Below are 144,179 nucleotides of genomic sequence, written 5' to 3'. Positions count from 1 at the left end.
GTAAAGTAATGCTCAAAATTCTCCAAGCCAGGATTCAACAACCGTGAACTTCCAGATGTTTTAGAAAAGGCAGAGGAACCAGAGATAAAATTGCCAACATCCGTTGGATCACCAAAAAAGCAAGAGAGTTCAGGAAAAATATCTACAAAGATCATATAAAATACTCTTTCCTATAAATTCATATAGTCAGTTCTTTCACACAGAACAATTTTGTTGATTTTTGCTGAAGTGTTTTGTCCATGGCTAACCTATGGTTGCAATTGAACAAATGTAGCTTCAATGTTAATGTTGGCTGATTTTCATTTCTTTTAACAAGGAAGATGAAAGTGAAACACTGAAGATCTATATATGACTATTACTTGGTCAATGACATGAGGGGATTCTTTGTTGAATCATATAATAATTTTTTTAAATTGGAATCATATTTACTTAATTTTTTTATATTTGCAATGTAACAGCAACATACAAGACACTATTTAAATTTCATCTGTTTTCTTAACATTTTTCTGTTGTTTGCTTAAGTTTAAATAGTCAGTAAAACAGTATATCATGTTCTGCAGGCATGCATGTGATCAGTCTCTAAGTCATGTCTGACCCTTTGCGATCTCATGGACTGTAGCCTGCTAAGCTCTTTTGTCCATGGAAGTTCCCAGGCAAGAATACTGGAGTGGGTTGCCATTTCCTTCTCCAGGGGAATCTTCCCCACCAAGGGATTGAACACATGTCTCCTGCATCACAGGCAGATTCTTTACCACTGAGCCACCTGGGAAGCAAGGTTCTGGCTTCAACATTACATCACTAAATACTGAGTTGACAAGTGGATATTAGCATTCCATGATATGATTTTCTCCATGATTTAGACACAATAGGTGTAAATAAATTCAAAATAATAGTAAAATGTAGTCAATGAGGAAGTGATGGGTTTTGAATATTTACTACCAGTAGTCTTGCCTGGGTAATCCCATGGACAGAGGAGCCTGGTGGGCTAGAGTCCATTGGCTGGCAAAGAGTCGAATATGACTGAGCGACTAAAACCGTTGTTTCAAATCTAATGCATTTAATTATAAGTTTATATAATAATGTCTGTAGGCTTTACAATAACATCTAGATTTAACAACCAGCTCACAAAATTCCTGAAAATTTAGCTTTTACATGCTTGTTCAAACCAGGTCTTTTACGTGTAGGGGCCAAATGACACGGTGCTTCACAGGCTATTCTAACAGTGTTTGATGCCAAGCTAAGTGCAAAGGCAAGCTATTATGTGTTTTAAACATTTAAACGTGGAATAGTAGGAAAAATTAGGCTCAGAGGAATATGGCTAGTTTATTCAATAAAATCTTGTTGGTTGGTTAAAACTTCATTAAAATAGGAGAATTTAGAACCATGGTTTGATGGCATTAGGGAAGAGTTACCTTGGAATGTGCCACAAAGATTAGAATTAAATGATTTTTAAACATTCCTTCCAGCTTAGTTACTCTGTAATTCTCCATGACTACACCAACTGTTGGGAATATGAAAATATAGGGCTCACAGCTGATCTTGGATCTGGGATAACTGATGCTTCAAGCCCAGCAGGTTTCAGAAGAAAGCATGCTGATCTCAACTATAACAAGTTGTTTTGCTAGTTCCAAAATCTTCTGATAAATCTGGTGCAATTAAAAAATAGGTATGTGGAGAATAAGATGTTACCTGTGGTTTCTAGAACTGAGCTAAACATGTGTGAATGGTTCATATAATAAAAGGTGAAGATGAAATTTGTTTTTATTGTTATAAAGCTAATAAAAAAAATCGTTAGAGAAAAGAAATGAAGCCACCATAACATTTGCTGGTAAGATGCCATTCCTAGTAGGAAAATTTTAAATAGGAAGGAGAGATGAAATCACTCTACAATGGAAAGATAACCTGACCAACATTAAATTTTGCTAAATCCTGAAGAAAACCAAAATTAAAATGCAGAATTAAAAGTTGTGATTTCTACACCTGTGACATTACCACACTGGTTGTTTCTCCGTGTCGCTCTCAAAAGTGGTTTGATGAGAGCCAAAATGTCTTTTGGCTTGTGAGCCTAAGTGATAAACTGCTCTGCCAGCATGATCTCCCTCTCCAAGACCATAGAAGCCTTTCATTACACTCTCAGTGAGAGTCCATTAACAAGTCTAGTTAATCAAACCCCAAACTACTCTTATTAAAAGTTTAAGCTTTCAAACCTCAAAACAACAAAATTCTGTAAAGCAATTATCCTTCAATTAAAATAAATAAATAATTTTTTTTAAGTTTAAGCTTTACAGAACTTGTTGAAAATAACTTAAAAGAAATGTTCTATGTAGTGAAATAATACTGTAAATCAGTTCAGTCGCTCAGTCATGTCCAACTCTTTGCAACCCCATGAATCGCACCACACCAGGCCTCCCTGTCCATCACCAACTCCCGGAGTCTACCCAAACCCATGTCCATCGAGTTGGTGACGCCATCCAGCCATCTCACCCTCTGTCTTCCCCTTCTCCTCCTGCCCCCAATTCTTCCCAGAATTAGGGTCTTTTCCAATGAGTCAACTCTTCGCATGAGGTGGCCAAAGCATTGGAGTTTCAGCTTCAACATCAGTCCTTCCAATGAACACCCAGGACTGCTCTCCTTTAGGATGGACTGATTGGATATCCTTGAAGTCCACGGGACTCTCAAGAGTCTTCTCCAACACCACAGTTAAAAAGCATCAATTCTTCGGCGCTTGGCTTTCTTCATCGTCCAAATCTCACATCCATACATGACCACTGGAAAAACCATAGCCCTGACTAGATAGACCTTTGTTGGCAAAGAAATGTCTCTGCTTTTAAATATGCTATCTAGGTTGGTCATAACCTTCCTTCCAAGGAGTAAGCGTCTTTTAATTTCATGGCTGCAATCAGCATCTGCAGTGATTTTGGAGCCCCCAAAAATAAAGTCTGACACTGTTTCCCCATCTATTTCCCGTGGAGTGATGGGACCAGATGCCATGATCTTAGTTTTCTGAACATTGAGCTTTAAGCTAACTTTTTCACTCTCCTCTTTCACTTTCATCAAGAGGCTCTTTAGTTCTTCGCTTTCTGTCGTAACGGTGGTGTTGTCTGCATATCTGAGTTTTTGATATTTCTCCCGGCAATCTTGATTCCAGCTTGTGTTTCTTCCAGCCTAGCGTTTCTCCTGATGTACTCTGCATAGAAGTTAAATAAGCAGGGTGACAATATACAGCCTTGACGTACTCCTTTTCCTATTTGGAACCAGTCCGTTGTTCCATGTCCAGTTCTAACTGTTGCTTCCTGACCTGCATACAGGTTTCTCAAGAGACAGGTCAGATGGTCTGGTATTCCCATCTCTTTCAGAATTTTCCACAGTTATGCTTTCTAAGGCCCACTTGACTTCACATTCCAGGATGTCTGGCTTTAGGTGAGTGATCACACCATCGTGATTATCTGGGTCATGAAGATCTTTTTTGTACAGTTCTCCTGTGTATTCTTGCCACCTCTTCTTAATATCTTCTGCTTCTGTTAGGTCCTCACCATTTCTGTCCTTTATCGAGCCCATCTTTGCATGAAATGTTCCCTTGGTATCTCTAATTTTCTTGAAGAGATCTCTAGTTTTTCCCATTCTGTTGTTTTCCTCTATTTCTTTGCATTGATCGCTGAGGAAGGCTTTCTTATCTCTCCTTACTATTCTTAGGAACTCTGTATTCAGATGGGAATATCTTTCCTTTTCTCCTTTGCTTTCTGCTTCTTTTCTTTTCCCAGCTATTTGTAAGGCATCCTCAGACAGCTATTTTGCTTTTTTGCATTTTTTAATACTGTAAATGGTTAACCATAAATATAACCATGGGCCTAAGAGGGAGAAATCCTTTTTAAATTAGAGTAGCATGATGGTTAATGGTGAAATATCAAGAGAATTGATTGAAAGTGTATTTATCTTTCAAATTATTATTTTAAAAAGTGATGATTTTCTTTCAATTAAGAGTAAACAATACTCTGGAGAATGTGTACCCCAATGTTCATCGCAGCACTGTGTACAATAGCCAGGACATGGAAGCAACCTAGATGTCCATCAGCAGACGAATGGATAAGAAAGCTGTGGTATATATACACAACAGAATATTACTCAGCTATTAAAAAGAATGTATTTGAATCAGTTCTAATGAGGTGGATGAAACTGGAACCTATTATACAGAGTGAAGTAAGTCAGAAAGAACAACACCAATACAGTATATTAACGCACATATATGGAATTTAGAAAGATGGTAATGGTGACCCTATATGCAAGACAGCGAAAGAGACACAGATGCAAAGAACAGACTTTTGGACTCTGTGGGAGAAGGTGAGGGTGGGATGATTTAAGAGAATAGCATTGAAACATGTATATTATCATATTTGAAATAGACCACCAGCCCAGGTTCGATACATGAGCCAGGGTGCTCAGCACGGATCCACTGGGATGACCCTGAGGGATGGGATGGGGAGGGAGGTGGAAGAGGGGTTCAGGATGGAGAACATATGTACACCCATGGTTGATTCATGTCAATGTATGGCAAAAACCACTACAATATTGCAAAGTAATTAGCTTCCAATTAAAATAAATAAATTAAAAACATAAAAATAAAAAAATAATAATTCATTCAACAACAAAATGAATATAGAGTGAAATTAACTTACTTATTTTTCATAACTTAGCTCTATACTTAAGAACCTCATTTATTTGCATGTTTCACATTCTTTATTGATCCATGTATAGAAAGGGCAGAATAAGTTATTCTTGTTGAAATTTTATATTGGTTAAAAAATTTTAATAAATATTTATTACTATCCATTGACAAGCCTTGATATCCAATATAACATACTAATTCAGAGGAATAAAAGATCTACCTAGAAGCATAAAAACTAAAAATAGAATGACCTAAATTACATAAAATGATTTAATCTTTAAAAGCAATTTTCTCCAAGATCCTTTTAAGCCCGATCCTATATCATTAGTTAGAAAAGAGTTACCAGCTATTGTGATATAATTCTTTTAAAAAATGTTGTTGTTACATTGTCTTGAATATGCGATGCATCATGTTATGTCACCCCCATGTAATGTAATATGCAGAATGACTAGTTTTCACTTAACCATCCCTTAAATTCTCCTTCATTCTGCCTCTTTATTTGATAGTAGGATTAATTCTCATCAATTTTCTTTAGAAGTCAGTTCTGTTCTTCAAGTGTCTGATTGAGAGACAGAATGACTCCATGCACAGGTTCTTAATAAGCACGTGGGTATGAATTATCCATATGACTTAGAGATAATAGCTAGAGAGAAAGGGAATGATGGGGAGAATGCATCTACAATTTGGTTTGAAAGAAGGCCCTTGTCATGAGTGGGTGAGTGAGTTGGCAGAGTCATTGTCTAGTGATCCTCTGTTAGAATATTAAAGATCTTTGAGGCATAAGGAAATATTAACAGTATTAAGTTAATGCTTTCTATACCAGCTTCCATGAAAGATAAGAATACATACTACCGACATGATCAATATATTTTTAAAAATGAAAAATTATTAAAATCTCAGTTACATTCTTCCAGATGAGTAAGTTGTACATAATAATAGTAAACACCAAAGAGGTTTTGTTCCAAATAAATAAGAAAATCCATGCCATGTGGGCACATAATAAATGATCAAGAATGAGGACTCTAATGAGAGAAAGAATAATGAAGTCACCTCAAATGTCTTTCCATACATGAAGTATCTTTTATGAGTAACTTTCATGCTCTGACCCAGTATTTTCCACTTTGAGAAGCTTCTCCTAAAGAAATAATTAGATATGTATGCTAAGATTTAAATGTAATGATTTTCATAGAAGTTAATTAAAACAAATATATTGTTCAGTTCAGTCGCTCAGTCATGTCAGACTCTTGCGACCCCATAGACTGCAGCACTCAAGGTTTCCCCATCCATCACCAATTCTCGGAGCTTGCTCAAACTCATGTCCGTCGAGTCGGTGATGTCATCCAACCATCTCACCCTCTGTCATCCCCTTCTCCTCCTGCCTTCAATCTTTCCCAGCATCAGGGTCTTTTCAAATGAGTCAGCTCTTCTTATTAGGTGGCCAAAGTATCGGAGTTTCAGCTTCAACATCAGTCTTTCCAATGAATATTCAGGACTGATTTCCTTTAGGTAGGATGAACTGGTTGGATCCCCTTGCAGTCCAAGGGACTCTCAAGAATCTTCTCCAACACCACAGTTCAAAAGCATCAACTCTTTGGTGCCCAGCTTTCTTTATAGTCCAACTCTCCCATCCATACATGACTGCTGGAAAAACCATAGCCTTGACTAGACGGACCTTTGTTGGCAAAGCAAGGTCTCTGCTTTTTAATATGCTGTCTAGGATGGTCATAACTTTGTTAGCAACCTAAATATTTTACAAATGGGAAATGGTTAAATCTATCATGATTTATTTATAAAATGAAATACCATGCAGTTGTTTTAAATGATGTTGAAGAATAATATTGGAAAACAAAATACATTTTAATATATTATTAAATGGCACAATTTGCACATCTGGGATTATTTAGCTATGTCTTATATATATATATATAAATATAGCTCACCTCATTTATATTTTAAAATTTAAATACAAATTATACACACACATACAATGAAAAATATATACCTAAAATTAACAACTGTATATGAGTGGTGATTATTTATGACTTTTATACTTTCATTTTTTTCTTATCTGTATATTTCAAATTTTCCATGTGGCTATTTTATTTTTATAATGTTACTAGCCAATGAATGTGGAGAAGGCAATGGCAACCCACTCCAGTACTCTTGCCTAGAAAATTCCATGGATGGAGGAGCCTGGTGGGCTGCCGTCTATGGGGTCGCACAGAGTCGGACATGACTGAAGCGACTTAGCAACAGCAGCAGCAGCAGCAGCAGCCATTGAATGGTCTCCTAAAGGATTTTTTATAGATACTGATAGGACTAAAATAACATTTAGTGAGTACATTGATTTGATTTTATTTGAAAATTAAGGTTCTAAAGTATCCAGGAGTCATAAATCAGAGTTTATAACCATACTAACACACATACTAGAATGAAGGACTCTGGGAATCCAAAGTATCAATTTTAAGTATTTGTGCAAGCTGCAATTTAAGAATAACCTGGAGTCTTCAAGACCTTAGGATAGTAGAACACTAAATCAAGTAGACATTTCTTTGACAAGTTCATTATGAGGTGGTCACAATGATTGCTAATGCCTGAAAATCCATAATTAGAAAATGTGGCTCTTCCTTCACATCCTGAACAAATGAGGGAAAGGCTAAGAGGTCAGTGAGTAGGTATGAGAATCTGAGCAGCAGATGGCTCTGGTGGTCTTCAGCAGGTGCTCATTTACATATTTTGGCCATAACCTTCCTCGTCTTTCCCCTAGCATGGCAAGATGCTCTGGCTTGAATGCACATTTAGATGAAAATCTGTGTGACCTATTGAAAAATGTACTAAATATAGAGTCTTAGATTTGACTTGTGATCCCAGCTCTTATATTAAGTATATTCACAGTCTTAAACATGTCCCTTAAACTTTGGGACTGACTTTTATCACAACCAATTTTTCTGGTTTCTCTAATATTCATATAGAGATTGAAGGGAACTAATGGAAAACTGTGTTTGCAAGGGATGAATTTTCACCATAAGCCAGCTATTTTAAGAGCCCAGATTTGGGGAAGAAACAGAATGATGCAGTGGGCAAGCCACAAAAACTGGAGATCAGGAAATTCCGGTCCTCTCCCTGTCAATAGTCCATATATGACCTTCAATACATATACATTCATATATCCTCAATTTATCAATGAGAAAAATGTGGTTAGGAGAATTGGGAGAGAGAAGATAGGAGTTAAGTGACACTGTCTTTAAGATCTTATTAAAATGTAAAATGCATTGATTATCTATGAAGTGAGTAATCCATTAGCTTTTTTGAGAAAAGTAAATTTATTCTAGACTTTTAAATGACTACCATATGGTAATTGGATATATAACATCACCAAAATAAAAGATATGGATAAAAGAACATCCCTGCAACAAAATGATAAATAATGGGACCTGAACGTGTGTCACAGTCGCTCAATCGTGCCTGACTCTTTAGGACCCCATGGACTGTAGCCCACCAGGCTCCTCTATTCATGGAATTGTCCAGGCAAGAACACTAGCCTGGGTAGCCATTCTATTCTCCAGGGAATCTTCCCAACCCAGGCATCGAAACTGGATCTCCTACATTGTAGGCCAATTCTTTACTCTCTGAGCCACAAGTGAAGACTCTTATTTCATTTCCATCTCTTTAAAACTTTGTTTGCATTGATTGGGCCCCCACCTACTGGTGTGTAGGTCAGCTTGCTAATGTGTTACAAAAAGAGTGTTCAGTTCAGTTCAGTTCAATTAGGTCGCTCAGTCATGTCCAGCTCTTTGCGACCCCATGGACTGCAGCACACCAGGCCTCTCTGTCCATCACCAACTCCCAGAGTTTACTCAAACTTATGTCCATTGAGTCTGTGATGTCATAACTATCTCATGCTCTGTGGTCCCCTTCTGCTCCCACCTTAAATCTTTCCCAGCATAAGAGTCTTTTCAAATGAGTCAGTTCTTCCCATCAGGTGGCCAAAGTATTGGAGTTTCAGCTTCAACATCAGTCCTTCCAATGAATACTCAGGACTGATTTCTTTAGGAAGGACTGGTTGAATCTCTTTGCTGTGCAAGGGACTCTCAAAAGTCTTCACAACGCCACAATTCAAAAGCATCAATTCTTCGGCGCTCAGTGTTCTTGATAGTCCAAAACTCAAATCCATACATGAATACTGGAAAAATCATGGCTTTGACTAGACTGACCTTTAATGGCAAACTAATGTGTCTGCTTTTTAAATTACTGTCTAGGTTGGTCATAACTTTTCTTCCAAGGAGCAAGCGACTTTTAATTTCATGGCTTCAGTCACCATCTGCAGTGATTTTGGAGCCCCCCAAAATAATGTCTCTCACTGTTTCTATTGTTTGCCAATTTATTTGCCATGAAGTGATGGGACTGGATGCCATGATCTTAGTTCTTCGAATGTTGAATTTTAAGCCAACATTCTCACCTCTTTCACTTTCATCAAGAGTCTCTTTAATTCTTCTTCCCTTTCTGCCTTTCTGGTGGTGTCAGCTGCACATCTGAGGTTATTGATATTTCTCCTGGAAATCTTGATTCCAGCATGTGCTTCCTCCAGCCCAGTGTTTCTCATGATGTATTCTGCATATAAGTTAAATAAGCAGGGTGAAAATATACAACCTTGACGTACTCCTTTTCCTATTTGGAACCAGTCTGTTGATCCATGTCAAGTTGTAACTGTTGCTTCTTGACCTGCATACAGATTTCTCAAGAGGTAGGTCAGGTGGTCTGGTATTCCCATCTCTTGAAGAATTTTCCAGTTTGTCGTGATCCACACAATCAAAGGCTTTGGCATAAGCCATAAATCAGAAATCAATATTTTTCTGGAACTCTCTTGCTTTTTCGATGATCCAGGGATGTTGGCAATTTGATCTCGGGTTCGTCTGCCTTTTCTAAGTCCAGCTTGAAAATCTGGAATTTCATAGTTCATGTACTGTTGAATCCTGGCTTGGAGAATTTTGAGAATTACTTTGCCAGCGTGTGAGAAGAGTGCAATTGTGCAGAAGTTTGATCATTCTTTGGCATTGCCTTTTGGGGACTGGAATGAAAACTGACCATTTCCAGTCCTGCAGCCATGGCTGAGTTTTCTGGATTTGCTAGCACATTGAGTGCAGCACTTTCACAGCATCATCTTTTAGGATTTGAGATAGTTCAACTGGAATTCCATCACCTCCCTAGCTTTGTTGTCAGTGATGCTTCCTAAGGCCCACTTGACAAGAAAATTAGAGATACCAAGGGAATATTTCATGCAAAGTTGGTCTCAATAAAGGACAGAAATTGTATGGACCTAATGGAATCAGAAGATATTAAGAAAAAGTGGCAAGAATACACAGAAGAGCTATACAAAAAAGATCTCCAGGACCCAGATAATCACAATGGTGTGATCACTCACCTAGAGCCAGACATACTGGAAAGTGAAGTGAAGTGGGCCTTAGGAAGCATCACTACGAACAAAGCTAATGGAGGTGATGGAATTCCAGTTGAGTTATTTCAATCCTATAAGATGATGCTGTGAAAGTGCTGCACTCAATATGCCAACAAATTTGGGAACTCAGCAGTGGTAACTGAATTGAAAAAGGTCAGTTTTCATTCCAATCCCAAAGAAAGACAATGCCAAAGAATGCTCAAACTACCACACAATTGCACTCATCTCACACACTAGTAAAGTAATGCTCAAAATACTCCAAGCCAGGCTTCAATAGCATGTGAACTGTGAACTTCCAGATGTTCAAGCTGGTTTTAGAAAAGGGAGAGGAACCAGAGATCAAATTGCCAACATCAAAAAAGCAAGAGAGTTTCAGAAAAATATCTATTTCTGCTTTATTGACTATGCCAAGGCCTTTGAATGTGTGGATCAAAACAAATTCTGGAAAATTCTGAAAGAGATGGGAATACCAGACCACCTGACCTGCCTCTTGAGAAATCTGTATGCAGGTCAAGAAGCAACAGTTAGAACTGGACATGGATCAAAAGACTGGTTCCAAATAGGAAAACAAGTATGTCAAGGCTGTTTATTGTCACCCTGCTTAAGTAGCGTCTATGCAGAATACATTATGAGAAATACTGGGCTGGATGAAACACAAGCTGTAATCACGATTGCCAGGAGAAATATCAATACCCTCAGATATGCATATGACACCACCCTTATGGCAGAAAAGGAAGAAGAACTAAAGAGCCTCTTGATTAAAGTGAAAGAGAAGAGTGAAAAAGTTGTCTTAAAACTCAACATTCAGGAAACTAAGATCACAGCATCTGGTCCCATCATTTCATGGCAAATAGATGGAGAAACAGTGGAAACAGTGGCAGACTATTTTGGGGGGCTCCAAAATCACTGCATATGGTGACTGCAGCCATGAAATTAAAAGCCACTTACTCTTTGGAAGAAAAGTTATGATCAACCTAGACAACTTATTAAAAAGTAGAAACATTACTTTGCCAACAAAGGTCCATCTAGTCAAGGCTATGGTTTTTCCAGTGGTCATGTATGCATGTGAGATTTGGACTATAAAGAAAACAGCCCCGAAGAATTGATGCTTTTGAACTGTGGTGTTGGAGAAAACTCTGGACAGTCCCTTGGACAGCAAGGAGATCCAACCAGTCCATCCTAAAGGAAATCAGACTTGAATATTCATTGGAAGGACTGATTCTGAAGCTGAAACTGCAGTACTTTGGCCACCTGATGCGATGAGCTGACTCATTTGAAAAGACCCTGATGCTGGGAGAGATTGAGGGCAGGAGGAGAAGGGGACGACAGAAGATGAGATGGTTGGATGGCATCACCAACTCAATGGACATGAGTTTGGGTGAACTCCGGGTATTGGTGATGGACAGGGAGGCCTAGCGTGCTGCAGCTTATGGGGTTGCAAAGAGTCGGACACAACTGAGCGACTGAACTGAACTGAACTGAACTAATTTAATGTTAAAGACTTCCTAGTTCATGTGAACCTGAGACTCACTTAACTTTATTTCTCTTCTATTTAGAATTGTTTGGCTTGTAAGCATTTATTTTTATTTAAGCCGATTAAATAGCCCTCTTACACAAATCAACCGTGGCTATGCTATCCAAAAACAAAGATGAATAGTGGGACATAGTATTAAAAAAATAATTTACCAACACATTTTTATATGTGAATAGAAAACAACTGATGTATCCCTTAGGTGTATGTTATTTTCTTTTCTAATACTAGTTAAATATAAGAGTTCTTTCTTATGCATAATATTTTCCTGAATTATTAGTATCATTATGTATTAATATATTAATATCATAATATTGTATTAGTGTCTTACATAGTCTATTATTTGGACCATAAACTTTTGTCATCATCCTTTCAGATTGTAGAACTCTTGCCTAATTCAATTCAGTCTTTAATAAAACCAATAGAACTTTTGAAATAGTATATTAAATAAATATTAAAATGTTAAAGAAACTATTCAGACTAGCTTAAAACTTGTCTTGTGGAAAGTGACTAGTTTTTTCTATTGACTGCTACTTATTTAATACCTTCCGAGTATACTCATTATAATCTCAGGTTCTTTGTATTGTTCTTAAGTCCTTGTGATATACTGCTGATCTTTGTACTGGAATAGCATTTTCTCATCCCTTGAGAATTTTCAGTTACTTGGAACTTTAGAAAAATGTAGAGAAATTTCGTATCTAAAGACCAGCTTAAATGAATAGTACTAGAGTTCACAAGGAATCCCTTCAACCTAATTATTTTTATTCTAGGATGGAGGAAAGTATACAAGTTTCAAATACAATACAGGGTAATCATTCTGAGTATGTATTATGACATCTCCTAAAAAGATAGCACCTTCCAATTTTAAAAGTCATAGATTTTAGAGAGAAGATGACAATGAATCATATTCAAAGGTGACAAATTAGTTGCTACAGATTTTGTATTTGTTGATAGAAATGCATTTCAATCCCAGAAAGAAAGTAACGATGAGATTCTGAAATCTAAGCAAATTATCAAGTTTTCAAGTGAGTATAATATGACACAATAAAAATAATTACAGGAAAGGAAATGCTCAAAAAAACTGTGAACTTCATTTCTTCTGCAACAGTTGCTTCAAATCCAAAGAAAATCAAGAGCTTCCTTGTTACTGGGACTTAAATATGTTTGGGAGAACTTAGATATGTCTAAACTTTTCTGAAACCCACTCTCCAGATAGAAATTGAAGTTTTGTAAAATTAACATTAAGAAAGACAGGTCAAATCTATCAGAAGTGAAAGCATTTTTAAATAGTGATATAAAAGTCAATCATATTACTTCAGGTAAATAGATTCAACGTATGTATGCATAAATGTATGGAAGAAATCATTAGATTAGTACAGAAATGTAAAACGTTTGCCATTCTCTCTCTCAAAAGGCTAGGGCAGAAATAATGCCTAAATAATTACCTCAAAGTTTACAAACCACGTTCCAGTGGTCACCTACCCATTCAGTTAAGAGGACTAAAAGGCCATATCTGATCACCTTTTACTCTAGTTGGCATTTCACGTTTTCTCTTTTATTTACTTTCTTCTTGTTTTTTTAAAGAAATCCTAACAGGTAGCAGTTCTAAAACTTACTTCTTTCTCTAATGCAGAAAACTTACAACAGAATTATTTAAAATGATAATGGTAATAAAAATTTGCAGAGCACCGCGTAACTGAAAAACAATTTTACACTGCTCAGTTAATTTTCAGATATCCCTTTAAAGTCCTTATTGATATATTGCAAACCATTTTGTTTCTTAAAGATAGATTGCTATGCATATAGAACTTGAAGCTATTTCTGTGATAGTAAGGATTGAGTTGTTCAAATCTGTCCCTGGATCTTCTGCCTTTCATGCATAGTCAGAGTAATATTGAACTACTAAATAAGCTTATCAGCAAGAAAATGAAGCTTTAAAAAACAATAAATATATACATCTCAAAATTAGGTAGGGGTACTGCATGAAAGAAAACACTTGTAATCACTCTCAAGGATAAAAGAGAGAGAGAAAGAGAGCAGAGGAGTCCATTTTTACTTCTTTAAAATTAACTGAGATTTCATTTTTATCCCCCAAACAGATGGTTATATGGATCATTTCCCCTTGACAGATCTAACATCTTGAGAAGAAAGGCAAAAGGTAACAAGTATTTTAATATGGAGATATGCAGTGAAGCACCATGCGAGAACTTCCAATTGGAGGAGCACACAAAGGGAGTAAGTATTTTCTCAATAAATATCTTCTCAAGAGCTTTTAGAAGCAATACTCTCCTCTATAGGGCATACCTTATACATCAGCCTCATCTTCTGAATGACAGATGGCAAATATCAATTCCATAAGGGAAGCTTAGGAACTAGGCAAGAGAAAATAGAATGAAAAAATTTCTTCTAAAGTCATATGACAAATCTGTGGGGGGGTGGGGGGGGGGAAGAAATAGATGCCCAAACTTTAAACTTTATTTTTGTTGCCTGACTGATTAGACCATGTTGCCTCCCAGGGTATACAGGGTTGAGTAACTCTTACAGCACTAGAAACCAATGGGAAAACACTGATTCTGTTTCAAGCTTGAATGGGTGTGAACCGACAGGTAGTCTGATGAAGGTAGTCATATGATTTCTTTATAAGAAGATGTTTGACAAGCTGTCAAAACTCTTTTGGAGAGAGAAATAGTGGATAGGGTTGCTCTAAGGAATACTTGTCAATTCAGTTATCTTATTCCTATATCATATTTTGATGCAAGATGAGTAATCTCCATGGATCTCATGCTAAGAATCAGGTTAAAGTAACACGGGTCAGATTGATTTTGAAACATAAATTTAGTTAATGTCCTCAGAGCAAGCTGACATTTATGCCAAAATTTTACCACAAAGTAAGCTTATTTTTAACCAAGGTTTAAGACAAAAATTTATAATAAACAGGTATAAGTCTATGGCTTAGTCAAATAATTCAATACTATAGTTCAGAGACTTGTAATGGATCTTCAGAAGTTAGAACCTGAAGGGAAAAACTATCTGGGAATAGGGAAAAAGCAGTAATTATCTGACAGTAGACTAAAGCCTGCAATCTGCCGTATGGGTAATGAGATCAAGAAACAAATGTACAATTGACATGTTGAGGAGAACATGATTTTTTTCAAAACTCAATTCTGTCATGCACTAAAATATTTTTATGACCTAGCATTTCTTTTTTTTTTTTCCCTCTGTCTCCAGATTTGGATTTTATTCTTTCACAGCAGGATACCCAACATAGAATATCCGTTCAGTTCAGTTCAGTTCAGTTGCTCAGTCATGTTCAACTCTTTGCTACCCCATGGACTGCAGCACGCTAGGCCTCCCTGTCCATCACTAACTCCCAGAGTTTACTCAAACTCATGTCCACTGAGTCTGTGATGCCATCAAACCACCTCATCCTCTGTTGTTCCCTTCTCCTCCCACCTTCAATCTTTCCCAGCATCAGGGTCTTTTTAAATGAGTCAGTTCTTCACATCAGGTAGCCAAAGTATTGAAGTTTCAGCTTCAACATCAGTCCTTCCAATGAATATTCAGGACTGATTTCCTTTACGATGGACTGGTTGGATCTCCTTGCAGTCCAAGGGACTCTCAAGAGTCTTCTCCAACACCACAATTCAAAAGCATCAATTCTTTGACGCTCAACTTTCTTTATAGTCCAATTCTCACATCCGTACATGACTACTGGAAAAACCATTTGTTGGTTTTTCCATTTGTTATGGAAATGGAAAAATGGAAATGGTTATGGAAATAACCAATAAAAATGGTTATTCCATTTGTTACTGGAATAACCATCAATATTTTGACCTTTGTTGGCAAAGTAATGTGTCTGCTTTTTAATATGCTGTCTAGGTTGGTCATAGCTTTTCTTTCAAGGAGCAAGTGTCTTTTAATTTCATGGCTGCAGTCACCATCTACAGTGATTTTGGAGCCCAAAAAATAAAGTCTGTCACTGTTTCCACTGTTTTCCCATCTATTTGCCATGAAGTGATGGGACCAGATGCCATAATCTTAGTTTATATGTAGAATATAATTGTAAATATTCAACTGTGCGATGACTTCGTGTTTCTTAAGGAATACCATCCAGCTGCTTGGCCCTCTGTGATCTCAACCCCATTTGCCTTTCCAGTCTTATTCCTTGTTCCCTACATTCCAGTTGCACTAGTCCACTTTTTTGATGTCTACACATTGCCTACCAGCTTTCACTGCTAGTCTCTTTCCATGAACTCCTTTCTCTCTTTCCAGTTTTGACTGCTGAAATCTTACCTAATTTTTAACACTTAGTACAAATACTCAAATCCCATATCTTCCGAGGAAATACCTCTGATTTACTAGCAAGCATTATACTCTTTTTGCACATACAGATCTTGAGTTAACTCTATAGCTGACTCAACACTTTTTGCCATAAATCATATTTAATTTTATGTATCTGTCTCTTCCCTATATATAGTCCTAAAAGTAAGGAGTTATATTTTTGTCACTTTGTATCTGATTTCTATATGAAAGGTTTGTGGAATTTAACTAAATGAATGAATAACCAGACTAGGAAATCAATGTCACATTTAAATATCCTTTATTTTAAAAAATGAACAAAACCTCAGACTGTCTTTGCAGGCTTGACTTTCCATTTCATGTAAATGGGGGAAAATATCCTCTGGGATCTTCTGCCACATGTCTACTTTGCCATTTGGGTGCCTAAGTATGATCCTAGGTTCATAAAGCTCTGAAAAATTTTTCTTAGACTTACTTGTATATTTATCTCCTGGTGCTTCACCACAGCATCATGAGTTCATGCCCAAAAGCACCGCACAATTTCTTCTCATTTGGGATTTTAAGAACAGTCTCTGGGCAGAACATCACACCAACTGCACTCTGAATGCTGAACATTAAAGTTGGAGACATGAGATGTTGACAATAACTATTATATACTTTTAGGTATATGTGGAGTTTCAGATGCCAGACTAAAATGAGAAACATTTCTTTGATGTGCAATAACTGCAGGGTATTCCACAATAACATTCTGAATTTTCCTATGCAGCAAAAAGGAAAAGGATCTTTGTGTTCACTGATTTAAAAGAAAAGCCTTATGTTGGAGTTATTCTCTGACATGAGCTCAGATCTCACCAGGCACTCTCAGCAGTTAACATATACTAACTAAGCCTTGTCATATTAATATTTTATGAAGACACAGGCTTAAATTATCAATATAAGAACTATCTCTCCCAGAAAATTGTGACTTCCTGCTCTGGCAATCCTGCAGAAGTCAGGTCTTTGGTTTTGGATGCTAATACCTATAGGCATCCAGACAAGAGTTACTCAGTACTGAAACTCACTGGCGTGAGATAAGAAGAAAGAAAGTTGGGCAGTGCAGGAGCAAATAGCCCCAGTTTCAGAATCATTTCTTTCTCTATTACTCTGACTCTATCTCTGTTCTCCAGTTACATTGCCCTAGCTCCTTCAACTGATGAATATTTCTGACTCATCAATATTTTGACCAACCCATCTCCTAGTGCTGCTTCAACTTCTCCAGATCTCTTTGTTCCTGATGACTTACATGAACCTTAGAAGTCCTGCTCTTCTTGGTTTCTTTTATCTGCTTTTACATGGCACTGGGCACTTCTCTTACCTGGACTTTCTATTTGTATGTCTTTGGCTTCTTTCCATATAGTTCTTTAGGGGCTTCTCTACCCACTGCCTGAAGAAGCAATCATAAATATCAGTTTTTACCTTCTCAACTTTTCTCAAATACCAGTTGTCACTCAACTTATTAAAAGCATTGAATTTGAAATTTTTATTATGAGAAATGGTTTATCTTTAAATGTTGTATTTTAGAACAGAATATGATCCTTTTATTGGCATTAAGATCCAGTTTTCCCTATGAGTACACTTTTATCTAATAAATACTAAGATATAGGAAATCTCGTCAACATTTATGAAAGTTAAACATTAATTCTAAAAATAAAAATCTACAGCAAATATGAAATTCTCCATTCATGGTCTATCTGCCTCCCCATCTTAGGCGCCCTGGGTGCTCCTCACCTCCCACTGACGCCATCTTGGCAAACCCATTATCATGTGTTTTGCCTTTATTCCCAAGAAGACTCGAAGGATTTTAAGTGTAGACCAGAAATAATATCTCGAAACCATGTGCCGGAGTCCTGCTCCAGCTGGTCCAGGGGTTCCCTCAGGATGGACGGCATCGGCGATGTGAATGAGAAGACACAGCGAGTCTCGGTGTTTCCAAGTGTCTCCTGCCTTTATTGTTTTTTAAGACAGCTTTTATATTTTTAGTGGTACATAGAAACAAATGTATAGAGTCATATCAAATCAGCTTAATGGGTCAACAGTGTTGACCTTTACCGACATCATTTGCATATCTTAGTTCATTTTGTTTACATCATCTTCTGGCCTGGGGGCCTGCTTATATCTTGTGACTCTCCTATTGATAAGGGTTGATCAGTCAGAACACTTTTGTATCAGGCACAGCAGGAAAGAATTCGTCAATAGAAAGTTTCAAGGTAAAACCTGTTATCGGTAATTTACTCTACGCCTTGAGCTTAACAGAAAAGAATGTGGTCCCATAAAGTCATAGAAGAGCAAGCTGAAGGTCAGCTCTAAGTAAGAATCATCAGTTAAATCTACAATTGTCTTATTATTTGTATTAAAGCTAAACTTTTATTTATACAAATTTTTAACTATTATGCTTTCATTATATAGGCTAAATACGTTAAGAGTAAAAACATAGTGAGTGAATATAGACTAAGTAACAGTTTCATAAAGCAATATTTCTTATATTTCCTAACAAGCCTTTTTTCCTGTGAAGGGTTTTGTGCCCATAAGGGCTTTCTGTGTGGAGGCTCTCAATGTTATTTTATTATTAAGGAACAGTTATGCACATTAGCTCCAAAGGCACAGGTACACTTATTAAACAAACCAATATGTTAGCAAAAGGAATTTAGATCAGCATATTCTATATCCCAGATAATTTTATTTAGGGTGCTACCTTTCAGGGGCCTTGTTGATTTGAGGTTTCAGAATGATCTATTTTAGAAGGAAATCGGGAAAGGCCTTTTGCTTAAGTCATAGAAAATAAGAAGAGATTTTTTATAGTAAACATCAGAAAGACAGATATCTTCAAGGTGAGCGCTGAGGCAGCCTTCCAAGAATCCCTGAGGCCTGAGAAGCCGTGCTCAAATCAGTCCTCTTTCCCATGACTCTGTCATGGGTGGGATCTCGTGGGCTGGCTCCCGGCAACCATGCAGACTAGAAAGACTCCTATAGTTCCCTTACATTAAACTAGTCCTAGGTGAACATTTATATCAAATCAAGGAAGCAAAGAATTTTCTAAGCAGAGTAAACCTCTCAGTCTTAATGTCTTGTGAATATTAGTGGAATTTAGTAGTTCTGTTTATTTTGTTGGCTATAGCTACAGATAGTTTCACATTTGTACCATAAACAGGCTTACATCTTATTCAACAAATGTTTACATTTCTATTTATTAACAAACCTCATTCCTCTCTGGACCAAAAAATTGGCCATTTTAGGAGTCATGCCTGCTTTTCGTCTTGGCAAATATCTTTATCCAGATGCACTGAGAGAATTAGAACACATTTGGGAGCAAATTCATACCAAATAGAGAAAAATTTGATATATTTTAAAATATGAATCTCTTGATACATATACAGACATTAATAATTCTGCCAGAATTTGGAAGTAAAATTGCATTTGCAAAAATAACTTTACACATTATTAAAAACATCTTAATCATAATTGCTCAGTACAGAATGTTTCTCCCATGCCTGCTTTTTTTCACTCTTAAAAGAACACTGACTTTTAGAATTTAATTTGCTACTAAGCTGCCATGTCACAGATAATAAAGTCACGTGTAATTTTTAAATATCATACAAAGAAACATTGAGGGCAAATACTTATAATGTTAAGTGCTCAGTGAAAGTATAATAAAAATACTTTTAGGCTTGTATTGAAAAAATCGTATGCCCTACACTGTCCACCTTTATTTAGAAAGTCAAAATGAAATGTTCCTAAAGACACATAAAAAGTTATATAATAAAAATTCATTGTTTATGAAATAGTTCATTAGTAAAGCGAGTGCGTTTTTCATGCTAGAATTTATCAGCAAACTGGTATTTACTTGTCTCTGTACGTGTACAGAACTTTTATCTGCCAGAGTAACAAATGCTATCCCTGAATGTAGAGCATTCACTATGACAAATTTTTGATGAAAACAAACAATAAGTCATTGTTCACTTTTATGGAAAGGTGTTGGGTGGAAATGAAATTAATTGAATTAAATACTATCTGACAGTTGGATGATCATGCTGAACCAATTAGTACAACACTAACTGAAAGGAATGGAGAATTGGGCACCAAGCCAAGATATCTCCTTTTAAACAGGCTCATCTGCTCCCTTTTAAAGAATGTGAAGGCAATGACAGTCTCTAAATGAATGCTACACTTATCCCATAAATAAAATACTAACAGTGAAGAGGGTATAAAAGTATCACAAGCATCTTTGGGATTGTGCATCATTTCACAGTTCTATTTAAGTAACCATTTCTCCCCTCACTGTATGGTCAATTTTTAAAAAACAGTTAAAACAGTAATACCTTGAAATATAATTTTTAGTTATTGTTATAACCTGCTAAAGTCTTTCAAGCACGTGATATCAATGGAATTTGCTCAAGGAAGGGTCAAGGCCTTCCCAGGTGGCACAAGTGATAAAGAACCAAACTGACAACGCAGGAGATATGAGAGATGCAAGTTTGATCCCTGGATAGGGGAGATCCCTTGGAGGAGGAAATGGCAAACCACTCTAGTATTCTTGCCCGGAGAAACACATGGACAAAGGAGCCTGGTGAGTTACAGTTCATCTGGTCGCAGTTCAGTTCAGATCAGTTCATTCGCTCAGTCGTGTCTTTGCAACCCCATTGACTGCAGCATGCCAAACTCCCTGTCCATGGCCAACTCCCGAAATGTACTCAAACTCATGTCCTTTGAGTCGGTGATGTCATCAGCCATCTCATCCTCTGTTGTCACCTTCTCCTCCCGCTTTCAATCTTTCCCAGCATCAGGGTCTTTTCAAATGAGTCAGTTCTTGACATCAGGTGGCCAAAGTATTTCAGTTTCAGCTTCAACATCAGTCCTTACAATGAATATTCAGGTCTGATTTCCTTTAGGATGGACTGGTTGGATCTCCTTGCAGTCCAAGGGACTCTCAAGAGGCTTCTCCAACAACACAGTTCAAAAGTATCAATTCTTCTGCGCTCAGCTTTCTTTATAGTCCAACTCTCACATCCATACAAGACTACTGGAAAAGCCATAGCTTTGACTAGATGGAACTTGTTGGCAATGTCTCTGCTTTTTAATATGCTGTCTAGATTGGTCATAACTTTTCTTCCAAGGAGTAAGTGTCTTTTAATTTCATGGCTGCAGTTACCATCTGCAGTGATTTTGTAGCCCAAGAAAATAAAGTCTGTCACTGTTTCTACTGTTTCCCCATCTACTTGCCATGAAGTGATGGGACCAGATGCCATGATCTTAGTTTCCTGAATGTTGAGTTTTAAGCCAACTTTTTCACTCTCCTCTTTCACTTTCATCAAGAGGCTCTTTAGTTCTTCTCCACTTTCTACCATAAGGGTGATGCCATCTCATCTGCATATCTGAGGTTATTGATCTTTCTCCCAATAATCATGATTCTAGCTTGTGCTTCATCCAGTCCAGCATTTCTCATAATGTACTCTGCATATAAGTTAAATAAGCAGGGTGACAATATACAGCCTTGACATACTCCTTTCCCTATTTGGAACCAGTTTGTTGCACCATGTCCAGTTCTAACTGTTGCTTCCTGACCTACATACAGATCTCTCAAGAGGGAGGTCAGGTGGTCTGGTAATCCCATCTCCTAAAAAATTTTCCAGAATTTGTTGTGGTCCACACAGTTAAAGTCTTTAGCATAGTCAATAAAGCAGAAATAGAAATTTTCTGGAATTCTCTTGGTTTTTCTATGACTCAACGGATGTTGGCAATTTGACCTCTGGTTCCTCTGCCTTTTCTAAATCCAGCTTGAACATCTGGAAGTTCACAGTTCACGTGCTGTTGAAGCCTGGCTTGGAGAATTTTGAGCATTACTTTGCTAGCGTGTGAGATGAGTGCAATTGTGTGGTAGTTTGAGCATTCTTTGGCATTGCAATGAAAACTGACCTTTTCCAGTCCTGTAGACACTGCTGAGTTTTCCAAATTTGCTGGCATATTGAGAGCAGCACTTTCACAGCATGATTTTTAGGATTTGAAATAGCTCAACTGGAATTCCTCACCTCCACTAGCTTTGTTCATAGTGATGCTTTCTAAGGCCCACTTAAGCATGGTCCACTGGAGAAGGGAATGGCAAACCACTTCAGTATTCTTTCCTTGAAAACCACATGAACAGCATGAAAAGGCAAAAAGATAGGACACTGAAAGATGAACTCCCCAGGTCAGTAGGTGCCCAATATGTTACTGGAGATCAGTGGAGAAATAACTCCAGAAAGGATGAAGAGATGGAGCGAAAGCAAAAACAACACCGAGTTGTGGATGTGACTGGTGATGGAAGTGAAGTCCCATGCTGTAAAGAGCGATATTGCATAGGAACCTGGAATTTTAAGTCCATGAATCAAGGCAAATTGGAAGTGGTTAAGCAGAAGATGGCAAGAGTGAGCATCGACATTTTAGGAATCAGTGAACTAAAATGGACTGGACTGGGTGAATTTAACTCAGATGACCATTATATCTACTACTGTGGGCAAGAATGCCTTAGAAGACATGGAGTAGCCATAACAGTCAACCAAACAGTCCTAAATGCAGTACTTGGGTGCAATCTTAAGATGACAGAATGGTCTCTTTTCTTTTCCAAGGCAAACCAGTCAATATCAGAGTAATTCAAGTCTATGCCCTGACCAGTAAGGCTGAAGAAGCAAGTTGAATGGTTCTATGAAGACCTACAAGACCTTCTAGAACTAGCACCCCAAAAAAGATGTCATTTTCATTATACGGGAATGGAATGCAAAAGTAGAAAGTCAAGAAATACCTGGAGTAAAAGGCAAATTTGGCCTTGAAATACATAATGAAGCAGGGCCAAGGCTAACAGAGTTTTGCCAAGAGAATGCACTGGTCATAGCAAACACCCTCTTCCAACAACACAAGAGAAGACTACACATGGACATCGCCAGATGGTCAATATAGAAATCAGATTGATTATTATATTCTTTGCAGCCAAACATGGAGAAGCTCTATATAGTCAGCAAAAACAAGACTGGGAGTTGTCTGTGGCATGGACCATGAACCCCTTATTGCCAAATTCAGACTTAAATTGAACAAAGTAGGGAAAAACACTAGATCATTCAGGTATGACCTAAATCAGATCCCTTATGATTATACAGTGAAACTGATAGATTCAAAGGATTAGATCTGATAGACAGAGTGCCTGAAGAACTATGGACAGAGGTTCATGACATTGTACAGGAGGCAAGGATGAAGGCCATCCCCAAGAAAAAGAAATGCAAAAAAGCAAAATGGCTGTCTGAGGAGGACTTACAAATAGCTGTGAATAGAAGAGAAGTGAAAGGTAAAGGAGAAAAGGTAAGATATACCCATTTGAATGCAGAGTTCCAAAGAATAGCAAAGAGAGATAAGAAAGCCCTCCTCAGCGATCAATGCAAAGAAATAGAGGAAAACGATAGAATGGGAAAGACTAGAGATCTCTTCAAGAAAATTAGAGATACCAAGGGAACATTTCATGCAAAGATGAGCACAATAAAGGACAGAAATGGTATGGGCTTAACAGAAGCAGAAGATATTAAGAAGAGGTGGCAAGAATACACAGAACTATCCAAAAAAGATCTTCATGACCCAGATAATCACGATGGTGTAATCACCAACCTAGAGCCAGACATCCTGGAATGCAAAGTCAAGTGGGCCTTAGGAAGCATCACTATGAACAAAGCTAGTGGAGGTGATGGAATTCCAGTTGAGCTGTTTCACACCCTAAACGATGTTGGTCACAGAGTCAGACACAAACTGAAGCAACTCAGCTTACACACACAGGAGCAGGGTAGACCCCAAGCAGCATGTATGAGGAAGATGACCATTCTCTTCAGGTCTTGGTTCTAAAGCAGACAATTAGGGGAGCAGGAATATAAGCCTTCATGTACTGTGCCCTCTAATTTTTCACTTTTAGTTGTTGGGACGACAGGTAGTGAATGTGTTGGGCAGATCTCACAGAGGGCTAGACTTTGCAGGAGAAAGCATAGATCTACACTGATAGAACATTCCAGATGTAAATGTCACTTAGGATAATCATTTCTGCAATTCATATAAAGCCAGGAGCTGGTACCCAAGTTCAAAGTGTTGGTGAGTTTCTAACAACCCTAACCTTTATCTGAAGCTGACCCTCTCCCTTATTTTGTAGAACTTTGTTTCATCCCTGTTAATGGGAAAATTTGGGACCTACTTTTCTTGCTCTGATCTTTTTCTTTTTCTCTCTTCTACATCATTGTCATCTCTATGCAGGTCTATTCTTGATTTTATTTAGCTCTTCCTGCCCCTATGTGTATTTCCCTGGAAGTTATATAGAAGATTTGGCTTTCTGGTTTAATAATCATCCCATTACTCTCAAACTCCCTTTATCTTTGGTCACACCAGAGAAAGAATTGGAATCAGCATTAAGGAAAGTTTGTAGGTAGGAAAATGTTATTAAATAAAAAGTATGGCAAGGCAATAAATGAGGGAAAACGATGTAAAATTAAAAGGCTGAACAATCAGAGACAAATTAGAATGTGATGGTTATAATATTGAGATTTACTTTTTAAGAGAGTTACCAAGAAAAAAGGAAGGATGCTGGTGACCACTTATGTAGAGTGCCAACTGTGTGGTAGAAGTGAGTCAGAAAACTTAATAGGACCTGTCTGTCTCTTTGAATACCCTTGTCCACCCCACTCCAATCTGCCTGAATAATTCCTGTTTGTTCCTCAACTCCTTCCACCTGTCTCTCTCATAGCACCTTATTTTTTTTATAACATTTGATAGCACCTGTAACTAATGTGTTGTATTTATTTGTAAATTTGTTTATCAGCTCTTTTTCCTAATAGAGTATATGCTGTGTGATGTCAGAAGCCTCTCTTATTTACTACATATAGCCAGCACTAAGCATGGTGCCTGGCACAAAATTGATGCCTTGTAATTTTGAGACATACATGCATGCTTGCATAAATGAAGGAATTAGTGAATGAATTCAAGGTCTAATTCAAGCATCATATCCATTGTAAAGCTTTTACTGTACACCTTAGTAACTTCTTACAGTGAGGGTACCTTCTATATACAGTTGTATTGTGTCCTACTTTAATAAATTCATTTTTTCACTTTTGACTTCTAACAGAATATTAGTCTCTTAAAGGCTGGGTCATGTATTATTTCTATTTGGAACTCCCACTTAGGGTATGGTTTTGTGATAAGATGAACATTTTTGAGAATATATTATTGGGGGCCAGAACCATCCTGACTGCAAGAGAAAACTCGAATTTTTGAAGTTATAGAATATGAAAAATATACTTTATAATTCAGATAGCAGAGAGGTTTATATTATTTACTTATGAAAATGTGTCATATTTTAATTACATATATTTCTTTACTTGTAAATGCCATACTCTATTTTAATCACTTCCTTAGCTAAAAAAAATAGCTGTCAATATAGGCAAATGCAGTGCTATCAAACTCTGAAGTATTCTTTCTAAAAATTGATAAATAGCTTAATAGCTTTTTCACTTTCTTGAACTTATCAGATGGTATAATGCCTGAAAATAACTGTGAGTTTCTCTACAATGCTTCATAAAAACTCAAGGAGTACTAGAGACTTGACAATACATATTAATCTAAAGGAAGTCATATTCCACCATTTTGCAAATTTCCATTTAATAAAAACACTCTATATTTAACCAAATTAAAAGGAGATATGTAGGCTACAAAAGCATAGACATATTCCTTTTGTAACAACAGAAATAGAGGACTTTGATTTTTTAAAATTGTTATATTTTTCTCTGTTATGGATATTAACTTGGTTGTTGCCCAAACATGTACTTAGTAAAAATTTAAGTAAAAAGTATGAATTGTATGTGCTATAGATTTCTTAAAAGAAGAGTGAGATTATTGGCAATGAAATATCCCAGTTTCCTTGAGATTGAATTACAACCTGAGAAACGTGACTTTCAGTGCTAAAATGAGGCAGACCAACTGATTGTTCACCTTAGACTGACATAGCATTATTTTTTCTTTTCTAACTTAAATAATATGCTTGAAAGACTTTCTGAAATTTTACAAGAATGCATCTCTAAGGCACAGTTAAAGAAAGGAAGGTAACTCATTTTTGTTTGAAAGGTTGACACTTTTATGTTTTATTGTTATCCCAAGATGGTCATTATTATTTATTTATAATAGTTGTAAGGGTACATGACACTTATAAACACATAAAATACAAAGCTCCTGTGAGATTTTTTATCTAACTCAATATAGGGTACACTATATAAGAGCATAGGGGAAGGTAGAAATGGGCTAGAAAAAAATCAATACTAGTAGGCTGAATGGGAGAAATGTGTTCTAAACTTTCAAGGAGAGATGTCAAGGAATAAAAGGAAGTTTGTTCAAGTGGGACTAATCTAGTTTCAAGCCGTTTGAGAATTATACATTCATAAGTAACAGGAAAATGGATTTCTATACCTTTTTTCTTGTTATATCTTCCCAGTGAGTTTTTTAAAAAATCATTTTACAATGACCCTTTTAACCTGTTTAAAGTTTCCTTCCTTAAACTTTTTTCCCTGAGAGTTACATAGTCACAGAATCTTCTTGTGGTTAATATGTGTCAGATACAACATTTTTCTTCCTCTTATTTTCAAATATACCGAAGGGCAGTCAAGGTAAATACTTATTTCTAATATTTTTATTTCAAAGTTCTGATTTCATTCACATTGATGACAATGTTATTTTATATGGTTACCTATAAATATGCTTTTAAACTAAAATATTAAATATTTAAATTTTCTCTTGTCAAAATAGTTTTCTTTCTGGAATGCTCTTCTTAGTTTTTCTGCTGCCAAATACATTTTAAGAAGCAATAAATTGCATTTTAACACCAAAACTTATTCTTCCAGATGAATATCACACCAAAACATTTATTACAAAGCCAGGTCTTCTTACAAAACATGAATAATTTCATATAGTTCCAAAATATCTTCTAGCCATACAGCCTTGACTACCTTCATCTTACCTGATGAGAAAGTTAAGAAGCTGGATATCTATATAAATATATATAGGTTTTATTAAGAAAAGAAGACAAGCAGAAGTCAAGGTGTACAACATGCTTCAGTTCAGTTCAGTTCAGTTGCTCAGTTGTGTTCAACTCTTTGCGACCTATTGGACTGCAGCACACCAGGCTTCCCTGTCAATCACCAACTCCTGGAGTTTACTCAAACTCATGTCCATTGAGTCGGTGATGCCATCCAACCATCTCATCCTCTGTCGGCCCCTTCTCCTCCTGCCTTCGATTTCCCCAGCATCAGTGTCTTTTAAAATGAGTCAGTTCTTCGCATCAGGTGGCCAAAGTATTGGAGTTTCAGCTTCAAAATCAGTCCTTTCAATGAACATTCAGGTCTGATTTCCTTTAGGATGGACTAAATGGATCTTCTTGCAGTCCAAGGGACTCTGAAGAGTCTCCTCCAACACCACAGTTCAAAAGCATCAATAATTTGGCGCTCAGCTTTCTTTATAGTCCAATTCTTACATCATACATAACTACTGGAAAAATCATAGCCTCAACTAGATGGAACTTGGTTAGCAAATAATGTCTCTGCTTTTTAATATGCTGTCTAGGTGGGTCAAAGCTATTCTTTCAAGGAGCAAGTATCTTTTAATTTCATGGTTGCAGTCACCACCTGCAGTGATTTTGGAGCCCACAAAATAAAGTTTCTCACTGTTTCCTCTGTTTCCCCAACTATTTGCCATGAAGTGATGGGACCAGATGCCATGATCTTCACTTTTTGAATGTTGAGTTTTAAACCAGCTTTTTCACTCTGCTCTTTCACTTTCATCAAGAGGCTCTTTAATTCTTTACTTTCTGCCATAAGGGTAGTGTCATCTGCATATCTGAGGTTATTGATATTTCTCCTGGTAATCTTGATTCAAGCTTGTGCTTCATCCAGCCATGCATTTCTCATGATGTACTCTGCATAAAAGTTAAATAGGCAGGGTGACAATATAGAGCCTTGACATACTCCTTTCCTGATTTGGAACCAGTCTGTTGTTCCAAGTCCAGTTCTAACTGTTACTTCCTGACCTGCATACAAACTTCTCAGGAGGCAGGTCAGGTGGTCTGGTATTCCCATCTCTTTCAGAATTGTCCACAGTTTGTTGTGATCTACAAAGTTAAAGGCTTTGGCATAATCAATAAAGCAGGAGTTTTTCCAGTATTCCCTTGCTTTTTCGATGATCCAGAGGATGTTGGCAATTTGATTTCTGGTTCCTCTGCCATTTCTAAATCCAATTTGAACATCTGGAAGTTCACAGTTCACATACAGTTGAAGTCTGGCTTGGAGAATTTTGACCATTACTTTGGTAGCATGTGAGATGAGTGCAACTGTATGGTAGTTTGAACATTCTTTGGCATTGCCTTTCTTTGGGATTGGAATGAAAACTGACCTTTTCCAATCCTGTAGACACTGCTGAGTTTTCCAAACTTGCTGGCATGTTGAGTGCAGCACTTTCACAGCATGATCTTTTAGGATTTGAAATCACTCAACTGGAATTCCATCACCTCCACTAGCTTTGTTCATAGTGATGCTTTCTAAGGCCCACTTGACTTCCCATTCCAGGATGTCTGGCTCTAGGTGAGTGATCACACCATTGTGATTATCTGGGTCGTAAAGATCTTTTTTGTACAGTTCTTCTGTGTATTCTTGCCACCTCTTCTTAATATCTTCTGCTTCTGTTAGGTGCATACCATTTCTGTCCTTATTGTGCCCATCATTGCATGAAATGTTCCCTTGGTATCTCTAATTTTCTTGAAGAGATCTCTGGTCTTTCGCATTCTATTGTTTTCCTCTGTTTCTTTGCATTGATCTTGAAGAAGGCTTTCTTATCTCTCCTTGCTTTTTGGTGGAACACTGCATTCAGATGGGAATGTCTTTCCTTTTCTTCTTTGCCTTTAGCTTCTCTTCTTTTCTCAGCTGTTTGCAAGGCCTCCTCAGACAACCATTTTGCCTTTCTGCATTTCTTTTTCTTGGGGATATTCTTGATCACTGCCTCCTGTACAAGGTCACAAACCTTCGTCCACAATTATTCAGGCACTTTACGAGATCTAATCCCTTGACTCTATTTGTCACTTCCACTGTATAATCGTAAGGGATTTGATTTAGGTCATATCTGAATGGTCTAGTCGTTTCACCTACTTTCTTCATTTTAAGTCTGAATTTTGCAATATCTGAGCCACAGTCAGCTCCCGGTCTTGTTTTTGCTGACTGTATAGAGCTTCTCCATCTTTAGCTGCAAAGAATATAATCAATCTGATTTCAGTGTTGACCATCTGGTGATGTTCATGTGTAGAGCCTTCTCTTGTGTTGTTGGAAGAGGGTGTTTGCTATGACCAGTGCGTTTTCTTGGCATAACTCTGTTAGTCTTTGCTCTGCTTCATTTTGTACTCCAAAGCCAAATTTGCCTGTTACTTCAGGTATTTCTTGACTTCCTACTTTTGCATTCCAGTCCCTTATGATGAAAAGGACATCTTTTTTGTGTGCTAGTTCTAGAAGGTCTTGTAGGTCTTCATAGAATCATTCAACTTGCTTCTTCAGCATTACTGGTCAGGGAATAGACTTGGCTTACTGTGATATTGAATGGTTTCCCTTGGAAACAAACAGAGATCATTCTGTTGTTTTTGAAATTGCATCCAAGTACTGCATTTCGGACTCTTTTGTTGACTATGAGGGCTACTCCATATCTTCTAAGGCATTCTTGCCCACAGTAGTAGATATGATGGTCATCTGAGTTAAGTTCACCCATTCCAATCCATTTTAGTTTGCTGATTCCTAAAATGTCGATGTTCAGTCTTGCCATATACTGTTTGACCACTTCTGATTTTCCTTGATTCATGAACCTAATGTTGCAGGTTCCTATGCAATATCGCTCTTTACAGCATGGGACTTTGCTTCCATCACCAGTCACATCCACAACTGGGCCTTCTTTTTGCTTTGGCTCCGTCTCATCATTCTTTCTGGAGTTATTTCTCCTCTGATCTCCATTAGTATATTGGGCACCTACTGACCTGGGGAGTTCATCTTTCAGTGTCCTATCTTTTTGCCTTTTCATACTGTTCATGGGGTTCTCAAGGTAGGAATACTGAAGCAGTTTGCCATTCCTTTCTCCAGTGGAACACGTTTTGTCAGAACTTTCCACCATGACCCGTCTGTCTTGGGTGGTCCTACATGGCATGGCTCATAGTTTCACTGAGTTAGACAAGGCTGTGGTCCTTGTGATCCCTTTGATTTGACACCCTCAGGGTTCGCCTTAGGGAGTGGCTGTATTTTGATGGCTGCTAAACGGCAGGTATTCCTCTCCTTCCTGCGTTCCCTCAGGGCTCCTCAGCTCACATTGAAGGGCTGCAACTGTCGATGACTGTGCAGTCCTTTTTACTAATATGGCAGGAAATACTCCATTTCTCAAAGGTCTTACAGAACATAAAACTTTGTTTTATATTACATGATGACATTATTTTATATATTCTTGAACTTGTGTTTTGGTTGAAAGTTGATCTAATTTAAACATGGGCATATGTGTGTGTACTCACTCTTATCTGAGTCTTTGCGACCCCTTGAGTTGCAGGAAGGGGGACCCCTTCCAGGGCCGAAAGTGCAGTCTTGTCTAACACTTAGAGATGAATCTGAGGAGACACATGTGCTGACAAAGCAAGAGATTTTATTGGGAAGGGGCTCCCAGGAGGAGAGCAGTAGGGTAAGAGAACCCAGGAGAACTGTTCTGCCAGCTCTGGCTAGCAGTCTCGGGTTTTATGGTGATGGGATCAGTTTCCGGTTGTCTTTGGCCAATCATTCTGACGCAGAGTCCTTCCTGGTGGTGCACGCATTGCTCAGCCAAAATCGATGCCAGTGAGAAGCATTCTGGACGCATGGTATCACCTTTTGACCTTTCCTGGACTCTTGTGGTTGATGGTGGCTTATTAGTTCTATGTTCCTTACCAGGACTTTCCGTCATAAAACAACTCATGCAAATGATTACTATGGTGCCTGGCCAGGGTGGGTGGTTTCAGTCAGTGTACTTCCCCTAACACATGGACTGTAACTCTCCAGGCTCCTCTGTCCATGGGATTTTCCAGGTGGGAATACTGGAGTGGGTCAGCCATTTCCTTCTTCAAGGGATCTTCGTGACCCAAGGATCGAACTGGAGTCTCTAGAGTCCCCTGCATTGGCAGGCTGGTTCTTTACCACTGAGTTACCTGGGAAGCACACTTTCAATTTATTAAAATATGTATTTGATTTTGTGTAATTCTACAGGTTCAGTGTCGTAGGATGAAGATTTAAACATGCCATTGCAACAAAATTAACAGCTGATATTGCCTTCCTTAGCTGTGTGAGCTTATTTCATAAAGAATTGTTTTGCTCTGTTGCATTTCCCAGTAGATTTTAATCTCATTTTCTCATAATTTAATCTTTTAAAATCTTTACAAGTGATGTTTTTATTATTATGTTAATTACCTTCTAAAGAACTTTTTTTTTTTTACCTTGTAGAAATAATCAGCTCATTTTCACATTTAGGTGAAAGTGTAATATTTTTGTTTTAAGCATATCGGGTTTTGCAGTTCATTCACTTTTCTATAACCATTATTTAAAAGTTTCCATTGAGTTGTCTGGATGTCAAATAACAGTAGCGCCACAAAGTAATATAAGGGCTTTTCATTAAAGATGCAAAGGCTTCAATAGTCTTTCAATTAGTTATTGATAAATGGAAAATGACATTCTCCCCAAAAGAACAAGGAAAAAAAAAAGCCTTGTATTTATCTCAGAAGTTTTCTGTTAAGTCAAAAAGAAAAAGTATTACTGCCTGCATTCTTTCCATTACAGTGAAAATTTAATATCTGACCCATCCCAATAGAGACTGTGAAAATGATAACAGTTTCCTAGACAACACTAATTAAAAATTAGTCCTAAAACTCTTAAGTATTTTTGTATAAATTATCAGAACTGCAAGAATAATGTCAAGTACAAAATACAATGTATATGTTTTTGTCACTTGATAAATTTAAATTTTCTATAAAGATTTCCATTGGTGTTATAGTTTACCTACCACTTTTTCTGTTATATAAGTGTTCACAGAAAGATTTTGAAATCAGTGTGAGGTAATGGTTGAACATAAGAATTCAAAGTAATATGACTGTTTTCATTTCAAAATATCTTCATTTTTTAGGTGATTTACTTTAAATTTTACACAAACTATGTATATGAACTACAGATTGGGAGGGCATACTCTTCTCTATGTAGACTTTGCTGAATTTTCACAACCTAAGATTCTAGTTACCAAGTAATAAAATAACTAGCCTCTCTGGTTGCAGAGATAGCCTTTATGCTATAAATCAATGCACTAGCTACTTGTAAACAGCTATGAAGCCAAATAGCCTGGAACAATTTAATACAAAGAGATGTGGGAACTTCCTCTGTTTATCCTAATAAAATGTTAACTTCAAAATATTTAAGTGCTTGCAGTTTTATTTCAAAATAAAAAATGCTCAGATCCAGTTATGGCAACTTAATTAAGTCACTTTTCATTCTTTAGTCTTTCTTAGGTTCTGCTGTGTAACTAGTACTATAAAAAAGAATTCTCTGGAACTGATGACAATAATTGGTAAAATACATTTCTGAGAATAAGCACAAAAAACATTTTACTATACAGCCAAAGATTTTTATCAACAATAACCTTGAATTTGTCTATCCTGTAATAAAATTGCAATGTTACTGCATAGTTAGACATTGGCTTAGAACAGAGTTAACTTGGTTATAAAACGTTGGGTCTCCAGTGAGATTTTACTGGACTGTAAGTTAATAAACAGAAAGCTGAATTTTAAAAAGTCAGGAGACCAGAAGGGGAGCTCTCACACCCTGTGACCAGTATCTAATGAAGCTTAACAGGAAGAAGATAGACTCCTTGTCTCTTGGCAGTGAGAAGTCAGCCAGTGAGAATGGTCACAAGTCAACCAATGAAAATGCTTGGATGCTTTCTTTCCCACAACCCTCTCCACTTCCTTTTCCCCTCTCTGAAAGAGTTCTGTTCTCATTCTAGGAGGTGATTTTGCAACTATCCCTCAAAAATGAGAAGATTGGGATGCTCTCTTCCTTGTTGATTTCATTTCAAGGAGATGCCTTCCAGTTTCCTAGAGAGAGAGGTAGCTGGGTTATAAAACTCTTTAAGAATTTTATTTCGTTTCTAAAAGATTTACATAAGTTTCAGAGAAAAAGGAAAAACTTATCAATTGCAGCTTTCTAAAGCAAATATTCTAAGAAAAGGGGTGAGGGAAGTCTCTCCTTTATTTTCAACATGGAGAATTGTCTCTTATTTTAATTTATATATGCCTTTATAGTAGAATTGGAAATAGAAAGGGGAAAAGCAAAGAGAAAATCTCTGCCATTTATCATCAGACTTAAGATGCAGAAAATATAAGTAGCTAAAGAGAGAAATCATGGAGAAAGAAATGGCAACCCTCTCCAGGATTTTTGCTTGGGAAATCCCATGGACAGAGGAGACTGGTGGGCTACAATCCATGAGGTTGCAAAGAGTGGGACATAACTTAGTGACTAAACAAAATCACCAAAAAAGAGAAACAAGTATTTTTTAATTAATTTTTTGATACATAGTTGTTTTACAATTGTGTATTAGTTTCTACTGTACAGCAAAAAGTGAATCAGCCAAATATATATATATATATATACACTCTTTTTTGGATTTCTTTCCCATTTAGGTCACCACAGAGCACTGAGCTGGGTTTCCTGAGCTACACAGTAAAGATGTTTGGTTTTTATCTACTTACTAATGAGTAATATCAAGGCAGACAGTTTTCATTAAGAAGGAAAATATTTATCAAAATGTCAATATTTATCAATATTGTGTCATAATAATAATATAATGTCATATTTATAATATAATGTCATATTTATCAATATTTATCATAATCAAAATTATAAGAAATATTTGCCATTTATACCTAAGCTTAATCTAATAAAATTATGCATACAAATGTGAAAAAAAAAAAGAACTTTCTTTACTTTTGTCCAAGTTCCAGTATTCATTGTTCCAGGAAGGTAACTGAAAGTAAGATAAAAAAGAGTTTCATTGGGAAGACTTGCATAACATTTACACAAACCCATTTCCTGGAATGAGCTCTGAGAAAAGAAGAATATATGGGAGAATAGCATGGGAAACTTTTCATTTACCTCCCTTTGTAGGATGTTCAAAAACCACATTTTCATCTTGAAGTCTTTATGAAGTCCAGCTTTTGGTAAATCCTTTTAATTTTATTTTTGAAATAACATAGACTATCCAAATTAAAGCAATCTTTTTTCCAAAGCTTGCAACAGCAAGAGTCATCTATGGTCACTTGTCTACTGCTTTTATAGATAAGCAAAAATTTAGAATTGTACAAAATATTTGAGTCATACTTTTTCTACTTGAGGGTTTCCTAGAATTGCTTTATTACTTTCTAACAATGAAAAATGTTGTAGTGAAGGTTAAAACCAATCTGACAAGTGGTTTAAAATAAGTTACTCTTCCATTTTGATTTGGTGGCTGAAAATCCATAGGTATCTTTCTTCAGTTTTAAGTCCAGGAAATGTAAATAAAAGTGTCATAGTATTTATAAGTCTGAGCCAATTTTAATTAGAATTCAATGTCCACCTTCTGTTTATTGAATCAAAAATTTTATCTCAGAAATTTTTCTTTATTTCTATTTTTAACTCTTTTAGGTTCAAATTGTTGCATTCTCCTCTACATGGATTCTAGGTATGTGTATAATGACTATGCTGGCAAACTTCCACAACTATCTCCTTCTAATGATTAAATGCTTTTTTATCTTTACATTTAATTCAATATACTGAAATTTGTCCTTCATTAGAGAGCTGTTGCTGTTTAGTCACTATGTCATGTCCAACTCTTTTGCAAACCCATGGGCTTTGCCTGCCATTCTCTTCTGTCCATGGGATTTTGCAGGCAAGAATACTGGAGTGGGTTGCCATTTTCTTCTCCAGGGTATTTTCAAGACACAGGGATTGAAGCTGCGTCTCCTGCATTGGTAGGCAGATTCATCACCACTGAGGTTATGAATGAGGGAAACCCTCATTAGATAGATTGTTTAAAATTGTGTGGATGCTTCAAGTGTTGTATTATTATTGTGGTATTATTTTTGTTCCCACTTATTTTGTTTTATGATTTCTCCTTTGATTCCTATATTTCTGCCCTGAAATCTTCATGCATGGAAGGCTTTAAACAATTAGAAAAAATTTTTTAATTTATTAAGCTATTTGATTCTATAGGAAAATACTTGGCAAAAGTTTTTATCTACTCCATGTTAAAATATTTTGTTAGCCACCTTTGTTGTCAGCTTTTATAATCTGACTTTGTTTTATGTGTGCCTCTTATATTCCAACGCCCCCACCCCTCAAAATGCAAAAAGGCAAAATGGTTGTCTGAGGAGGCCTTATAAATAGCTGTGAAAAGAAGAGAAGCAAAAAGCAAATGAGAAAAGGAAAGATAAACCCATCTGAATGCACAGTTCCAAAGAATAGCAAGGAGAGATAAGAAAGCCTTCCTCAGTGATCAGTGCAAAGAGATAAGAGGAAAACAATAGAATGGGAAAGACTAGAGATCTCTTCAAGAAAATTAGAGATACCAAGGGAATGTTTCATGCAAAGATGAGCACAATAAAGGACAGAAATGGTATGGACCAAACAGAAGCAGAAGATGTTAAGAAGAGGTGGCAAGAATACACAGAAGAACTGTAAAAAAAGATCTTCACGACCCAGATAATCATGATGGTGTGATCACTCACCTAGAGCCAGACATCTTGGAATGTGAAGCCAAGTGGGCCTTAGAAAGCATCACTACGAACAAAGCTAGTGGAGGTGAGGGAATTCCAGTTGAGCTATTTCAAATCCTAAAAGATGATGCTGTGAACGTGCTGCACTCAATGTGCCAGCAAATTTGGAAAATTCAGCAGTGGCCACAGGACTGGAAAAGGTCAGTTTTCATTCCAATCCCAAAGAAAGACAATGCCAAAGAATGCTCAAACTACCGCACAATAGCACTAATCTCACACGCTAGTAAAGTAATGCTCAAAATTCTCCAAGCCAGGCTTCAGCAATACGTGAACCGTGAACTTCCAGTTGTTTAAGCTGGATTTAGAAAATGCAGAGGAACCAGAAATCAAATTGCCAACATCTGCTGGATCATCGAAAAAGCAAGAGACATCCAGAAAAACATCTACTTCTGCTTTACTGACTACACCAAAGCCTTTTACTGTGTGGATCACAACAAACTGTGGACAATTCTGAAAGAGATGGGAATACCAGACAACCTGACCTGCCTCTTGAGAAATTTGTATGCAGGTCAGGAAGCAACAGTTAGAACTGGACATGGAACAACAAACTAGTTTCAAATAGGAAAAGGAGTACATCAAGACTGTATATTGTCACCCTGCTTATTTAACTTATATGCAGAGTACATCATGAGAAATGCTGGGCTGAAAGAAGCACAAGCTGGAATCAAGATAGCTGGGAGAAATATCAATAATCTCAGAAATGCAGATGACATCACCCTTATGGCAGAAAGTGAAGAAGAGCTAAAGAGCCTCTTGATGAAAGTGAAAAAGGAGAGTGAAAAAGTTGACTTAAAGCTCAACATTCAGAAAACTAAGATCATGGCATCCGGTCCCATCACTTCATGGCTAATAAATGGGGAAACAGTGGAAACAGTGGCTGACTTTATCTTTTTGGGCTCCAAAATCACTGCAGATGGTGATTGCAGCCATGAAATAAAAAGACGCTTACTCCTTGGAAGGAAAGTTATGACCAAGCTAGACAGCATATTAAAAAGCAGAGACATTGCTCTGCCAACAAAGATCTGCCTAGTCAAGGCTATGATTTTTCCAGTAGTCATGTATGGATGTGAGAGTTGGACTATAAAGAAAGCTGAGCGCAGAAGAATTGATGCTTTTGAACTGTGGTGTTGGAGAAGACTCTTGAGAGTCCCTTGGACTGCAGTGAGATCCAACCAGTTCACCCTAAAGGAAATCAGTCCTGAGTGTTCATTGGAAGGACTGATGTTGAAGCTGAAACTCCAATACTTTGGCCACCTGATGCAAAGAGCTGATTCATTTGAAAACAATCTGATGCTGAGAAAGATTCAACGCGGGAGGAGAAGGGGACGACAGAGGACGAGATGGTTGGATGGCATCACCGACTCAGTGAACATGAGTTTGAGTAAATTTTGGGAGTTGGTGATGGACAGTGAGGCCTGGAGTGCTGCAGTCCTTAGGGTTGCAAAGAGCCAGACATGACTGAGCGACTGAACTGAACTGAGTAATCTACATCTATGATTTCTTGTTGCTGTTTATTCGCTAAGTCGTGTCTGACTCTTTTGTGACCCTGTGGACTGTATCCCACCAGGTTGCTATATTTATAGGACTTCCCACACAAGAATCCTATAGAAGGTTACCATTTCCTTCTTCAGAGGTTATTCTCCACCCAGGATCAAACCTGGTCCTCCTGCACTGGCAGGCAGATTCTTTACCACTGATTCACCAGGCAAGCCCACATCTATGATAAGTGATGTTACTATTTCTGATATTTTTATAACACCTTGGCTCAGTCTAAAGATGTGGAGTAAATGCCTTTCAAAGTCTTCTGTTTGGTCTCTTAAATACTGAGATTAATTTCTTCAAAAATTGGGTTTGGCAACTTATATAATAAAGCACTTGTCTGTGCTTGCTCAGTTGTTTTAGTCACGTCTGACTCTTTGCAACCCTATGCACTGTCGTTCACCAGGCTCCTCTTTCTTTGGGATTCTCCAGGCAAGAGTACTGGAGTGGGTTGCCAAGCCCTCCTCCAGGGGATCTTCACGACTCACAGATAGAACCCATGTTTCCTGTGTTTCCGGCATTGCAGGTGGATTCTTTATACACTGAGCTACCTGGGAAGCCCTAATAAAGCATATTCTCCTCAAACTAGTTCCTTATAATTTTGTTTGTTAATTTCTGTTTGGCTGGCTGTGGATATATGCTCTGACATCAGAGCTGGCCTCAGGAAATCATGGGATTGAAATGCTGGTCGACTGCCTGAGACTTCTGTCTGATTATGTCTGGTTTCAATGACGCAGGCACTGACTCTCACCCCTTTTCTCTGAGGGCAAAAGCAGCTGATGCCCAGAAAAGGAGACGATTCTGTCCAGCTATTCCCATGCACTCACCCAAGTAATCCCTTCTCTGGGGATCTCCGCAACCATTTTAATGTGTTGCTCTGTTACTGAATCATCGTTTGGTGAACATCATTTCACATCTGTCCCTCTGTCCTCCTCCTAATGTCTTTTGGGCTGTAGTTTGCATGAGCCTCTTTTCTCTGTTTTATGTATGTAACTAATTCCTCAAATTGCATGGCTAATTGACAAAAGATATTCTAGTTTTCCATCACCACTTTATATTTATTATCTTGTAAAATATATATATGGCTATTTAAAAGGGATTTGGCCAGGAGAGGATTCTTATGTTTAGTCCTCCACGTCTATCCAATGTCCTTGTTCGGCACTTCCTATGATTACTGATAAGAAGCCTGATTTTTTTCTCTGGTCTGAAATTATATAGTATCTTTGTGGCTTTATTTATTCTAGAAATTTAGGAGGTTGTGTTAGCTGTATTTTTGGTGAGGGAATTTGTCACTTGCAGAATGTTTTTTCCATTTGCATTTAAGAGATGGGGCAGATTGCAAAGCCCATAATGGTAGAAGAATGGCTTTATTATGGCTTACACATTAAAACACAATAATCTGTGGTGCAAAGTTCTGAAGAGTATCATTAGATATTGTATTATCTAGTGGTCCTAATTGAAAGGGGCCCTTTAAAGCTTGTAATTTAATTAACTTTAGGGGTTTTAGGGCTTCCCAGGTGGCACTAGTGGTAAAGAATCAACCTGCCTATGCAAGAGACACAAAAGATACTGATGCCATCCCTGGATGGGGAAGATTCCCCTGGAGGAGGAAATGGCAACCCACTCCAGTATTCTTGCCTGGAGAATTCCACAGACAGAAGGGCCTGGCGGGCTACAGTCCGCGGAGGTGCAAAGACTCAGACGTGACTAAGCACCCATGCATGGGGATTTTCAGTATTTAATAGTGTCCTTGTTTTTCGCCTCTGTGGTAGCCATCTCCACAGAATACGGATCTCAGGTCACAGGCATGGTGTAGATGAATCGACGCAAAAATGTGGATATTTGCTCTCTCACTTAAATGACTGTTGTTTTAATATTTGCTTTCATTAAAAAATGGGGGATATGTCAAAGATAGCTTCGAAAGTCTAACAGTTAAACTTGGAGCTATCAGAGAGTAATCAAAGTATGCAATTATAATTAGAATGTGCTTAGCCCATCAATCTAACAAATATGACTCTAGCTGTAGTATGTATTTTATTATTTGAATCTGGGGAAAGCGGGAAAGTTGTGAAGTATATATAGGTCTGTGTAAATTGCCCCATATACTATTCTGGAAAGTCTTATCATTTTCATATTTCATCTTATATTAATAGTTTATAGGAGTTTTTTTTTTCTTTTTACAGTTCTCCAAGATTAACAACAGTGCTAGACTAGGGTAATAGATAATTGTATTTGCCAAAGGCCTCTAAGAAACCAGAATTAGATTATCAATCACCTATCAATTACAGGTCCCAAAATGTTCTGAAAAGTGTTCATATTACTGTTTTGTCACGGATTGCTGATTCATTCTCAAAAACAAATAGTTTGGATGAGGTTTGTTTTACCTTGAGGTTTTTGCTGTCTGGACTTTTTCTTTTTGTTTACTGTTCCCCAAGGGTAAGTGCTTTACCTTCTAATTCTGTGTCCTGGAATAGATAGGTGTAAATCAGTTTTCAAAAAGTGAGACAGAGATACCTAGCATATACCATATGCCCTCTCTGCCTTTTTAGACCTTCTCACTCTTCTTCTTTGACCTGCTCTCTGCCAGAAGAGCCTTCCATGTATAGACCAAATCATTTGTACCCCATCCCTTCTGGTTTCCTAAGACTAGGGATCTGTGGTTTATCTTGAAGCTGGCTTCATCGCTACACTGAAAGTCACATCTATGCTCAACACAGTCCTCTATGTGACTTTCTCCTTCTAAGATCTAGCATCTGCTCCTACTCCTTACTGTTGATATAGGTGGTCTCACGTTTCAAAAAGGAAAGAGTAATGGAACTGGTAACGAAAAGGAGATGGCAGTAGTTCTAATAGTGAGGTTTACATAATATAGCCAAGCTCAGATTTTGGCTCATGGAGAGTTAAAAACTTGTACTATTTTGTTGCAAATGAAAACAAAACAAAACAAAAAACAACCTCTTGTCAAAATGTTGTAAGCAAAACTTGATTATAGTTCTTATCACTGAAAAATCTAAGAGTAGATGCTCAGTTATCAACAGATCTGGAGGTCAAATATTGTCATTTGGACTGATAATATATAGTCACCTATTTGCTTTAGAACTAATACAAGCTAGTAAAAGAATAGTAAACAAATGGTTAGGAAACCACCCTCCAGCAAGGCGACTTTTCAGTAGAGACCTCAAGGAAGAGAGCCAAGTTTCTTGAATATTTGGAGAAGAGAATTTCAGTGAGTTTAGTCTGTTTCCAAAACAGCAGAGGGTCTGTACTTTTTAGCAGAGAGACTGGGGGGAATATCTGAATGTAAAAGTGGAAGTGGTGAGAAGCTAGATTTTTTTTTTTTTTTTAATGAGTGTGGTGAAAAACCACTGAAAGATATTGTAAGCGGAAGTGACATTTTCTCAATATATTTTTAAAGAATCCCTCTGGAACCCATGTGGGGAAGATATAAAATGATAAGAATGATAGTTAGCAATCCATTTTAGAAGGCTGTTACTTTGAAACAGTGGAAGATAATTGACTTGATGGAGGTGATGGCAAGTGCCTGGATCCAGAATAGGATATGATCTGAAAACAGAGACAACAGAACTTTCAGACTGGTTGTGGAGTGTTAGAAGAAGTAAGAGCATTCTCAAGGTGGTTTAGCCTGAGTAATTAGTTGCATGAAAGTGGTGCCGTTCATTGAATTAGAGAATATTAAAAAGGAACAATTTGGAGTTCATAACATCTGGAGTTCTCTCTTGAACCTGTTCTGGTTTGCAAGTTGGAGATATCTTCCAGACATATGAGTGAAGATATCTAGGATGCATATGAAAATATTAGATTATTATTAGAAATGTTAGATGTCTTACACCTATGAATTCCCTGGTGCTAGCCTGAGAGAAGTCTTCTTTTGACTGACAGTCATGTAAAATTGAAACAAGTTCATAAAACTTGAAATTCAGAAGCATGTGAATTTCAGAGTTAGGTGATACAAAGGCTTAAAGTTATCAAATGCAATTTTTTAAAAAATCTGACATTTTGCTCCTTTACCACAGACTGGCTTCATCTTAAATTTGTTTCCTTTTTTGCCATGGAGTGGCACACAGGAGTAATTGATCTACATGTTTCCTCACTTTGTATCAGAAAGATGGGAGGCTGGTTTGCCATACTGTTGCTTTGACAACAGAGAGAGGAAAACATTTTCTCCCAGAAGTCCCCAGCAAATATCTTTTCATCTGTCCTTGGGCCACATGCTCATTCCTGAATGTATAATTGTGGCAAAGAGGATAGAATTTTTCTGAGGGAGGAATGTATGGTTTGATATAAAGGCTAATGGGCAGAAATTGAAAGAAAAGAAGAATGTTTAATATGAGGGAAAATTGAGATTTATCAGGATTAATATTATTAGTATTATAAATTTAATATGAATAGAATTGATTAGTGGATTACTTGGAGTACATAAACAATTCTTCATGGTCAGTATGAACGACAAAGCAGAAAGAATAAATTTTCTTTTTACCAATTCCTTTCTTTTTGATAGAGTTACAAAACTGTTAAACAAACATGCATCTAGACTTTGGACTCGTTTACACCATCTTATAAGTAGGAAAAGCAAAGTATTTGTTTTTCTCCATCTGTTCTATTCCTTTGACTGTGCCAGACTTTGACAGTGCCAGACTTTGACACTGTACGCTGGGTTGAATATACCCTAATTAAACTAGAAGTTTTTCAAATATGATTATATGGTAATCATTTCTATTCTACTCTAATCATAGGAAAGATGCTTTGGACTAAATTTTTTACTACTGAGGACTAGATAAAAGTAGGGCCAACACAAATGATATTTCATCCTCTAATACAGTAGCTATAATCTATCACTGTAGGGAGAAAAGATAAACTGTCATTTAGCTACAGAACTTCTCACTGTTATTGTACACAAGTGAGAAAAGAATAACATAACCTCAATTTTCATCAAGGGGACTCTATGATGTTGACTTTTCTATTTCCTCAAAAATGTATGAATGTAATGAATAAATGCAGATTCTATTTAAACTAATAGAAGAAAGATCTGACAAAAGTACAAAATGTCTTTTTGTGTTAAAAACATGTTTTGAACCTAAAGCAAATGGTTCTCAATTATGCCAAAAAACCATGGTGAACTAAAAAAAAAACAAACAAACATGCAACCTCCTAATCAATTTTCCATTATTTAAAACTATTCATTATGAAGGATTTAAAAGTGTGTCTATTTTTGATCACTCAAAAAAGATGGGTAAAAAAGAGAAAAAAAAATCAGATTACACTTTACTACCTGCTACCGTTCTCTCCAACTTTCAGAATTGGACCAGAGTCTTTTTAAAACATATATTTTGAAGTCTAACACATTTTTTTTTATCCTAAGATTATATAAAGTTCTATATGTGAGTATTATTGCATGCAGGATTTTCCAGAACCATCCTCCTAGTATACTCTGCAGGACATTCAGGAAATAGTGACTCTAAACTCAAGGCATAAACCCATACATCTACAGTATTAAGAAATTGAAAGTTCCTCTTTAACTAATCTATCCTTCATGTCTGTTCATTTTAAGCAGGTCTTTCATTTTTATTTTTCTTTCTCTCTCTTCAGTGTGTGCTGCCTCAATTATACTTGTATCAGTCTGAACATAGACCAGATCCCTTACTTCCTTACTGTGATCAATCAGTTCAGCTCAGTTCAGTCGCTCAGTCGTGTCTGACTATTTGTGACCCCATGGAATGCAGCATGCCAGGCCTCCCTGTCAATCACCAATGCCCGGAGTTTACTCAAACTCATGTCCATTGAGTCAGTGATGCCATCCAACCATCTTATCCTCTGTCATCCCCTTCTCCTCCGGCCTTCAATCTTTCCCAGCATCATGGTCTTTTCCAATGAGTCAGCTCTTCGCATCAGGTGGCCAAAGTATTAGAGTTTCAGCTTCGACATCAGTCCTTCCAATGAACATTCAGGACTGATTTCCTTTAGGATGGACTGGTTGGATCTCCTTGCTGTTCAAGGGACTCTCAAGAGTCTTCTCCAACACCACAGTTCAAAAGCGTCAATTCTTCGGTGCTCAGCTTTCTTTACAGTCCAACTCTCACATCCATACATGACTGCTGGAAAAACCATAGCCTTGACTAGATGGACCTTTGTTGGCAAAGTAATGTCTCTGCTTTTTAATATGTTGTCTAGGTTGGTCACAACTTTTCTCTGAAGGAGTAGGCGTCTTTTAATTTCATGTGATCAACAACTTTACCAAATTAGAATTTTTTTAATGGGTTAATGAAGTACAGCACAGGCATCAAAAAATGACATCTCTTCAGGTAATCAAGTATACCCTCTGGCATTCTGCTGGTTCCCTCTCAGTTCCTCTCTCTTCTCCACCCCTACAGAGAAGCAAAGAACTGTTTTCTTAGGCAACCTGTTTCATCTCATACATTGGCACCTCGAGGTTTTTTTTCTTTTAATTTTTTTTTTCTCTATAAACAGTTTTCTCAGAGAATCTTATTCTGAATTCACTTATGTTGATACTGTAAATGCAGAATTCTTTTCCAATACTTATCTTTAGTGTAACTTAACAAAAATTTATCTCTGTTGAGACAGCGTGTTTCAATCAACCGTGTGCCTCTTAGATTCTATGAGTTACTTAGGTGCCTAATGGCATAGTCCAAAAAGGAGAGTGTCTCACTCTTCTTTCTGATAAGATCATGGTCCTTCTTGCTTTGCTCACCCTTCCTTCGTGTATCTGTATCCCTGTAAGGTTTACTAAATGTTCAGGCTGTGATGTTCTGTTTCCAGTCATTCACTTTTTCCTTAGTGTGTGATTTATCCCTTAGTATTCCTCTCAGACAGAGCTTTTCACTGAACTTGATGTGATGATAACTGGAAGTTATATGTAATTTTAAAAAAATACTACTAAAATACAGAAATCGTGGTGAAATCTCTTCAATAGGCTCTAGTGTTTTTCTCAATTTGTGATATTCAATATTATGTTTTAAAAATCTTTATTGTTTTCATAATATATCCTTGATTACATTCCTTATTTAAATTTATGCTTGAAATATAAAGTTGCTATAAATTTACATTTGAAACATCTTTTAAACTATATAACAATATAAAAATTTGATGCTTTAGAAATAAGATTTTATACAGTTACTGATATGTTCATTAGGATTGGACACAAATGCTATTAGGTTGCAAGGAACGAACTCTAAACAATATAATCTAGTTATTACTGTTAGGAAAACTAAAGAATAAGTAGACCATGATATTGTCTAGCGCTTGGGGTGCAACATGATACCAAATGCTTGCAGGAAGATAGCTGATTGCAATGGGAATGAGTAACAACCCCACAATTAATGTATAGGAAATAAATTTGGAGTGTTGGGTGACTAGAAAATTCAACTCAAAATATCAATATTGAAAAATAAATAGGTAAGAGCAGTTTAAAAATGCTTATGAGAGATAAGAAGTACCAGAAGCTTGTAGATTAATTTATTTCCTTCTGGTCAGTTACTTAGGAAAAAGTATCCATCCATCATGCTCAGCTGTGTCCGACTCTTTGTGATCCCATGGACTGTAGCCTGCCAGGCTCCTCTGTCCATGAGATTCTCCAAACAAGAACACTGGAGTGTGTTGTCATTTCCTACTCCAGGGAATCTTCCAGACCGAGGGATTAAGCTCACATTTCCTGCATCTCTTACAATGACAGGTGGATTCTTTACCACTGAGCCACTAGGGGAGCACTGAATCCTTATATTCATGCTTTTTCTTAATTAAAATTTCTACTTTTAGCACTTATTTTTTTATTAGTGAGAATCTCATTTTAACTTTTCTTTAAAGTGAACATTTTTACATTGTAGATTTTATACCAAAACTTCCTTCTTTGCACCTTTAAAAATTATAACTTGAAATGCTGTTACATTAATTGCTAGTCTTAGTGTATCTTTTTATATCAATCTTTTTTCCTCCTCTTATTATCTTAAATTATACTGTATTTCATATCCAGTTTTTTTTCCATTTGTAGGACAAACTAATTGCAAATGTGAGGAAGAAAAGTGTAGGATCTGGAGCCAGACCCATCCCCAGCTCAGCCACTAACTGGGAGGTTATGAAGAACAAGATTGGAAGTTGCTTGAATGTGTAGGGAGCATTTGGGTCCTAGAGTAATTGAGAACAATCACAACAAAAAAAGCAGTTTTGTACACCTCACTTAGATATCTTCATCATAGTAGAATATGGACATTCATAGGCTTTAAGAGGAAAGAAAAAAAGAAAACTTTACCAATTTCTGTTGATAGAGGGTAAAAGAAAAACTAAGAACATGTGGTAGTGTTACCAAACTTAAATTTGGTTGCTCATGGCTCAAGAATCTAATAATGAGAGACCAGTACTGGGTAAAAGGAAAGAACATTATTGAGGAAGCTGGCAATCCTGAGGAGAAGGTTGACTAATGGACCAAAGAACTGAGTCCCTACTCCCCATGGTTTGCTTGGAAGTTACACAGGGGAAAGAGAAAAAGAGCTACATGCTCATGAGAAGGTTTCAGGGTACATGCTGAGTTCATGGACATCCTTTTGTTTGGCTGGTGATGAGATAACCAGGAGTCAACATCATCAACTTCTGGTTCCAAATGGTCTGTGAGTCTACATGCTTGTGGGCAGCATGTCTGTGGGCAAATTCGTCTGATGGTGGTTTTAGTATCTGCAAAATAGTTCAAAAGATATGGTGCAGAATGTTTTATATAGCCCTTAAGAAAAACTGTCTTTGACTTTAATAGCTAAACTATCATTATTTCATCTTGTTTGACAGTTTTCCTTTGTTTCTGCATTTTCTCATTTTTCTGATTAAATTTATTATTTGGCTAAAGTTTTTTTACAGACAAGAGGCAAGTGGAGGACATGAGGGGAGAGGGTCTGTCCCAGAGAGGCCCCATAAGGCCTTGTGCAGTTACAGTAGCAAGATGAAAATACTTTTTTAAAAGATGAGTAAGAAAGACTAAAAAGTGTCCTTTTGGCTTAGCAACAAAGAAATCTTCAGTTATCTTGGAATGACAATTTCAATGTAATAGGGTAAATTAAGGGTGAAATGGAATGATGGAATCCAGAGGTGAGGAAAGAGAATTTATTTTTCCTGAACACTCGTTCATTCAACAAATATTCAGCATCTACAATGTGCCAGACATTGGTCACAATTGGTCACATTGGTCACAATAGCAAACAATTCTCCTTGCCCATAGTAAGCTCAAGCTGTGGAAGAAGGTATTTAAATGCCAATTACAAGTGTAAAAACAAACAAACAAAAAAAGCAGAAACCTCAATTAAATAGAGTTGGATTGGATACAATTAGAATTACCATTGGATACAATGACATATTATTCTCCACAGTCAAACTGACCTTTCAAAACAGTCCTTATGTTCTAAACTTTTCCAACATATACCTGATTTATATAACTTTGTTGTTGAGTAAATTGTCTTGGGGTTTATGGAAATGAACTATTATGTTTGTATTAAGATTTGCTGGGAATGATAGGTGGACATATCTATATATCAATAAGGACTAACCATCTCTCTCTTTTTTTGTATATAGGAAATTGATAACTATACTGTTTGAATCCCACAGCGTTTTACTCCACTTTCAAAAAGATCAATTTGGCACTTTTCACCATTTTTTTTTACTGAAAGTAAGATTTTTTTCTCATTTTAGGGCAAAGGATAACTTGAAGGATTAAACTAAAAAGATAGTTTAGATGGTGTATATTTTTAAAACTAAGAACATGTATATAGGTCCTGGGTTACCAAGTTTATATGTGACAGTTGAAAAAAAAAAAAATTCCCCTGAAATGATCACAGTGTTAAAATTTTGGGCTTTAGTAGACATGAAGAACCAGTAGTCATAAGAACAGTGGATAGTTTCACTCCCAAAGAAATGAATTGCTCCTGTGTATTTCCCTGTAGGACCCAACAGTAAATCCTGTCTCAGTCCTATACATTTATAAGGACCCTGTAAGATGACCAGCAAGGCTTTGGGCCTACGCTAAACAGGAGGCTTATGCAAATATCTTCTATAAACTTGTTTGTTTCTTTCCAATAAGTTCACATTTGGGTAAGTTTAAAAAGATAGTGATTACCTTTATGTTTCCAGAATGCTATAATTTGGGTGATTGTTAATTCAGTTAGATATTGGAAAAAAAATAAGAGTTGGGAGACTAGAAAAGTGAGATCTCACACCCTGCTGACCTCAACAGGAAGAAGACAGACTTCCCTTTCCTGGCAAAGATATTTGATACAAATGAACTTACAAAACAGAGACTGACAGGTTTAAAGAATGAACTTGTGGTTGCAGGGAGGAGGATGGAGGGAAGGGATAGATACAGAGTTTCGGATGAAGTACACACTGCTATATTTCAAATAGATAACCAAAAAGGACCTACTGTATAGCACATGGAACTCTGCTCAATGTTATGTGCAGCCTGGATAGGAAAGGAGGGAGTTTGGGGGTGAATGGACACGTGCATATGTATGGCTGAGTCCCTTCACTGTTCACCTGAAACTAATCACAACATTGTTTCTTAATTGACTATACTCCAATATAAAATAAGGTTAAAAAAAGACTCAATGAAAAGCCGTGAACTCTTTGCTTATTAAAACCCTCCGGACTCTCTTTCCCCCTCTATACCAGCTTTCTTCTTCCCTTTCCAGTCTTTGTCTTGCATGTTTCCCCGTGGTTGCAAACCTTTAGTTGCCATGTTCTACTGATCCCAAATAAAACCATCCTTGTTGGAGAATTATATGGTAGTCTTACTTGTTTCAGATCAACACAGAGAATAAGAGGGAAAAGTTGAAAATAGGTTGAGAAAAGATGTGTAACTGGCCCCTTACTTAGGATAGTTTTCCTCAAATAACCAGCTGCAGAGCTCAAACTGTTATCACAACTGGTGGTATATGAATACTGGGATGGGAGAGAAAGGGAAGATGGGCTAACACACGTGCTTCCTGCTGAAAAAAATTTTTTTCTTCAAACATGTTAGCCATTTCTTCATGCAAATATATATGTACAGCAGATGTTTCAGTCCAAATAGCCTTGGAAATATTTATGTGAATCTTTATTTCATTCTAGTTTTGCACTGCGGTGGTTTCACTTAAATGATTGGAGGGAGAAATCAAAAATAAGCAGAAGATTCACATTTAACAGCATCTCATTAATTACGGTGGCTCAGTGGTAAAGAACCCAAATGCCAATGCAAGAGAGGCAGATTTGATCCCTGGGAGGGGAAGATTCCCCTGGCAAAGGAAACCGGCAACCCACTCTAATATTCGTGCCTGGGAAATCCGACAGACAGGAGCCTGGCCAGCTACACATGGGGTCTCAAGAGAGTCTGACAAGACTTAGCAGCTAAACAGCTCATTAATTATAGCATAAAATCATAGTCCTATAAATCATTGAAGTGGTTAATCAAATCTGAAAAGTAGCATTCCTCATTGCTAGATTTATTTCACTGTAAAAACTGCGTTAGAGCTCTTACCTTTAGGGGGAGACAACTGGGAACTAAAATAAGGGCCCTGTCCGCGGGAGCTTCCAATCTACGAAACCCGCCTAGGTTTGGGAAAGGCTTTTCATTGGTTTAGGGACTTCCCTGGTGGCTCAGAGGTTAAAGCGTCTGCCTCCAATGCGGGAGACCTGGGTTCGACCCCTGGGTCGGGAAGATCCCCTGGAGAAGGAAATGGCAAACCACTCCAGTATTCTTGCCTGGAGAATCCCATGGACGAAGGAGCCTGGTAGGCTCGAGTCCACGGGGTCGCAAAGAGTCGGACACGACTGAGCGACTTCCCTTCCCTTTCATTGGTTATGGGATTTAGGAACCGTGTAGCACCGCCTCTCCTTTCTCTGCCTCCCGCCAGACAGACTGCTCGAAATTGGCGGGAGCCGCCCTAAGTGGATCGGCGGGAATTCGGGGCGCGGGGGTAGGACAGCCGCCACCCGCCCAGCCACGCGCTGGATCCTCTAGGTATTCGGGAAACTTCCAACGCATTTTAGGCCTAGACACTATCTCGCTATTCGTCCTCCAAAGGCCCGAGACCGACCAGCGGGTATGCCCTAGCGGTCGTGTACGCATGCGTGGGACTGGGTTGCTGGCGTGCGTGTGACGTCACGAGCGCGCCCGGCCGAACGCTTCCTAGTTTCTCCTAAGAGCGCGGGTCAGTCAATTTCCAAGTAAGTTTGGAGATCTTTACGTGGTTACAAGGTGAGTCGGGACCTGAACCGGTAATATGAAGAGGCTGGTTTAGTTTAGATCAACATTTGGAGGAGTTATTGCAGGGAAACTCTTCATACTTGTCTTTTTCGTAAGCTTACTTGTGTTGAGCATCTTAGCGTTTTGTTGAGCAGCTGACTTCAGTTAGTCCACGTCTCCGGAGAAGCTTGGTGCGCACACACTAAAACTAAATATCGATACTAGTGCGTGGCCCAGGCAAGAAGTTTGAAAAAAGAGAATCTGAAAATGCGCAAGTTAACAGCAGTTCAATAGTTTCTTTCGACTGTATAGGGGCTGGATGGAGGAGGCAACAGATATATTTTGGAGTCATAAACTTTTGGGGCACAGTTTGCCTACTCAATGTTACAACTGCCAAAGGGATTTAAAAACAAACGCAAAACTTTTCAGCCTCCTTTCCTTTCCTCAATAGTTTGTACATTTTAAAGCACAGTGATAAAGGCAGTTGTTAGTGCCGTTTCCACAGATCCTAAAAATTATACAAGTAGTTCTTAAAATACAAGACTAATAGAAAATGGTTAAGTTTGAATGCCTTAGGAGGACGTGTGTATTGATCCTCTTAATAAAATTACAGAATAATTCTCCCGTCTTTCTTCTCCCCCAGCAGTGATGACTAACTAGAAAGGAAAAGCAAAAGTAAATCAAAGAAGCTTAAAGCAAATTATTTACTACATTTTGGATAAAATACTGGTTTTTGTGTTTTCAGCAGTAAATTATCAACTTCCCTAACTGAATTTACTTTCCATCACACTATGAAGCAGATCTGATATGCCACTTGGATTAATAAAAGAAGTCAATGGAGTGTCTGAAGTTAATCTGCTAAATAAATTACACAAAGTAGATATCAGATCCCTACAGCCAGGTTGTGATTATGACAAGAAATATATCCAGGTAAGAATTGACGCAACTCAGAATAGTTATTGTTTGTTTTCAGAAGTTGGATTGTCGAGTGCCTTGGTGTGGTTTTTATTTGAACTTATCCTGATGTGAATAACTGAACTTCTTGGATGCACAGGTCAATGGTTTTTATCAAATTAGGGAAATTATTGACTAATATTTCTTGGATTTTTTTCATGCTTATTATTACTCTTTTCTTTTTCTGGATGTCACTTACTTGTATGTTTGCATGTTGAGTTCTTTGATATTGTCCTTCCGGTCTGTCAGGTAGTTTGTCTTTCTTCAGTACTGTTTTGTGTTTTGGCTGAGGATTTTCAGATTGTGGAATTTCCATTGATTTTGTCTTTAAGTTCCTGAACTTTTTGGGGGGTTATATCCAATATTTTTTATGCATATTTAGTGAATTTTTAAATTTTAATTATTGTATATTTAATTTTGTGTCAAAGTTAAGAGTGATGGGAAGCAGATAAAGGCCTTACTGACGAATGTGTCGTATAGTAAAAGAGAAATGATGTCACATTTCAGTCTTACCCCGTAATCAATATTCTCCATGTAGACATTTGTTTATCTTTCATTTTTTTTGTTTTCCATTTTCCTGATATTTTCTGTCATATGAAATAAAGTTCTATGTATTACAGCTTGTCTTCTCTACTTCATTATATTTAAATTCCTAATGAAATGATTTTTAGTATTTGCAAACTCACTTCACATTTGGTTGATTAGGATGATGCTTCTTGCATACTTGTGTTTATTAATAAAATGCTTTGATTAAATTAATTTTCTTTCTGATGGATCATTAATATTAATTATTACTGTGCTGTACCTAACTTCATCATTCTTCTCTTATTTTGTGTGTTTGATATAGAAGAATTTAAGTGAAATATTTTAAAAATTCTAGCATTTTTATTAGTGTTATTAAGATAAACCCTTTTAGATATAAATGAAATGTCAGTTTGAATTCTTACATTGCTTTTTTAACCTGCACATGTCTGCAGGTATCATTAAATGCATTTTACTGTGAAATTCATTGTTTTTTAGTATATATAGTTCTGTGAGATTTGACAGGTGTATAAAAACTTGTAACTGCAACCATAATCAAGCTGTAGAACAAGCTTTCACTACCCCCAAAATTTATAGTCAGCTGCTACCTTAATTTCAATCCATGGCAACCACTTTTGACCAGTTTTCTCAAGTTATACAGTATTTTTTGCCTTTCAAGAATGCCATGTAAATTGAATCATACAGTATGTAGAGTCAGACATGACTGAGTGACTGGACTGAACTGTATGTAGCTTTTTTCTTTTTAATTTAAGTATAGTTGATGTACAATATTATATGTTGCAGGTATCAGTATGTAGCCTTTTAATTGTGGCTTCTTTTCACTCGCAGTTCTTCAGGTTGTTATGTTTATCAATAGTATTACATTTTATTGATTGCTGGAATTCCACCACAGTCTGTTTATAACATTCCCCAGTGTAGCAGTACTTGGATTCTTTCCAGTATTTTGTAATGATGAATAAAGCAGCCTTAAAAATTTATCCTAATTTTTACTTATGTTATTACAGTCTTTTGAATTTATGTGTAACTATTTTTCTCTCACTTCAGGGAAAACTCTCACTTATCTCTTCTTTAATTTGTGGTGAAAACAGAAGAGCTGTTTTAACGATTGGACCTCAAGGTAAGCGACGAGACCATTTCTGCTTAACTTTTTGCTTATAATCTAGAAATGGGTAACTTTATGTATACATACACATGTAACCACAAAAATCATTTTTAGTATGAAAATCTATGGAGTGAAAAGTTATTCTTTTACTCTAGCATCAAATATATGAAATGAAAAGTTACTCTTTTCCTCTCTAAATCTTTTTCTTAAAGTCTGTCTACTCCCCACCCCCCACTCCCCCATGGCTTCTGTTTTACTTCAGATTCCTATCCAGATATTACAATGGCTAACTCATCTCCCTATTTCTAGTTTCACTAATGTGACCCAAAAAGCAAATTGTAAGATAATGCTACTTTCAGCATGTTATTTCTTTCCTAGGTGTTATGTGAGCTAATTCTTCTCCCTAGTAACCCTTGAATAATCTTGGTAAGTTTAGAATACTTGGAGACCAAAGTAAATCTCATCTGAAGTCTGAAATTAGTTGAATGAATGAAGAATGAACTACAGCAGGGAATGGGAGATAAACTTTGAAGTATATTTCCACAGCTATTGGAAACCATATACATATCAGACACTGTTCAAGGTACAGGGAATATAGCAATGACCAAAACAAGGTTCTTGCATTCATGGAGTTTACATTGTAGGGGAATAAGTAAATTCAACAAATAATTGTACAAAGTAATAATTGACAGAAATTTGGTTTGAAGAAAAATAGAGCGGGAAGTGGTGGCATGCCTGATGTATTATCCTTTTATATATTCCTAGGTTTGATTTGCTAATGTTTTGTTAAAAATTTTTGCATTTAAATTTATGAAAAATATGATAGGAATCTGTCTTTTCCTGTAGTGATTTTGATTGGTTTTGATGTTGGGGTAATGCTGTCCTTAGTGAAGAGTTGTTTATGGTCCCTCCTTTCCTATTTTCTGGAAAACATTACCTGGAATTGTTTATTTCTTCCTTAAATGTTTATAGAATTCACTGGTGAAACCACTTGTACCTGGAGATTTCTTCATTAGGAAGATTTAATTCTAAGTTCAGTCCCTGTAATTGACATAGGGCTATTGAAATTATCTCTTTCTTTCTTGAGTAAGCATTAGTAGATTGTGTTTCTAAAGGAATTTATCCAGGCATCTTGGTTGTCAATATGTTGGTGTAAAGTCTCTCATAAAATACTTTTTATATGCTTTATTGTTTGTAGGATCTGTAGTTGTATCTGATGTTGTATTTCATTGATTTGATAATTCATGACTTCTGTATCTCTCTCTTACTTTTTTCCTGATCATTCTGGCTGGAGACTTATTTTATTGATTTTTAAAATCAGCTTTTGTTTTAACTGATTTTGATTTTTCTGTTTTCCTATTTTCACTAACATTTCTTTTCTGTTAACCTGCTGTTAACCTCAGGCATTGTATTGTTAGCTTCTAGTATTGTATTTTTCAACTCTTTAAATTCCTGTTTAGTTTTTTTCATGTCTCTCAGTTCCCCTCATCTATTGTCTTCTACTTTCTTGAACATGCACTTTTAATAACTGTTCCAAAATCTTCTCTGTCAATGCTGTTATCACTGTTATTTCTGAGTTATTTTCTATTCATCCTCCCAACCCCCCACCCTGTATCCTCCCTACCCCAGTTCTTATGTATTTTTCCTTTCTACATGGTTGGTAGTTTTTTTAACTGAATGGTGGACATTCAGAATTTTATATTATCAAATATTGGATTTATTTGTAATTCTTTAAATATTATTTGTCTTCATTTTGGAATGCTATAAATTCTCTTGGAATCAGTTTGATTAACTTTGTTAGGATGTGTCTAGAGCAGCGTTTATGTGGGGGCTAATTTGTCCTGATCACTAAGGAAATGCCCTTCTGACAAGTTTACCATGTGCTTTATGTATGAGGATTTCACTCTGGAGCCAGAACAGTTCACAGCACTGTGTGAGTCTCAGAATTGTTCTGCCTCTTTCTTTCAAGTGGTTCTAATTCCTTTCTGGGATGCTTTCCTCCCGTGCTTTTGGGGATCAGTACTCAGCCAAAGACCCAAAGGCTCTCATCTCCAGAGCACTTGTCTATTCTGCTGTCTTCCTTTCAGTGGATAAAGTTCTATCCACTTTGCTGTCCTCAAATCTGAACTCTTCTGAATTCAGTGAGGCTGTTGGGCTTTCTTTAGATTTTACCTCCATTTTCTGTTGCCTAGAATCTCCAGGAAATAAACCAGGGTTTTGGCTTTGCTTTCCTTCTCAAAGAGAATAGTTTCCTGCACTTCCTGTTGTCCAGTGTCTGAAAACTGTTGTGTGTGTGTGTGTGTATATATGTGTATATATATATGTATATATATATATATATGTGTATATATATAGTTGTTGTTTTGTTAGTTTTCTAGTTTCTTTAAGGACAGAACAAATCCAGTTCTTGTTACTCTGTCATGGCCAGAAATAGACATCTGACAGGGCATTTACTATATTAAAGAAGTAAGTTATACCTTGATTAGAAGCCATTGTATTTTTGTTTTTGAGAACATTAGTGTTTCAATTATGTATCTACTTGATTTGAGAAGTTGGATTAAAGAAATAAGCGAAAGGTAATAGGCAGATGTGTGATAGTTTTTTCATTGCAGGTGATAAAGTAGCAGATTCAAGAGTTATAAGTTACACTGCAAGTTTTGGAAGGATGTTTCATAGACTTCACAGACACATGAAAATCTGATATGAGGGCAGTTGTTAGTAATTGAATGTTTGAAAGCTGATATAAATGAGACCTCCCTCAGATGATATAGTAATTGAATCGTAGCATTTGGCCTTGCTTCAGTGGTTCTAGGAGGTGACCTCTGGAGAACAAAGATTATGGAGAGTCTTCCCCATAGCCTAGAATTTCCAAATGAGATTCCTCATAGCATACCTGTTTCTTTTCCAAATAATTCTTATTGTCAAAATCACAAAAAGCTCAGTTTTTACACACACACTGCTCTTTTACTGTTCAATGTATGGGTGCTGCAGAGAAGAACTCACTTGTCTAGATTAAAACTTAAAGTTCTAATAATTATATATTACCAGAAGTTCAGTAAAAATAAAGTATTTGGAGAGTGATGTTATACACTATAAAAATTGAATTATTTTTATTTAGTTCTTATTCAGTATCTTATTCAGTTCTTTTGATTGTAACCATGGGGAAATAAATAGAAAGTGATCATTATGTGATGTTAGTGTGGTATTTACGGAAATTTGTAAAACATATTATAGTTGAAACTACTTATAATTTTGGTTTTAATGCCTAGTAGCATTCTGTACATTATTTTTGCAATTCTTAAGGTGATAGAGTAAACTAAAAGTGAATTATAAGCATTTTAATTATTCTTCTTCATAATTTTATTTTGAAGTCACTATAGGTTTTAGAATTCAGTTGTTAGCACTTTTTTTGTATCTATAAAACTTCTGTACCTGAAGTGTTTTTCTTTGTGTGTTTCTCTATAGAACAAGATAATTTGAATTCAGAGATCAAAAAGATCAATATATTATTTTTTTGGAAACTTAGCAAAGGACTGTGCTAAAGTTTTCTATAAAGGAGTAAAATATTTTTATATTACTTTATCTCTTTAGAAATAGAATTATTGATGATGCTATATGTATCCTACAAGCCATTTTTTTAGAGATTCAATATAGATTTGCAGATGTATGAAAAATTATACTTTTTAAAAAAGCAACATCCTTAAAATTGAACACTCCAAAGAGATTAGTGAAACTTATCAATGACAGGAAAAGGGACAATTTTTCCTCTCACTTAAGTTTAATTTTCAATATTCAATAGACTATCTTAAAGATAGGTACATTTTCTCTTACTTAAAAATAATCCTTACTAACTAAAAAACAATATGAGCTATAAGTCTATATGAGTATGTCTATAATATTTTTTATAATTATTATAAAATAAATGCCTGCTAAAATCACCAACAAGATGATACCAAACCAAACCCAGCAACATACTAAAAGGAGAGTAAACACCATGACTAAAGGGATTTATACCAGAAATTATGTTTTGTTCAACATAAGAAAATCATTATACTACGTTGTATTACGTTTTAATAGCATCACTGACTAGATGGGTATGAATTTGGGCAGACTCCAGGACATAGTGGAGGATAGAGAAACCTGAGTGATGCAGTCCGTGGGGTCTCAGAATTGGACAAATTTAGCTACTGAACAACAACAACAAAATACATCACATTAATTATAGAACAAAGGGATAAAAAGCACAGATGATCATCTTAATTGATGCAGGAAAGGTATTTGAAAAATTCTACATACTTTCATAGTCAGAACACTCAGAAAAATCGAAGGGAACAATGTAACATAATAAAAGTCAATTATGAAAAACCTATAGCTAACATCATACTCAATAGTGAAAGACGGAAAGGTTTCCTTGTAAGATAGGAACATGACAAGGATGCTCGCTTTCACCACTGCTATTCAGCATTGTACTAGAACTTCCAGCCAGAGTAATTAAATAAGAAAGAAATAAAAGACATCTAATTTGTAAAAGAAGAATTAAAATTATCTCTCTTCTCAGAGTAGGAAGTCAAGACATACCTGGAAAAACAGGCAAGTTTGGCTTTGGAGTACAAAATGAAGCAGGACAAAGGCTAACTAAAGTTTGGCCAAGAGAATGCACTGATCATAGCAAACATCCTCTTCCAACACACAAGAGACAACTCTACTAGTGGACATCAGTTCAGTTCAGTTCAGTCGCTCAGTCGTGTCCGACTCTTTGCGACTCCGTGAATTGCAGCATGCCAGGCCTCTCTGTCCACTACCAACTCCCGGAGTTCACCCAAACCCATGTCCATCGAGTCAGTGATGCCATCCAACCATCTCATCCTCTGTCGTCCCCTTCTCCTCCCGCCCCCAATCCTACCCAGCATTAGGGTCTTTTTCAATGAGTCAACTCTTCGCATGAGGTAGCCAAAGTATTGGAGTTTCAGCTTCAACATCAGTCCTTCCAATGAACACCCAGGATTGATCTCCTTTAGGATGGACTGATTGGATCTCCTTGCAGTCCAAGGGACTCTCAAGAGTCTTCTCCAACACCACAGTTCAAAAGCATCAATTCTGCGGCGCTTAGCTTTCTTCACTGTCCAACTCTCACATCCATACATGACCACGGGAAAAACCATAGCCTTGACTAGACGGACTTTTGTTGGCAAAGTAATATCTCTGCTTTTCAATATGCTATCTAGGTTGGCCATAACCTTCCTTCCAAGGAGTAAGCATCTTTTAATTTCATGGCTGCAATCACCATCAGCAGTGATTTTGGAGCCCAAAAAAATAAAGTCTGCCACTGTTTCCACTGTTTCCCCATCTATTTCCCATGGAGTGATGGGACCAGATACCATGATCTTAGTTTTCTGAATGTTCAGCTTTAAGCCAACTTTTTCACTCTCCTCTTTCACTTTCATCAAGAGGCTCTTTAGTTCTTCTTCACTTTCTGCCATAAGGGTAGTGTCATCTGCATATCTGAGGTTGTTGATATTTCTCCCGGCAATCTTCCAGCTTGTGTTTCTTCCAGCCCAGCGTTTCTCATGATATACTCTGCATAGAAGTTAAATAAGCAGGGTGACAATATACAGCCTTGACGTACTCCTTTTCCTATTTGGAACCAGTCTGTTGTTCCATGTCCAGTTCTAACTGTTGCTTCCTGACCTGCATACAGGTTTCTCAAGAGACAGGTCAGATGGTCTGGTATTCCCATCTCTTTCACCAGATGCTTAATACCAAAATCAGGTTGATTATATTCTTTGCAGCTGAAGATGGAGAAGCTCTATACAGTCAGCAAAAGCAAGACCAGGAGCTGACTGTGGCTCAGATCATGAACTCCTTATTGCAAAATTCAGACTTAAATTGAAGAAAGTAGGCCATTCAGGTATGACCTAAATCAAATCCCTTATGATTAAACAGTGAAAGTGACAAATAGATTCAAGCGATTAGACCTGATAGAGTGCCTGAAGAAATATGGACAGAGGTTTATAACATTGTACAGAAGGTGGTGACCAAAACCATTCCCAAGAAAAAGAAATGCAAAAAAGGCAAAATGTCTGAGCAGGCCTTAAAAATAGCTGAGAAAAAAAGTGAAAGGCAAAGGAGAAAAGGAAAGATACACCCATCTGAATGCAGAGTTCCAAAGAATAGCCAGGAGAAATAAGCTGCTGCTGCTGCTAAGTCGCTTCAGTCGTGTCCGACTCTGTGCGACCCCATAGACGGCAGCCCACCAGGCTCTGCCATCCTGGGATTCTCCAGGCAAGAACACTGGAGTGGGTTGCCATTTCCTTCTCCAGTGCATGAAAGTCAAAAGTGAACGTGAAGTCACTCAGTCGTGTCCGACTCTTTGAGACCCCATGGACTGCAGCCTACCAGGCTCCTCCATCCATGGGATTTTCCAGGCAAGAGTACTGGAGTGGGTTGCCATTGCCTTCTCCGGAGAAATAAGAAAGCCTTCTTAAGTGAACAATTCAAAGAAATAGGGGAAAACAATAGAAAGCGGAAGACTAGATCAGTTTTCATTCCAATCCCAAAAAAGAGCAGTGCCCATGAATGTTCAAACTACTGCACAGTTGCACTCATTTCACATGCTGTCAAAGTAATGCTCAAAATCCTTCAAGTTACACTTTAACAGTAAGTACATGAACAAAGAACTTTCAGACGTTCAAGCTGGATTTAGAAAAGGCTGAGGAACCAGAGATCAATTGCCAACATCCATTGGATCATCGAAAAAGCAAGGATATTCAAGAAAAACATCTGCTTCATTGACTGTGCTAAAGCCTTTGATTGTGTGGATCACAACAAACTGGAAAATTCTTAAAGAGAGGAGAAAACCAGATCACTTTACCTGCCTCCTAAGAAATCTTTATGCAGGTCAAGAGTCAACAGTTGGAACCAGAAGTGGAACAACAGACTGGTCCCAAATTGGGAAAGGAGTACATCAAGGCTGTATATTGTCACCCTGCTTATTTAACTTCTGTTACATCATGTGAAATGCCGGGCTGGATGAAGCACAAGCTGGAATCAAGATTACCAGGAGAAATATTGGTAACCTCAGAAATGCAGATGACACCACTCTTAATGGCAGAAAGTGAAGAGGAACTGAAGAGCATTTTGATGGAGCTGAAAGAGGAGAGTGAAAAAGCTGGATTAAAACTCAATATTCAAAAAATGAAAACCATGACATCCAGTCCCATCATTTCATGGCAAATAGATGGGGAAACAATGGAAACAGTAACAGAGTTTATTTTCTTGGGCTTGAAAATTGCTGCAGACAGTGACTGTGGCAATGAAATTAAAAAAAGACGCTCCTTGGAAGAAAAGCGATGACAAACCTAGACAGCGCATTAAAAAGCAGAGACATCGCTTTGCTGACAAAGGTCCATATAATTAAAGCTATGGTTTTTCAGTAGTCGTGTATAGATGTGAGAGTTGGACCATAAAGAAGGCTGAGCACCGAAGAATTGATGCTTTAAAATTGTGGTGCTGGCAAAGACTCTTGAGAGTCTCTTGAACAGCAAGGAGATCAAACCAATCAATCCCATAGGAAATCAACCCTGAATATTCATTGCAAGGATTGATGCTGAAGCTTCAATACTTCAGCTACCTGATGTGAAGAGCCAACTAATTGGAAAAGACCCTGATTCTGGGAAAGATTGAGGGCAAGAGAAGAAGAGGGTGATAGAGGATAAGATGGTTGGATGGCATCCTTGAGTCAATGAACATGAGTTTGAGCAAACTGAGGGAGAAAGTGAACAGGGAAGCCTGGTGTGCTGCAGTCTGTGGGGTCGCAGAGTCAGAAACAACTGAGCGACTGAACAAGTCTTCTCAGATGACCTGATCCAATATATAGAGAATCTTTAAAAATCCAAAAAAAAAAAAAAAAAGCTGAGAGGGCTAATATATGAATTTAGCAGGGTTGTAGGGTACAAGATCGACACACCAAAATCAGTTGTACCATCCAATAGATCTGTTTGCTATGCTGGAAATGTTCTAGATCTGTGTTGTCAATATGGTAGCTACTTGTCTTATTTGGCCAGTGAGCACTTAAAATATGGCTTGAGGAACTGAATTTTAAACTTTGTATCATTTTAATTAAATAGCCACATATGGTTAGTTTTTACTGTATTGGACAGGACATCTACAGAAATTAACCACTCTTTGGTGTATAATACAGATTTTTTTTCTGCATGTGTATTAAAATGATTTAAAATTGTTTTTTAATAAGAATCATATGACATCTTGGATGTTAATTAGTGATCCTCTGGATATTTGCAGAACCAGTTTTGGCAATTAACTAATATTGAAGCATATAGCTATAAAAATTATTGAGTCATTGATAAGTCTCCAGATAAATTCTTTAGTATTAGAAAGTACTTCTAAAATGATGCTACAGATAGATATATGGTTTCAATCCTTTTTGATTTATGATTGTTACTAATAAGTAAATGATACGGGGAAAAACAATGGTTTCTACAAAACGACAAAGTCAGATAAGATTGTACTCTGTCTCTTTTTTCATTTACATTCATTTAGGTTCAGTAAACATTTATTAAGGGCTGACATTTTCCTTGACTTTGTGCTAGGCTCTAGAGAAACCAAAATGAATAAGACACAGTGCTTGACTTTATGGAGTCCACTATCTCTAGTCTGTTGGAAATCATTTAATGGTGGTGACTATAGTAGAACTGGAGTAGCAACCTCAATAAACTGGATCTGCCTGGAGGATTTGGGGAAAAACATCAAACAGTAGGCACAGAGTTTTTAGTGGAACATTTTATCTGTTAGCCTTTAAAATTTTTATTATGAAAAATTTCAAACATATGTATAAGTGGTAAGAATTGTATAATGACTGTCCATATTCTGAACATCTAACTTCAGCAGTTATCAATACTTAGGCTCTTATTTCATCCATTTCATCTACTCGTTTTACTGCCACAGATTATTTTGAGGCAAATAGCAGGAGTTATATAATTTAAACCCTAAAAATTTCAGTATATAAAAGAGAAAGCATCCTAAAATTATGTATGTATGTATGTGTTTATGTATATACACAAATGAATACATACACATAATTATACTACTGAAGTGTTAACATCAGCTTTTATAAATCATGACATCATCAGCACAGTCATGTATACACACACACACACACACACACACACACACCCCATGTATAATTCTCTTTTCCTATGTATTCATATATATGCATAAACACAATTTCATCATTATGACTATAATAATTTATATATATATATAAAAATATCAGGTCTGTTCCAGCTTCCATGATTATCTCCCAGATTATTTTTCAATTTATTTTCTTCTACCAGGAGGAGATTTAAGGTAGAGAAATCAGTGAGAGCTTAATAGTAATTCAGAAACTGTAAAGACCAAAACTAATAAAGCACTTGTTGACTTGACAGAATTGATTAGTTGTATATGTGTGTGTGTTTGTAGTTTGGAGACTGACATGAGAAAACATTGGTATGATTTGTGTCAGAGAATGTTTTGCCTATGTTCTCTTCTAGGATTGTTTTGCTAAGTTTCTGTGAAGAAGTGGTAAATCAGTGAATTTTTTCCCTTAATTTTTAATTTGAATAAAGAAAAGAATTAATGTAGTGATTTATTTTTTCCTTAGTGAACAGCTGTTATTAAATCAGTGGTGTATCTTAAAATCTTACTTTAAAACTTGAGGAAAGCAAATACTTGCCATGCAGTTCATGTTCTAAAACTCCTAGGATAGTTCATTAGGCTGTTTCTCTCACAATAGTAACCAGAGTAATTTTTGATGCAATTTAAAAAATTTTGATTGAGATATAGTTTTAACATAGTTGGTATGGCACTGTGAAGTTCTGGAGGCAAGTATACTAAAAAAAAAAAAAAAGTACTACCTGACAGTCTGATCAGGAAAGTTTATAAAGCTAGTGTATCACGCACACAATCAAAGCTGCTTGAGGCTATTTAGGTAGGGTAAATAATGAGGCACTTCTATGAGTGGCTCCAGTAGAGGCCTGTTATTACTGTTATTCCTTATTATTATTCTTGCTCTTAAAGGCATGACTATTTTAGTTTTGTTTAAATAGTTAATATTTATGATGATAGTTCTGAATTACTAAGAATTCAGTGTTTCATAAGACTCCAAATCATGTCGTTTTTTAAGAAAGATACTCTTCAGAAATGATGAGAGTGAAAGGGAAGGAGAGAGGGGAATGAAAGTGAGACTACTTAGTAGGCGTTTAACAGGGAAAGTTTCACTCCCATCACTTACTCCCATTATTAAATAATACCACTGCTATGCCTTTTTTTTGGTATCCTTCCAGTGTTATGTACGTATGTATATATGTATACTTACATATGTATGTGTGTATATATATGTATATGTAAACTCATATTTGTGCATTATCAAATGACATCATATTATCCATGTTATGTAAATTGCTTTATTTCACAACATACCTTGGACATCTTAGAGAAGTGTTTTAAAAATAAATACATGGTATTGAATATTAGGGATCTGGTTGCTTATATTTTAAATACATTTTTATCTTTATCCTTAAGATTCTTGTATTTATTCTTATTTGAGAAGGAATATAAAAAAATTATAATAAAATGAATTAGCATGTATGCATTCTATAAAGCATGTGTGATATATTAGATATTAGTATTTTTCCTAACTGATATGAAAGGTGTTTTCTGCTATTGAAATATATTTTAAATAGGTATTCATTAAAATAAGATAGAACTATACAACTAATTAGTACTTGTCTGGTAACAGGATATTGATAATGGTAAGTCAAGGTTTCTCCTTTTAAAATATAATGGTGAGAAGACTGAGGTCACAATTTAGTTTAAGTTCTTTCTGCATTTAAAATCATGAATGCTAATCATCTGAGAGGTCTAATTAGGCTATTTATTTTAGAGTTTTTAGTGTCAAGGGTAAAGATTGTTGCAAATAAGAGGTAAAACTTTTTGCATAAAAGGATGAACTTGATACTTCAGTTCTTATACCTTTCTTCGTCACTTGTTTTCTTAAGCTTAGCTCTGTGTTTAAGTACAGCAGTCCTAAAGCATCTTTGCTAGATTAATGGCACGTTTTGCCAGAATACGAATGCTCTGATTGAAACTCCGTTCATCTGAGGCATTTGTTTCAGTTTTAGCTTTTGTTTAAAGAAAGTTTTAGCATTAATATGTAGATATAAAATACGACTTTTTCAAAGTACTTTAAAATTTTTTTTCAAAGATCTTACCACAAAACTGATGAAATTATAGACATTTGTTAATATATTTTTTCCCACCCCTGTAAGATTTAGTTTCGAAAGAGCAGGTAGAGTAGTACCTGGAAGTCAGAGATCTGGATTCTTGTCTTGTTCTATAACTAATTAGCTGTATGTGACCACAGACTGCTTATTTATCCTCTCTGGCCCTTATTTTCTTATCTGAAAAATGAAGATATACTTAATTACATGATTTTTAAGGTCTTTGCAATTCTAAAATGCCAAGTTTCTATGAAGTAAGTTTTGTGGTAGTTGTATAGTTTATGTTAAGATTTAATGAAGGTATATTTTATATAATATGTGTGTATGTTTCATGTATATATTCATATATTTTGGTGTTCATTACGTTGTCGAAAGATTTGTTGAATGTTTTTTGTCTTCTATGCTTGATGTCTGAAAAATCTTAACTGATTAAGACGGTTATGAACCTTACCATCATGCAGTAGTTTTCAGTGGAGAATAGTGGAATTAAACAACTATTATGTAATTAATTATTTTATCCAGATGTGATGTGCACTGAGAAAATTGAGTAGCAGAATAAGAAAAATAGCAGGAAGAATGAGCACAGGGGTACTAGGAGGGTAGATCATCCCCGCGTGAGGATCCTGGAATGCTGAGGAATTATGGGAAGGCAGAATTCCATAGTGAGTCACACAAAATATGGCTGTTGGACTGGGGTGGGGATATCAGATCATAAAATGATTTGAGCCCACTTAAAGATTTTGGTTTTCATGCTAATATTGCATGTATTACTTCCAATTATGTCCTAGGTGTTAACATGGTCCGATAGATGCTAGTAATACCCATGAAATACATTTCTTATGTTAGAGAAATATTTTCTGTCAGTCATTGTACTATCAGTGACATCAGGTGCCTGACTTTTCCCTGTACGCTTTCACTCTTGAGCAGTGTTTTAAGCTGTAATAACCTAACAATATTTGCAGATTCCATATAGTAAAAATTACTTTAGTGCTTGGTAAAGTCAGATAAATTTTTCTTTTTGGATTATCAGTTGCTTCATATTTTCTCTGCCTTTTTCCTGCTCAGTCATGAGAATTTTTAATGTATTATCCATTAAAATTAGCAAATTAATACACTAGTTTTGTTAATTTACATTTTTGATATCTATTGATTTGCTTCCTATTTCACCACTGATTTTGTTCATCATTAGAAGTATTAGCATGTAAAAACCACGTTTGTTTATATGCAAGTAAGTTGCCTGATTTTTTTTTTTTCTTTTTAATTGTTCATTTTTAAAGAACACTTATGTTGAAAAGATGTGTCCTGATTTCATTATCTCGGAGACTGATTTGTGGTAGAAATATTCCTTTTGGCTAAACTAAAAATTGTTTAATGACGTGGACTCAGTCTTTTGAAGGCACTCTAACAAAAGGGAAATGACCCCTTTGTGATACCTGAGGATTCTGAGTTAGTTCAAAGGTTTATTTCATGTGTTTTCACTTTTATAACATTGATGCAAAGATAGCGATTAAAACCTTATCATTTTTAGTAGCAGGGTTATGCTTCTCAGGCTGATTTCCTGTTTCTGTTTTCAGTAGACTGAGATAGGCGCCCACTCTGATATATCAGAATACTGTAGTCTCACTAGTGAACTGTGTATTTCCCATTCTTGTTTGAATGGCTTCAGTATGCTCTTCTCAGAAACTTAGAACAATGTATATTAAATATCATTTTCAACTTAGTCTAATGAATGTTTATACAAACTAAAACAGCCTATTGTATATTTATCTTTCTTATCCTCTATGTATCTGAATTAATTTGAAAGCCATTATGATTAATAAATTCATTAAACATGAATCCTAGGCCACTTATTTTTCTCTTTTGTGAAGTTCAGTTTTCACCAGTGCTGATTAATTTATTCAGCACATATTTATTGACCACTGATTATGAACAGCAGCCTCCACCAGTCACTTGTATGAGATAGCCATATGGATAAGACTCTTAGTCCCAAGGATCTGACAGAGTTTTAAGGGCAGTAAAAATATTAAGAAAGTTTATAAATAACACACAATATAAAAAATATTAAAATGATATATAGGACAGTTTAGAAGAAGGAAGACTTATTTTTCCTTCTCCCTTCTTTGGGGTGCAATCTAAGATAAACCTCACAGGGAAGAAACATCTACAGCCTAGATTTTCAAAGATAGATAGGATCTAGATATGTGCAGAAGAGAAAAATGCTATTTATTATTAGTGGGGGTTCAGAATATGCCAAAAATGTGGAAAAGCACTAGATATTTAAGAAAATATGATTTAGGTAGTATTGAATGGAAGTATATGGAGATAAAACAGGCAAATTCAGTTGGGATGAGATCACTGAGCCTCTTCAGTGCAATTTATATGTGTAAATTAAACATAAATTCATGTTTATAGGGCTTCCCGGGTGGCTCAGCAGTAAAGAATCTGTCTGCAATTAAGGAGTCGTGGGTTTGATCCCGGGAGGATCTCCCGAAAGAGGGAATGGCAACCCACTCCAGTATTCTTGCCTGGAGAATCCCATGGACAGAGGAGATTGGTGTGTTACAGTGTGTTACAGTCCATGGGTCATAAAGAGTCTGACACAACTGAAGCGACTGAACACATAACACACACGTTTATAAATATAAATTGGGGAGGGATAAATTGGGAGATTGGGATGGATGTATACACATTACTGTATGTAAAATATATAACTGTAAGGACCTGCTGTATAGCATAGCACTCTGTATAGCACTCAGCACTCTGTAATGTCATATATGGCAAAATAGTCCAAAAAGAAGGGATATATATATGTATAACAGATTCACTTTGCTATACACCTGAAACTAACACACTGTAAATCAACTATACTCCAGTGAAAATTAAAAGTAAAATTTAAAACAAAAAATGTATAGTATATTGGGCATGTTATTTTTCTTAGATTATTTTTGGTTATTTCCATTTTGTTGATTGTATGCGAGAGAAAAAGTTGTAACTTTTTTGAGTTGTGTTGCTAATGTTAAAATAGAATACACTTGGAAAAAGTTTTATTATGAATACTGATGTCCTGCTTTTAATTATTTATCTCTTTATTTAAAATTTTTTGCCATCATAAAAGAAATATCTGTTATTCTTTAAAAGTTTACACAGAAAAATAGAAAAATGTGCCTCTCTACCCCTAACACTTGCATTTAGTATATATCTTTATGTTTAAGACATCTTAAAGTAAAATAGAAAATGGCCTGAGATAGGTTACTTTTTGTATTTTGAAGACAGTATAGAACTGACAAAACAGTGACTTCCCTACTTTTGTTTATTTTCTTGTGTTTGATTAAACAACTTAACATCTTTGACTAAAATATTAAGTTTTCATTTAAATCAGAGTATACTGGTCTAAGGTACACTGGAAAAAATTTCATATTTTTTAGTTATAAAAGTGGTTTATTCCTGAAGGAGTCTTTAGAGCTGCCTAAAACAGGACACATGGAAAATCTTTGGTGGGAAGGAAAATTTTCTCCCATTTAACTATAGCATTAGCAGCACAGACACAATTATGTTTGCAGTCTCACCTGAAAAAAAATAGGTGGAGAAATTTGCACAGCGAAAATATCTAGATAGAGCCAGAGATTTTAGAAAGACAATGTATGATCCTTCCTTTGATTCATGGATAGTTTGTGGAGGGCCTACTTTGTGCCAAGCTCTCTAAATACAAAGCAGAATAAGACACTGCTTTGTCTTCAAGGTGCTTATGGCCCAGTTAATGGATCTAAATAGAGAATCCTGGGGATTGACACTATACTCTTGTAAATAAAAAATCAGTAATGCAGAAGACTTCTTTTTGGTAGAGATTAAGATTATTGAAGGAAACTGCCTAAAGCCCAGGAGTTTCTATATATCTTAAGGTTTTGGTGTTAAAACTAGAAGAGTAAGGTAAGGAAATATATACATATATTTTTATAATAGAACAAGACAAAATTTCACTGAATATGGATGCTCCACTATTTGGGAAATAAGAACAGAGAGATTTAACTAAAAAACGAGAGAGGCAGGAATAAATCGAGATTGACTTCTTATTACTATTAGAAACCTGAGTGGAAAGAAAATATCTTTCTTCTTATTAGTATATAAATGGAAATTTCTTGCTTATGTCTCCTACCCTGTATCTTTATACAGGTTAGTTTTATAACAGTATGGAGTTTTTGCACTAATGACGTGTTTCTCCATGAGTCTCTTGAGATTTAGTTTCATTTAATATCCACTCTTAATACTGTCGGCTTATCACTGTCTCTTCATTGTGTTTATTCATGAAAATTTATTCACATAAAGTGAGATAAACATTAATTTTTGTTGCTCTGTTTGATAAATAAAAATTTCTGTATGGTTTAATTAGTGTTTTCCTGGTCCATTAAGAGAGGCATAGTACTTATCTATGCCTACATTGCTGATACCCATTTTTGTAGGAGATGGTATTCTAAATCTTAGAGTCAGAAAACATTAAGCAAGTTTAGGGAAGCCTGTTTTCCATTTTACAGAAATGATTTCCTTTTTTACATTGTAATAAAAATCAAAATCTATGTGGCATTCAGAATTATGGTATATTGATGGTTTTTAATTATTTTATTTTATATAGGACACCATTGCAGTGGCTAGATTTGTTTTGTCAGCATCTTCATCTACAAGCAGAGATGGTAAACATTGCTTATTTTTGAAAGCATCTGAGAACTTCAAATCAACTGTTTATGTAAGTGTGCAACTTTTTTAGTCTAATCATTTTATTATTTTAATGAGTTAAAGTGATGGAATAGATGTAGTATTTCTGTATATCTGCAGATAAACTATTTTGTCTGACTGAATTATTGTACTTAAATTTTTTAAGTTTAGAAAATAGAAATCCTTTTCTTAGCTTTATGGTTAGAAAGACTTCATTCTAAACATAATATCCCTTAAAGATAAGTAATTTGGTAATGAAATTCTTAAAACTTCACAGGCACTTTAAACCTGATCCTATTCTTTGCAATTGTGCTGTTGTCCTCTTTTGATGGTCTTCTTGATTTTACCTTAAATTAATCAGATGCCCCCTTTTAGATAAAACTGATTTCCTCCTGTTGTTGTTCAGTCGCTAAATCTTGTGGTAGTCAATTGAATATGGCAGATGAGGCAAAGCTTCATAGCCCAGTTTGTTCAACTTTTGAAGTGTTGGTGCAGTCAGGTATTGTGGAGAAGAATTGAACCCTTTCTGTTGAGCAGTGCTGGCTGCAGGCTTTGCAGTTTTTTCGTGCATCTCAGGGATTGGCTGAGCATACTTCTCAGCTGTAATGGTGTTGCTGGGATTCAGAAAGCTGTAGTGGATCAGACCAGCAGCAGACCACCAAACAGTGACCACGATCTTTTTTTGGTGCAAGTTTGGCTTTGGAAAGTGCTTTTCAGCTTCTTGGTCCAATCACTGAGCTGGTCATCACTGGTTGTCATATAAAGTCCACTTTTCATTTACATGTCACAATCCAATTAAAACATGGTTCATTGTTGTGTAGAATAAGAGAAAATGAGACTTCAAAACAATGATCTTTTTGATTTTCATTCAGCTCATGAGGTACCCCTTACCGATCTTTTTCACCTTTCCTATTTGCTTCAAATGCAAAATGACTGTAGCATGATCAACATTGAGTTCTTCGACAGGTTCCTGTGTAGTCGTAAAAGGATCAGCTTCGGTGGTTGCTCTCAGTTGTCAACTTCTGACCACTAGCCTCTACGCTCCTCATCTTCAAGGCTCTCGTCTCCTTTGCAAAACTTCTTGAACCAGTGCTAACATATTGCACTGTATGTTAGCAGTTAGCAGTTCCTAGGCCAAATGTGTTATTGATGTTGAAAGTTGTCTCCTCTGCTTTGTGACCCATTTTGAACTCGAATAAAAAAGTTGTTTGAATTTGCTTTTTGTCTAACATTATTTCTATAGTCTAAAATAAATATAAAATAAACACCAAATAATAAGTCATTAGCAAAACAACAGTTAAAAATGCGCATTAAAATGATGTATGATATAACCACATTTATTAATAATGTATTCCAGTATCAAACAGCAAAATTCAGCAATACAAAACTGCAGTTACTTTTGCACCAACCTAATATTTGCCATAAAGTGATGGGACTAGATGCCATGATCTTAGTTTTTTGAATTTTGAGTTTCAAGCTAGCTTTTTCACTCTCCTCTTTCATCCTTACCTAGCGGCTCTTTAGTTTCTCTTTGCTTTCTGCCACTACAGTGGTATCATCTGAGTGGTATCATCTGCATATCTGAGGTTGTTGATATTTCTCCTGGTTGATATTTCCTCCTGTTTCATTCTTTATGAAGGTGATCAGCCTCTCCCTCTCTCTTTACCCCCCCATACACACACACACACACACACACACACACGTGAAGGTGTTCATCTCCCTCTCTCTTCACACCCCCCCATGCACGCACGCGCACACACACACACACACACACACACACACACACACAGTTGGAGACTACCTGTTTGGTCAAGGGTGTCAGGTTGAGAAGCAAAATTGGGTCAAGTCATGTGCCTGCAGGCCAACATCTACCTGTTTTGTTGTGTTCTGTTTGTCTGAACAGGGCATTATATGGACCATTGTGGTCCTATGATATTAAAATTAATGAATTAAACTGAAGCTTAGCTTAGACAATTTTGTAACTGTCACTGTTCATTTGTAACCTATAACTTTATGCCATTCTAGTGAACTTTAATATTATAAAATTAAGATCATAGGTTTAATACAATTAAATGTCTGTAATCACATTGGACATGTTTGTATACAGATAAATCCTCTCGTTTCTTTCAGGTTTATGTTAAATCCGTAAGAGATTGTTCTACAGAATCAATGTCTTTGGTAAGATGATGTTCATTTTAATTTAGAAATGTACACCCTCCCACACACACATACCTATATATACATACAAATATGTATTCAGGTAACTTTATAGCTAGCTATAAAGTTTGAAATAATACCAGTACAGTGGGAAAACATAATCTCTGCTTTTTCAGTACATGATGATATTACATTTGAGTTATATATTTGCATAGTAATTAATATCTGGTTTGTCTGTTACCTGGAATATTTGTTTACATTTTGCAAAAGTTATGTACACAAGAAAAGTAAAGTGGAAAAAAAGTTTTATTGTGTGGAGACACTAGGATTTTTGCTACTTCTAAATCTTAAGCAGTAATTTCTTTTGCTTTTCATCAGCTTATGTTTAAAACTGATTATTATGCACTAAACTGATTTGATAAATTATGTAATTTTCAGTAAAGAAGTTTTTTATACTTGTGATACATTTTGCTTTTTAAAATCACTTTTTCAATATTTTTAAAAATATTGTTATAGCAATGGAAAGGTTCCCATTTTTTCAAGTACGCTACTTGTAGCTGAGTGAAACTAGAAAGAAGGTAATATGTTGATAAAGTTTAATATAAAGTTTATGTTCTACCTATGTTCTTAAACATTTACTTTCTACTGAACAGAGTTTGTCAACTTTGTTTCTAATTGATGGTAACTTCAGGGTATAGGCTTTAAATTCTGAATACTACCATAACAGTATAATTTAAATTTGTTATTTAGGGAAACTATAACCAATAAGAGGATTGATATACTTTTAAAAAAATATCAGTTAACTCTGATATTAGTATTTTTCAAAATTGTTATAAATAGGTCAACTTCAAATATTTGATTTATCCATGCACCTGTAAATAAGGCAGAAGTAAATGAAAGCCTCTGAACTTAGCAAAAATGGTTTTTCAGGAAGCTCAGGTATTCTGAAATATTAACATATAACTTAGCTGCTGTAAACACATATACATATGTTTTACTTACATTGAGAACCAAATTACTGTCAAGAAGTTTATTGCTAGTTGTGAATGAACAAGTATATTACTTGGAAGACCATAATGGTTAGGGTCTTTGAGCTGCACTGGCCTTCCTCTTCATCTCTATATTAGGGAGATGTTTGTTAAGATAATTTATTGGATTCAGTTAGTTTGGGAGCTGAGCTCCTCTCAGGTCTTCCTGTCCTATATGCTGACAATTATTTTTCTTTCATTTTTTTTTTTATATCATGCTTTGATGAGATTTCTAAGCAAGCTCTGTCCTTCTTGTGTTTGACCTGAGCCTCCTTGAAAGAACCAATTCATTTTGATTTGATTTTAAAAATTTTAACTGTTAGTATGATAGGTAACCTTATTTCATTTGGCAGTGACATTGGTGGGTGACAGAGCCAGGTGACTGAGCCCTTTTCAGGATTGGTTGACTAACAGTGTTTGTAATTTCCTTGGTTCTGTCTTGCCGCAGCAAGAATTTGAAGCGATGGACGGACTAGTGTTATTACAGCTTGGTGTTACTGCTTGGTTACAGCTCAGTTTTATTTGGCAAACAAAGGAAAATACATACTTGAGGCGTGAGGGCAGGCCAACCCAAAAGAAGCACAGAGAAAAGAGAGAGAGTCTCAATTTTGGCTCCTCTTTTTATATGTTTTTCTTTTCTCCTCCCCCTGAGCCTGCTCTGTATAAATTGGGCCAGCCAGGAGGGCTGTTTGTTTCACCTGAGGTTCTCACTCCACTCCTCAGACCTTCCTTTGTTCTATTTTCACGGGCTTTTTCCTTTCTTTGTCTGTTAGCCACCACCATTCTGGACTCCTTTTTCCTATTCTAACTACCTAACATTCCTCCCTCAAGAGACTGGAGATGGGAGGCCCAATTCTTTGGGAATAGGGGCGTCGAGGTCTCTCTGGCTACTTCCTGCTGAACTGGGATGGGGAGGGGCATTGGGCCTCCCCCTCTTGCTAGTCTCAAGCCTCAGAGTCCTTGTAGCAGTGTCCATCTAAGGGTGAGTGATATTTTCTGTGGTCGGTTGTAGTTCTATATATCCTTGTTGAACTGACACTGCATGTTGTAGCTTGTTGACCTGGGCAGAGACAAAATGGGTTAGACAATTGATAATACATGGAGCAATAATAAGCAGCATCAATATGGTGATAACAAAGATTAGTAGGGGTATTAGCCAACTCCAAATTCCCCATTGCCAGAAGAAGGATCCCCCAAAGAGAGATTGTAGCCACCCCGAGAACTCTCCTACTCATTCTTTGAGATCCTGTAGGATCTGAATTTTTTTTTTGAGGACTGTGAGACTTTCTTTAACTTACCTGGAGGTATTTATCCAGAAACAACATGTCTCATTCAAGATGACTTAAGTCCCTCCTTGTTCAGGGATCAGGAGATCTATCTTATGTCTGTTTTGGAGTATAGCCCCTGCCAAGCTGTGTTTGCTCTTTAGAACTGTCCTGAGAAATCTTATCCCTAGAAACTTAATTTTGGGGGTGTTCATTGGAATGACACTCATTTGTAGTCCTAAATAGGTATCTGAGATCTCCCAGGGGCTCACAGATAATATTGAGTGTCCTCTTCTGTTTTTTTCCACGGCTTGACTCGTGAGTAGTGAATCCAGGAGTTGTGTCCTGGTACCTTGACTGCTGCAGGGGTAGAAAGTATTGCAGGGTAGAGGCCCTTCCATGTGGGCTGGAGTTGAGCCTTTGGGACCCATCTTTTCAGACTTTAATTAGGACTTGAGTCCCTGGAGCATATAATGGTGGCTGTTAAGAATCTTTTGGGTCCTAGTTGACACCCCACAAGCGTATATCTTGTTGGAAGTGCACAGTGGCCATGGTATAAGACCGGAGGATCTGATCCTCTGAACCTAGAAAGAGGTCATTGATATAAAAAAAAAAGATCTCCCATATAGCATCTCATAAGGACGAAGACCAACCTGTTCCTTAGGAGCAGTACGGGTGCGGAGGAGAGCTATTGGTAAAGCCTCCTTCCATCCTAGGGAGGTCTCCTGGGTTATCGTTTTATTGCTGATTTTAAGAAATGGTTTACCTAACACCTGTAAATCACTTCCCCTTTTATTTCCAAACTTATGTACAGTTATTTCATATACTTTCTTCTTTTATTACCATTTTTAATGTCTTTATATCATTTATAATCAAATCTGCCTTTATTTAGGCCTTAGTAAAATCTTCATAGCAGTATAAGAAAAACAAATATATGCCATAAGTTTTGAAGTGATTCTAGTTAAGGTTAAAAACTAGAACTAAAATCTCTTAAACTGCTTTTTTTTAAAGTGGTATACAGATTGCAACATTAATAATCAAAGCTATTTATAAGAAAAACTAGTTTATACAGTAACCTTTATAAGCTGTGCATTTCTCTTTTTTTTAAGACATCTCTTTTTAGACACAAATAGATGCAGATCAATTTACTAACTTACAAATTGATCATAACGTGATTCTAACATCTAAATAAATACTTAATAATATTGATATAGTCACTGTCTTTCTTTAGGCTCCAGCCACAAATTATATATATACACCCCTGAATCAACTTAAAGGTGGCATGATGGTGAATGTCTATGGTGTCGTGAAGTTCTTTAAACCTCCATACCTAAGCAGAGGAACTGGTAGGTATTAAAATGGGTGAAGATTTTAATTGACTGTATCTGCTTTATTGGTTTCAACACAGCTCCTTCAGAACTCTAAGTCTTACAAGCTCAGTTCTAATTTGTCATTGTCAAACAATACTGATGCAGAGTTTTTTGGCCAGTTTTATTTATAAAATAAGTGTCGTCTTTAGGTTCTCAAGAATAAAGAAATTAAAAGGATGCTAAACAGTAACGTGACAGCATATGAAAGTATATACAAAAGTATAGAATAAGATAGAAAAGGTAAATATATAGCCAATTACAGAATACTGTAATACTGTAATGATTTGTAAATCATTTTAATTCTGGTATAGAAGTTATATAACAAATGTATAAAAAAGAACTACCTGTAAATACATGTTAGTGGGTACACAATATAAAAGGATAACGTTGTAATGTTGTAACGTCAGTGACATAGAGTATGTGTCGGGGAGAGTAAAAGTGTAGCGTTTTTGTGTGTGATAGTTTATTTTTTATCAGCTTGAGACAGTTTTAACTGTAAAATGTCTTACGTAAATTTTGTGTTAACCAAAAAGAAAATACCTATGGATGATACTCAAAAGAAAATGGGAAAGGAATCAGACCTTATGTAATGACAAAAAAAAAAACACAGTGAAATACAAAGGAAGATCATAAGAGGAAACAGGGAGCAAAAGAGCTACAAGTCAGAAAAGAATTAGCAAAATGGCAAGAGTAAGTTCTTCTTTAAATGTAAAAGGATTAAACACCCTGTTCAAAAGACTTGTGTTGTTTTTAAAGCTAATTGAGAAGATACAACCTATTCTATCTAAAAGTGCAAACTTTTCGATAACCCTATATGCAAGACAGAATAAGAGACTCAGATGCATAGAACAGTCTTATGGACTCTGAGGGAGAAGGTGAGGGTGGGACGTTCTGGGAGAATAGCATTGAAACATGTATATTATCATATGTGAAACAGAACACCATTCCATGTTCGATGCATGAGACAAATGCTCAGGGCCGGGGCAATGGGATGACCCGGAGGGATGGGGTGGGGAGGGAGGTGGGAGGGGGGTCCAGGAAGGGGAACACATGTAAGCCCATGGCTGATTCATGTCAATGTATGGCAAAAACTACTACAATATTGTAAAGTAATTAGCCCCCAACTAAAATAAATAAATTTATTTAAAAAAAAAAAGTGCAAACTTTTAAACAGACTAATGTAAAATAATGTGTTCAAAAAGCGTGAATTTCAGTTTTCTGAGAGTTAATGTAGTTAACAGACAATGTACTTTCATCTTGGTTTAATTCAGTTCAGCATTAAATTTCACATTTAGTACTCTGTTGAGTCTAATTTTAAACAACAATTTCTAGAACACATCATTGTTTTATGTATTATTAAGAAAAGCTATACTTTACTGTCAGTTGTAAGATGTAGCCATATTTTAAGATGTAAAAATATGAAACGGGTGGTGTTAATGAAGCATTTCCTTTATCTACTGTGTGTCTGCCAGCTGCTGTGGCTCATGCTGAGAACACTAAGATGTTCTCAGTGAGTTAATATTCTTTAAAGTTTAATTTATTAAATTGTTGTTCAGTCACTAAGTCGTATCTGACTCTTTTGTGACTCCGTGGACTGTAGCCTGCCAGGCTTCTCTGTTCATGGGATTTCCTAGGTGAGAATACTGGAGTGGGTTTCCATTTCCTTCTCCAGAGGACCTTCCTGACCCAAGGATCAAACCCGTGTTTCCTGCATTGTAGACAGATTCTTTACTGAGCCATCTGGGAAGCCCTCATTAAATTACACATGTAAATTTTGTTGTGAAATGACCTCTAAGTATACTCCTTGCTTTGTTGGATGGAGGAAAATTTTATTTTCATGTGGGCCAAATATTTTGTTAATGTGTAGTCACGACTTAGTTTATGTGAAAATGACTGTGTGAAGCCTATTAAATCTAGAGATAAGAAGTTTGAAATAGAAGGTAGCTAAGTTTGAAGAGCCCAAAGGGATGTTTTATTGAAAACCCTGATTTCTGTTGTTTTAGCAGGAGGGGAAAAAGTTAAACACTAAGGTTGAAGCAGAGACATTTTTGTTTGAATTTCTCAAATATTTTCATTCAACTTTACCTTTTTGCAAAGTCTACATTCCATACCCCATCATACCATTCAAAATACACATGCATACTTTGACTTTACTAGTTTCTTCTCATTGAGTTTTTCCCCCTGAATTTTATATTGCCCGTTCTGAGAATTCTCTGTTACTGTGATCCTCTTCTGATGGTGAGTATTATCCTGCTGGCTTTCGTTGGCCTGCCAAATTTAGGAATAAGTGACATATTGGTAATAATGTTCCTCTAACTTGGTAGATATAATTTTAAAACTTTTTGCACTTGATGTGTTGCAAATGCTTATCATTAAAAGTTTATAGTAAATTAATCAGCAAATATATTGTTAAAAAATAACATGAAATGAAATTAGGAAATAAAAAGATAGCTGTTTTTAAAACAGCTGTGATGACTCAATTTTATATAGCATAATCATTTTCTTCTGACAATGTTATTAATTCATGTGTATATAATGAAAGCACTGGGAAACTGTATAATAATATGTTTATTATATGTTCTATGTAGCTTATATGTCTCTCAGGTATCCAGTCCCTATATTTCTCTGCTTCTTCTGAGATACTAAGTTAAAATGAACGTCATCAATTTTTTTTCTGAATATATTCACTGAAGCTCTAAAATTGGAGAAGGAAATGGCAACCCACTCCAGTATTCTTGCCTGGAGAATCCCGGGGATGGCGGAGACGGGTGGTCTGCCATCTATGGGGTCGCACAGAGTCGGACACAACTGGAGCGACTTAGCAGCAGCATTTGCAAACTATCTGTCTTTTCATTTTAGTTACACTTACATTTTTACTTCTGTTTGATAGAATTCATCCTTCAACATGCTGCAGGAGAGTCAGACAGAAAGCTCTGATTTTTGTGTTCAGGAAAGGATCAACTTCATTAGTATTGCCACTGAGAAGTACTAAAATAAATGTACAGGAATAACCCACAGCTGTGCCTCTTTTGTATGATACAAAGCAACATTATTTCACAAATACATGGCCACAACCTAAATATTACATCTTAATGTACAAAATAGTTATGTGGAGGAAAGTTACCTTTATGCAACTCAAACTTAGGTAGGTGGAAAAAATTTATTCTGTTACATATCATCAGCTAGAATTTTTCATTAAAATTCATTTTATAAATGTTCAATCCATTGCTGTAGAGGCAATTTGGTGCAATTTTGCATCCTTACTACTTGGCTGAAATTTTTCTTGAAGATTTTCCTCCTCTGTGACAGTGATTACACATGACCTATAGCACATTGCCATCTTGTTTTAAAGCATTGCACATGCTTTATTTCCTAAGCTTTGTATTCAGTCTCAGGGCAGTTGCAGCTTTTTTTCTTCCAGAAGTCTCATCAGTCCTGTGTTAAAAGGACTACAGACACTCAGTCTCTTACTCATTTGTGATAAGATGTCATGAAAACTGGGAATTTCTCAGGGATAATGAGAACAACATGTATCAAAAGATCATTGTATCATCAAAATTGATTTTGATAATCACTCATTGGGGTACATAATATGGCCTCTTTCATGTAGGAGGACAAGGTTATTGTCACCTTGGGATTTTGAGATTGTATAGCAGTTACCTCCATGAAAGCCTTGCAGTTATTTTCACTTGGCAGAGCTGGATAGAGAGAGCTAGGTATGCAGTGTTTCATCTTGTACAGATAACATTGGGCATATTTTCTTAGGTAACACATATAGAGGAGTTTATTTTTAACTTTGTCTTAGATTGTAAGAAGTAGCTTAATACTTACTTTAAACTTGAGACCCCTTTACTCTGTTCTTATTGTCTGTTCTTACTAAGTTAGGTGGATAGAGGCAGGCCATAAATCATTTCCATCCAGACTTGTTAATAGTGTGCAGTGATGCTTGCTTGGTTAATATCATAATCCCTGCTCACTGAGCAAATGGGATGAGTAGGGGGAACTCTTGTTTGTGCTTATTTATTCTTCCTAATATTTGAGTCCAGAAGAAGGGAGAGAATAGTCAGAGTATTCATATCATCTGTTTTTATTGTTTACCTCTCCTTTTTTCATTCTCTCCACCTTTGAGGACCTAGAGGTGTCAGCCTTTTTGTGCCATGTAGTATGGGCCATCACCTGTGGCTTGCAAGCTTTCCTCAGGAATGCTTTATGTTGTGAAATTATTTTCATACCTCACCTTCCATCAAAAATTCTCAATATCAGAGAAAAACAGCTTGGTTAAACTGACCAGTCATGGATGTTACAGTGTTTCTAGAAGTGGACTTCTTCTATTCAATTTCTTAGAAAAAGAACACCTGTTTCAGCTACTTCCTGAGCAGTGTAATCAAATTACTAACATTGTATCTACAACATTGGATTTCTGTGCGCTCCTATCCATTTTACTTACTTTTAGTTTTTAGGTTAGAGTGCTAGGATATAGAGCCCCAGAACTTTATCTTTTTCTGTTCTGTTAAACGTTCTAGCTAACTCTGGATTACTAGTTCTGGTTTTGTAAAAATGCTATTTTCACTTAGGAAAATGTCTTAACCATTTATGCATTAATGTCATGTGGCATAATTGTTTGAATATTTTTGTTTTGCATGAGTAATATTGGTTGCCTATTAATGATGATATAGCTAGTATCTTTTAATTTCACAAAGTATAACAATAAATTCCCACATTTTCTACATTTAAATGATTGAAAAAGCATTTATTAATACTGAATGATTAATGACTCATTGGTACTCCATATAATCCAGGAGCTTTTCTGATTCATCAAAGATTAAAACATCTGGTGTAACATAAATTGTGTGTAATATTTAATTATATTTTTAATTTTTTACAATTGATACTGCATCTTTAGACGTTTTGACTGTTTTGTAGTCTTCAACCTTTATGAAAATATGATGACAGCTATGTAGAACCTGCTCTAGAAAAATACATATGCGTATGTAAAGACTTAAACATACAGTATCAAAGATTCATTCCCTGCTTCCTTTGAGCTTCAGATTGGAAACTCCTGATCTGTGATATGTTTAGACTCACTTATCTGAATATTCAGTTAATATCAAAGCTATAGCATATGTATTGGTTTAATGTATGGCATTTAAAACCAAATAAATATATAGATTTTTTTTTCAGTTCACTCGTTTGCATTTATTCAACAAACATTGACAACTTTCTATGTGCCAGGTGTTACATTACACATGAGACATTCAGAGATTTATGTAATTGTTTTCCACCGTCAAGAAATTAAAATTTATCGTTTAGAGAGATAATCATTAAAATACAATAATTATAATTATTCATGATTTCACTTTGGTTTTAGTCTTTTCCCAATTTGTAAAATTCTAGTTGTCCATTTTATTGTTGAAAATGAACAGAATCGTCATTGTGAAGCATACTAAACTTTTTGAATGTGTATATTAAAGCTGAATGATGGATTTACCTCTTATATGAGATGAAGGTTGTGGGCAGGCCTGGAGTTTTCCATTTCTCTCGAGCTAAAACATGATGTCTAGTTGAGTGAGTTAAGACTCTTCTCAAGTGCTTGGCTATCTTACTTTCATGAGGGGCGGGAAGCTACAGCACAGCTAGTCATCGCTTATTTCTTTAAGAATTTGGAAAGGAGAGCTAAGCCTCTCTTCACTATTTTCAGGCTATTCTGTCCACGCCAGTAGGAAATATTTAGGTTTCCACTTGGAGAGTGAAGGTGAAGAAAGATATTTCTTATTCTGTCACTGAACCTTTGTATGGCTTGCTTTCTTATATTCAAGATGACTTCTTTGAGGAGGTTTGTGGCATCCCCTCTTTCCTGTCCATATCCTAGGACTATGTCTCTCAGAACCTTTTCCTCTAAAAAATTATTAGCCCACTTACTATGTTTCATGAGTTTATAGTTTTAATTATTTCAGTGGATAATAATATGAGTTGTTTTCTCATTCTTTCATGAAACTTGTGGTACATTCTTTTATGCATTCAATTAGAAAATGTTTTTGCTAGCCTTGTATAGCATTATCCTATAGTTGTTGTCTAAAGACTGATACTAACAGATTGTTGTCCATAGATAAAATAACTCTCAGAGAGTTTATGAGTAATCAGCTAGTTAATACAAGGCACAGTTGTATTATGCTGTGACTAAAGGAATAAACAAGGTACTTTTAGAGTGGGAATGGAGAGATTAATGCTAACGGGAAAAAGTTTCTAGGAGATGTAGCATTTGAGCTGAACTTTAAAGGATATTGGATTTTGATAGATGAGGAAGAAGAGGTGATATTCCAGACTTTGAAAATAGCAACAACAGTTGTCAGCTTTAAATATAAGCAGTCTACTTAAATATAATTTGAAGCATTAGAATGTCAGCAGTATATTGATGCATACTTTTATGCTCTTGTAGCAGGCTTTTTTAGGGATCATTATTAGGGACCTATGATACACTGTGTGATACACTCCTTGTTTATACTCTTGAATAAAATTTTAAAAAAATTTTGTATTTAATTTATGGTTTCCATGTGTGGTAAAACTGACTTGTTCGGGTTGTATTGGTTATATATACAGTCAGCATCTTTATATGCTAAAACTGTCATGTATCAATCATTGGCAATTGGTCTTTGCAAGGCTATTCAGAATTATTACAAGTATATTTTAAGTGGACTTCCCTATTGCTCAGATGGTAAAGAATCTGCCTGCAATGCAGCAGACCCAGGTTTGATCCCTGAGTCAGGCAGATCCCCTGGAGAAGGAAATGGCAACCCACTCCATATTGTTGCCTGGAGAATCCCATGGACAGAGTCTGGTGGGCTACAGTCTATGGGGTCACAAAGAGTAGGACACAACTAAGTGACTAACACACACTCATATTTTAAGTGGCTATAAATGGAATACTTCATTATATTATTTCACAGGTCTAATGGATTCTATTAATATTGGGCTCACAAAAATTACTTTTAAGTTACAAAAAACTTTGATTTCTATCTCCATTTTTAAGATTTTCTTCTACTTCAGTATATTACTTTCCTTCCCAATGTCACATACATCAATGAAGAAAATAAAAATTTATTTTCTTCCATATTTTTCAGTTTGGTTGTCCTTTTTCAGTGATTTCTGGCAGCTTCTTACTCTTTTTCATCATATATGTTACAGATGCTTTCCCCAGCATTTTAGTTTTGTGCTGATAGTTTTTGAAATGAAATGTTTACAGTGCTTGTGGAGTCATAATTTGTTTGTTTGGAGAGTCTTACCCATAGAAGATCTGCAAAGAGATTTTTTTTCTTTAAAATTATTTTATATTTTTTAAAACTGGATGTGTTGCCTAGAATTTTATTTTGTATTTAGTGTTCAGTGATCTCACTTTTTGTTGGTAACTGCCTTGTTTCAAAATCATCTATTAAATATTGTGATGTGTGTAAGTCATGGATATTATCTGTACCTCCATATAAGGATCTGTGGAAGAACAGCAAACAGAGAGCCTGGGGTGAATTCTCTTCTCCCAGTGTATGACCTGCAATCAGTTCAGTTCAGTTCAGTCGCTCAGTCGTGTCCAACTCTCTGCGACCCCGTGAATTGCAGCACGCCAGGCCTCTCTGTCCATCACCAACTCCCGGAGTCTACCCAAACCCATGTTCATCGAGTCGGTGATGCCATCCAACCATCTCATCCTCTGTCGTCCCCTTCTCCTCCCGCCCCCAATCCTACCCAGCATTAGGGTCTTTTCCAATGAGTCAATCCTTCGCATGAGGTGGCCAAAGTATTGGAGCTTCAGCTTCAACATCAGACCTTCCAATGAACACCCAGGATTGATCTCTTTTAGGATGGATTGATTGGATCTCCTTGCAGTCCAAGAAACTCTCAAGAGTCTTCTCCAACACCACAGTTCAAAAGCATCAATTCTGCGGCGCTCAGCTTTCTTCACCGTCCAACTCTCACATCCATACATGACCACTGGAAAAACCATAGTCTTGACTAGACGGACTTGTTGTTGGCAAAGTAATGTCTCTGCTTTTAAACATGCTATCTAGGTTGGCCATAACCTTCCTTCCAAGTAGTAAGCGTCTTTTAATTTCATGGCTGCAGTCACCATCAGCAGTGATTCTGGAGCCCAAAAAAGTAAAGTCTGCCACTGTTTCCACTGTTTCCCCATCTATTTCCCATGGAGTGATGGGACCAGATGCCATGATCTTAGTTTTCTGAACGTTGAGCTTTAAGCCAACTTTTTCACTCTCCTCCTTCACCTTCATCAAGAGGCTCTTTAGTTCTTCTTCACTTTCTGCCATAAGGGTGGTGTCATCCGCATATCTGAGGTTGTTGATATTTCTCCCAGCAATCTTGATTCCAGCTTGTGTTTCTTCCAGCCCAGCATTTCTCGTGACAATATACAGCCTTGACGTACTCCTTTTCCTATTTGGAACCAGTCTGTTGTTCCATGTCCAGTTCTAACTGTTGCTTCATGACCTGCATACAGGTTTCTCAAGAGACAGGTCAGATGGTGTGGTATTCCCATCTCCTTTAGAATTTTCCACAGTTTATTGTGATCCACACAGTCAAAGGCTTTGGCATAGTCAATAAAGCAGAAATAGATGTTTTTCTGGAACTCTCTTGCTTTTTCGATGATCCAGCGGATATTGGCAATTTGATCTCTGGTTCCTCTGCCTTTTCTAAAACCAGCTTGAACATCTGGAAGTTCACGGTTCACGTATTGCTGAAGCCTGGCTTGGAGAATTTTGAGCATTACTTTGACCTGCAATAGGTCTCCTCAAAAAAGAGGACTAGTCAGATGTTGCCCAATTTTTAATCATTAGGCAGAGTATTTACTACAGTCTCTACATGAGTTTTTTATGCCACTGCACTCCTCATCTTCAAGGCTCTTGTCTCCTTTGCAAAACTTCATGAACCACCACCGCACTGTGCGTTCGTTAGCAGTTCTAGGCCACGTGTGTTGTTGTTGTCGCCACTGCTTTACAACCCATTTGGACTTGAATAAGAAAATTACTCAGATTTGCTTTTTGTCTAACATCATTTCCATAGTCTGAAATAAATATACAATAAGCAGCAAGTAATAAGTCAAACCAGTCAGTCCTACATGAAAGCAACCCTGAATACTCATTGGAAGGACTGAAGCTGAAGCTCCAATACTTTGACCACCTGATGAGAAGAGCTGACTGACTGGCAAAGACCCTGATGCTGGGAAAGATTGAAGGCAGGAGGAGAAAGGCAACAGAGGATGAGAGGGTTAGATAGCATCACTGACTCAATGGACATGAATTTGAGCAAACTCTGGGAGATGGTGAGGGACAAGGAAGCCTGGCATGCTGTAGTCCATGGGGTCGGAAAGAGTTGTACATGACTTAGCAACTGAACAACAATAGTAAGTCAGCAAAAAATCATAAAGGGAGAAATGTGCGTTAAAATGATGTATAATATAACCGTATTTATATAAGAATGTATTCCAATATCAAACAGCAAAATTCAATAATGCAAAACCGTGATTACTTTTGCACCAAACTAATATTTTTATGCCTTTCTGTACATTTCATATAGAGAGCTTCACTTTGCTTCTGGCTTCTTTCACTTAGCATAATGATTTTGAGGCTCCATGTTATAGCATGTATTAGTAGTTTATTCCTTTTTATTGATGAATATCAATATACTTTTATAGTCATTTTAAAAGTCATTCTTTTTTATTTTATCTACCTTATTTTAAGCACAAACTCTGTAAAGATAAAGACCACTGCTAGTTTTAATATAAATCCTTAAACCTAGTATACCATCTATGACCTGTGGTTGCTCAATACATAGAGTAAAACATAAGAGGAAAATGCCTCCAGGTGTAATTCCAGAATAACATTTATAAACTCGTCCAGTATCTGTCTACCTACCTACTTACTTTCCTGTCTAATCTGTGTGTATATGCACACATGTATTTAGAACCTATATCTCTATCATTCTATCATACTGTTTATGCTTTCTTCTCTTCCTACTTCCCATGGTCTTTTCCAATATTATAAAAACATCAGTGGAAATTATGTTAACTTCATACCAGCATAGTTAAAGAGTGCTGTTATGTATTATATAGCAAGTATCCTTATAAACAGATAAGGTTGTAGCATATAGTATCACCTTAATTCAGTGATTTGCCTTCATGGCTTTTACTTTAGTGTTTCAATAATAAGCTTTCAGACAAATAGAAAATTGTTGGGGAAATACTGATTGGTTTAAAAGCAAGACTGCTCTAGTATTGATAATAGATAAAAGATGGTGAAACAACTTTCACGGAGGAATTTTTTGTGGATTATATAATTTATGCATGCATGCATGGTTCTTTGATTAAAGACCTTGCTTAGATGAACTACCAGCTTTTCCTTATAACTCCAAGGCAATTTACACTTAATCATACTGAGGAAATTAGGTGAATTGCTTAAGATTGCAGACTATAGGACTTAATTTATCATTTGTTACCCTTTCTAGATTTATATCAAGTTACATGAAGTATTACCTAAGTGTTAAAGTAGTTAAAACACTTTGTCAGTTTAAACATGAAGTCTTACTGAAGCATTTAGTTAAAATCAATCCTTTATCGAAAGTTTAAATATGTGTTTTAGAGGTTATTTGGGGGTTCCAGGTGGCTTAGTGGTAGAGAATCTGCCTGCCACTGCAGGGGACACCAGAGATGCAGGTTTGATCCCTGGGTCAGGAGGATCCCCTGGAGGAGGAAATGGCAACCCACTCCAGTATTCTTGTCTAGAGAATCCCATGGACAAAGAAACCTGGCTGACTGCAGTCCATGGGGTCACAAAGATGCAGACACAATTGAGCACACACATGTACACATACAAAGACATTATATTAATATTTTATTTAGATAAACTAAGAAAGAATAGTGATTTATTAAATGTCTTTCTACTATCCGTACTTGCTCTACTGGTATTAGCTTTCAAGAAAATAAATTACCTTTGTTTTGTAACTCTGTTGCTAAAATAACAAAGTTCTAGGTTGACTGTGACTTCACAAGTTTTTTTTTTTCATTCATTTGGGAGTCAAAAATGAAGCATGGGGAAAATAAATATTTTTATTATTTTAGGTAGTCATTATTGAAGGATTATTTATTTGGTGGAACACTAGTTTGGCAGTTTGCCCTGTTAGTATTTGTTAAAATGAGTAGCTTGGTTTCCAGTTATGTCAGGAATCTAATGGTAATTTGTGAAAGAACCTGAAAGCTGTTTAATATTTCATTTGTATTGCTACTTTATTGTTCTTGAGGGCAAATTATTGGACAGATTTTTTTTTTAATGCCTCCTGTTTCTTGGATCTGAAGTTTCTTTTATAACTGTATGCATATCTAAACACCAAAATATATAAAATTTTATTTTGAAATAGTCCATAGGGTTGCAAAAAGTCAGACACAACTGAAATGACTTACCACACATGGATATATTAATGTTACCTTTTGAATGTATAGTATAAGTTTGAGAGCAAAGTTGTTTTTGAAACAAGACACATTCTGCTGAAATGTATAACTTCTATCCAAATGGCTTAAAAAATAGATTGTTTTTCAAGTTTCTTCATAAACTTCCAACTTTCTGAGAGTTGTATGATAACCCCACCTTCCCATCTCCTCTGAGTGAAAACACATTCAAAAAAATTCTTTTTTGGTTAAAAAATGAGGATTATTTTTAAAAGAAGTTTGGAATAAGAAAATCAATGAAAATTAACTTATGCTTTGGATTATTTCTTATAGTTTTTTTATACTTTTAGTTTTTTACTGTTAGAAATTTGAAAAATTTTGCTTTACTTGGAAAACAGTATCAGAACTTCATAGAATTTGTGTGTATACCTGGATGTTATTACCAGTTGAAAACCAGTGAATTTGATTTTTAGGGTGGAGTGATAAACCAAATACATATTTTATGCAGAAATGTCATGATAAGAAAGCTCATATTTTATGCTAAATATTTAAAAGATTTGTCGTTGAATGCATTATATAAATTAGATTTAAGCAAAAAGTTAATGGAACCAGAATAAGAACTTAGAAGTACACATGAATTTCTGTTACCACTAGAAACAGTTTTGATCATTTAATCATAAACAAAGTCTGTATACCCCAATCCCTACCAAAAGCTCAACAGCTGTCCATCAGTTTTTAGCAGACTCTTCAGGCTTCTCTTAACTCCTCTCAATTTCCCAGTATGTGTGATACTTTTGAGAAACTGGTATCATCACCCACGATCACCTTCTAGAACTGAAAATAAGATTCATGTAGTGTTATAGATAAGAAAACACTTCAAATTGAGAAAAGAAAGATCAAAACTATGGTTTATTGATTTGTTTATTATCTTCAATAATGCTGTTGAACTATTTTCTTTCATTCTTGGTACTTTTGAGATAAGTTTATTAATACATTTTAAATTCTGATATAGCTAATTCAGGATTTTTTGAGAATTTAACAGGTCAAAAGATTCTATAAAGGTGTTCTAGACAAACAGCTAATGAAAATACTGTTACACAGAAAATATTTAATTTAAAAAGCTGCTTGTTTTTCTCAGCATTTTTATAAAAATATTTAAATATACAGAATATTTGATGGAATTATGCAATGAACACCCATATATACTGACCATTATTGGTGAATCCATTAGTTAATTTCTTTTTTGATCCATTTCAGAGTAAGTTGAAGATATCAATACACATTATCCCTAAATATTTTAGGATGTATGTCACTATCAACTAGAGTTCATTGTTTATATGCAGTTCTTTTTTTGTGGGGGGAAACTGTTACATGCAATGAAATGTATGAGGGTTTTGTTCATGTTGATCCACTTAAATCCATCACATGTAGTACAAGTTTATGAATATGTTTTTGTCTATCCATAATAATATAAAATCAAATACTATAATACTTCTGGATATTCAAAAAATGAAAAGCTTTATCACTTTATTGCTTGAAAATACTCATTTGTATAGGAAATAATTTTTAAAAAGTTCTATAAACTTTGAAGAAGATAAAGAAGATGGAAACTGAATCTTAGACTTTTCTGATGGTCTTTAAGTTTTTGCCAAGAAGGTTGCTAGTTACTTGTATTATTAGGGACAAGTTATAAGGTTACATATTTCACTGGGTTTTAGTTCACCCAGTTGTTTCAAAGTTTATTTTGACTGTTTTTGTTGTTCAGTCGCCCAGTTGTGTCTGACTCTTTGTGACCCATGGACTGCAGCACGCCAGGCCTCCCTGTCCCTCACCATCTCACAGAGTTTGCCCAAGTTCATGTCCATTGCATCGGTGATGCTATCCAGCCATCTCATCCTCTGACACCCTCTTCTTCTACCCTCAATCTTTCCCAGTATCAGAGACTTTTCCAGTGAATTGGCTGTTTGCATCAGAGGACCAAAATACTGGAGCTTCAGCTTCAGCATCAGTCTTTCCAACGAGTATTCATGGTGACCTTTAAGAATGACTGGTTTCATCTCCTTGCTGTTAAGTGACTCTTGGGAGTCTTCTCCAGACCACAGTTCCAAGGCATCGATTCTTTGGCACTTTGCCTTTACAGTCCAGCTCTCACACCCGTACGTGACCACTGGGAGGACCGTAGCCTTGACTGTATGGACCTTTGTCGGCAGAGTAGTGTCTCTGCTTTTCAACACACTGTCTAGGTTATTTTGGTTACTTACTTTTATAGTTTATGTAAATTGGGAATATTCTTCAATGTGGCAGTTGCCCCATACTCATTTTATGGGCAAATAAGGACAGCCTTTTGACATCCCTTTTGGAGGATTAGGAGAAGTCAGCGTAGCAATTGGTTTAATATCAGGAAACATCAAAATGAGATTTTACTTTTTTGATTTTGATTTTAAATTATTCTCTTGTAAGTAACAACAAAGAGGGAGGTAAGAAGGCAAAAAAGAAGAGACAAAAGTGTAAAACAGTGGATAGCCAGGAGATAGGTAGATAATGGAGAGGTGGAAACTGCTAAAGAGAATATCCTAAGACAACAGTGAACTGCAGTCCTGAAGAGGTGTCTGCCTCTTCATCAAGTGAGTCTGTAAGTTCTCCATTTTCTCAGTAATACTTCCCTTAAAATAACTTGCAGATCTAATCTGCATACACTTTTAGCAAAGCATTTTCAGTGGGAGAAACACCAATTCTGTGAAACATTCTATGAAAAACTGGTAAATTTTGCATACTGTATCTGGCTCTTGAGGTTCACGATGCATTATTAGCACATTGTCACTTCTGAAAAGTTCTAAGAAAGGAACCTGTTTGACTTTATTTTTAGCATATTTTACTTGGAGTTACTTGAACATGGAACCCTTTTTAATGTAGTCTGATTTTTGTTTGCTGAAACTTGTTCTGTGGAGTCAAGTTTAGAGATTAGCAACTAGGAAGAGTTAGGGCCAATTCTTATTTTTTTGCAATTTTAAAAAATTTGTTTATTTTTAATTAGAGGATAATTGGTTTACAATGTTTAATTGGTTTCTGCCTTACATCAGCATGAATCAGCCATAAGTATACATCTGTATTGTTGCAATTTGATTATGGTAGAATTGCAAGGGCCTCATCTCTGTAGTTTTCTATATAAAATGTAGTACTTTGTGAATTTTCACTTTCAAAGAGTAGAATATTGTTGATGCCCTAAATCTGTGATTTTTAAGTTTTCTATTCTCCTAAAAATTATCAGGATCTCAAGGAGCTTATATTTTTTATGGGCCATAGTTCACAGATATTTAAACATACTGGAAATTAAAAGTGAAAGACTAACATTTAATAATTCATTTAAACCAAAAATCGTCTATTACAATTAAACATAAATAACATTTTTAATGAAACATGTATTTTCCAAAAACATGGAGTGTGGTATTATTTCACATTTTTTGAAAGTATTTTTATCTTTAACAAATAATAAAAGTAACAGGATTCTCTTTTATCTCTTTAGCAGCTCTGTATTATCTTCAACATTTTAGTTTTTGAATAAGTGGTTGATTTTACTTTCCACCTTATAGCTTCTCAGAAACTCTTTGTGTTCCAAATGATATTTCGCTTGAGAACCAGATTACCTTGTTTACTACAAGATATTTCTCTGTGGAAGGTTGATTGATGCATATCTAAAAGCCACTAATTGAAATTCCAGTGGAAATTCAAATTGGAATTCTTTTGCAGTCTCTTATATCTGTACTTTACATGTACCAACTGCTGTCAGTTTGACACTGTATATTGGCAGTGTCTTTAGGTTCTTTGTTAAGGCAGATTCTAAGATTATATCTGAGTTTATTAGATAAGAATGTTACAATTTATTTACAATAATAGAAATGCTGCTGTTGCTACTGCTGATACCACCACCATCACCACCACTGACCAGCTCTTGTAGATATCATTTAGCCATGTTCTAGGTGCAGTTTTAAGCACTTTACATGTGATTACATATTTAATTTTAACAATCATATGAGGTGAATACTAATTTCCCCCATTTTTCAAATAAGGAAATTGAGGCATAAAGAGGCTAAATGATTTTCAGTGATGCAGTAGGCTTCGGAGGGAGAATTTTTACAAGTACCATATATTCACTGTAGGTGGTGCTTACCAGGTGACAATAGTGGTAATGAATTGCCTGCCAATGCAGGAGAGACATCGCCAGAGACTTGGATTCAATCTCTGGGTCAGGAAGCTCCCTTGGAGTAGGAAATGGCACCCCACTCCAGTATGCTTGCCTGGAAAATTCCATGGGCAGAGGAGCCTGGCAGGCTACAGTCCATGGTGCTACAAAGAGTCGGGCACGACTGAATGACTAAACACACAATGACATGCATTAATTTAGTAAAGATGGTTGGTCAACTACGATGTATTATAGAATATGTGAACTGTGAAGACTTACTACTAAATCTGGAAGCCTATTGTCTGTGTTTTCTGGTTAAAGAATGTCTGCTTCTGGCATGCTTTAGAAATCTTCTATATACAGTCACTATTCTGAAAAATATTTGTTGTGTTCACACATGTCATTCATTACACAATAAATACATGCGATCTATTTCAAGACACATTGGGTGTCTTCCCACAGCTAAGTCCTTATTTAAATAAGAAACTTCCTTAACCTATCTCTTATCTAATTTGACAATGAGCAGAGTGTTTCCACTCCTCCATTAAACCCTGTTACTGATGCTTTTATCATCCTGAGTCCTCCCGAATGGGAATCGGTGAGCCAGAATTGACCAGCCCTAATGCCCCTGCTCATTTCTGCTCCTGCTAGTGGAACTGTATTCTCTCAAGAGTTGTGTCTTACAGTTTTGTTCCCAAATCTCTTTGTACTCTTTTTCCTTGTTATTCTGATTAAGTAATTTCATTTAATCTTAGGGAGACAGATGAATATGAATGTGAAAAGACTTTTATTGTGGTTTTTTTAAAGTTGAATGCTTTGGAAAGATAATAAACAGGCAGTGGGCTGGATTTGGCTGTGGACCGTAGTTTGCCAGCTCCTAATTTATAATACTGTGCTCTCTCCTTTTTCTTCTAACCACTCAAAATACCTCTCTAAGTAGCCTCACACTTAACCACATATCTTCTTTTATTACCTCTGTCTTTTCACTAGGATTTAACTCTTGTTCAGCTACCTCAGAAGATGCTCTTTTTTGTCTCCTTTTCTTCTTTTAACTTACGAGTCAAAAAAATAATTGTTGCAAAGAATGTAAAAATAAGTTCAAGCATCATCATAATGAATTTTTATAGACTTTTTCTATGATGTTTGTGAGGTCTGTTTCTGGAGTAACTTTATAGGTGAAGGAAGTTTCATTATAATGAATGATATGTTAATTCTTTAGTAATGAATTCTTTAATAGGAGATGCATGAAATTGTAGATAATATAGAGTTAAGATACAGTATAATTTTTCCTTTTTAGAAAAACTCTCAAGCCTCCATCACAGTTTTAAGCATAATATTTTACTTTCTTTGAAATTACTGTTTATGTTTTAAAAACATGGAATATGGAGATAGTACAGTGTTCTGGTTAAATATAGAAACACAGGAATCAGTTATGCTAAGCTGCATGTGACTTTCATACTTGGGTATCTTACCTAGACCTTTTAAGAAACTTAAGTTCTCTTGTTTGTTAATTGCAGTATGCAACTATCTAAAACTTCAAGGAGACGATGAGTATAAATTGCTTAGCAGAAACCTGGTATTTAGTAAGCCCTCAGTAGTTGCTGACTGCTAAGTAATATAATTCCCCCCCCCATTTTTAGGCCTGGGAATAAGATACCTTGCATAACATAGGTGCTGTAGTTTTGTTTTGTTTTCTCTCTGAGAAGTCAAATACATTATTCCATTTCATAAATTAATTTGGAATGTTGACATTTTATTTTGTACATTATTATTATTACTTGATAACCCAAACTGTATTTAGGACCAAAATATATATCCTTTAATGTTAAACATAATTTCAGACTCTGGTTAAGCTCCAGTCATGGTTTGAAATTTATCTTAAGGTCTCTTATGTTTTGAACTCCAAAGCTGGGTATGAAATGTATGAAAAATTTTGTTTTCACCACTTTTCTGAAATATGAATGTTTATTTTACTGCTCACCAAGGATCCAGGGCCATCTCAAGCCTGTCTGTTTATCCAGTGTCAAGCTTAAATGTCAGTTTCCAGTTATTCTAGAAAATGTCATCTGGATCATTAATTCTGTGGTTATTGTGATGAATCATTACGTATACAGGGAGTATAAACTCCATACACTACCAAGTGTTCACATATAAAATAACACACAAACTGAGATGACAGCATTAGTGTTTAAAGATGTAAGTCAATGTAAGGAAAATGTAGACTTCTTAAGAGAAGGTGCCATGCCCTGTTCATTGAGTAGTCTTCCTGACTAGTACGTATATATACCTAGCATTAGGTAGACACTCAATGAAATTCAGATTAGCTTATGTACTAATTTTTTTACAAAATGGATTGGAAAACAGCAGTGACCCAAGTAGGAGTCCTTGCCACTGAAATACAAACTACTAACCACCACTGAAATAGTCAGCATTCTGTGGTGGTAGAGGGAATTCCTAAGGAGGTGTATGTTCTAGAGAGCTTTGTCATTCACCTATAGTTAGTATCTATGGTGATTCTACTGTTGCATAATATTTAGATCCCTAGTGAACTAAGTTTTATATGCTTACAGATGTCAATATTTTATCACTGTATATATGCATATAGTATAGTTTTGTTTTGGTTTTTTGCTTTCAAGGAAGCCTTTGCTCTATGGAAAGATTCTCTTTTTTCTCTGTTAAGAAAATCTTATTTTTATAAAAGGATTTGAGCACTAGGTAGGTCTTTTTGGCTTACATTTGTGAAAAGCCATTGGTAGTACTTCCAGTGAAAAAGAAAGGAAAGAACAGGGACTTGGCATGTGATAGCTCAGGTGTGCAGTGCACAGGAGTGCACTGTCTAAGGAGATGCCTTTTTCATCCACATGGAGTCACTTAGATGAAAACACAGCTGTGTAGATTTCAGGCCAAGTGCTGCTGCCACTTGGGAATGCCCTCTGCTACATAAATCTATAGCAGCATGTGGAGCCATTCCTTTTACCCACTTAGAATTCTAAGCATGTATCTGCACACCCTGGCACACACAGCTGTTGTGTTGTTCTTTGGGCAATCCTGAGGTCACTTCTTTCTTTCTTGGCAGTCTGTTCCTACCTAACTCCAAACCTGACAGAGACCCTTCAGGGGGAGTGGGGAAGAGGAAGGACCTAGAGAAGGAAAGTGTGCATCGCAGATGTCGCAGGTGTCCCTGTTTCTGAGGGCTTGAATAGAAAATTGTTCAATCATAAGTCATGTCCAACTGTTCGTGACCCCATGGACTGCAGCACATCAGGCTTCCCTGTCCTTCACTACTTCCTGGATATCTCACTGTCTCTTGCTCATACTCATGTCCATTGAACCATTCAACCATCTCATCCTTTGTTGACCCCTTCTCCTCCTGCCCTCAATGTTTGCCAGCATCAGTCTTTTCCAGTGAGTCAGCTCTTTACATCCAGTGGCCAAAGCATTGGATAGAAAGGCCAGAATGTAAATCTGTGCCAAGACTGTTACTCTCTTGGGCTCAGTAAAGTTCCTCTTAAAACTGGTTAGGTTGTAGAGTATTTGAGAAAGCGGAGTCTTTTTCTAATTTGCACAAAGGTACTACAAAAGCTAATGGTGACCCTATATTAGACCCTCTGGACAATGGGTCTCCACACTGTTTCTCAGATTGTCATATGGAGTCTTTTGCAACCTATCAAGTTATCTATGGGAAGGCTGGCATTTTCCAGGAAAAACAAAACCATGAAGCAGTTTTCAATATTCTGAAACTTACGTTAAGCCTGATTTTTTTTTTTAACCACACCCCAGTTTTGTTTTGTTGTTCAGTTATTCCACTCTTTAGTATCATGTATATGCCACAAAGACTGGGCTCTGTCAGTTCATCCTGGCTAACATTTAGATTCAACGACTGTTATTTATGCCTGCTAAATTTGCAATTTTGTTGATGTATTGTATTCCCAATTTACAAAAGTGGCTCATTGTGAAGTATTTAAAATGAGAGGAGTAATCTAGAATCACTGCAACTTAACACTATAAGTAGTAAGTAGTTCTCTGGTATAAATATGAAATGTGAGTTTGTGTATTCTAATACAAATAAATCTGTGATACATGATTTTCCAGAAGCTGTCAGGAAGCAAAAATGTAAAGATACCAAGTTTGATCGTTGTGTACCTGAATTAGATTTTATTAGACTAGTGATCTCTTTGCCCTTATGTTTTGTCTGTCATGAAATTACATGAAACTTAAAACCTTCAGAGCATTTGTGTTTTATTCAAAAGGTACTTTGATTCATTATCCATAGAATCTAATGTGCTGTTGCCTGTCTTTGCATTCAGCTTCTGATTCATCTAATAATGGTTAAAGGGCTTCTTCTATCGATTTTCTTCTCTATGGCTATTGGCAGAAAATTTCAGTTCTGAATTCTTAACTGAATTCTTAAAGCAGAAGAAGAAATTCCAAAGATCATTTTCAAGCTTGGTTTTTTATATTATCTTGAAAGGTGTTATAGCACATTGAGCAGTGCAGTGCACCAGGGATGACTCATTACACTCTTGCATCTTTCTCCTAGGCAAGTCTCTCATTTTCCCATTTTAATGTTAATTTAGTCTTTTAGGAATAATGATGTGGAGAAGGAAATGGCAACCCACTCCAGTGTTCTTGCCTGGATAATCCCAGAGATGGGGGAGCCTGGAGGGCTGCCATCTATGGGGTCGCACAGAGTTGGACACGACTGAAGCGACTTAGCAGCAGCAGCAGCAGGAATAATGATGAAATAATTAATAGGAGAATGAAATTGCAAAATATTTCAAGGTAAAGGAAAATACATGATTAAGAATTCCATAATGGATCTTAGATTTATAAAAGGGTTAAAAAGAGCCATATGGTCATCCAAGCAAGAATGTGTTTTATTCTATTAAAAAATAAGTGAATTAACCTTTAATCTTGGACGACTGCTAAGAGAAAAAAATGTCGCAAAATAAGACTCCTTACAAATAGTTAGAACTACTGGCAAAGGAAACTCCAAAACTAAAAACTGGGTCCAATAGACCCTCTACATCAAGAGATGAGGATAGAATATATTTTCACTGTTTTTGAAGATGCTCGTTTAGGTTTTGTTTTTCAAGTTTTTTATGTTCTCTGAGTTAATTCTTTTTTCCTTCTTTCCCTCCAGTCCTGTCTCCCCACTCTGCCATTCCTTCCCCTTTCTCTGTACTCCTCTGTTCTCTTCCATGTCCTTCTCCCTTCCCCCTCCTGGTATTCTTCCTCCTTTTCATCTATTTTTGTTCTGTGTCTTATTTTAACATTTACAAACATAGGTATCATTTATTTTAGGTTGTAGACATTTGTTTCCTTTGCTTTGTATATAAAGAGTTTGTTTTTTCAACGTCATCTCTTTTTTAAATGAGAAATCTTATAATGTTCAAACTTATAATAAGAGACAAATCTTATAATAGGGGACAAATAGTACTCACATGGGGCACATTGAAAGTGTCAGTCTAGGGTGGGTGGGAAGACAGCTTTCTATCTGGTTATAGACCTCCTAATATGATAATGCAGAGAGTTTATTCTGGGTGCTAACATCCTCATCGGAAGCCTTACCACTTCTTGGTCTATCAGTGAAACTTCTTGGAAAGCAGTCTGTGTTCCACGAAGAGGCGCAGTTAAAGACTGAGATATCCTACCTGCCTACCTGAAATCATCTTCAAGGGAAGGTTAAAATGGGTGATCATTGAAGCAGTTGTTCCATGTGTAAACTTTTCATTAGCCCTAATTTTAGCTGTTTTTCACTGTCTCCCTTAATCCCAAAGGCTCCTGTCTTTGCTGTAGCTGCTTTCGAGTATTTTCTGGTTGTATCCTCCTCTGTCCATTTTATCCCTTAACCATTTACTTTCCCAACTTCTTGAAATAATGTTGATAGCTTTTTTCCATCTCCTTCACTCTCCTCTCCTCACCTCTCCTCTCCCTTCACTGTTTTGGGTTTATCTTTTCCTCCTGTACTGTCATGAGTATAGTATTGAGAAGGAAGGAAATCAACACATATTCTCAGTGTTCATTTTTCTGAAACATGTACTTTAAATGATAACATCTATTATAGTTTTTGCTACCACCAGTTTGAAGTTACTTGTTTTTCATGGCAGCCCAACTATCATTAAATTTGGTTAGTTTTTTTTCTTTTGCCATTTTAAATTGTATAAAATACCCCTCTTGTTCTGATGTGTAACCTTTTGTAAGTATTAATAGCAGATCATCGCTTTTCTTTTTAATTTGGTATTATATAGTTTTCTATGAATTGTTCATTTGAATTTCATATTTACTGTAAAACCCTGGGGTTTATAACCAGTTTTCACAGTGTCTTTTTGCAATATGTTGACTCTTAATCATATTTACTGCAAATATCTTCTGGTATTTTTTATTTGCTTTTACTCTAAATTTAATTGTGTTTATAAATTATGTTATTTGACTATTTTATGTTTTATAGTTTATAAATTTGAGGTAATAAAAATGTTATTTTACCTCCAGACAATTTACATTAAGTAGGGTTTTTATTTTTGTTTTATTAAATTTTCTAAAATGAATTTTTGTGAAACATTTTTGCAAAATAATTTGGCAGTGCGTCTCGAAAGAGAAGAAAATTTCTTTATGTTTTGATCCTATTCTTAGAAGACTAAAGGGAGAAATAAAGTTTGATGTTTAGAACTCAGTATTATTATCATTTTATTAGATGCTTTGAAATACGAAAAGTCAGGTAAAATATTTTTATGTTTTCCAGATTATTGCTCAGTTGTAACAATTGTGGACCAGACAAATGTAAAGCTAACCTGCCTGTTCTTTAGTGGAAATTATGAAGCCCTTCCAATGATTTACAAAAATGGAGATATCGTTCGCTTTCACAGGCTGAAGGTATAATTCATACTGTTTAGAACTTATATTTGTTTGAAGAGAACTCAGTGTTGCTCACTGAAACTAGTTAACACTAATTATGTGGTTGCTTTGTTAGAACATGACTTCAGGCATTTCAAGAGATAAGAAGAAATGTAAATAAGATCAGACTTCAAATGATTTATATTAGGAAACCTCTTCATTTGAACAAACTAGCTGACCTCCTCCTACAGAAAAGTGTTAGCTGTTGCGATTCAGACTAGCTGCATTCTGTGAAAGAATTTTAGTAAAAAAGCAAAACTATTAGATAGTATGTGAGTTTTTTAATAATCAGCTTTTCAGTACTTTAATATTTTCAGTCTCTTAAGTTTTAAACATTTGAGTCCCTTGCTGTTTTGCTCTTGTTACATGAGTTTCCATGCAACTCCTTCACTATCTTTGTTGTCTTTTCTTCTAATGCTTCAGTTTATCTGTGGTTCTTGTGATCACTGATGCTCATAAATGAGTGAGGCACTCCGGGTGTATTCTGTCAGTGGTCTTAGATATGGTGGGAAATAACTCTCTTGCTCTATTAATGCCTTTCCCCTGAGAACAGAAGAATAGTGGAGAACATTTGGTTAAAGAGAACTGGAAAGATTATTATTATAGCACTATATTACAGGCTTATCCACATTTCAAAAAAAGTAGCTGATTCTCACACATTGCTGTTTCCTATAGTACAGTTGACCTTTGAACAACACAGTTTTAAACTTCACAGGTCCATTTATGTACAGATTCTTTTCAGTAGTAAACAAGATCCCATAGTTAGTTGAATCCATGGATGCTGAAATGAGGATAGAGGGCTGACTGTAACTTATAAGAGGATTTTCAGTTACATGGATGGTTGGTGCCCTTAACCTCAGTGTTCATGGACAACTATATTTGCAGTTCTTGTCTGTTGTTTAATTGAAGTGGAATATACATCTCTGTTTCCACAGTATTAGCATGCTCATATATCTAACACTTTAGAAACTTTCATTGTACCCTCACCTAGGGTTGCCATTCACACTCTCCCCACCCCTAGCAATAAATAATCTCACAACATATATTAGTTTCTCTATATTTGCTCTTTATATAAAAAGAATACACTATATAGTCTTTTTTTTTTTGAGCATTTGGTTCATGCTTGTTTGATTCAGCTGTACTATTGCATTAGTTTTACTTTCTTCATTTTCACTGCTAAATGGTATACCATTGTTTGAATACACTAGAATTTATATATTTATTCTGTTAGTTGTTTAAGTAGTTTTCAGTTTGGGCTATTATGCTGCTATAGACAGTCTAGTACACATATTTTACTGAATATGTATAATTATATAATATATAATATACACATTTACATATAACTATGTAATTATAATGTATATTATGTAATATGCATTTCAGTTGATTGTATACCAAGGATTGTATTTCCTAAGTTCAAAGCTGTGCATATATTTTCTTTAGTTTATAGCTAAACTATGTATTTAGCTTTCCAGAGTGATTTTTACCACTTATACTCTCTTGGTGATACAGAAGAATTCTAGTTGTTCCACATTTTCACCAGCACTTGATATTTTACATTTTTTTGAATTTCAACCATTCTGTTGCATTTATATTTGTTGTGATTTTAACTTGAATTTCCCTGAAAAATTAGGAAACTGAGAACCTTTTAAAATTTGTGTGCCTTCTGAAGTATGAAGTGTCCATTTGAGCCTATGGCTCATTTTTTATAGGATTTTAAACTCCATTTCTTAATGATTCGTGGAAGTTCTTTATATATTTAGGCTACATATCTTTTGTCAGGTATATGGATTGTGAATATTTTTTTCACTCTATGTTAGTGTCTATTTACCCTCTTAATGGTGTCTTTGGATGAACAAAAGTTCTCTATTTTAATATAGTCCAGTTTATTAACTTTTGTTTTATGGTCAGTACTTTTTTAATTTCTTGTTTAAGAACTCTTTGTCTACTCATTTTATGAAGGTAGCTTCTAAGTTTTCCTCGAAATCATTTACAGTTTTCTTGTTTCATATTTAGATCTGTAATTTCCTTTTCCTACAATATCTTTGACAAATTTTGAAATTAAAGTTTTTCTGCCTCATGAAAACAGGAAATGTGCCCTTCTTCTTCAATTCTGGAAGAGTTTATGCAAGATTACTGGTTTTTTTCCTTACTTAAATGCTTGGAATAATACACTGGTAAAGCTATCTGAGCTTGATGATTTCTTTATTAATAGATTGTATTAATGAATTAAGATTTCTTTAAGACAAATGAGTTTTTTTTATTCTTTCTATCAGCTTTGATATATTTAATTTTTAGAAAAAAGTATTTCATTCAAATTGTTGACTTTATTGATATAAATTTGGTCATATGTTACTCATCTTTTAGATATTTGGTGGATTTGTAATGATAAATCCTTTTTTGCAGTCTTAATATTATAATTTGTGTTTCTTTTCTTTTTTTCCAAATCAACCTTTTTCTAGGGTTATTATTTTTGTTAATCTCTTCAGGGAACTAGTTTTTAGCTTTGATTTTCTCTATTATATGTTTCTATTTCTCTTACCATTGACTGTGTTTCCCTTCTGCTTTCCTTGGATTTGAGATAATATTCTTTTTGCAGCTTCTTGAGATAGAAGCCTAAATTTCTGATTTTTAACCATTATTCCTTTGTAAAATATTCACTTATTTCTATAAATTTTTCTCTATGTACTGCTTTAGTTATATCAAACAAGTTTTAACGCATCACAGTTTAAGCATCCACCAGTTGAATACATTTTCCAATTTTCCATAAATATATAAATATATTTATTAATATCAGACAGTATTACAGGAGACTTAAAAGGCATTTCCTGAGTTCAAAAGGATTGTTTATGATGATGTAACAGTCATAAATGCATGTGCACCTAATAACTGAGCCTCAAAATTAAGAAAGCCAATGTTTTTAAGGCTTATCTGAGTTCTCTCAGTCAGGCTGATGAAACCTTAGCCTCAGCTCCATTTTATCCACTTCAGACTCTTATATTTTGAGTGTTCTAGTTTTCTCTACAATATTCATAAGTAACTATTTCTTATCCTTTTTCTTTTTATAAATTATATCTTAAAAAAAGCTAATGATTGTCTTGTTAGTAAAAGCACACCGATAATATTAGGGGAGCTACCACCTAGCTCTTTAAAAAATAAAAATAAATTTTGCATAATGTTTTACAGTTTACATGGTACTTAAGGATTTTGATATAGCCCAGTAGATTTGTATCATTTCATATGCTAATTATTTCAAGATTATGTCCTCTAATAACTGTACTGGCAAAATTTTATAGTCTCCTGTTTCTAATTCTTAGGTTCTACATCAGTAACCTGTTTGTTCTGTTTTCTATGTTGCCACTTTCTTAGATCCAAGTATATAAAAAGGAGACTCAAGGTATCACCAGCCCTGGCTTTGCATCTTTGACATTTGAGGGAACTTTGGGGGCTCCTATCATTCCTCGTACGGCAAGCAAGGGTTTTAACTTCAGTGCTGAGGACCAGAAAATGGTAGAAGCTTTACGTATTTGGGCATCGACTCATATTTCACCTTCTTCAATATTAGTCAAATTATGTGATGTCCAGCCAATGCAGTATTTTGACCTGACTTGTCAGCTCTTGGGCAAAGCTGAAGTGGATGGAGCATCATTTCTTCTAAAGGTAGATATTTTTAAGTATTTAAAATTGTAAGTTAGCATGACCTCAAAGCCTAAAAAGACCTTATATTTCAGCATTCTGATGGAATAAATAAGCAGCTATGTATTAAGAACTTAAAGTCTAACCTTTTTTAATGATCCTGTATTTCCATGCGTCTTTATTCTTGAACTTTCCTTCTTCATCCTAAACTTTTAGAGAAAAATAGTATTATCAGTTCTGTGTTTTAAATATAGTATACTTTATGCTGTTTATGTATTTCTTATTTTAGCACTGGTAAAAAGAGTTGTTTCCTCTTGCTATTTTTAAACTACATTTTGAAAAATGTGTATTTTTGTTGCTCTATATGGATGTAGCCTTTCTTCTCACTTATTTGCTTTCTTGATTTGTTGACATTGGGTTCTCTTCTGGGTTATTCACTACCTGCTTCATGGGTAGATCATGGATAGTTTTGAAGTGTTTATTTTTCTTGTATTTTGTTTTGTTTTTAAATCCACAGGATTAAAAAGGTAGCCTAAGACTCATCTAATCTTTGTTTATTCCAGTTTATTTATGAATAGCTTCTGGAGAGATCAGTTTTCTGATATGATCTTTACCAAACCCTGCCAAGGCAGGATGCTGTTAAACAAGCACTACTTCAGCCCTGCTTCTGTGGTTCTTTCTTAGCTTCCTACTCTTTGCAATGATGGAAAGTAATGGGAAATGGAGTTCAGTGGCCTTGGGCCAAGATTGGGGTGCAGCATTATTATCAGTTGTATCTTGCCCATATTAAAAAAAAATAGCGAAGATAGAAATGAATGAATAAAATAGGGAGTTTCTGAAGTTGAAAATAGCACATATTTATATATACATGAAATAATCTGAGAAAGTAAATGTGTGCTATAAAAAAGGGTGAATGAGTTAAATATGACAAAACTGAAGCTAAAGCCACATAAAATCATCCAAACAAAATGAGAAGGTCTTTTAAGTCAACCAGTCATACTTTATGCCCAAAGTGACTTACTTAACAAATGAGCATTTGTTAATCATCAAACACTTCTAATGATAATGAATCTGCTGTGTTGTTAGTACATAATTCTGAGGTAAAACCTGCCACCTTTTAGCTGACATAGCTGAATCTACATTTTCTCTCTAAAGCAAGAAATCATGCATGCATCCCATTTTTATTGATAGCTTTTTCAAATAAGTAAAAATAACTTTCATGTAGAGATTATTTTAAAATATAGCTTTCAGCTGTGAATATAAGAAATTATTTTAGTAAGATTTCCTTGAGGACAATTTGAAAGAAATCTCAGAAGTCTCTCTGTACTTCTCAACAACTCTTTTCATAAATTTATTTTATACTAATAATTTAAAATGTGAGAAAATGCCTTTAAGGGAATATTTTTCCATATATTTCTTACAGTGACAAAAATCAGAAAAAACTTAGGTACTAGCAATAGAGAATTTTGTGAATTATTTATGTATTATGGAATACTGTACTCTAATGACTAAAGTGACATTGTAGACATAAACTTACTGAGTTAGAAATTCACAATATTCTCTTTAGTGATTGATGCACCTTCATTTATATACTAAAAAATGTTTCCTATACATAGCAAAAATATATTGAGAAGAATATATAGCAATATTTTACTCATTTTATATACAGGAAGTCAAATTTTAATACTTTTTTTTTCTGAAATTGATTTTCCTATCCCAAACTAGAAATACATATTTTTGCATTTTATTTTGAAAACGAAAAGACCCAGATCTTACTCCAAATGAGTTCCAGTCACCATGGAATATAGCATAATTATTTCTCCTCTCAACTCAGATATGATACTGATATCAGTCTCCTTATTAGTAACTATAATACATTCACTTTATTCTGGTAGACATGATTCCCCTACATAGTGCTGTTTCTAAAAGAAATTGATTTTAATTATAGGTTATTAAGACTATAATGTTAATAAGAATAGGTTAAAGGCTGTGTCTGGAGGTACACTCAAAGACAAAATTTAGAGCCTTAAATGTCTTCATGAACAAAGAAAGAAAAAAAGGCTTAGCATATTAGAATAATCTTTCAAGTCAAAAAATTGAAAAAGTAACAAACACAAGTGTAGAAAGTACAAGGTAATATTTTAATAAGGTATTTAATTTTGGCGTAAGTAATTTTAGCATTGCCTGGAAATTTAAAAGATTTTTTTAAAAACAATATATAGTAAAAAAGTTTCTTTCCTTGCCATCCTCTCTTGTTCCCATGTTGCTATTAATATAATAATAAAAATAACATTAGCATTTCAAATTGACAAAGAAAGATTGTTAAATGGTGATTGTTATCTATTTGGAAAAAAGACCTGTATATAATATGCAAATTCCTAACACATTGAGTTTTGATACAAGATTGCAAAAGTTCCAGAATTTCAAAGCAAAGTCTGACTTACACTCTATTCTCTCAGTCCCTCCTTCAAAAGACTCATGAATTGGTCTGTAAAACCATTTAAAGTCTCAAAAGCATGTACACACAATGAAAGAACAAATTCCAAGTGAAGGTAAGTGTCTGGAACATAATGTTGCTTCTTCCAACGTTATTGTCCTGGTTCTTTTAGGTAACAGAGCTAGTGACACAAACTCACGATACTTTAACACCTAGCACTGGCACCAGCCTTATTCAGTACTTCCTCCGTAAGCTCACCTTGGCAGACACTTGTATAGAAATGTGGTGTTTTCCAAACAACCCCATCAGAAAATAGGCAGAAGACCTAAAATGCCATTTCTCCAAAGAAGACATGAAAATGGCCAAAATGCACATGCTCAATATCACTAATTATTAGAAAAACACAAATCAGAACTACAATGAGTTATCAAAACTGGTCAAAATGGCCATTATTAAAAAGTCTACAAATAACAAATGCTGGAGAGCATAGGGAGGAAGGGAACCTTCCTACACTGTTGGTGGGAATGTAAATTGGTGCAGCTACTGTGGAGAACAGTGTGAAAGTTCCTTAAAAAAACTAAAAATAGAGTTACCATATAATCTAGCAGTCCTGTTCCTGGGCACGTATATGGAAAAGGCAAAAACTAATTCGAAAAGATACATCCAGTTTTCATAGCAGCACTATTTACAGTACCCAAGACATGGAATCAGCCTAAATATCTATGAACAGATGAATGAATAAAGAAGATATACCATTTTTATGCACGTGTGCACACACACACAAATGATGGAATATTATTTAGCCAAAAAAAGAATGAAATAGTGCCATTTGCAGCAACATGGATGGACCTAGACATTATGGTACTAAGTAAAGAGAAAGACACACATCATATGATATCACTTATGGTTGGAATATTAAAAAATTTAAAAAATGAACTTATTTACAAAACAGAAGTAGACCTATAAACATAGAAAACAAATTTACGGTTACCAAAAGGGAAAGGACAAGGGGAGGAATAAATTAGGCATTTGGAATTAATAGATACACACTACTATATATAAAATAAACAACAAGGACCTGTGTATAGCACAGAGAACTATATTCAATATCTTGTAATAACCTATAATGGAAAAGAATATGAAAAAAGATAATGTGTATGTATGTGCGTGCTCACGCATGTATAACTGATTGCACGCATATGTGACTGAATCACTTTGTTCTACACCTGAAACTAACACATTGTAAATGAGCTCTACATCAACTAAAAAAAAAACGGTAACGAGAAATGTGGTGTTTTCTACTTAAGTAGCTTGTTTTCTCTTGTATAGCCAAACTTCGGACATGCAGGGCCATTCCCACCTCTCATTAAATGTCTTTTGCGATGGCTTTTTAGCTTAATAAAGCATCAGTCATCTCTACCAACCTAGGACAGCACAAGCTCATTCAAGTCTTAAGGATGGGTTAGTGCATACCTGTCCTGTGCTCCTTTCCCATCCCTATCTCAGGGTAACTGAAATAGCAATCCAACATGCCTTTCCCTTTTCAAGGACCCATGATTGTCATTCATTTGTGTTCATTCCATCTAATATAAAGTTGCTTGAAAAACTACTCAGCAGTAAAGTAAGAAATGAAAAGCAGAGTAGAATGCCAGTTTGATAAAAAGAAAAAGACATATATATTATAAATACACAAAAGAAAAAAGAATAAAATTCACCAATGTGTTAATCATTTTTCTAAGCTCATAGTTTGAATTTTTTTACTTATATTTTATTCATTACCTATGCATAGGTAGTCCTTGTACAGTCAGGAGAAAATATAGATCATATTTAAAGCTTAGCAGATATTTGGGGGAATATATTTAATTACTTTTAAGCTATATCACCAGCAAATAAACCTCTTTTAGCCTCCACAGTTTTATAAAAAGATCGTTGAAGTTTTGTTCTGCCTCTTATGCAGGTATGGGATGGCACCAGGACCCCATTCCCCTCTTGGAGAGTCTTACTGCAAGACCTTGTTCTTGAAGGTGATTTGAGTCGCATCCGTCAGCTGCAGAATCTGACAGCAGACATTTTAGTCTATGACAACCATGTTCAAGTGGCCAAATCTCTAAAGGTGATGTTACGTTGCAGACTTGTTGGTCTTTTCTATTTTTGTTAATTTTAGGGTAAATCACATGGTAGGTGATATTTGAGATCTAGAAATTAACTCCAAATTTATTTTTTCTTCAATTTCTAATTTGTAAAATGCATGTTTAAAATAAATTATTAGAAGATACATTAAATTATAATGGCTTGAACAACTGTTTAAAATTTAAGAGCAGTTCTGAATATCTTAAAACTGTGCCCAATTTTGCTATGAAAATAAGAAAGAAAAATTTTATCCTGCAATAAAATTTGCTGAAACTGATGGAGGATGTATGAACTATTTGTAAACTTAAAAAATGCTAAGCTTTTTTAATTGGTTTGATAAAATCCAGTCTTTAACTTTGTATTCATTGGTCTCAGAAATTGTTAATCTACCTCTAAAATATATTGTAAATTGTTTGTGTGTATCATGCAGTTGATTAGAATTTGCTCAGTTTTTGAGATAAAATTTTCTAGGTAAAAACAACCTGCTTACTTATGGTACTTCTTGTTTATTAATAACATTTTAAAGAATATTTTTCTTCATTTTACTATATTTTATGTTTGCAAGTATCCTTTCTTGCCAAGAATAGTATCATTAAAATAGCAATCATAATAGTAACATTTATGAAGCACTTCATATGTATTTAGCACCATCTCATGCAGTAGGTACTATCATTTCTGTTTTACAAATGAGAAAACTGAGGCACTCAGAGGTTAAGCCCAAGATTTCACAGCCACTTGGGTGAAGCCTGTATTTGAATGTACAGTGTCTGCTTCCAGAGCTAATCCTCTTATGCAGTATAAAGAAATGATTTTCTTTATTGCAAATAAAGCTTCCATCCTACCTTGAGGGAGTTATACAGCCAACTTAATAGGAAGAAAACAGTGAAAGTGAATTGCAATTTTTTTAGATATGAATTTTAGTGCCTAATTGCTTTTTTGCAAATGAATGTTCTTGAAGAGGAAATATTTCCACTTTCATACTATGTTACAAATAAGCCCACCCAACTCAATAAATTAGGTTCAAGTCCAGGTCAAGGAAGGTGATAACTGCACTTTTTTTTTTCCTTTGTGAGTGTGTTCATACTTTATGTCAGAAAATTGACCGTTGAAGATATATTTTTATGCTTTTCCCTGATTTTATCTGCATTTCAAAAATAGATACAATGATAAGCCAATTCTAAAATCTTTTTAAGATACAGGTAGAGTTCTTTTACAAATGAAAAAGATTTACATTTTAGATTGGACTTGTACCGTCTAATTCCCTTCCCTGTCCCTATGCTGCTTCTGTAGGTCTTTCTGTTCCTCTTTCTTGTCCAAGTCCTGAGCAGTACCTACCACAGTGCTTTCCATATTGTAAGGGTGAAGTAAATACTATCTTCTGATGAATGAATGAATCAGTGAGCCTCTTGAAATTTTTAAAAATTTTTTTCCTCTCCCTTTTCGCTGCTTTATCTCACCCACTAGAGGGTGCTCTGAGCACACATAATTAAGAAAATGTAGGCAATTAATTTTTCTCTAAAGATATCATGACATTTATCTGTAATGTAATAGAAAGATGGAAAGAATTTTATCTGTATAAAAGTAATATAACTGTAGGCTTTTATTTAATGTACACTGATAGCATATTTTATTTGTTCTGGGGTAACCTCCATACTAACCATTTCACACTAATTTAAGAAATCCTGAGTCGAATGATACTGATACCCAATGAATTTTTATCAGCGCTTGAAGAAAACTGGTTAAAATTGCATATCTATATTAAAATGCATGGAATACATGTATTTTTGTTGAGTAGGAACAGAAAGACTATCATTTTTATTTTATTTAATAAAGAACAGTTAAGACAGTTATAAAGTTTGATATAATTAAATTCTCTGTACAATACATTTTACAACTTAAGTTTTTTAGTTGTAACATTTTTAACATTTTTCTGAAAATTTGTTTTTTAAGTAAGACATCGCATTCCCTAAACATTTAATGCACATACACACACACACACACACACAATGACATTTCAAACATTTTGTCTATAAACGAAAGCAGGCTATTTTCAATCCCCAGACTTATTCTGACACAATTTAAAAATAATTATAAAACATACCTAGTTAGTATGTTTGGCATTTGGTGACCCAAGAACTATAGTTTGATTATTTTCAGACATATACAGGTTATTAAAAATGTTAAACCTAAAGGGAAAGTTTTGAAAGTTTATAAGGAATATTTAAATTATTTATAAGGGAATAATAATTTCTTAAAAGCCAGTTTGTTTTGCTTTTTTTGTTTATGTATTAAAATAGACTTTTATAACAATGTTTAGAAATATGTTTTATAATTTTTTGGTTATGATTCATTCACCTGTATTTTTGGAATCTTACCTCATTAACAACAAGATTATTTATTATGTATTTGTCTATTTTAACAGAGCATCTGGCATATTTTATAGTATATTTAGCAAGTTTAAAAAAATACAATGCTGCCTCCAGAAGGAATTTCTGGAAATAGCAACTTGTCATTTTTATAGCTGATATATATGTAAATTCTCTCTTGATCTTTAAAATATGATTTTGTTTAATTATGAAATGCAGTAGTAGAGACAAATGAACATCCATGTGTCTGTCACCCAAACTTAATATTTATAAATGGTCTGTACACTTATTTTAGGTACTTTTAACTTTCAGAAATGAAACTAATACTTTTAACTTTAAGAAATGAAACTCTACATGTGGAACCTTCTTTGTACTTCTGCTTATCGTAATTTTTTGCTTCCCAATATCCTCTCTTTATTAATCCTAACATGTAGGTGTGTACAACCATGTTCAGTATGCTTTTACTGTACGAATTTTTTCTGAAAAATGCATACAGTTATTTATCATTCTATAAATTGCTTTTCTCCTTTGACATTATATTTCTAAGATTTATCCATGATCATACATGTGTCTCCGTTAATACCAGCCTGTCTTAATTTTTATACCTTTATTTTTAAATGATACTTCGTAGGTTAAACCCTCACTCCCAGTTCAGTCTTCAAAACTAACTTAACTATTCACTTTCAGATCAGTTTTTACAGTTGAAGGAAAGGCTCTGGGGATTTGGACAGAAACTACACTGATTTTAAAGAATAATTAATTAGGAAATTATCATTATATTTTGAAACTTTTCACTTATGGATATGGTATCTTTCACCTGGGTCTGGCCTTAAGTACTTTGTAGATTACATACAAATACTATTCTAATATATTGAGTATATTAAAAGGAATTGTAGATTAATAAATGTTCAAAAAGAATGAGATAAAAGTACATAAATAGAAATATATTTTATATTTTCTTCTTACTTTACTTTGGAGACCATGAGGAAAATCAGTTTGTCATCCTTTTTTTCTTTTTCCTTTTGTGTTTTTCTTCTTTAAGTTTATTTACCCTGCTCTCCTGCTTTTCTGTCAATGTTAGAAGTCAGAGAAGAAAAGACGAAATGCTTTACTTCTTTAGAAAACACATGATTATTTGGGAAAAATATCCTTGAGAATGAAGAAGTAGCTCGAGGAGTATGGATTTCCCCCTCTTTTTCTTTCCCCCACCATTTCTCTCCTCTCTCAAATCCAGAGAGTGATGACAACAAATACAATGAACTGAGACAGTAATAAGCAGAGGTGGGATACTGATTTATAATAAATGTGATTTAGGTTATACAGCTTCTTCCTTTAGTTGATGTCACTTTCTGTAATAATGTTCTGTATGTGTCTCTTTTTAAATCTTCTTAAGAGGTATCAAATACTCTATATTAAAGGTATTTTTAGGACTCAGTTCAGTCACTCAGTCATGGCTGACTCTTTGTGACCCCGTGGACTGCAGGATGCCAGGCTTCCTTGTCCATAAGCAACTCCCGGAGCTTGCCCAAACTCATGTCTATAGAGTCGGTGAGGACATCCAGCCATCTCATCCTCTGTCGTCCCCTTCTCCTCTTGCCTTCAATCTTTCCCAGCATCAGGGTCTTTTCCAATGAGTCAGTTTTTTGCATAAGGTGGCCAAAGTACTGTAGCTTCAGCTACAGCATCAGTCCTTCCAATGAATGTTCAGGACTGATTTCCTTTAGGATGAACTGGTTTGATCTTCTTGTAGTCCAAGGGACTCTCAAGAATCTTCTCCAACACCACAGTTCAAAAGCGTCAATTCTTCAGCACTCAGCTTTCTTTATAATCCAACTCTCACATCCATACATGACTCCTGGAAAAACCATAGCTTTGACTAGGTGGACCTTTGTTGGCAAAGTAATGTCTCTGCTTTTTAATATGCTGTCTAGGTTGGTCATAGCTTTTCTTTCAAGGAGCAAGCATCTTTTAATTTCATGGCTGCAGTCACCATCTGCAGTAATTTTGAAGCCCAAAAATATAAAGTCTGTCACTGTTTCCACTGTTTCCCCATCTATTTCCCATGAAGTGATGGGACCATGATCTTAGTTTTCTGAATGTTGAGTTTTAAGCCAACTTTTTCACTCTTCTCTTTCACTTTCATCAAGAGGCTCTTAAGTTCTTCGCTTTCTGCCAAAAGGGTGGTGTCATCTGCATATCTGAGGTTATTGATATTTCTCCTGGCAATCTTCATTCCAGTTTGTGCTTCATCCAGTCCAGCATTTCACATGATGTGCTCTACATATAAGTTAAATAAGCAGGGTGACAGTATACAGCCTTGACGGACTCGTTTCCCTATTTGGAACCAGTCTGTTGTTCCATGTCCAGTTCTAACTGTTGCTTCTTGACCTGTATACAGATTTCTCAGGAGGCAGGTCAGGTGGTCTGGTATTCCCAAATCTTGAAGAATTTTCCACAGTTTATTGTGATCCACACAGTCAAAAGCTTCAGCATAGTCAATAAAGCAGAAATAGATGTTTTTCTGGAACTCTCTTGCTTTTTTGATGATCCAACGATTGTTGGCAGTTTGATCTCTGGTTCCTCCGCCTTTTCTAAATCCAGTTTGAACATCTGGAAGTTCACAGTTCATGTACTGTTGAAGCCTGGCTTGGACAGTTTTGAGCATTACTTTGCTAACATGTGAGATGAGTGCAGTTATGCGGTAGTTTGAGCATTCTTTGGCATTGCCATTCTTTGGGATTAGAATGAAAACACGTTTTTCAGTCCTGTGGCCACTGCTGAGTTTTCCAAATTTGCTGGCATATTGAATGCAGCATTTTCACAGCATCATCTTTTAGGATTTGAAATAGCTCAACTGGAATTTCATCACCTCCACTAGCTTTGTTTGTAGTGATGCTTCCTAAGATCCACTTGACTTCACATTCCAGGTTGTCTGGCTCTAGTACAGTGATCACACCATCATGGTTATCTGGGTCATGAAGATCCTTTTTGTATAGTTCTTTTTAATATCTTATATTTCTGTTAGGTCCATACCATTTCTGTCCTTTCCTGAGCCCACCTTTGCTTGAAATGTTCCCTTGGTACCTCTAATTTTCTTGAAGAGATCTCTAGTCTTTCTGATTCTATTATTTTCCTCTATTTCTTTGCATTGATCACTAAGGAGGACTTTCTTATCTCTCCTTGCTATTCTTTGGAGCTCTGCATTCAGATGGGTATATCTTTCCTTTTCTCCTTTGCTATTAGCTTCTCTTCTTTTCTCAGCTATTTGTAAGGTTTCTTCAGACAACCATTTTGCCTTTTTGCATTTCTTTCTTTTGGGGATGGTCTTGATCACTGCCTCTTATACAGTGTCACGAACCTCCGTTCATAGTTCTTCAGGTACTCTGTCTATCTGATCTAATCCTTTGAATCTGTTTCTCACTACCACTGTATAATCATAAGGGATTTGATTTAGGTCATACCTGAATGGTCTAGTGGTTTTCCCTGCTGCTGCTGCTGCTGAGTCGCTTCAGTCGTGTCCAACTCTGTGCGACCCCATAGACGGCAGCCCACCAGGCTCCGCCGTCCCTGGGATTCTCCAGGCAAGAACACTGGAGTGGGTTGCCATTTCCGTCTCCAGTGCATCAAACTGAAAAGTGAAAGTGAAGTTGATCAGTCGCGTCTGATTCTTCACGACCCCATGGACTGCAGCCTACCAGGCTCCTCCATCCATGGGATTTTCCAGGCAAGAGTACTGGAGCGGGGTGCCACTGCCTTCTCCAGTGGTTTTCCCTACTTATTCAATTTAAGTCTGAATTTGGCAATAAGAAGTTCATGATCTGACCACAGTCAGCTCCCGGTCTTGTTTTTGCTGACTGTATAGAGCTTCTCCATCTTTGGCTGCAAACAGGATATCTGATTTTGGTGTTGACCATCTGGTGATGTCCATGTGTAGAGTCTTCTCTTATGTTGCTGGAAGAGGGTGTTTGCTATGACCAGTGAGTTCTCTTGGCAAAACTCTGTTAGCCTTTGCCCTGCTTTGTTTTATACTCCAAGGCCAAAATTCCCTGTTGTTCCAGGTATCTCTTGACTTCCTACTTTTGCATTCCAGTTCCCTATAATGAAAAGGACATCTTTTTTGGGTGTTAGTTCTATAAGGTCTTGTAGGTCTTAATAGAACCGTTCAACTTCAGCTTCTTCAGCATTACTGGTCAGGGCATAGACTTGGATTACTGTGATACTGAATGGTTTGCCTTGAAAACAAACAGAGGTCATTCTGTTGTTTTTGCGATTGCATCCAAGAATTGCATTTCAGACTCTTTTGTTTACTCTGATGGCTACTCCATTTCTTCTAAGGCATTCTTGCCCACAGTAGTAGATATAATGGTCATCTGAGTTAAATTTTTAAGACTAAGTTTGGCAAAACATCTAAAATTAACAATAGGACATTTAGTTCAAAAATATATTTGGTTTAATTCTACGTTTGAACTCACAGAATGTGTTTCACATTATGGTGTCCTGACAGCAATTGTTTTTACAAATGTTTTCTTTCCATCAAACTTGTGGAATGTGTGCTGCATGCAGAATTGTTCAGTTGTATCAGACTCTTTGAGACCCCATGAACGGTAGCCCACCAGGCTCCTCTGTCCATGGGATTTTCCAGGCAAGAATACTGGAGTGGGTTCCCATTTCCTACTCCAGGAGATCTTCCCAACCCATGGATTGAACCCATGTCTCTTGCATCTCTTGAACTGGCAGGTGAATTCTTTACCATTGAGCCACCTTGGAAGCCCAAACTTGAGGAATAGAGGACGTTTATTATTTTGATATAAAAATGTATTTAAAAATATTCTTGTATTTTCATAATGAGAGTGTTTTAGTCGTCATATTTAATTAAATGTTCCCTTAAATTGGGCTTCCCAGTGGGCTTAATGGTAAAGAATCCACCTGGCAAAGCAGGAGACACAGGAAACATGAATTTGATCCCTAGTTAAGAAGATTCTCTGGACTAGGAAATGGCAACCCACTCCATAATTCTTGCCTAGAGAATCACATGGACAGATGAGCATGGTGGGCCGCAGCCCAAAAGTAGCAGAGTCAAACACAACTGAGTGAGCCAGCTATCACTGATACCTTAAATTAGTTAAAGCAGGTTATTTTCAAAAACCCTAATCAAATTGGAGGCTTGGATTTGATTTAGGTAATAGATTTCTAAGCTAGTATATTTTACTAGAGCTAAGACTCAATCGTATTTCATGTCTTGATATCCCCAAAATGAAAATGTGCCTTTAGATTTGAAAAATTGCATACATACGTATCTATACATGCATATGTATGTATACATACACATGTCTTGGTTTCAATATGGTGTCGTTGGGGCTGATACTGAGTATACATCAGTGGAGTATACCAGTTCCCTTTCTGATGGGTCAACACCCCTGGTTATTGATCTGTACCCCATATTAGTTGTTAAATATTGTATCAGAGATTCTTTTTTAGGTTTCTCCATTTTCTAAATAATAAACCATCTACTTTTAGGTTGGAAGCTTCCTTAGAATTTATAGCCTCCATACCAAACTTCAATCAGTCAGTTCAGAGAACCTGGCAACGTCTTTAGCCCTAGAGTTTCATCTCCATGGAGGCACAAGTTATGGTCGGGGAATCAGAGTCTTGCCTGAAAATAACTCCGATGTGGATCAGCTGAAAAAGTAAGCCTATTATATACCTGTCTAGATATTGTAAATAAGGTATTAATTAAGCTGATTTCTAAGATAATGTAGTTCTGAGGTGAGGAGAGGGAATCTAATGAGTCCTTTGTAGTTGATTCTCAGAGCCTTCTGTGCCATTATACATTTTTTTAAATAGCTGAACCAAATGAAACAAATCAAGGGATTGTCGGTTTAAATAGCTAAACAGTAGCAGAACTGAGTTTGTAGTGTTTAGTTTTCCAACATTTACTTACACCCTTTCTTACCTTTACTCTTTGCACTTTATGTTCTACCATTTGCCACCTTCTCTAAGTATGGAAACAAACAGTGGAAACTGAGCTTAGTTAAAGTTTGGAAAACTTGATATATATACCTAGGATGCCAAACGTACTTGGTCCTCCATGGAAAAAATACTGCCTTTCTAAAGTGTGTATACCTAAGAAAATAGGTAGCAGAAATATTTCATGGTGTCATATTTTTAAAACTTTAAGGTGTGCCCAGAACGTGAATAGTGCCTTAAATCCTGCTACACTTGTACTTCCCTTTTCCCTGAGTATTCTTATTCATCATCCCGTGTAGAAACTCTTTGACCTATAGTCTGGGGAAATAAAAAGTCTTCTGCAATTTTCAAAGAGATATAGAAAATATCCTGTTCAGGAAATTGAAATGACTTAACTATTTTCTAAGTTTTAACATATTGAAATCAAGATGACTTTAACATCAATGAAATTAGCTATTTTAATAACCTTATATCAGTTTTCCTACTTTATTTCTTAGATTGCAGTATATAGCCATATAGTATTTCATTGCTTGAGTCTAGAGTGAGATTGTTCTGACTTAGAATGACATGCATTATATACCCAGCTTATTTGCAATATTTCATGATCCCACTGTTTCACTTGTATCTTTCTAGACTTGGGTTTTTTAAATTTTAGAGTCTCTTGAAACCCCCTGATACTCTGATGAAAGCTATAGACCTATTGAAGAATGCGTGCACACACAAAAACGCACACAGAATTTTCATGTAATTTCACTGAGCTCTTGGTTTTTATGGGTAAACTGACCATTGTTTGACTGTGCTTTATGCAATTAAAAGTTGTATTCTTTCAATTATAGGATTTTAGAATCTGCACATTTGCCCCCCAGCCAGAGTTTTGGTGGTGTATGTCAATCAGAGCAAGAGGACAGCTTTTCAAACATTTCAAGTAAGGACAGTTTTTTAATAAATTACCTAAGTGTAGTTGACTTATAATATTGTGTTAGTTTCGGGTGTACAGCTTTAGATTCTTTCCCATTATAGGTTATTAACAAGATTTTGAATATAGTTCCATGTGCTAACAGTAAATTCTGGTTATTTACCAGTTTTTATATATAGTGGTATATATCTGTTAATTCCATACCGCTAATAACTAAGGGTGATTTTTGATGCTGCCAGTTTAGTTTCTGTTAAGTAAAATTACTACATCAACATAAATTCTCTTTTTTAATACCTTCCTATCTCTTCTTTTTTTGTTGTTAAATTGATATTCATTATATAGAAACATGCTAAATCTTTATGTGTCCTAATACAATGATAAACATTACTCCTCCCTTAATTATGTAGTTACATTTTCAAATTGGAATGGTAATGATTACTTGATTTGGGTTATATTAGTATTTATGTATATACATGTTTGTGTGTGTATATATACCTTTTGGGCTTCGCGGGTGACTCAGTGGTAAAGAATCCATCTGCAAATACAGGAAATGCAGGAGACATGGGTTTGATTCTCCGGTCAGGAAGATCCCCTGGAGAAGAAAATGGCAACCCACTCCAGCATTCTTGCCTGGAAATATCCCATGGACAGAGGAGCCTGGTGGGATTGAAATGAAAACTGACCTTTTCCACTCCTGTGGCCACTGCTGAGTTTTCCAGATTTGCTGGCATATTGAGTGTAGCATTTTACCAGCATCATCTTTTAGGATTTGAAATAGCTCAGCTGGAATTCCATCACACCCGCTAGCTTTTTTTTGTAGTGATGCTTCCTAAACAAATTCTTAAAGAGATGGAAATTCCAAACCACCTGACCCACCTGCTGAGAAATCTGTATGCGGGTCAAGAAGCAACAGTTAGAACTGGACATGGAACAACAGAATGGTTCCAAATAGGGAAAGGAGTACATTAAGGCTGTATATTGTCACCCGGCTTATTTAACTTATATGCAGAATACATCATGAGAAATGCCAGGCTGAATGAAGCACAAGCTGGAATCAAGATTGCCGGGAGAAATATCAATAACCTCAGATATGCAGATGACACCACTCTTATAGCAGAAAGCGAAGAAGAACTTAAGAGCCTCATGATGAAAGTGAAAGAGGAAAGTGAAAAAGCTGGCTTAAAACTCAACATTTAATAAATGAAGATCATGGTATCCAGTCCCATCACTTCATATGAAATAGATGGGGAAACGGTGGAGAAACAGTGACAGACTTTATTTTTTGGGGCTCCAAAATCACTGCAGATGGTGACTGCAGTCATGAAATTAAAAGACGCTTGCTCCTTGGAAGAAAAGCTATGATCAACCTCAGTTCAGTTCAGTCACTCAGTCATGTCTGACTCTTTGTGACCCCATGGATTTCAGCACGCCAGGCTTCCCTGTCTGTCACCAACTCCTGGAGCTTGCTCAAACTCATGTCCATGAGTCGGTGATGCCATCCAACCATCTCATCCTCTGTCATCCCCTTCTTCTCCTGCCTTCAATCTTTCCCAGCATCAGGGTCTTTTCAAATGAGTCAGTTCTTCGCATCAGGTGGCCAAAGTATTGGACTTTCAGCTTCAGCCTCAGTCCTTCCAATGAATATTCAGGACTGATTTCCTTTAGGATGGACTGGTTGGATCTCCTTGCAGTCCAAGGGACTCTCAAGAGTCTTCTCCAACACCACAGTTCAAAAGCATCAGTTCTTCAGCACTCAGCTTTCTTTATGGTCCAACTCTCACATCCATACATAACTACTGGAAAAACCATATCTTTGACTAGACGAATGTTTGTTGACAAAGTAATGTCTCTGCTTTTTAATACGCTGTCTAAGTTGGTCGTAGCTTTTCTTCCAAGGAGCAAGCATCTTTTAATTTCATGGCTGCAGTCACCATCTGCAGTGATTTTGGAGCCCAAGAAAATAAAGTCTGTCACTGTTTCCATTGTTTCCCCATCTATTTGCCATGAAGTGATGGGACCAGATGCCAGAAGAGAAGACCAACCTAGACAGCATATTAAAAAGCAGAGAGATTACTTTGCTAACAGTGGTCCATCTAGTCAAAACTATCATTTTTCCAGTAGTCGTGTATGGATGTGAGAGTTGGACCATAAAGAACTCGGAGCACCGAAGAATTGATGCTTTTAAACTGTGGTGGTGGAATAATTCCTGAGAGTCCCTTGGACCGCAAGGAGATCAAACCAGTAAATCCTAAAGGAAATCAGTCCTGAGTATTCATTGGAGGGACTGATGCTGACGCTGAAGCTCCAATACATTGGCCACCTGATGCAAAGAACTGACTCACTGGAAAAGACCCTGATGCTGGGAAAGATTGAAGGCAGGAGAAGAAGGGGACCACAGAGGATGAGATGGATGGATGGCATCACTGACTCAATGAACATGAGTTTGAGCAAGCTCCAGGAGTTGGTGATGGACAGGGAAGCCTGGCATGCTGCAGTCCATGAGGTTGCAAAGAGTCTGACACGACTGAGTGACTGAACTAAGCTGAGGAGCCTGGTGGGCTATAGCCCATGAGGTGGCAAAGAATCCCACACAACTTTAGCGAGTAAACAACAACAATAATAACAAAAAATATATATACTTATTAAAAATCTATATTCATTTCCCAGTCAACTATTTGCTTGTTAGTTTCTAAAAGGGACAAAGGTTATTTTTGCTGCTTTACTTCCAATAGCCCAAATATTTTTTGATCATACATATCTTAAGAGTTCCCAGTTGTATTGAGTTAATCAAGTACCTAATTATAAAATATTAACAGATGATTGGTTGTATATTTATATTATTATCTACCTGAATAGATGGCTATTCAAATACAAATTTTAAAAATTTACTCAATCTGTAATAATTTTCCTTTACCATTTTGTCCCAGTATTTGCTGTACATTCTGAGCTTCAAAATCTATGTCATGTTTCTATCCCCTATTATTTTTTTCTACAATGTAACTCCTTCCCTACTGTGACCTATTTAATGAATATTTATGCTCTTTATATCAGTAACAATAAGCATTAAAATTAACATCTGTGACTTGATAAGGACTAAATAAGTGCTAACAGTCATTATTTAATCCTCACCACACTCCTGTGAGGTTGCTATTATGCTTCCCTTTTGCAGAAAGGAAACTGAGGCTTTGAGTAATGGGAATCATATAATTTGCCCAACCTCCCTTACTATTAACTGATGGCAAAGTCAGTGCCATTCAAATGCTGGTGATTTGGTTTTTTTGTCCATGTTTATTTCTTCATTTTATGTGCTTTAAAATTCTTCACATTTCCTAGCACCTTGATGACAGCATTTTAACCTAATCTGTTACTACTTGAACTACCCATTATGAGGCCAATTTATGTCAATTGACAATCATTTAGAGCCAATATGATTTATAATTATACTTTTTGAAATCTCTTTTCTCCTAAAATGTTTTTCTGATTATTTTCAAATTACAGAAGTAGTACATATGACAGTATCAAGCTACATAGCTTTCCCATGCCTTTATGCCCACTTGCTGAGGGAAAGGTAACAGTTGACTATGATTTCTTCAAACCATTCCTGTTTATAAAAATATACATACTTCTATATGAACAGATATCTTTTTCCGCTGTTTAAAATTTTCACAAAAGTGAGACCTTAGTATACTGGTTTCTTTAGTGATAGATCATAGACCTCTTTCTGGGCTAATTTGTATAACTCAAACTCATTCTTTTAATAGCTGCATTATATTTTACATCAATCTAATATAATTAATTCAGCCATTTTCTGTTTGATAGACAGGTTGCTTTCCATTTCTTACTCTTACAAATAATGCTTTAATAAACATCCTTGAACAATTGTACATTCAAGCTTGTTTTTTCTCTAAAATAAACTTGTAAAGGTAGGGCTGAAGGATCAAAGAGTAGACACATGTTATGTTCATAAATGACACCAGATTATATGCCAGAATGTCATAGAATCAAATGCAAATAGCAGTGTGGGAGCATGTCCCTTCCTCATACTGTCAGTGGTATTGCTTTAACAATATGTGTACTTTTTTCAATTTGGCAGGTTTTAGGTATATTTAGTTTCCCTGAGTACTTGGAAACTTAAAAATCTTTTATTTATTGACCCTTTTTACTTCTTTGAATTGTCTGCTCTTTCTCTTTACCTGATTTTCTGTTGGACTCTTTATCTTTTTTCTTATCAGTTTATGGGAGACTGTTTTAATACAATTTTGCACATCTTTTCTCTTATTTTCTTATTATTTGTTTACTAATCAGGCTTTTGCATTGTTTCACTTCATGCAGAATGGCAGAGATTAAGTAATCAGATTCTTTGAAATTATGGGTTGCCAGCTTAAGGTGTCCATGCAGGTTCTCTTACCATGAGTCCTTGTGCCATTTATTAGTGGTGTTGAAGAAGGACATGTAATTCATATGTTTCTATATGATGTTTCATATAATAAATTATAAAAATATACTATTACATGTAATAGAATGTGGTAAGCTAATATAAGTGTAAAATGTGAATACTTTTTTTTAAGTCTTGAATTCATTTTAGAAAGCATTATTAAAATTATTGCTGTGATCACTATTTTTGCTGTTTTGTTTAAGTAAAATTATATTTTATGGCATTCATCAAGTCATCCTATTAAATTTAGTATATTTATTATTTTATCTACCTACCCCTTATTTCTGTCACAGTGTACTTTTTCAACATAAGAAAAACTTTCAAACATATAGAAAAGTTGAAACAGTTGTTCAGTTAACATTCATATGCCCACCATCAGTTTCTCCAGTTAACCTTTTACTCTCTTTGCTGTGTCTTTTATCTCTTTTTTAATCCATCAATTCATTTTAGTTTTTGATGCATTTCAAAGTAATTTGCAGACATAAGTACACCTCCTAAACACTTCAATGAATGAACATCATTATCTAGAGTTCAGTATTTGTTTAGGATTCTAAACAAGAAATTTAGAATGTTTAGATTTTAAATTCCTTGCCATTTTCACTTAAGTGATGGAATCCACTTGTCTCTTTCTATAATAAAGCCTATGCAATTTTGATTAAGATTGCATTGAATCTACAAATCAATTGGGAAGAATATCAGTTATTAACAATATTGAACTTTCCATTCCATGAACAAATGACATGAATCCATAAACAAATTTCTCCATTGACTTAGATTTTCTTCAGTTTCTCTCAGTAACGTTTTATAGTTTTTATTGCCACATTGAGCTTTTAATGGATTTTAAAACTATAATTCTCTCCTTTTTCCTGATAGGCTCTGGATCAGTATCACTATATGAAGTCGAAAGATGTCAACAACTATCAGCTACAAGTAAGACCATTTTCATCTTTGAAATTGAGACACAATAATGAGCATAATGAAGTCTGTCTTTATATTTATCAAGGAACTCATCATTGGGCTTCCCTTGTGGCTCAGCTGGTAAAGAATCTGCCTGCAGTGCGGGAGACCTGGGTTTGATACCTGGGTTGGGAAGATTCCCTAGAACAAGGGAATGGCTACCCACTCCAGTACTCTGGACTGGAGAATTCCATGGACTGTATAGACCATGGGGTCACAAAGAGTCGGACACGACTGAGCGACTTTCACTTATCACTATCTAATATTGAGAGCACATATCCATGAGAACAAAAACATACCCATATTTATCTTTTATTCCTCTACCTCATCTTAACTGGCATAAAATGGAACCCAGAAAGATATATGTTTTTAACTTGACTGTGTATTTTTAAATCATTTATCTATAAAATTTATAAGGCATATTTATAAGAATAAGCCCCATTGCATAGCAGAGAGTATAAAATATCCTATATAGTATTAGTTTTAATTAATCGACACTATGTATTTAGTGGTATACCCAAAAAGAGCTCCTTAAAATATTCCCGCAAATTTTAATGTTAGCAATGATAATCAATTCATCAGATACCCATCTTCTGTTACTTCAGCTAAGGTGAAATAGAACAATTAAGAAAATATTTCCATGCACAATGTATTAAATAAAATTCTGTAATATACTATTATAAAAACATGAGTTTTTCATAACTGGAGAAAGGATGTATAAATATGAAGTGGCAGGGAGCTAGAAGAAAGAAGCTTATGGTATTGTATTAGAATTGGAGATGTCAGTATGCACTCATGGTGTTAGAAACAGATAAAGAAATAGATATATATGTGTGTTTGTATATATGTATTCACTCATCTATATATTCATACCCATGCAGGCTCATATGTGTAAGTATAGGTGTAAACATGCATGCATATGTGCCCCAGCTTTGTTCATAAAAGGGAATGGAAACAATGACACCCAGTAGCAATGAGCACACCTAGTGTTCAGATCTTAGTTTATAAATAATATCTTCAGTCAAGGCTTCTTGGAGAAATAGCGTATTCCAGAATTGGGAAGGAGAATTGTAAGATGATTCTGGAACATCTTATTGTGCCATAAAGTAGAGAAGTCCCCAGGTTAATGGTGGCAGGTGTCAAATCTGGTACCATTTAAGTGTCAACATTAAAATTACTAGTGATGGGATAGAACTGCTTGAGTAAAGTAGGAATCTATTAGTCCATATGGAGAGTAAATAAAGAAGAAAACAAATAAATGAGGTTGAATAGAAAACTTATTTCAAATAGAATGGCAGCTGATAAATGTAAAAGAAATAATCAAGTTATGAAAAAAAAATCACCATTTTTAATCATGATAGTGATAATTTATTAAGTTGCCAATCATTGGTGGATCCTAAGCTAGCAGGATTCTAAACGTTTGATGAAATTGGGATATATTTTATCAAATGCTTCCTTATTAATTATGGAGGGGGAAATAATAAGGTTACAGTGGAGAAACCTACTGAACACCATCTTAATGAACTGAGCAAGGTTCACATCCCCAGGAATGAAAACACTGATACCATGTGCCTCTTCATATGCTCTAGAGGGCCACAGTATCACTTATATGGTAATATTCCTACCAAAAATGCATGATTGATATCTGATCATGATAAAAACCAGACACACCCAAATAAATGGCCTCAAATTCTCAGTATATCAACGTCTTGAAAGACGAAGAAAAGCTTAGGAACTGTTCTACACTGAAAGACTCCAAAGAAATGGAAAAAATAAATGCAATGCGTTGTTCAGGGTTGGATCCTGGACCTGAAAATAAAATGCTAAATAGGAGCATTATGGGCTAGCTGGAGAAATTTGAACGTCTGTTGATTCAGTGATAATCATTGGTAAGTGTTTTGATGTTGAAAATTGCATTGTAATATGTTAATGAAATTTTTTGTTCTTGTAAAATACACACTGAAGTAGTTAGGGGTAAAGGGGTTAAGTCGCTTCAGTCTTATCCGACTCTGTGTGACCCCATAGATGGCAGCCCACCAGGCTTCCCCGTCCCTGGGATTCTCCAGGCAAGAATACTGAAGTGGGTTGCCATTTCCTTCTCCAATGCACGAAAGTGAAAAGTGAAAGTGAAGTCCCTCAGTTGTGTCCGACTCTTCACGACCCCGTGGACTGCAGCCTACCAGGCTCCTTCGTCCATGGGATTTTCCAGGCAAGAGTACTGGAGTGGGGTGCCATTGCCTTCTCCGAAAGGGGTATAATGTTTGGAAATTACTATCAAATGATTCATATATATATATATATAAATATGTGAATATATGTATATGTGGATCATGTATCTGTAAGATTTATATATTTATATGGAGAGACAGAGAAGATGGCAGAGATGATGTGGCAAAATGTTACCAAGGTTGACAGTTAATACAACTTAGTTAGATTTGATTGTATATTTTTTTCTTGGAGATTCTTGTCATGAATATATTAATATCCTTATAGATTTATCTATCTTAATCCAAAAATTCTTCGTAGTACTTACAGATCATCAATATTTGAAGAAAACCCCACTGTGTGCTATTTTGAAACAAAACGCTCCTCAACAATATCGTATCCGAGCAAAACTGAGATCATATAAGCCCAGAAGACTCTTTCAGTCTGTCAAACTTTATTGTCCCAAGTGTCATTTACTGTAAGTATTTTCTGTAATAAAACCAAATTTTTCATTTCATAAAATTTGTGTATATATATTTTCTTATGTGTAAGTTTAAGTCCTGGAAGTGACTCAGTTATGGTTTAAATCTACTGTATTTTGAAAGAATGGTAATCTTTTTAAGAGAAAACACTAATTCCTTAAATCCTTTTGATATTTCTCCATAATAGTAAAAAAAAGTAGGTGCTATTTTTAGATCTGAAATTCAATTTAGTAGCACTGATACATGCAAACAAGTAACAGACTATGAAAATACTTGGGCAGACTTTCTCATTTGTAACAAAAAAATCTGGAAAGTAAACCATTATTAACTAAAATTCTTAAATAGATAAGATTTCTGGTTAGTTGAAATTCCTAATTGTTAAGAGAAAGGCTTGTTGAAAATATTCCTGTCCTGCTTAATAACTAAAATACAGTGAACATAATTTAAACTTTTGTTAGTAATTGAGGATTTCTCAGTTTCTCAAAATCTTTATTCTAAGCATCAATTTTTATATAAATGAGTAAATAAATATATAGGACATTAGAATATATATATACTTACTATTGGCTCAAGACATATTCTGAAAATTATTTTTAATTCCTCTTTCTCTATTTATGCAATTTGACTATCTTCCCTCTATGTATGTAACAAATACATGTATATACATTGTCATTCGGACATGTTGTTTGTGTGTGTGCTCTGTACATTAAGGTACATATGGTTTCCCCTCGGAAATGTAAGTATTGTACTGTTCGTGGAGATTTTTAATCATCAGATCTCCTGTAAAACAAGGGATTGTTTTCTATCTATTTGGGCTTGAAATAATAGTTAGAATATAAGTACAGATTTTAGATCTTTAAGTATTATCAAATTATAGTTGGTAAAATTCTTTCAAATTATATAACTTTATCAAACAAAGCCACCCTGTATGATCCTTTTTTAAACAAATGAGGAAAACATTTCAGAAAGGTTAAGAGGTTTGAGGCTTTCCTGGTGGTCCAGTGGTTAAGAATATGCCTTGAGATGGAAGGGACACTGGTTTGATCCCTGGCCCGGGAGGTAGCCACATGCCTCAGGGCAGCTTGGCCTGTGTACCACAACTACTGAGCCTATACTCTGGAGCCCACAAGCCCCAACTAGTGAGCCCTGTACAACTGAGTACTGTACAACTACTGAAGCCTATGCACCTTAGAGCCTGTGTTCCTCAACAAGAGAAGCCACCTCAGCGAGAAGCCCATAGTGACGTGAAAGTTGCCCAGTTGTGTCTGACTCTTTGCAACCCTGTGGACTATATAGTCCATGGAATTCTGCAGGCCAGAATACTGGAGTGGGTAGCTGTTCCCTTCTCCAGGGGATCTTCCTAACTCAGGGATCAAACCCAGGTCTCCCACATTGCAGGCAGATTCTCTACCAGGTGAGCCATGAGGAAATCTCCTGAGAAGCCCATGCACTCCAATAAAGAACAGCCCCCGCTTGCCACAACTAGAGAAAGCCCATGTGCAGCAACAAAGACCAACCGTAGCCGTAAAATTAGATAAAGATTAAAAACAGCACAAAAAAGCAGAACATTTAGTAAGGTTAAGAGATTTTACCTAAATTACACACTTGATTGGTGACAGACCAGGAAAGGAAATAGACCTTTTGATTCCAGATTATGCAATTTCTACTGTATCATATTTGGCCATATGATTTTTAAAAATTATATTCTAGATTAAAAGAAATCAAAATAAATACTGGTCTATAAAATAGGTACCCTGTGAAAGTGAAATTACTTAAATGGTAAGTGAATATTTAGCTGAAGTGAAGATGGGGCTCCTACTGGGAGGTTTAGCATTCCTTACAGAGGAGAACAGTTTGGTGAAGTAATAATTATACATAATCTTGGTATCACAGAGCCAGGCAAGGAAATTGGTGGTTGTTAATGTAATTATGATATGGATCTAATTAGCCATGAAATGTCGTCAAATATCTTTCTATTGAATGAGTCCTTTAATCTGCAGAGTGAATTATCTCAATATTTTAAAATAAGTAGATGGTTCATAAGCATATAAACATTCTTTTAATTGGATACTTTGTTAAATTTGACTCTCTAAGCTTATACCAGTTGTTTTTGTGTTATTCCATTGTTGATGATTTTAGGCAAGAAGTGCCACATGAGGTTGATTTGGATAAGATTTTGCAAGAGGGTGCAAGCAAAACCCCAGATACCAAGCTACAAAATACATCCTTATATAATTCGAAGGTCTGGACCACTAAAGATCAAGGAGAACGAAAAGTAGCTATTCATTTTGTGAAAAATAATGGTATTCTTCCACTTTCAAATGACTGTCTAATTTTGATAGAAGGTATGATGTTTTTACTGTTTTATTAACATACAGCTTTTTCTTATGCCTTTCTCTGATTAATTATTGTTAAGTTTATTTTAGGGACAATCTTGAACATATAAAGTCAAAATATTGTTTCTTTAAATTTCAAATAACATATGTAACAATTAGATTCAAATATATACATATACATATTTAAGTGAGTGACATTTTGAAATTATACATTAAACTCAAGTGTTTGCATTTGTTCATCTTGTTGGAGTCCTACATGCAATCTTAATGAGATCCAGTGTGATTTTTGAGCTGAATAATAATCAAGAAGCTGTTTGTTATATATAGTTGCTGTTGACTTGGCCTCTGGATGTCACTCTTGTTTCATAAAAAATACAATGAAAGTCATCTATTGACAGCTAAATCAAGGAAGAAACCCTTAAGTAAAGATAACTTGACATACAGTATTTTAAAACAATGAAGCTTTAAGTCAAATTTAGTTTTGCATTTCTTTTATACTTTTGTCTTATTTTTATCTAATATTTATATAACAATCCATGATAAAAGAAGACCACCTCCAATTTGCAATAGAGAAAACTTTAGTTTCATTTTGTATATGAACTGATCTTTATTACAATGGATTATGATCATTTTTATTACTGACATTTTTCTGTTTATAAAAGTAATTCATAATCTTTTAAAAAATGATTATGTATATATGTGAATACATATGTATATAAACATTGGTGGTGTTTTCATGAACATTTCTTGTTTTAATATAGCATACAGGAAACTATTCTAATTAATTTCTGTATCTCAACTGATTTAATAATCACAATAATCTTGTGAAGTTGGTACTATTATAAGCTATTTTATACATGAGAAAACAACCACAGAGAGATAAATGTCTTTCCCAGTATAGATAGTGACTAGTGAAACTGAGTTGCTTCCTGTTTTTTGACATAGTAACTGTGATAAACTTTATCTCCCCTTGGATAAAGTGTAATTATGGGGGCACAAAGAATTATGTAAATGTTACCCAGTTACTCTCTAGGAAAGTTATTGTAGTGTGCATATGCTTTAGTAGCATATGAAATTATCTATTCCCCTACCCTCATCATCATGATAATATACTAGAGCTTTAAAAAACTTGACCACTTTGATGAGTGAAATGTGACAACTTGCTCCATTAACAGTATTTTTACCTGTACCAGGAGATAGACATAGAAACAGAAAGACATACACACACAAATGGAGTAAGACTATTTATATGCCCTAAAAATAAAATAAAGCCATGATCCTATCAGACTATATTAGAACTGTCCTTGTAGAGCCAACTAAGAGGATGTCAGATACACCTTCGGGTCCTTCTGTGCTTTGCTGCCTCCCACAGAATTCTGTGCTTAGCCAAGTTGGCCTTGAGCGTCCAAAGGAAGCTTAACAAAGACGTCCCCATAGCTCCTGCTTCTATCTTTAATGACCAGTTATCCCTCAAACTTTCAATCTCATCTCCAACCTCAATTCCCATCCCACCCTCTAGGTGTACTGGACTGGTGATACATCCTAAACCTAGTGTATTTCTCTGTACCTCTTTGCCATTCCATTGCCGCTTTCCTGGGAAATTCTGCTCTAATACTTCTTCAGAAGTAAATGCAGCAATTATTCTTATTCAGCAATTCACATATAATATTTAATGAACACCTGCGTGGATCAGGCATTTTCCTGATTCATCAGGCAGATTTGAGTGGTTCTTATTACATACCATATGAACTTCTAGTAGGGCATTTTTCTTCTTATATTTGTGCTTTATCTGTCTGTTTATAGATTTGTTGTCTTTATTAGAATGTAAAAATTCCCTGAGGTCAGAATACATGTAATTTTAATCTATGTACCTTCAACACCTAGAGTAGTAAACCTGATGTGTAACTGGCTTTGTTTGCAACCCTATGGACTGTATCCAGCAGGCTATTTTTATTTTATCATGTTTCTGAGTATTATAACTCCAGGCCTAGGCTAGGATCTAACTGTAGTTAGATCCCGCTATTACAGAGCTGAGAAAAGAGGTATGGGAGCCGGGCAAGTTAAAAAGCCATAAAGCTTGCTGTTCTCACCAAGATTTATCCACTATTTTTTTTTCTTCAGTTTTTTTTTTTTAATAAATTTATTTATTTTAGTTGGGGGCTAATTACTTTACAATATTGTAGTAGTTTTTGCCATACATTGACATGAATCAGCCATGGGTTTACACGTGTTCCCCATCCTGAACCCCCCTCCCACCTCCCTCCCCATCCCATCCCTCTGGGTCATCCCATTGCCCCAGCCCTGAGCATTTGTCTCATGCATCGAACCTGGAATGGTGTTCTGTTTCACATATGATAATATACATGTTTCAATGCTATTCTCTCAGAACGTCCCACCTTCACCTTCTCCCCTCAGAGTCCATAAGACTGTTCTATGCATCTGTGTCTCTTATTCTGTCTCGCATATAGGGTTATCGTTACCATCTTTCAAATTCCATATATATGCATTAATATACTGTATTGGTGTTTTTCTTTCTGGCTTACTTCACTCTGTATAATGGGCTCCAGTTTCATCCATCTCAATAGAACTGATTCAAATGTATTCTTTTTAATGGCTGAGTAATATTCCATATGTACCCCAATGTTCATCGCAGCACTGTTTACAATAGCCAGGACATGGAAGCAACCTATATGTCCATCAGCAGACGAATGGATAAGGAAGCTGTGGTACATATACACAATGCAATATTATCCACTATTTTTGAATGAACACTCCTTGAATTGTTGCAAACCTTTGGTTAATTTCTGTGCTTAGTCACTCAGTCGTGTCCAACTCTTTGCGACCCCATGGACTGTAGCCCGCCAGGCTCCTCTGTGGTTGGAATTCTTCAGGCAAGAATACTGGAGTGGATTGCCATGCACTCCTCCTGGATATCTTCCCAACCCAGGGATCGAACCCAGGTCTCCCACATTGCAGGCAGTTTCTTTACCGTAATTTCTAGAGTTCTAAAAAAATTGAATTTGATAATTTTTGCCAAAGTTCTTTTTGCTATTATAGAGACGTGTATTTTTGAATGTTCTTACTCCACTATGCCAGAAATGCTTCCCCCTCACAATTGAATTTCAGCATTATAAATTTTACACAAATTTTAGGAAATACACAGAACTATTTTTATAAATCATGTTCTCTTTCCTTGGAGAGGAAGAATTATCAGTCTAAGTAAAAGTGTATCAGAAAAGGTACTGGTAGGTTTGAGTAATCAGAGATAAGGCTGCCTTCTAATAATGGTATGCCATTGAACATTCTATTTCTTCTCAGCCAACCTGATGGTTTTAGTGCCCTTCCTGTCATAACATTTGGGTGTGATGCTTTTTCATAGAAAAAATGAATAAACACTATACAGGAATTTTGATTTCTTGAACTGTTCACATCTATATTTAAATTAAATGTTAAACTGAAAAGAACCGTGAACCGTGAACTTCCAGATGTTCAAGCTGGTTTTAGAAAAGGCAGAGGAACCAGAGATCAAGTTGCCAACATCCACTGGATCATCAGAAAAGCAAGAGAATTCCAGAAAACATCTATTTCTGCTTTATTGACTATGCCAAAGCCATTGACTGTGAGGATCACAGTAAACTGGAAAATTGTGAAAGAGATGGGAATACCAGACCACCTGACCTGCCTTCTAAAGGAGATCAGTCCTGGGTGTTCATTGGAAGGACTGATGTTGAAGCTGAAACTCCAATACTTTGGCCACCTGATGCGAAGAGCTGACTCACTGGAAAAGACCCTGATGCTGGGAAAGATTGAGGACAGGAGGAGAAGGATGGATGGCATCACCGACTCAATGGACATGGGTTTGGGTGGACTCCGGGGGTTGGTGATGGACAGGGAGGCCTGGCATGCTGCAATCCATGGGGTCGTAAAGAGTCAGACACAACTGAGCGACTGAACTAAAAACTGAAAAGATTCATTTCAAACTCAAGACTAAGTTTGCCTAGACATTAGTAATATACAGCAAGCTTAATAATGGGAATCCCATCATTTTTTCATTCTCAACTTTATTCTTTTTAGGTCATTCGAACCAAAGTGTTCCAGGCATAAAGAGCAATTTGTGTAAATTTTAAAAGATGATGGTTCATATTTCACAAAACTTTTACTTTGCTCAAATCTCAGCATTTTTGCTCAGTGGTTTCTTTAATCAATGAATAGGATCCTGAGTTTACAAATTGCTATTTTTTAACAATAAATGTGTAAGTGTGTTAAATTCATGGCATTTGTTGTGTTTTTCTGTCCATCCTTTTAGTCTTTTACTGCCCCTAAGGTGTTGCACAATAAATACCCCAGTTTGTCTACTTTATATTTGTATATTTGAAGGGTTTTATTTGTTCCCTTTTAATAGGAGGTACACTCAGTGAAATCTGCAAACTCGCAGACAAGTTTCATAGTGTAATTCCTGTAAGATCTGGCCACGAAGACCTGGAAGTCCTTGACCTTTCAGCTCCATTTCTTATACAAGGAAAAATACATCACTATGGGTATGTTTTCAATAATGGGAATTTTCCATTTTATTTATTTGTTTGTTTATTATTTTATCCCACTTGTTACTGTATTCAGTGGATAGTGATTTGAGTACCAGTTTATAGGTGATAGATTTTTTTGGTATATGTCTCTTTGAATAGCATGTATATTGAGTGTCTGTACTCTGCTAGGTTTAAGGCTGCCCTAAAGGCTAATATTCATTTGCTTTCTTTCATAAAAATTTAGATACTTGTTACAGAGAAGGTTCAGAGCTGCATCCTAGTAAAAGTTAGGTAATTGAATTCCAGAATTTCTGTGCTACAGAGTTATAAATGAGTTGCCAGTGAGAAAGTAAAAAATATCAAAATACATTAGGAGCTACTTACTAGGTTTGGAAAGAGGCAGTGTAGATAGCATCTGTGTTTCCACTTGATCAAACAGTCAAAGGGTTCTGCTTTGTGAAGCCTTGGGTTATAGAATATTTGCTGCTTTATTGGAAAATACCAGATTGTTTTTCCAATGATTATGGTCCAGTCGTGCATGTGTGCATGCTAAGTTGCTTCAGTCATGTCTGACCATTTGTGACCCTTAGGACTATAGCCCTCCAGATTCCTCTGTCTATGGAATTCTCCAGGCAAGAATACTGGAGTGGATTGCCATATGGTTGAATCAGCAACGTGTAAAAATTTGTTTACCTCGGATTCTCTTTGACACTTAGCTCTTGGTATTAGTCTGACTTGTGATTTTGTTAGACTAATGAGCATCAAATAGTATCTATGTTGTTTTCGTGAGTTTAAACATCTCTCATGTTTATTGGCTATTTAGGTTTTCTCTTCTGTAACTTCCATATACACAGTTTTCACTTGTTTTTCCTATTGAATTATTGGTCCCTGTTTTGGTTCTTGTGTGTGTTTGTGCCATGTGCTTAGTCACTGAATTGTGTTTGAGTCTGTAACCCCCATGGACTGTAGCCCACCAGGGTCCTCTGTCCATGGGATTCTCCAGGCAAGAATACTGGAGTGGGTTGCCATGCCCTCCTCCAAGGGATCTTCCCAATCCAGGGATCAAACCCATGTCTCCCTCATTGTAGGCGGATTCTGTACTGTCTGAGCCACCAGGGAAGTCCTGTGTGTGTGTAGCCAACTGTAATAATTCTACAAAGAGATGTACAAAGAATTTTTTTAAGCTTTTGTATGCAGTTACATGCATCTCATCAAACTTCTAGTCTGTCCTATACTTTTTTAACTCTATGGTTCCTTTTATTTTATAGATTTTTCCAATATTAATATAGTCATATTTACCAAAATGTTTGACAAGACCTTAAAGTTTTTATAAAACTTTACTTAGATTTCTGGATATGATACTTTTTTAATAGAACTGAAACTACTGCTTCAGTTTTTTAGCAGTTGCACATCTTTTAAGAATTTGTTTGTCCTTGAATCTATTTTAGTAATAAAAGTTTTCTAGAATAGTATTTCATTTGTTTTTCAGGTTTAAATTTATTGACATAAGATTATTCATAGTGCTTAAATCTTCTTTTTATCTCTTCTTGAATACACCTCATATTATTTGCACCTTTTTAACCCTTGGACTTTTTTGCCAAAGCAGCTAGCTTTTGTTTTTGTTGATGGTCTGTATTTTGTTTATTATTGTTCTCTATTTTTTTCCTTTACTTTCTGTAGGTTTCCTTAGTACTCCATTTTTGTAATGTTTTAAACTGAATCTTTGCCTCACTTAATTCGTTGTTTTTTAATATATGTTTAAATATTTATACTGAAGTCTATAATTTTCCCCTGAGAAAACAGCCATAGCTTTAACCGAAGCTTTGTCATTTCTAAATGTTTCACAATTTCCATTATGATTTCTTTAGCCCATGAATTATTTCAATGTGTATTTTAAATTTTTCACACACTCATTTTAGGTGCTACATTCTTGTTTCTATTTTAGTTAATTACTTTTTAACCAAATAGCTTGATGCATTTCATAAAGATTCATCTTTGCTTTATCAAGGAATATGTTTGTTCATAATTTGTACATACTACATAGATTTTTAAAAGAATGTGTATTTTCTAACAGTTGTGTTTAATGTTTAGCAGTGTTTAGTTATGTCCATTAGACAAGCTTATTAATTGTATCCAAACCTTCTTTCCTTTGTGATTTTATCTATATAGTCCCTTCTTAGAGGCTATGGCTAATGTCCTCTGTGATTGTGGGTTTGTGAAGTTTTATTCTGTCAATGTGTGCTTTGTATGTTTTGAGTCTTTTTTGCTTGTTCATTCAGGTTCAGCATTTCACCTTCTTGGTGAATTAAGTGTAGTGTGTATCCTTATGTAATAACTTCATCTATAATCAATGATTTTTTGCTGTAAGGTTTATTTTTTTCCATATTCTTATAACTGTATCAGCTTTTTTGGTTGGTAATTGCATGGTGTACCTTATTCTCATCCCATTGCTTTTATATTTCTTTGTTATATTTTAGTAGGTCTCATAAATAAATACCAGTAGATTGTAGTTGTTTTTTGTAGATGATTTTAAAATAAGTCAATTGCTGAAACATCTAGGTTTTATTTCTACACTATATTTCATGTTGTTTTACACTTGGTGGTGGTGGTAGTTGTTTAGTCGCTAAGTCGTGTCCAACTCTTGCAACCCCATGGACTGTAGCCCGCCAGCCTCCTCTGTCCACGAGATTCTCCAGGCAAGAATACTGGAGTGGGTTGCCATTTCCTTCTCCACGCTTACTATAGTATTGTTGTTTCCCTTCTCACCCTTTTTTGTTATTACTTTATTTTTTTTCTCCAGTCATCTATTGGATCAATTTATAAAAATGTTCTTATTTTTCTCCTTTTTCCTTTTCATTACTTTGGAAGTAATGAATTCTCTAATTTATGCTTATTACTCTTTAATTTTTAATTTGTATACTTACTTTATCAGTGTCTAAAGTGTAATATCACAGCCATTTTTAAAGGAACTAATACTCCTCATCCAGTTACCTTTTTCTGTTAGAGAAGAAGCTTCAGTGTATTTGAAGAGTAGAAGGAGATAATATTTAATATAGTTACCCTCTGTTCCTCCCCAGATTGCAAATGAAAAGGATTCTGCATGAACCTTTTGAATGTTAATTTTTATCCAAGTGTATTTTCTTATCAACATCTCCTAAACATTAATATATATAATAAAAAGTAAATTACTTGTATTTAAAATGTTTATATGTAAGTTTATATATAAGTAAAGCAAAATATCTATACTAGATAATGTACAATTTTAGTATATTGTGTGATTTTAGATTGATTTATATTACAAAGAATAAGTATAGTATTGTGCATGCATGCTCAGTTGCTCAGTCTTGTCCAACTCTGTGACTCCATGGACTGTGGCCCACCAGACTCCTCTGTCCATTGAATTATCCTGGCAAGAATACTGGAGTGGGTTAGCATTTCCTCCAGAAGATCTTCCTAGCCCAGGGATTGAACCCACATCTCCTGCATTGACAGGCAAATTCTTTACCACTCTGCCACCTGGGAAACCTCTAACTATAGCATTAGGCATCATAAACTATGATTCTCTAAATATGTCCTAGTACTAACTTCTTTAGTTAGAGTAACTTCCTCCTGTTAGCTATATTTATAAATTTAAGGTCTTGGGTATTACATATTGTTCTCAGAGCCATAAATCAAAGGAGTCTTTAGAGGTTTTCCCTTTAGACTTTGTCACTTTAACAAATAAGGAAATTAGCCAAATTAATTAACAGCCTGCACCTGGAACCTTTCTCATTGTCAGCTTAGCAATGTATATTCTGATTGTACTATCTTTTTTGATTGCTTCTATTGTAAGAAGTTTATTTTTTAATAATTCTGTTTGTAATATGCACATTAAAATACAGAAATTGCAGTGCTCTTTTGTTTAATAATATACTTTTTAAATTGTGCATGCTTGAACAACAAAGATTTATAATAATTAAATGAGTTATAATAACTACTTATAATAAATTATTTTTTCTTTTATTAATTTCAGATGTAAACACTGCTCTACTTTGAGACCAGTAAAAAATCTAAATTCCCTGGTTAATAAAACATCATGGACTCCTTCTTCTGTGGCAGAAGGTTAGCTAAATTTCTATGTCCTGTAATTGTAACTGTCTTTGTATAGGATAATTTCACTGATAATATTTCAGTATTTGTGGATATTTTAAAAGCAGAGCAAAGGCTATGCTAAAGTTTAGTTTTTCTTAAGCAGAACCATTCACAGTCATCATAATAAAAATTTAAATATTTAAAAAACCTGAAAATGTACTTTTGAGAATCTGTCAGTATTTTTCAGTTACTGCCTTTTAATTTTCAATAATTTAGTATTAATCATAAATACAACTTGTGAAAAATGTCTCCAGTTTATGGTATCTTGGGTTTGAAAAGAATTTTAGAGCTAGCTATTACAACTTTTTACCCAATACAAGTCTTTAGCTGGAATAATAAGTCTTTTTATATCACATCATTAACTGTGGTCATCCAGCCTTGGCTTAAAACTCTCAGCGACTGGGGACCCATTTACATTGCTAAGTCACTTCAGTTGTGTCCGACTCTATGTGACCCCACGGACGGCAGCCCACCAGGCTCCTCTGTCCACGGGATTTACATTGTAAGGTAACAAATCTCTTAGTCTGTAGATGCAGTACTTAACAGTGGGGCAAAATCTGCTTGTCTGCAATTTCAACATGGGCCACGTTCTGTCTACTGTTAATAGAATTAGAGTCCATGTGTTCCCTCTTCTGTAAAATCAGTAGACTCTGCATTTGAAGGTAATCTGTCAAGAATTCATGAAGTCCTTATTTCTCCAAGCAGGTGCTCACACTTCCTATGGTACTTTCCCATGTTTCTTGCTGCTTTATTTCTCTTCAATAAGCATTCGTTCTACCCATGTTCTTCTAAAGTTTGGTATTCAAAGCTAGAAATAGGGCTGCAGATGTTGGCCTATTCGGAATATGGAAAAAACCTTTATTTCCTAAAATTGGACAGTGCTTCTCCTTGCCTGAAAATTTTATTGTGTAGATACTTGTTTGTTTTCTTGGTTTTGTTTTCTTTCTCTTTTAATCTAGCTATATGATACTACTAATTCATATTTTGTTTGTGGTCCAGTTAAAATCCAGGTTAACTTTTGCATGAGTTTCTTGCTGTGTACTTCAAGCTTGGTCTCGTCATCCTGTACTTAATGTAGTTCTTTGTTTGCTTATTGGTCCCTTAGTGTAGGTTTTATGTTCATCCTTCCTGGTTTTAGCCCACAGTCTATTGAGGACTTTTAAATCTTAAAAATCAATTCCTCTGTATTAACGATTTCTCTCATGTCTGTGTGCCCTAACTTATTTTTCCTGCTTGCCCCCTTTATTAGTGAAATTTGAAGATGAATTCCACAGATGGAAGATAATATTCCATTATATAAGCATTTTGAATGTCTTTCATTTAAAGACACAAAGTAAGATGTTCATTTTAACCTATACATTTTCAAATGATTTAGTAACACTTTAATTTCTTCCTTTTTCTTCATCTTAACCAAATTATGAAATCTCAGATTCTGGCATCATTCAACCAGATGCTATCTTTTAAAAAATAAGTGATCTCTGTGCTTAAAATCCAAAGGATAGAGACAGGTTACAAAATCCTATCTATTGAACTGTATGCTGTTTTTTTTAAGAACATTCTGGCATTTAAATTTTTTCTATCATAAGCTAACATGCAGTGAATTGCCTTTCTTGAATTCATTTTTATATTTTCTATGAAGATCGACTCATTTTAAAGATAGTGCTATATCAATATTTAGTTTTTTAAAAAGATACTGGGACTTCTCTGGTGGTCCAGTGGTTAAGAATCCACCTGCCAATACAAGGACATGGGTGCCATCCCTTGTCTGGGAAGATGCCACGTGCCTCAGAGCAGCTAAGCCCTTGTGCCCCAGCTGCTGAGCCCACACTCTAGAGCCTGTGCTCCGCAACAAGAGAAGCCACCACAGTGAGAAGCCCCTGCGCTGCGATGGAGGGTGTCCCACGCTTGCCACTCACAACTATAAAAAGCTCTCACGCAGCAAGGAAGACCCAGTGCAGCCAAAACATAAATTTTTGAAAATAAAATTAACAGAAAAAGATACCGTTGCTTTTGAGTCATTGTCTCTGTACAGGTGTCGTGTAATATTCCAAAATTACCCTTCTGAAATGAGATATTAGTATTAGGGAACAAAAAGGAGTGCTTTTTTGTGTGTGTGTGATCTCTTGAATTATTTTAGTAAACAAGATTAACAGGAAGATAGTATCACAAAACAACTTTTTTCTTTACTTTTGTTAAAAGGCGTAGTGGGACTTCTTGGTGATCCAGTGGTTGTGAGACTCCGTGCTTTCACTGGACGGAGCACAGTGTAGCCAAAGGAAAAAGAAATAGGAGATTCATAGGGTTTCAACCTTTTTCCTTCATTAGCACTGGGCATTGTTCGCCTCCAACAAGTGTTTGTGATGACATTTACTCTTGACGATGGAACGGGAGTATTGGAAGCTTACCTAATGGATTCTGTAAGTAACAGAGGTAGTGAAGATATTTCTAACTATTAGAAGATATTTCTAAAATAGTGCTTTTTTGAATTCTAATATATATTTATTCATGCCTACCTTATTACTGAGAACATTTAAGGCAACTCAGAAGAATAGATAGAACACAAGCACATAAATCTTAAATTATGTATGTAGTTACTCTCTTTTGATTTGACACTATAATCTTAATATGTGAATAGTGAGAAATTGAAGAATAAGAACTTAAGGAAAGACTCCTTCTCTATACCATGCAGAAGTTCTACTCCAAGAACAGAAGGCAGAGGTGTGGCCATACCCTCAGGCATTATCTATTAGCATTTCACTGGGCTTTTTAAGTCTCCAACATTTCATATTAGAAAGAATGAAATTACTTTGATGGGGAGATCCTTTGTATTTTGTGAAGCTTGGTAGCTATCCGCAAGACCATCTTCATTTCTAACAATTTCAAGTTGAGGGGTTCCCGAGACCAAAACCCTTACCTCTGACACCAGTCGAAAGTACAGAGGTCTCCACAACCACTCTTAGTTTTGATAATTTACTAGAAAGACTCACAGAACTTACTGAGTGCCATTATGCTCACTGTTAACAATTTATTATGGCTAAAGGGTATAGGTTAAAATCATCAAGGAAAGAGGTGCATAAATCTGAATCCAGGAAAGTTTCAAACATGGAGCTTCCATTTGTTCTCTTCCTGAGGAGTCCTGGACAGTGTTACTTTCCTGGTAATGATGTGTAACAATACACGTGAGGTGTTGCCAACCAGGGAAGCCCAAAGGAGCTGTAGTATCCAGTTTTTATTGGAGCTTCATCAGGTAGTCATTATTGGCTGCCCGTGTGACTTAACTCAGTCTTCAGCCCCTCCAGTGGTCAAGTTAAAACCACATGCTCCAAACTCTCCACACTAAGTCACAATGTTAGAGTGACCCAAGTTCCCCAGGCATATGCAGACACGCCTGTGAGGCATGATGTTCCAAGATTTTAGAGATTACCTCTCAGAAACTGAGGGCAAAGACCAGTGAGGTTAAATTTTTTACTACATACATTGAGGAAAAAACTAGGATAAAGATGAGGACAGCTTTTCTTCTGCCTAAGCAGTTTATCCATTTATTAAATATTTAATGAGCACCTGCTCTATGCCAAGTATATTCTTTGTGATAGGAATATGGCAATGAGTGAAGCAAGCAAACTCCTTTCCCTCCTGGATCTTACAAATAGTAGAGGAGAAAAAAGTTAAATAAATATATAGTATATATTATACTCTTTTAAACTTGGCACTTAGACATTGGAGGTGCTTAGTCTATGTGCTGTCAAAGAGAATAGTAAACTTCACTGTGTTCTGCTCATTACTTTTATCATTGTCAAAACAATTTAACTTGATTTTATATGTATCTCAAAGCTGTCTTTAGATTAAAGTAAGGAATTATATTTTAGAGTTTAGCACTCTAGTTTATGAATTGTACAGTATAAATAGGGTGAAATAGTATAGGTGATTTTAATTAGGTAATATTCAAATAGTTTCACATTGATTATAATTTCTAAAGAGATGAATATCATTTCCTTGTTTCTTCATGTTTTTCTTAAGGAAAATTTCTTCCAGATTCCGGCATCAGAAGTCTTAAACAGTAATAATCTTCAGCACAGTATGGAAATGATCATGGATATGTTTTGTCCTCCAGGAGCAAAAATTGGTAGGCAGTAATATTTGTTAATGCCATTCATTCTTTTTCTTGAAATAATACTTAGCTTATGGCCAATCTGTGGACTTTTAGAGGTAAAAAAGTTTTGAAATCTGAATCCAAATAAATTTATAAAGTAGTGATTGATGATACTGTATGGTCTACATACTGATGAAGACTGTGGCAAGGATAAGACAGGTATGAATCATAATTCCTGAAATGAAAAAAAGATTTCTTAAATATTTTGAAATGTATCAGGGGAGGCAGTTTTGATTGCAAACACATTTGATAAGCAGCTTGTGCATACAAACAGTTGAAATTAAGCCAACAGGGATGAAATTTTGACAAACATTTCCTATGAAAAACTCACTTAGCCAGTTCACTGATGAGTTGTTTATTCAATATTAACTAATTTCACATATTATAAGTTTTTATTTTACTACATATTTTGTTAGCTTTTGTTGTTTTCTGTGTAATATTTGATTCACCAGCCAGTCTTCAAGTCAGATTGCATTGATTACACCTACTTCCTTTTGTGGCCGTTATTTCTCTTTGCCTTAAATGTGCAGATCTAAATCATTTTAAGGCAATTTGACTTCTTCTAACAATTTTTCATCAGTAACAGATTTCACCAGCAGCAAATTTAGCTGTTGTCAGTTTAACTTTTATAGTTTGTCTTAAATCAGGTTTTATTTTCCCCTGGTCAGTCTTTGCATTTTATAACAATTCTGAAGAGAGAGTTTTTGTACATCCATAACTAAGTCTAACTTACATACTTTTATTTGATGTCAGTTTTCATTTTTATTGCCTGTTTGGATTCTTTTGGATAGATATTTGAAAATAAAACAGTCATATCAAAAAGCATAGACTTGATAGGCTTTTTATACATACTTCCAGATGGCTTTTCAAGAGCATTTTCCCTATTCATGGTTCTACCGACAGTGTGGGAGAAGTCTGTCTTGCTTGACCCTTGCCAATAGTTAGGACTATATCAAGTGTCTTTCAAATTCAAACTTGAAGAAATAGTACCAGACTGTCCTAGAAGCTATATATAGATTCACTGTGGTCATGACCAAAGCTTGAAATGGCACCTGTGGCTGCCATATTGCCTGGACAGAGTACCTGATACCTGACAGGGCTTTCAGCTAGACAGATGTAAAGGTGAGCTGGTTTTCTTCACAGTCAACCAAGAAAAACAAAACAGGGGAGATCAGTAAGCACTCAGCAGAAAAAAAAGAAAGAAAAGTCCCCACCAGGAACTTCCCTGGTGGTCCAGTGGTTGAGAATCTGCCTTCCAATGCAGGAGACACGCGTTCAATCCCTGGCTCAGGAAGATCCCACATGCCACGAGGCAGCTAAGCCTGTGTGCTGTAACTGCTGAGCCTGCACTTTAGAGCTCCTGTGGCTCAACTGCTGAAGCCGGCGTGCTCTAGAGCCTGTGCTCTGCAACAAGAGAAGCCACCGTAATGAGAAGCCCATGCACTGCAAAGAAGAGTAGCTTCTGCTCGCTGTAACTAGAGAAGAAAGCCCAAGTAGCAGCAAAGACCCAGCACAGCCAAAAAATTTTTTAAAAAGTTGGGAATGATTTAGATTACTACCTATGATATCAAATATTTTGAAAGCCCTACATTGTTACTTTTTCTTGTTATTGGGGAAAAATTCAAATTAGTCAGAATTGCTGCAAAACAGTAACATGAAGCTACTGTGTATTTGAAAGAACAGATGATGTTAAATTTGCTGAGTGTATTTATTTCCTTCTCAAGCTAAATTAAATATGTTAATTTTATTAGTTAGGTGTTATGCTTAGATACATATTTCAGAGTTATTTGTTTAGTTTTAATGATTCAATATCACTTCTTCTTTTGATTTGTAGATGTGTATCCGTGGCTGGAATTCTTCATCAGGTCATATAATGTCACAAATGGAAAGGAGCAGCAGATATGCTATCAGATTTTTGATACTACAATTGCAGATGATGTTATCTAATTTTGACATTCACCTTAGAGCATATGAAATATTGTAACTTTAGAAAACATCACCATTTTCTATGAGATTGCTATAAAACACATGTAACATCTAATTCTGTAGATTATTGTCCATTTTAGCCAGTTTTTTTTTTTTGACCAATAGGCATTGTGTTATCTTAATGCTCTTTTGTAAGTTCAAAATGTTCCTGTTGCTCAGAATCTCCAATATGATAGCTGTGAGGGGTGTAGAAGAGAGACATCAAATAAATAAGGACTATGTTTTCACTTACTCTTGACTCTTCTTCTTTCAGAGAAGCTATTTTGCTACCCTGCCCTAACAGTTGGAGTAGGAAATGGCAACCCACTCCAGTATTTTTGCCTGAAAAATTCCATGGACAAAGGAGCTTGGCAGACTGTAGTCCATAGGGTCACACAAAGAGTTGGACCCAACTGAGCTACTGAGCACAAGCACCCTAAAAATCCTCCCCCTGTTGGTTTTTCCATGTGTCAGCCACGGATTTCTCTGCCATCCACCATCCCTGGTTGAACTGGTTTTTCTGAAGAAAAAGCATCAGCATTATATCAACCATGTGGATGATTTTAGCAAGCCTGTGGACTTAGGAAATGTCCTCACCTTAAACCTTCAACTTTTACTGAATGCAAGGATTTGATTTGTTTCATTATCGTACAAAGGTATCTGCTTAAACAAGTACTCCTTGAAGAAGTGCTTGTCTGCGTGAGCTACATTGTGCTTGAAAGAGTGATTTGCTTTAAGTGAAAGTAGTGGAATTGCTTTCCTCGGGTACTGATTTTAACCCATTAAGGATAACTCCATTTTTTCAGACTCATGTGCTTTGATTGCTTGTTTCTCTACATGATACTAGAAGTTATTCCATTCCTCCTCAATCTAATCAAGTGGTCACTTTGCAGTGTTCGTGGCTTACTTGTATTAACCTTTTTGTAAGGATCTTATGTAAAATATACTTCTATTTCAGGTTGAACATTGAGAGAGAAATTAACTCAGTATGATAGTCTGCTTTTTACCTGATGATATTTGTCAAATTTAAAATCATGAGTATTCAGTTTTATACAAATACTTGTATATATTTGTATATGTTTAAAAATTTTTGTATGTTATTTGTTGACAACTGAGAGATACAGATCTGCCTAGTTCAGTATTAATAAAGAATAAATAAATAATAGTTTCAACTGTTTTTATTTATTTGTCCTATGTTGAGCTGAGGCATGATCGGAAGTGAAGAATCAAAGTAGATATATCAGTATAACAGATATTTAGACTGTCCATGCACCAGGTACCATACTAAATAAGTACTTAACTTGTATTTTGGACTTCTCTGGTTGCTCAGATGGTAAAGAATCTGCCTGCAATGCAGAAGATCCGGGTTTGATCCCTGGGTCAGGCAGATCTGGAGAAGGGAATGGCTACCCACTTCAGTATTCTTGCCTGGAAAATTCCATGGACAGAGGAACGTGGTGGGCTACAGTCATGGAGTCACAAAGAGTCAGACACAACTGAGTGACTAACATGTATTTTAGTTTCAGGCAACCCATTTTCCTGATAAGAAAACTGAGACTTGACAGGATGACATGCCTAAATGCATACAATTAGTAAGTATCAGTCAGCACTTGAATTCACACTGTCTCTGCTCAGAGGCTGCACTGCTAATGACCACCCCAGGATTCTGGAGTAAAAGCTAGCATGGGATTTTTCTGCAAGTGAGTTCTCCCTTAAATATCTGAAGTAACACTGGAGATAGGTTAAAAGAGGAGTCAGTAATGTGTTCTCTTACACTAACCAAAACGTTTTTCACACGTTATTGACAAAAAAGGATTGGATATCTGATTTCCTCTGTTCACAATAACTCTAAATTAGAGCTCCTGAGTTCAGTTCAGTTCAGTTCAATTGCTCAGTCATGTCCGAGTCTTTGCGACACCATGGATTTCAGCATGCCAGGCTTCCCTTTCTATCACCAACTCCCGGAGCTTGCTCAAACTCAAGTCCATAGAGTCGGTGATGCCATCCAACCATCTCATCCTCTGTCGTCCCCTTCGCCTGCCCTCAGTCTTTCCCAGCATCAGGGTCTTTTCCAATGAGTCAGCTCTTCTCATCAGGTGGCCAAAGTATTGGAGTTTCAGCTTCAACATCAGTCCTTGCAATGAACACCCAGGACTGACCTCCTTTAGGATGGACTGGTTGGATCTCCTTAAGTCAAAGGAACCCTCAAGAGTCTTCTCCAACACCACAGTTCAAAAGCATCAATTCTTCTGTGCTCAGCTTTCTTTATAGTCCAGCTCTCACATCCATACATGACCACTGGAAAAACCATAGCCTTGACTAGATAGACCTTTGTTGACAAAGTAATGTCTCTGCTTTTTAATATGCTGTCTAGGTTGGTCATAACTTTCCTTCCAAGGAGCAAGCGTCTTTTAATTTCATGGCTGCAATCACCATCTGCAGTGATTTTGGAGCCCAGAAAAACAAAGTCAGCCACTGTTTCCACCATTTCCCCATCTATCTGCCATGAAGTGATGGGACCAGATGCCATGATCTTAGTATTCTGAATGTTGAGCTTTAAGCCAACTTTTTCACTCTTCTCTTTAACTTTCATCAAGAGGCTCTTTAGTTCTTCACTTTCTGCCATAAGGGTGGTGTCATCTGCATATCTGAGGTCATTGATAATTCTTCCAGCAATCTTCATTCCAAATTATGCTTCCTCCAGCCCAGCATTTCTCATGATGTACTCTGCATATAAGTTAAATAAGCAGGGTGACAATATACAGCCTTGATGTACTCCTTTTCCTATTTGGAACCAATCTGTTGTTCCATGTCCAGTTCTAACTTGCTTCCTGACCCACATACAGGTTTCTCAAGAGGCAGGTCAGGTGCTCTGGTATGCCCATCTCTTTCAGAATTTTCCACAGTTTGTTATGATCCACACAGTCAAAGGTTTTTGCATAGTCAATAAAGCAAAAATAGATGTTTTTCTGGAACTCTCTTGCTTTTTCGATGATCCAGTGGATATTGGCAGTTTGATCTCTGGTTCTTCTGCCTTTTCTAAAACCAGCTTGAACATTTGGAAGTTCACGGTTCACGTATTGCTGAAGCCTGCCTTGGAGAATTTTGAGCATTACTTTACTAGCGTGTGAGATTAGTGCTATTGTGCGGTAGTTTGAGCATTCTTTGGCATTGCCTTTCTTTGGGATTGGAATGAAAACTGACTTTTTCCAGTCCTGTGGCCACTGCTGAGTTTTCCATATTTGCTGGCATATTGAGTGCAGCACTTTCACAGCGTCATCTTTCAGGATTTGAAATAGCTCAACTGGAATTCCATCACCTCCACTAGCTTTGTTCGTAGTGATGCTTTCTAAGGCCCACTTGACTTCACCTTCCAGGATGTCTAGCTCTAGGTGAGTGATCACACCATCGTGATTATCTGGGTCGTGAACATCTTTTTCTGTACAGTTCTGTGTATTCTTGCCACCTCTTCTTAATAGCTTCTGCTTCTGTCAGTTCCATACCATTTCTGTCCTTTATTGAGCCCATCTTTGCATGAAATGTTCCCTTGATATCTCTAATTTTCTTGAAGAGATCTCTGGTCTTTCCCATTCTATTGTTTTCCTCTATTTCTTTGCATTAATTGCTGAGGAAGGCTTTCTTATCTCTCCTTGCTATTCTTTGGAACTCTGCATTCAAATGGGTATATCTTTCCTTTTCTCCTTTGCTTTTCGCTTCCCATCTTTTCACAGCTAATTTGTAAGGCCTCCTCAGACAGCCATTTTGCTTTTTGCATTTCTTTTTCTTGGGGATGGTCTTGATTCCTGTCTCCTGTACAATGTCACGAACCTCCATCCATAGTTCATTAGGCATTCTATCTGATCTAGTCCTTTAAATCTATTTCTCACTTCCACTCTATAGTCATAAGGGATTTGATTTAGGTCATACCTGAATGGTCTAGTGGTTTTCCCCACTTTCTTCAAGTCTGAATTTGGCAATAAGGAGTTCATGGTCTGAGCCACAGTCAGCTCCCGGTCTTGTTTTTGCTGACTGTATAGAGCTTCTCTATCTTTGGCTGCAGGTAATATAATCAATCTGATTTTGGTGTTGACCATCTGGTGATGTCCATGTGTAGAGTCTTCTCTTGTGTTGTTGGAAGAGGGTGTTTGCTATGACCAGTGCGTTCTCTTGTCAGAACTCTATTAGCCTTTGCCCTGCTTCATTCTGCTACCCCGGGCCAGAGGTCAGGGGCAGGGGCCGACAGGAGCTACGCCAGGCCGGAGGTCAGGGGTGGTGGCCGAGAGGAGCTACCCCGGCCCGAGGTCAGGGGCGGGGGCCAAGAGGAGCTACCCCAGGACGGAGGTCAGGGGCAGTGGATATGCTTTGCTGGAGCAGCCCTGAAGAGAGACCCCGCGTCCAAGGTAAGAGAAACCCAGGTAAGACTGTAGGCACTGAGAGAGGGGATCAGGGGGCAGACAGATTGAAACTACAGTCATGGACAACTAGCCAATCTGATCACATGGACCACAGCCTTGTCTAACTCAGTGAAACTAAGCCATGCCATATGGGGCCACCCAAGACGGAGAGGTCTGACAGAATGAGGTCCACTGGGGAAGGGAATGGCAAACTACTTCAGTATTCTTACCTGAGAACCCCATGAACAGGATGAAAAGGCAAAAAGATAGGACATTGAAAGATGAACTCCCCAGGTCAGTAGGTGCCCAATATGCTACTGGAGATCAGTGGAGAAATAACCCCAGAAAGAATGAAGGGATGGAGCCAAAGCAAAAACAACACCCAGTTGTGAATGGGACTGGTGATAGAAGCAAGATTTGATGTTGTAAAGAGCAATATAGCATAGGAACCTGGAATGTTAGGTCCATGAATCAAGGCAAATTGGAAGTGGTCAAACAGATGACAAGAGTGAACATTGACATTCTAGGAATCAGTGAACTAAGATGGACTGGAATGGGTGAATTTAATTCAGATGACCATTATATCTACTACTGTGGGCAGG

The 144,179-nt window shown here is 35.9% G+C and overlaps 1 protein-coding gene and 1 long non-coding RNA gene across 2 annotated transcripts; one reads left to right on the top strand and one right to left on the bottom strand.

The window, feature by feature from the left end:
* Nucleotides 1-31,487: 31,487 nt before the first annotated feature.
* Nucleotides 31,488-49,481, bottom strand: LOC145522518 (uncharacterized). Its single transcript, XR_014066007.1, has 4 exons — nt 48,921-49,481; nt 39,784-39,864; nt 34,035-34,074; nt 31,488-33,145 (listed from the first exon to the last, which is right to left on the bottom strand). It is a non-coding gene; the product is annotated as an uncharacterized LOC145522518 (long non-coding RNA).
* Nucleotides 49,482-49,558: 77 nt separating this feature from the next.
* Nucleotides 49,559-140,346, top strand: POT1 (protection of telomeres 1). The gene is given in 21 exon segments (XM_081531190.1): nt 49,559-49,609; nt 50,429-50,558; nt 52,170-52,242; nt 55,693-55,736; nt 55,738-55,785; nt 68,134-68,244; nt 70,344-70,391; nt 73,895-74,009; nt 96,396-96,526; nt 99,917-100,207; nt 104,578-104,733; nt 112,634-112,803; nt 113,920-114,008; nt 119,308-119,364; nt 121,918-122,074; nt 124,218-124,423; nt 128,817-128,952; nt 132,950-133,038; nt 135,394-135,485; nt 137,086-137,191; nt 139,053-140,346. Coding segments are annotated over 20 exon segments (2,355 nt in total). The 5' UTR covers nt 49,559-49,609; nt 50,429-50,435; the 3' UTR covers nt 139,166-140,346.
* Nucleotides 140,347-144,179: the final 3,833 nt, after the last annotated feature.

The sequence above is a fragment of the Giraffa tippelskirchi genome, chromosome 10 (genome assembly GCF_054371585.1).
Source record: "Giraffa tippelskirchi isolate mGirTip1 chromosome 10, T2T-mGirTip1v1.2.pri, whole genome shotgun sequence".
NCBI classification, from domain to species: domain Eukaryota; kingdom Metazoa; phylum Chordata; class Mammalia; order Artiodactyla; family Giraffidae; genus Giraffa; species Giraffa tippelskirchi.
Note: the sequence above shows the minus strand (reverse complement) of the source record. Positions and strands in the feature narration are given on the sequence as shown.